The sequence below is a fragment of the Sesamum indicum genome, linkage group LG13 (assembly GCF_026168435.1).
Source record: "Sesamum indicum cultivar Baizhima isolate 11 linkage group LG13, ASM2616843v1, whole genome shotgun sequence".
NCBI lineage: Eukaryota > Viridiplantae > Streptophyta > Magnoliopsida > Lamiales > Pedaliaceae > Sesamum > Sesamum indicum.
Genome location: NC_142669.1, coordinates 14,774,827 through 14,899,999, shown reverse-complemented (window position 1 = coordinate 14,899,999; position 125,173 = coordinate 14,774,827). Strand labels below are relative to the sequence as shown.

General features: G+C 33.2%; 12 protein-coding genes and 4 non-coding genes across 27 annotated transcripts in view; 10 read left to right on the top strand and 6 right to left on the bottom strand.

Annotated features, from left to right (window-relative positions):
* The first annotated feature begins 11,694 nt into the window (after positions 1-11,694).
* Positions 11,695-13,510, top strand: LOC105176165 (3-ketoacyl-CoA synthase 6). The gene has a single exon (XM_011098888.3). It carries the CDS (start codon positions 11,868-11,870, stop codon positions 13,356-13,358), a length of 1,491 nt encoding a protein of 496 aa, XP_011097190.1. The 5' UTR covers positions 11,695-11,867; the 3' UTR covers positions 13,359-13,510.
* Positions 13,511-18,003: 4,493 nt separating this feature from the next.
* LOC105176166 (KH domain-containing protein At4g18375) lies at positions 18,004-27,082 on the bottom strand. 5 transcript variants are annotated; one of them, XM_088877188.1, is made up of 10 exons: positions 26,923-27,081; positions 26,439-26,530; positions 25,288-25,368; positions 23,569-24,269; positions 22,175-22,645; positions 21,852-22,097; positions 21,529-21,741; positions 20,013-20,068; positions 19,489-19,555; positions 18,004-18,400 (listed from the first exon to the last, which is right to left on the bottom strand). In XM_088877188.1, the coding sequence occupies exons 4-10, from the start codon at positions 24,190-24,192 to the stop codon at positions 18,098-18,100; spliced, it is 1,980 nt and encodes a 659-aa protein (XP_088733314.1). In that variant the 5' UTR covers positions 24,193-24,269; positions 25,288-25,368; positions 26,439-26,530; positions 26,923-27,081; the 3' UTR covers positions 18,004-18,097. The 5 variants fall into 5 exon arrangements, 4 of the variants coding, with proteins under 4 accessions (XP_088733314.1, XP_088733316.1, XP_088733313.1 ...); XM_088877190.1 differs by having other exon boundaries at positions 26,439-26,525; positions 26,923-27,078; XM_088877187.1 differs by lacking the exon at positions 25,288-25,368.
* A 6,180-nt stretch (positions 27,083-33,262) lies between these two features.
* LOC105176167 (LOB domain-containing protein 41-like) lies at positions 33,263-34,673 on the bottom strand. The gene is made up of 2 exons (XM_088877354.1): positions 34,266-34,673; positions 33,263-34,173 (listed from the first exon to the last, which is right to left on the bottom strand). Exons 1-2 carry the CDS (start codon positions 34,453-34,455, stop codon positions 33,512-33,514), a joined length of 852 nt encoding a protein of 283 aa, XP_088733480.1. The 5' UTR covers positions 34,456-34,673; the 3' UTR covers positions 33,263-33,511.
* Positions 34,674-42,974: 8,301 nt separating this feature from the next.
* Positions 42,975-43,047, top strand: TRNAV-UAC (transfer RNA valine (anticodon UAC)). The gene has a single exon. It is a non-coding gene; the product is annotated as a tRNA-Val (tRNA).
* Positions 43,048-45,523: 2,476 nt separating this feature from the next.
* LOC105176168 (T-complex protein 1 subunit zeta 1) lies at positions 45,524-51,925 on the top strand. Of its 3 annotated transcripts, none has more exons than XM_088877295.1 (16): positions 45,524-45,684; positions 45,781-45,936; positions 46,023-46,086; positions 46,858-46,993; positions 47,632-47,783; positions 47,872-47,919; positions 48,076-48,168; positions 48,507-48,613; positions 48,707-48,821; positions 48,920-49,006; positions 49,728-49,932; positions 50,101-50,195; positions 50,666-50,734; positions 50,915-51,022; positions 51,158-51,276; positions 51,508-51,925. In XM_088877295.1, the coding sequence occupies exons 2-16, from the start codon at positions 45,803-45,805 to the stop codon at positions 51,509-51,511; spliced, it is 1,536 nt and encodes a 511-aa protein (XP_088733421.1). In that variant the 5' UTR covers positions 45,524-45,684; positions 45,781-45,802; the 3' UTR covers positions 51,512-51,925. The 3 variants fall into 3 exon arrangements, with proteins under 3 accessions (XP_088733421.1, XP_088733419.1, XP_088733420.1); XM_088877293.1 differs by having other exon boundaries at positions 51,476-51,925; XM_088877294.1 differs by having other exon boundaries at positions 45,531-45,707; positions 51,476-51,925.
* A 1,696-nt stretch (positions 51,926-53,621) lies between these two features.
* TRNAV-UAC (transfer RNA valine (anticodon UAC)) lies at positions 53,622-53,694 on the top strand. Its single transcript has one exon. It is a non-coding gene; the product is annotated as a tRNA-Val (tRNA).
* A 3,352-nt stretch (positions 53,695-57,046) lies between these two features.
* Positions 57,047-61,751, top strand: LOC105176169 (protein ABA DEFICIENT 4, chloroplastic). 4 transcript variants are annotated; one of them, XM_088877202.1, is made up of 6 exons: positions 57,047-57,285; positions 58,927-59,149; positions 60,577-60,677; positions 61,026-61,154; positions 61,288-61,376; positions 61,480-61,751. In XM_088877202.1, exons 2-6 carry the CDS (start codon positions 59,026-59,028, stop codon positions 61,616-61,618), a joined length of 582 nt encoding a protein of 193 aa, XP_088733328.1. In that variant the 5' UTR covers positions 57,047-57,285; positions 58,927-59,025; the 3' UTR covers positions 61,619-61,751. The 4 variants fall into 4 exon arrangements, with proteins under 4 accessions (XP_088733328.1, XP_011097197.1, XP_011097196.1 ...); XM_011098895.3 differs by having other exon boundaries at positions 57,048-57,352; XM_011098893.3 differs by lacking the exon at positions 57,047-57,285 and adding an exon at positions 57,726-58,134.
* Positions 61,752-64,350: 2,599 nt separating this feature from the next.
* Positions 64,351-64,423, top strand: TRNAV-UAC (transfer RNA valine (anticodon UAC)). Its single transcript has one exon. It is a non-coding gene; the product is annotated as a tRNA-Val (tRNA).
* Positions 64,424-65,258: 835 nt separating this feature from the next.
* Positions 65,259-67,174, bottom strand: LOC105176170 (uncharacterized). The gene is made up of 3 exons (XM_011098896.3): positions 66,960-67,174; positions 66,794-66,857; positions 65,259-65,857 (listed from the first exon to the last, which is right to left on the bottom strand). Exons 1-3 carry the CDS (start codon positions 67,070-67,072, stop codon positions 65,597-65,599), a joined length of 438 nt encoding a protein of 145 aa, XP_011097198.1. The 5' UTR covers positions 67,073-67,174; the 3' UTR covers positions 65,259-65,596.
* Positions 67,175-72,317: 5,143 nt separating this feature from the next.
* Positions 72,318-79,029, top strand: LOC105176171 (alpha/beta-Hydrolases superfamily protein). The gene is made up of 9 exons (XM_011098897.3): positions 72,318-72,494; positions 72,612-72,805; positions 74,125-74,154; positions 74,932-75,058; positions 75,141-75,287; positions 76,975-77,105; positions 77,184-77,321; positions 77,588-77,686; positions 78,416-79,029. Exons 1-9 carry the CDS (start codon positions 72,443-72,445, stop codon positions 78,623-78,625), a joined length of 1,128 nt encoding a protein of 375 aa, XP_011097199.1. The 5' UTR covers positions 72,318-72,442; the 3' UTR covers positions 78,626-79,029.
* A 2,348-nt stretch (positions 79,030-81,377) lies between these two features.
* On the top strand, positions 81,378-87,973 carry LOC105176172 (uncharacterized). 3 transcript variants are annotated; one of them, XM_011098902.3, is made up of 13 exons: positions 81,378-81,953; positions 82,880-82,977; positions 83,071-83,157; positions 83,228-83,375; positions 83,495-84,244; positions 84,663-84,805; positions 84,890-85,084; positions 85,164-85,254; positions 85,337-85,505; positions 85,610-85,717; positions 85,797-85,893; positions 87,361-87,423; positions 87,572-87,973. In XM_011098902.3, the coding sequence occupies exons 1-12, from the start codon at positions 81,756-81,758 to the stop codon at positions 87,380-87,382; spliced, it is 2,106 nt and encodes a 701-aa protein (XP_011097204.1). In that variant the 5' UTR covers positions 81,378-81,755; the 3' UTR covers positions 87,383-87,423; positions 87,572-87,973. The 3 variants fall into 3 exon arrangements, with proteins under 3 accessions (XP_011097204.1, XP_011097203.1, XP_011097202.1); XM_011098901.3 differs by having other exon boundaries at positions 87,361-87,973; XM_011098900.3 differs by lacking the exon at positions 87,361-87,423 and having other exon boundaries at positions 81,379-81,953.
* A 1,663-nt stretch (positions 87,974-89,636) lies between these two features.
* Positions 89,637-93,773, bottom strand: LOC105176173 (uncharacterized). Its single transcript, XM_011098903.3, has 5 exons — positions 93,425-93,773; positions 93,023-93,067; positions 92,656-92,937; positions 92,366-92,547; positions 89,637-89,998 (listed from the first exon to the last, which is right to left on the bottom strand). The coding sequence occupies exons 1-5, from the start codon at positions 93,639-93,641 to the stop codon at positions 89,801-89,803; spliced, it is 924 nt and encodes a 307-aa protein (XP_011097205.1). The 5' UTR covers positions 93,642-93,773; the 3' UTR covers positions 89,637-89,800.
* Positions 93,774-107,355: 13,582 nt separating this feature from the next.
* LOC105176174 (protein rough sheath 2) lies at positions 107,356-109,187 on the top strand. The gene has a single exon (XM_011098904.3). It carries the CDS (start codon positions 107,878-107,880, stop codon positions 109,030-109,032), a length of 1,155 nt encoding a protein of 384 aa, XP_011097206.1. The 5' UTR covers positions 107,356-107,877; the 3' UTR covers positions 109,033-109,187.
* Positions 109,188-116,041: 6,854 nt separating this feature from the next.
* Positions 116,042-116,113, top strand: TRNAD-GUC (transfer RNA aspartic acid (anticodon GUC)). Its single transcript has one exon. It is a non-coding gene; the product is annotated as a tRNA-Asp (tRNA).
* A 3,379-nt stretch (positions 116,114-119,492) lies between these two features.
* On the bottom strand, positions 119,493-121,051 carry LOC105176175 (geranylgeranyl pyrophosphate synthase, chloroplastic). Its single transcript, XM_011098905.2, has one exon. It carries the CDS (start codon positions 120,798-120,800, stop codon positions 119,673-119,675), a length of 1,128 nt encoding a protein of 375 aa, XP_011097207.1. The 5' UTR covers positions 120,801-121,051; the 3' UTR covers positions 119,493-119,672.
* A 4,116-nt stretch (positions 121,052-125,167) lies between these two features.
* Positions 125,168-125,173, bottom strand: part of LOC105176176 (dolichyl-diphosphooligosaccharide--protein glycosyltransferase 48 kDa subunit) — a 7,993-nt gene continuing 7,987 nt past the window's right edge. The window contains exon 13 of the mRNA XM_011098906.3: positions 125,168-125,173. This exon is cut by the window's right edge and continues 317 nt beyond it. The gene's annotated coding sequence lies outside the window, so the exon portion shown is untranslated.

Sequence of the window (125,173 nt, the reverse complement as noted above, 5' to 3'; positions counted from 1 at the left end):
TTTGGTATCTTCACATAAATTGTGAATTAATCATTATTGTCAAATCACTAAAAAATATTAACTTTTTTGTCGCAGTTAATTGCTATGGTTCAAAATTATGGTGAATATCATGCCACACAATTTTTGCATGCGAGTCCAGAACATAGGAAATGACTTAGCTATAGCTAAAATCATAAGAAATGTTGATCAACCGTGGTCAAAATTTAAATTTTTACATTAATTTTGTTCGACCATGATGGATAATATTACTTAAATGTAGTCGTCGTAAAGGAGTTTTTTAAAAAAAACTATTAAAAGATTTTGACATTAAGAATTTCTTATTTTTCTATAATAACATCTATGATATTCTTAATATTTTATTTTAAAAATCTTTAAATTTATCTTTTACAACTCTTACCACATATTTTGGAATCTTAGATATTCTATTACATATTCAAATGACCATAATTTCAACGCTAAGCGTACGTTAATTTAGGATTGTAGTAAGATTAAGATCTTGACTTAAAGAGTGTAATAAAGTATAAATAGTGGGCTCACTAAAACCACATTCTTAAGCCAACTCCTACCTCAAGAAACCTAATTTATCTCAATTTATTATTCTTTCTTGCCAAGTGAAAAATGATAACACATACTTAAATAATCTCTTAATCTTAAATTCAAAATTTGGAGAATGGGGTACGTAGTTTATGTTTGATTACACAATTTTTAAACTTAGGTTATGTGCACTTTTGGTCCTAATATTTACGGAATTTTTGAAAATAGTTCCGTAACTTTAAAGAAATTATTACATTTAGTTCTTCTAACAACTTCTGTTACGAAATTGATGAAAAATACCACGTACGAGCCACATGGTCGTTTCCTTTCATTATGAAAAGATTGCAGTTAAATGACTTGCATGAGGTTTTTTAATCGATTTTCTTAAGAAAAATTGATAAGAAGACTAAAAAATGGGACTTATTTTACAAGTTTTGAAACTATTTCGAAAACTCTGTAAGCAATGGGTACGATAATGTATAAAGTTTGAGTTATAAAACAAAAAATGCAATTTTCTCCATTTTTGTATGCCGTGGAGTCAATTTGTCGCCAATTTTAGTAATAATAATAATTACAAAAAATGAAAATATATAATTGATTACATGACTATGAAAATTATAGATTTCAGACGATATATCATATATATATTCCTCTATTTTCGATTTAAAATACAAAGCATGACCATAAAACCTCAAGTGAAAGAGCATACGACACACACATATTTATACTATTTAGTAAAGGCGAGATCCCTAAAATAAATTACCCTAATAACCGGAATATTGACTGATTAAAATATTCTATATCGAGCTTATTCTACGAATAACCATCTTTAATAAATTGATAGGCCGATGCTTATAGCTCTTCATTTCAGAAAGACTAGGGGAAAAAAATACTATTGGCGATAACATTAATGTCTATGGCTAAACATAATAAAAATAACTAATATTAACCACGGTTAAATAAAACAAATACAAAAAACTAATTTGCACCATGAGAAAATTATTTGCCACAGTTAAGAGTCATGGTAAAAATATTTTTCGACATAGCTTTTAGCTCAAATATTTTAACCACCCTTGCAAAAACTACAACCAACAACCATTGTGTGGTCATATTTCTCGTAGTGGAAGCATAAATTATAAAGAAAAAACACTCAACTTATTAAAGTTTGTAGAAAAATGCTTATAACTTTGGGATTTAAAAGCATAAATTGTAAATTAAAAAAAAAACATTTTTTTCAATTTAATTTTTAGCAAAAGGCTAATAAGTACTTAAGTTAATTTCTTGCAAACAATCCCTTAAATATATAAAAGATTCAAGTTTATATTTTCAACAGTAAAGTGTGCTTAACTGTTAATTAGTACGTGTTAAACTTGTATTACTACGGTCTACGAACACACAAGTCTAGTACTAGGATTAAGACATTAAAGTTGTTTAAGTGGGATTGACGAATTAAGAGTAATTAATTCATGTCCTAAACTTGGCCTAACCTAAGCAGTTGTAACGTACCCAGGACCTTAATTAATTTCCTCCAATTTAATTAATTAATTTAAGGATGAACTACATGGAATATCTCCCCTGAAATTATGTTTAATTACACAAACACCTTATATTTCTTTTTCAATATTACAAATACGATCCTTGAGTTTGTAAATATAATCTACATCGCAGATTAGAAATTTATGCGTGTTGTTAGTGTTGATGTCTGATGGTGAGAACCCCCAATTTTACCTGAAATATCAAAAATATCTTTATTGAAGGGCATTTTTATCATTACAAGCGTAGATCTGTGTGCTAAGAAAAACGGGTCAGATAGTCCAGCGTTCAGATCCGTTTATGATTGAAATGAAGACCCTGACAACACGCAAGCAAGGCCGTCCAATCAACAGTGGCCGCACCTCAGATGTTGCCACATGGTCCAAACAACAGTAACCACCTGGACCTTATAAATACCTGACGCGCCGTATTAGAGGTTACTAGCATTTACTATTTTCGACCTACACCGCTCAGATTGCATATTTTTATCTCGATTAAACTAACTTGAGCGTCGGAGGGTCGTTGTCCGGGACGAACCCGACGAGCCTCACGTTCGTGTTATATCCTCAGGACCCGATCACTAGATCTTGGGAGAGTACGTGGTCAGAATCAAGAACATCACTCGAAGTCACATATTTCGAGCGAGATCAATACCCTTAATTTTATGGATTGATATGTATCTACTTGTTTACTTTGTAATTAGTGTTGGTTGGAATAGGGTTGCAATAAATTGGCGGTTGATAGGCACTCCAGGTATACATATACTGCACTCATAATAATGAAACCAAAAAAAAAAAGCTAAAAATAAAAATTATGTTGCAATAATTATTTTTAAATTAATATAAATTAAAAATACATATAAATAATGAAGACTACTTTCCTTATTTATAGAACACTTAAATGCCCTCCCTTGTTGGGGGGGGGGGTGTAGGTTGGAATTGGAGAGAAAAAAAAGTGACTTGTATAGTTCTAGACTGTTTGCCCATATTAAAGAGTATTTGCAAAAATATTTATTTTTATAAAAGTAATTTTTTTTTAGAAAAAGTTGAAAGTAATAGTGTAATTAAAAATAGATAGTATTTATAAAAAAAAAAAAAGTGAAAGCAAATAAAAGTTAAATTGGATAGTATTTGGGAAAAAATTATTTTTAAGATGAACTTAATTGATTAATGACCATTTTATCCCTATATGTTAAAAAATATACACTATTTTTTGCTTATTATTTACTTATTTTTTGTTAATAATAATTATTTTTCCGTAAAAATTAATAAATATGATTTTGAGTATCATATTTCATATTTATTTTTCAAAAATATAATAAAATGTGTTTAATCAAAAATAATATGTGAACGAAATAATATAATTAGATCATATAGCAAATGAAATATTAAAATATTAAATACCTGAAAGTGAAAATTTGATTATTGTTAAATTATTCAAGTTATTTAAAAATTCTAATACCAACTTTAAATATACAATTTTAAAAATACGTTAAAAATGATGAAGTTGAAGTAAGATCATTATAATAAGGATAAAATAGTCAAAATAAAGTTGAAAAAAAAAAAAAAGCACAAAGCAGCTAGACACATCCCCAAAATGCATCTAGCTTTTGGCTTAAAAGTGTTTTTTTTAGCCGTTTCAGAAGCTAAAGCTGACATTCCAAACACTTCAAAGTTTTAGGAGCCAAAAATTAAAAAATAACTTTTTAATACGCTCGCAATCACTCCCTACTATATATATATATATATATATATATATAGCAGAACAATTCTTGACCAAAATTACGTAACTTTGACTGAATACTAATTTCTGGTGATTTTGAATTTTTTTATTATGAAGAAAAAATCTTCTTGGTTACAAATATTATCTACTTAAATATATTACATATTTCATTTGTATTTATCCAAAATCTTATCTCCAGAATTATAATAGATTTTTTTAATTGTCGAGAAAAAATTTTATTGGTTAGAAATATTATCTATTTTAAATATCTTAAATATTTATTTTGTACTTATTTAAAATTTTATCTCCAATATTATAATAAAATTTAAATTATAAATAAAAATCAGTTAGAAACATCACCTATTTTAAATATTCTGATACTTGTTTTGTATTTATCTGAAATTTTGTCTTCAATATTATAATTGAACTTTTTAATTGACAAAAAAAATTCTTATTTCTTATAAATATCATATGTTTTAAATATATTAATTATTTATTTGTATTTATCCAAAAATATTATTTTCAAGATTAAAATACTAATTGAACTGTAGTTTATCTACATAACATTAAGTTTTATTTTATATTAATTCACTATGTATTTACTTGTGTTTGTTTTATGATTAAAGTTTATTTATTAACACTAAAAATATCCAAACCAAATAAAAAATCTAAAAATATATTATTTGTGTACACTCAAACTAAAATATATTATTTTAAGTCATTTGAACTTGTGCACTTCGAACATTATTGAGATGTCTCAGAATATGAGTTGGTCTACGGTATTACTATTCGTATCTCTACACGCCCTAGTCGAAATCAAACATCATGTATTTATATCTAGATTGATTGGCCGCAGACGCGTGAAAGACAACAAACCCAACCAACAAAGAGATTTTTCTATGCAATCAAATGTGCAGGTGCGGGGTTCTCAACAATAATTGGCTTTTTTACTTTTCTATAAAAATTTGTATACTATTCTATTTTTACAAATTAATTATATTTATTTAAAATTATATAAAAAAAATATACTGTTACATTTGTAGAGTTCATTATACTTTTTAAATTAATATGATTTTTTAGTTTTATTATATTGTTAAAAATTAATTGATATAATTAATTTATAAAAAGAAAGCTAAAGAAAAAAAATTAAAGCTACTGTGGATGCTATCCACGACATGTATTTTTTTTTAAAAAAATATTTTTTAATTCGAGTCTTGGATCACATCCACGACTCATTATAAATTTATTATATATTTTGTATAGATTATATTTTTATAATTTTTTAATAATATTAAAATAATTATCTCGATTACTTTTTATCCAATAACTTAGGAACAATATTTTATTATAATTACACCAATTTTTTTTATATATTACAGTTACCCCCTTACAAGTATAAAAATCTTATTAAGGTATCTTTTTTAATAATTATACGAAATACTGAATAAAGGATAAAGTTAAAAATTTATGTAATTATTTTCTACACCATTATTTTTCATCCGAACGCTGATCGAATATAAATGCAAATTTTCCTAAAAGGAATAATTTTAATTTTTTCTAAAAAAAATATAAATTTAATATTTTTGGAGGGACTCTAATTGCAATTATAGAGAAGAATGGAAAATGGAGAGAAGATTGGGTTTGCTTCTCATTTATGGGTTTTAGTTGGGGAATTGCAAACCAATAATATGTTTCAACTTCCAACAAATGGAGTTATGAGTTGGGGAAACATGTCTTGTTTCTTGTTCACAGTGACAAACGTGGGGCCCGCTCGCTGTTTCATTGCTTGAATTTAGGGATAACTAAACTTTTCTCCCCTAAACTTTGGTATAATTATATATAGACCCTCTATAGTTTAAAAAATTACATCTAATATTTTTGAGTTTGCTTCCATCTAATAAATAAATCACTTCGTTAGTCAAAATTCACTAAATTTGCTAATATTAATAAAAAAAATTGAATGAAAATTGATATTACCCTTCATTGACTGATTACTGACTTATTGCAAGTCAAATAATTTTTTTCGAACTAAACTACCCTTTTAACGGTGAAAATATACTTTTTCAAATATATTAACGCGTGAATATGTATGAGAGTAATTTGGTCATAAAAAAATTTATTTGACCACCAATAAATTAGTAATAAGTCAATTACAGGTTAATATAAATGTTTTTAATTTTTTTTCATTAATATCAGCAAATTTGATGAATTTTGACTAATGGAGAGACTTATTTATTAGATGGAAGCAAACCTCATGGGTGCTAAATGTAATTTCTCAAACTACAGAGAATCTACGTGTAATCACACCAAACTCAGGGAGGGAGTGTGTAATTATCTCTTAAATTTATTAAAACTAAATACAGTTGTACGTAGTGCTTGTGCGTATAATTTTTAGTAATTTTTTTATTTTGTTGAAATTTATAATTTATTTCTTTATATTAAAAGTTGTCATTGTTTTACAATATCAGATATAAAAATTATCTGGTAACTTTTTATAATATAGTAATTATTAATATATATATTACTCAAATTAACTTAAAAATGACACTTTGTAGAATATATGTTATATATCGATAATGATGATTATATACACATGCAAAACAAATACCAATATGTCATTTCAATTTCAATTAACAATAAACTTAAACGAAATGAGAGTAAATTTAATTTTGTAGTATATGTAATTGCATGGACTTAATCTTCTAAAATTAAGTTGTTAATTTAATATGAGTCGAGAAGTTGAATAATATTTTTGGTATTTTAATAATTTGATTTAGTGGTATAAAAATTATATATCACGTTGAATTTATAAATTCTCTTCCCTTTATAATAGTATAAATGTCCAATTTCAATTGTTTAACTTAACTGGTAGAATTATGGTTTCATCTATCTATATTAATCTACACTAATATAAAAAAAAAATTACACTCGTAAATGATAATTAATAATAAAATAATAGCAATTATTAAAATTATGAACTTCATTATTATGAAAAAATCATCAGCCTTGTGACTAATCATATATCATTAGTATTATATATAATAGGCGACGATATTAAAATTGTATCTTGATTTTTTTAATAAGTGAAGAATTTAAATTAAAAGCGGAGTGTAAATTAATATACATAAATATATATAGAGTAGATACATAATAAATATAATATAACCAACAACTCATATATACTTCTTAAAAGAAATTGATAAATATATATATATATGCTTAACCAAAAGTTAAATATTTTTAGAAAAAAATGAATAAATTATCATATGTTTTAAAGAAAATATGTTAAGAATTGATACGTAATTATTTATTTTTATCTAAAAGAATAAATAGTTAATAACTTAATTTTATTAGCAAATTAATAAAATCTTTTTATGAAATTTTTTGCGTATTTATTGTACTAATTTATTAGTTAATTTTGAATTTATAAAAAAATAAAATTCAAACTATTTAATTCACTAATTAATTACTTTATCATAAATAAAAGATATTTTTTTAATTAAACTTAAAATATAAAATTACTTAAAGAAAGAAATTTTGAACTAAATATATATATATGTATATAATATAAGGGCAATACTATCTAAAAATTTAATTATATGGGGTAAATGTTACATTTGTTAGTTTAGGGGGTAAACTGTTACATGACGAATAATTTAGGAGGCAAAGTGTATTTTACATAATAATAATAATAATAATAATAAGGATTAAATACATTTTGCACCCATGAACTATGCATGTAGTCACTGTTACACCCTTAAAATATGAAAGGTAGCAATTTGACATTGATATGACAAAAATGCCCTTCTCACTTACCCCCTATACTTTTTATTTTACTCCTTTAAATAAGTTTTATTAAAGAATATCCCCAAAACTACTTTTTGTAATTTAAAATTTTACTCAAATTTTATTTTAAAAATAATATTCAAAATTTATAACTTTTTTATAAATTATGTAATATAAGAATATTATAAACTCAACCTATGCAAATATATTTTACAAAGTAAATAATTTATATTAAAAAGTACACTTAAATATGTGTATATAAATTATAGAAAATGTATGTTATGCAACTTTTAAATTTTTATTCAATAATATGTCCACATAATAAAAATATGTCATATCATTACTCAAAAATTATAGAAAATTATACATTAATTATATCATAAATTTGCATATTTTACAGTGTGTATATATATTCAGTGTAACATTTTAAAATTTATAGATAATTTATTTTTAAAAAAAGTTCAATATATATAACAATACAAGCAAAATTTATATAAATATTTTACCAATTATGTAAAAAGAATAAGAATTGTAAATTTATACAGTTTATACAGATTCTATATTCAATATAAAAATTATAAATTAATTTTGGGTATTTTTTGTTTTTAATAAATTATTTTTAATAATTCAAATTATGTTTAGGGGTCTAAATTAATGAGAGCATTTTCTTCATAAAATAATTGGTCCATATCATGAGGGACTATTTTGTTACATTTTATAGTTTAGGGGTGTAAATGCACTTTATGCATACTTCAGGGTTGCAAAATATATTTAACCTTAATAATAATAATAATAATAATACTAATAATAACAACAACAACAAGGGATAATTACACTCTCCTCTCTAAGGTTTGGTGTAATTACACATAGACACCCTTTGATTGAAAAATTATATCTAATACTCCTAAGGTTTGCTTCCGTCTAATAAATAAGTCCCTCCATCAATCAAAATTCATTGAATTTGTTAATATTAACAAAAAAAATTGAACAAAAATTGATATTTACCCTTAATTGATTTATTACTGACTTATTACAGATCAAACAATTTTTTTCGAACTAAACTACCCTTATAACGAGAAGATATCCCTCCTCACATCAATTAATGTGTGAAGACATATTAGGGCAATTTGGTCATAAATATATTTATTTGACCTGTAATAAATCAGTAATAAGTCAATCATGGCTTAATATAAATTTTGTTCTGATTTTCTTATTAATAATCAGCAAATTCGGTGAATTTTAACTAACGGAGAATTTATTTATTATATGAAAGCAAACCTAAAGAGTGTTAGATGTAATTTTTTAAATAACAGAAGATCTAAGTGTGTAATTACATCAAATCTCATGGGAGATGAGTGTAATTATCCCTAATAACAATAACAACAACATCAATAATAATAATAATAATAATAATAATAATAATAGCATATTGTCGATAAAATATTTTTTGCAAATGCATTTATAGCCTGTTATCTTTAAATATTTATGGACTCCAATTTTATAGGGAAAAAGAATTTATTTAATATTGTGAGTAAATGTTTTGTAGTCACAGAATAATTGTACATTTTAATGTATACATTCCCAAGAAATATTTGTTGTAAAAATTACCTTATCAGCACATCCAGATTCCAGATCAATCAATTTAAATTTATCATATACAGAAAAATAAACAAATATATTTATTTGCTATTATTATTATTATTTTATTATATAAAAATATGTCTTCCAATCTCCTGAAAAATATTGGTATCTCATTTTATTTTTTTAGCAAAATTATATTTTTGGTCCTACAACTTTAAGTCGTTAATATTTTTTGTCCTATAACTTACTCTATTTATATATTTAATCCTTTTCTTTATGAATTTATTCTAAACATTCCACATTTGGTCCCTTTTATTAGTTCTGTGTTGACAATTTTAGTCCCTCTTCATCCAGTAACGTATCTCATTTTTTGTCCAATTACTATAAGTCTTTAGGACCAAAATTGTTAAAACATGACTAAATTTATCAAAAAATGACTAAATATAAATGTTCGTGACTAAATTCATCAAAAAAATAAATAATATATAAATGGAGTAAGTTATATGACAAAAAATACTAACGACCTAAAGTTACAAGACCAAAAATATAATTTACCATAATTTTTTGTCCTATAATTATTGATTTTTAGGACTAAAATTATCAATATAGAATTAAATTCGACAAAAAAGGATCTAATGTTATTCTTTAATTATTTTTTTAAATAATAATTACAGTTTTTAAATTTTTAATTAGTTATGTATATATTTTTTAGTGTGCGACGCCACCAGTACCAATTAAAGAACTGTCAATGACAGGTGACTTTACCGTAAAATATTTATTGGTCTCAACTCGACCAACAACTACCTTTTCTTTTTCCTTTTTTTTTTTTTTTTTGGTGGTAACACTTAACGGACAACTACCCCAACCATTCAAACATCCCAAGGTTGTCTACATGCCCACGCTTCAGACAAAAAAATTTGAAGCAACCAATCAGGTCTCTGTGTCGTTGTCGAGGTTGATGCTCTATGAATAAGTATGAAGCTGTAAGTTTGAATTTCACGAAATCAATGCAGTTTTTACGGGCATATAAAAAGAATATTAAAAAAAATTATGAAAAGAATAAATTATAATAAATGTGAAGAAGTAAGGTGAGAGAAAAATGTGGAGTAATGTGTAGTTAAGAGGAAAAAAGTATAAATTTAAAAAAATATTAATATTATTAATCTGACCAAATTTTTATTAAAGGAAAGAAATGAAATAAAGTGTGAATTTGGATATTCAAAAGTTGGTACGATAATTTTTATTTTATTTTATAATAATATAGATGTGTAGATATTTATCTAATTATACGTAAATTTATCGTTACTTGATTTTTATTTTATTTTATTTAAACTCTCTTGCAAAAATAGAAGGAAATAGAAAACTGCAACCGCCTGATTTGAGAGAACATGGGCTGCTTCTTAAAAAGTTCACGAGTTCGTGTTGATTTTATTTTGAAATTTGGCATAATTACGAATATTTTTTGTTGTTTAAAAAATTATAAATACTCGTATAATATTTAATAAAATTATGTAATTTTTTTATGAAGGTATGAAATTATCAACTTTGCCATTATAATATTTTTTTATTTTTTTTAAAGAAACTAGAAACTTTTAAAAAAAAATGGGGTGGATGGAAAAACTTTAAAAATTATAAAAAAAATGATCCACTTATTCCATAAAAAATTAAAAAATTTAAAATATAAATAAAATTATAATAGTTAATGTACAAGGACATTTTGGTCGGTTCACTACAAAAAATGGATAAAAACCTAATAGATTGTCAAAGATGGAAACATGCGTCCAAGAAAGTATTCGGCTAAATTCTTTTAAAAAAAATTTATAAGCTCATTATCTTATGAAATGGCTGTAAAGATTATTACATCTTATTTTAAGAATAAGTTTTTGAAAATTTAATTAATTTAAGTAAAATGAAATTATGAAACTTATAATTCAGATATTAGCAATGGCGACAACTCTGTACGAAACTAATATGATTGAGATTGAAATAATTTATTAACATATTAATAATAAATTAGAAATTTCATAATTTTTTTTAGAAAAAATATAAACTTTTGAAATGACCTTATTTTTAAATTGTATGAATTTTTTTTTAAAAAATATCAAATATTTTGCAGTATCTTATATGTTACAAAATATTTTTATAACATACTTTTAAAATTTTATAATCTCATCAACACCCTCTAAGTATATAACAAATATTTCAGTTATATAGAATTACTCAAGACTGTACAAAATTTGACGAACAGCTCGATGGATAATACTTTATCGCATATATATATATATATATATGTGTGTGTGCGCCGCGATTTCATTAATGTTTGATTAATTTAAAATATATAACCTCACCTAAAACAATAAACCAAGATGAATTTAATTATTACTATTATTGAGGGAAATAAAATTAAAAAAAAATATGAAATTAATTTGCATGTATAGAGGAGGGCTGGCTACAAAGCTATAGCACACAACATAAAACTCCAGCTAAGAGAGCGTTGTATGACATGAAAGTTGTTCATTAAATCTCCTTACCTGCCTGCATTCATTGCTCCCTCACCCCTCATATCATCACTTCTTTTATAAAGCTAGCGGATTCCCCTCCTGCTCCCACCACCCTCCTCCTCTCCTCCTCCACCACCACCACCGTCGTCGCCGCCGCAGCTTTTTTCTCTACCCCTGAAGAAAAAACAAGAAACATAGTAATAAGAAAAGATGCCGGAGAGTTTGCCGAGCTTCTCCAACTCCGTGAAGCTCAAGTACGTGAAACTGGGCTACCAGTACCTCGTCAACCACATTCTCACCTTCTTGCTCATCCCAATCATCATCGCCCTCGCCGTTGAAATTCTCCGGTTAGGGCCCGAGGAAATAGTGAAAATCTGGAATTCTCTCCAGTTCGATCTCGTCCAGGTCCTATGCTCCTCCTTCCTGGTCGTATTCATCGCCACCGTCTACTTCATGTCGAAGCCCCGGTCGATTTACCTGGTCGACTACGCCTGCTACAAAGCCCCGGTCACTTGCCGGGTCCCTTTCTCCACTTTCATGGAGCATTCCAGGCTCATTCTCAAGGACAATCCCAAGAGTGTTCATTTTCAAATGCGGATTCTTGAAAGATCGGGTCTCGGGGAGGAGACCTGTCTGCCGCCGGCGATTCATTATATTCCCCCGACGCCGACGATGGAGGCCGCCAGGGGTGAAGCTGAGGTTGTCATCTTCTCCTGCATCGATTCCCTGATGCAGAAGACTGGAATCAAGCCCAAAGATATTGATATTCTTATAGTGAATTGCAGCCTGTTTTCTCCTACTCCGTCGCTTTCCGCCATGGTCGTGAATAAGTACAAGCTAAGAAGCAATATCAAGAGTTATAATCTTTCCGGCATGGGTTGCAGCGCCGGGTTAATTTCCATAGATTTGGCCAGGGATTTGCTCCAGGTTCATCCCAATTCAAACGCTCTTGTTATCAGCACTGAAATTATCACCCCGAATTACTACAAGGGGTCCGAGAGAGCCATGCTCCTCCCCAACTGCCTCTTCCGCATGGGCGGCGCCGCCATCCTCCTCTCAAACAAGAGCCGGGACAGCCGCCGCGCCAAGTACAAGCTAGTCCACGTCGTCCGAACCCACAAAGGCGCCGACGACAAGGCCTACAAATGCGTGTACGAGCAAGAAGACCCGGAAGGAAAAGTGGGCATCAACCTGTCGAAAGACCTCATGTTGATAGCCGGAGAAGCCCTGAAATCCAACATAACCACCATCGGGCCGTTAGTCCTTCCAGCGTCAGAACAACTCCTTTTCCTCTTCACCCTAATCGGCCGCAAAATCTTCAACCCCAAGTGGAAACCTTACATTCCCGACTTCAAACAAGCATTCGAGCACTTCTGCATCCACGCCGGCGGCCGCGCGGTTATCGACGAGCTCCAGAAGAACCTCCAGCTCTCGGCGGAGCACGTCGAAGCGTCCCGGATGACCCTCCACCGATTCGGAAACACATCTTCTTCTTCACTCTGGTACGAATTGGGGTACATTGAGGCTAAAGGAAGAATGAAGAAAGGCGACAGAGTTTGGCAGATTGCTTTCGGGAGCGGATTTAAGTGCAACAGCGCCGTCTGGAAGTGCAACAGGACGATCAAGACTCCGGTGGACGGGCCATGGGTGGACTGCATCGAGAGGTACCCAGTGCACATCCCAGAAATAGTGAAGCTCTGATGATAATTCAGTTCAAATAAACAATAATTAGAGCTATATATATATATATGAATCAATCTGTATTCATAAATTCAACAGTCACTCGTTATAATCTCTTGAATTGTTCACGTTTGATTTTCTGGTAATTCAGCTCTAATTTTTGCATTTCCAAATTCATGTGTCTGAAAATATTCTGCATGCATTTACTCCAAATACAGAAATGCAATAAATCAGTAATCAATTAAATAGAAATTTTTATTTAAACTTTTTTGTTAATATTATCAAATTCAGTAAATTTTAACTTACGTAGGGATTTATTTGTTAGACGAAACAAACTTCAATAATGCTAAATGTAATTTCCCAAACCATAGAGAATCTAAATATAATTGCACCAAATCTCAGAAAGAAGATTGTAACTTTCCCAAATATTAATTTAAAATAGAATTTTGGATGAATTATATATATAATTTCAAAGTTTATAATAAACTGTCAACGTTCCAGCATTGACAATATTGTCAATCTCCCCACTCTGCATTGTCCCAGATGCGTAAGTAGACTGAAAGAATTTGAGAGAGTGGATTATGGGAATTAATTTGGTTGAAACAAAAATAAATAGATAAAGGAAATTGATCAAAATTAGTTCTACCAGATAGAGACAAGTGATGACAACATTCAACAACCACACAGGAATTTAATGTATAGTGCTGTCACTCTGCCCTTATTGACTTGTACATGGGGCTACCATACTAAATGCTGTCACCAACCTTCTAATTAGGACAAGATTAACAATATATAACCTTACTTATGCAAGGTTAAGGGGGAACAACTCAATTAATTGGGCTCAACATCTTTGACCACAAGTTCTTGAGTTCAAATTGAACATGTGTATGTTAATAAAACAAAAGGGTTGATTATATATTTTTTATTTGAATTATGGATGTTTTTTTATGTCAACTTATTATTTCGATTTTATGAAATTTTGCACTTTATCATTTATAATTATTTTTCTACTAAGTTTTTTGTCGGATACATCACATGCAGCATACATGTGATATTTAAGAGTTATGTGATGTGACACTTTTCACATATGCACAACATATGATGTTTTTCTGGCAAAAAACTCAACAGAAAAATACTCATATTTGGCAAAGTGTAAATTTCGCAAAATTGAAATGGTAAGTTGTATATAAAAAAAAAAGTGTTCAAATGTCAAAGTGTAAAAATGAGTGTTATTCGAATGGCGAAATGTAATTAACCAAAAAAAAGTATTACATCTTGCTATCCAAACTAAATGTCTGTTTTTATATTTTGCCATCTAATTTATTTTTTTTGTGTTAATTTACCATTTCAACTTTGCAAAAATCTGCACTTTGCAATATATAATCATTTTTTTTAAAAAAAAAAATTTCTATTGGAAAAAATATCACATGCACATCATATGTGAAATTCTACCTGTATGTTGCTCTTAAATATCACATATACAACGCATGCGATATTTTTTTTTCGGCAGAAAGATCGACCAAAAAAATTTATATATGGCAAAGTGTAAATTTTCTAAAGTTAAGATGAAAAATTTGACATAAAAAAGATTGAAATAATAAAGTGGAAAACAAACACAGTTCGGATGAAAAAATATAACTTATTTAAAAAATCACTTTAAATTATGTGATTAACACTTTTTTTTTACTAAATATATAACTAATTGAATTAGATTATAATTAAAAAGTGTGCCCACATACAATATACTGTCCCGCCAAGCGTTTTGATGAATTGAACTTTTTTTTTCAAATTTTTGTTGTATTTTCTATTTTATTTAAGTTATGTATATAAAATATTTATTTAAATAAAATAAATGCCATGAATTTTATATATGTCAAAATTCTGTATATTAAATAGAATCAAAATGAAATAATATTTAAAATAAAAAAAATCAAACCAACTTTTGACACCCAAATTTAATGGGGACTCTGGATGAGTAACCAAGTAAGTATTCATACTATTAATTTGAGAAAAAATTCTTATTCAAATTAGATTTGGTCGAATCAAATCAATTATAGAAGAAATGTATCATATTTGTTATGTGATTGATTATTTTTTTTTGAATTGTATTGACAAATATATTGCACTTGTTATTTAATTGGTTCAAGTTGAACCGATTGTAGAATTTCCCTAATTTGAGTAACATTCAAGAAAACATGAAGCACCGACTTGTTTGGTTATGTAGTTTTGAAATTGAGTTTCCAATTGTTTTACATTTTTTTTTTAACAAAAACTGATACATCGTTGCGAATAAAAATTTATATTGGTTAAGTACAAAAAAGGGGGGCATGTGTCAAAAATATCTTTACAAAAACTATTATCACAATTATATTTGTATTCTTAATTGTAATTTTTTAAATTAATGCAATGTTAATTTTATAATTTTTTTAATTTTAATATGTTGTTAAAAATTAATTATATATAATTTAATTATACAAAATTATTTAAACCAAAAAAAAAATGAAAAATGCCAAGTTGCGATCTTGGCCAGCTTTTTCAAATTTCTTGCTTTATTTGTTGACAAGTCGTGATTTAACATCACGACTCGTCATGTTTTTATTATAATATTAAATAAAATTATAATGATATAATTTTTTTTATAATAAAATATTAAATAACTCGTTGGTTTGATGCGCTCCTCTGGACTTTTCACAATCAAAATTGTGCTAATATGTCCTTAAAGGGATTGTTTGCGAGAGTTGTGGAAAAATGTGCTTTACCTTTGAGGTGTTTGAAATACCAATTTTTATTTCTAAAACTGTTGCAAAAGAACTTCTAAGCCAACTTTATTCTTTTTAATTTATTTTCATCTAAAGTTGATGTTAGAGTTCTTGGATAATTTAAATGATTTAACACTAATAAAATTTATAATTTCTTATATCTAATATTTAGAATTTATATTTTATTTTCTATATTATTTGATATTATTCCTATGAAATATAAACTAAGTTTCTATGATTAACTAAAAATATATTGACAATCATGCATTATGAATTATTCTATTAGCATTCAATATTTTAATAATTAAATGACATTAATATATCTCTAATTTGTAGTAAAATAATAATGATAATAATAATAAGCATATATCTATATTTACTATCACCATATCATATTAAATGTATTTTACTTAGAACAATGTCAAAGTTTCTATTTAAATCAATATATTCCTATTAATTGAGGATATCATAAAATCTTTAAAATTTTGAGGAAGTGGATGTCCTCTACTATTATTATGGCAGTCTGCACCAAAGATTTCGTGCAATTTCCAAAAGAAAACACGCTTTTCATTAAATTCTTTCACATTTCTTTTTATAGCAAGACAAACTCAATATGAATGATTAATTGATTTAATTGCAGAGGAATATTCTGGAACCCCTGCTATGTTTGAAAAATGAATTTCTACGAAATTATTTATCAAGTAATAAGTTTTTTTTTTCATTTTATTTCGAGTATTTATCTCTTTTCCCTCTATTTTTTACTTTAATCCCTTAAATCTTAAAAAAACAATAGTGATTCTTATTTTGGGTGAGAAAACTATAGCTTCCCACCCAGATGTTGGCTGTTGGTGCTTATTAAAGGGGTTGGCCAACAACATATTGAGAAAATTTGAAGTAAGAAAAATTATGGTTGTTATATAGTTTTTGTGGAAATTTAGCAAAATTATGGTGATTTTCGAATGATGCAAACTTTGGTCCATATTTTTCACAACAAAAAACTAAAATAAAAAATGATAAAGAAGCATATTAGCCCATATTTTCCACAACCAAAAGAGCTTTGTCCCAGGTTTGCATCAAGCGATGAGCGCTGTAATTTCGTCAAATTGTATTTAAAACATTTAACTACCATTTTTTCCTTTTTCTATTTTATCACTTTAAATATGTTGTTGGCCACAGAGGGAGCATCTCTAGAATTAGCACTCAAAGTGCACAATAGAGCGGGTTGGCCCAAAATCGACTATAGGATCCAGATAACCTAGACAATATATCCTATGATTTGTGAAAAATACCTTTCAAATATATTCAGTGGTGAAAACATGCAAAATGCAACCACCCATTGTCCACAGACTTATCTCAACATAACAACCCAACCGTGCGACACAAGATACAGATTGTGCAAACAGAAGGCATAAGTAGGTCAAACAAAATGAAGTTCCAGAAAAATGGTATCACAGAAATTAACAAGTCAGAGATGGCGATCAAGTGATCAACAAAAAGGATCTATGGGAAAAGCTTTACAAGGTGAAACAATCAATACCAGCCAACTAATACCATCATGAAAAGTACATAGATTGGATAAGAATTCCAGCAATGTTTTGTGCAGAAATGCAACCTCCACTTTTCAGGGTTAAAACATAGTAAAAATCCAATATACACTTCCTACCATGTAACTCTCGTTAGGATTCTATTGAAAAGTTATGTTTGTCAAAGGAATGTACACTAACAATCAAATTACCACCTAAAAGTAAAAGATGATTTGATGGAGCATCAACACCTCCTTGTAGTACCTCCTCTGAAACAGAATAATATTTGAAAACATGGAAGGGAAAAGAAAAGATATGAAGGTGGTTGATCTCACCCAGCCATGCAGAATGAGAGCGGAGAGATAACTGAAGTACAGATATAAATTACAGCAAACTATCTGCACTATGCTGGAAGGTCGAAACTATTAAAATCATACGATGTGCAGTAAAATCATGGTACAAATGCCCAAATTGAGCATCAATATTTGTAAGAACCATGTGCTCTTATGCTCTGGTATGAACCGTGCTGTGTATAAACATCTTGGTAGGCAACAGGTCGGGGATTAGAGTTCTGATAGGGAACTGGAGAAGCAATATTATTTGGATATGCGCCATACTGCGAATTATAGCTCTGGTAGGCACCTGATTGCGGATAATTATTATGTCCAGTAGACGATGCAGGTGTCTGATACAAATTTCTTGAAGAACTAAAATGCTCTGACATGCCAAAATCAGAACCAGTTGAATATGGATCCTGGAGATTCACCCTTGTTCCAGCAAACTAGAATACAAGAATAAGATTCAGAAGTCTTTACTTGAAGTCTTAGCATGAAGCTTTCGATACTGAATTATATTATTCTTAAGTTCAAACGAAATGCATTTAGGTAAAATTACAAGCAAGACACCAACAACGATTATGTAAATTCTGCCAGAATATATTACCACCACAAACAACTTAACAAAGAACATTCATCGACATCCTGAAAATAAGTGCAGGTTAGACATGTCAACAATGTGTTGGCTGATTTCAGCTTTTGCACGCTTGTGGTAGATAAAAAAATCAAAGATGAATAGACCTAATGACAATCTCATTAAGTATCAAAATAAAAGGCTGCCATGCAGATCCACTGAGTTTGAGCTTACTTCAAGTTTAAGTTTATATTTCACAATATCTTCTGTATCAGTGTTTTTGGACTAGGTGGTCCTTGTTCTTTTGGTCAGAACCAATAGTCAAAATGAACATTTTTAATACAATTAATTTTTTAAACACCAGCATAAGCATGCATGAATAGCCTTCGGTAATCAATCACATAGCAAGTTACAAGGGGAAAGTTACATAAAAGTGATAGAACAGAAAGCTGCCCTTGTAGAATGAGTAATCCCAAGTGCCACTGATAAACTATGGCATCAATAGAAGACCTAAGATGGCTATTTCACATTCTACTCTGAAGAAATAATAAGTAATTTACTTCAAGAGTATTAACTCCATTCATTAATGAATACCGTGTAACTACTTGAAAGAAATTAGAATGTCATAGTCCCCCTCCAAAGTCTATCTAATCCCCTCCGGATAACAACACGAGGAAATAGAAAATGTTATAAATTTGTAATTTGCTTCAATATTTGTTCTATAAATGCATAGTTCTTCCGGATTGACAAAAGGACAAAAGATCTAGCTAAGAAACATCCACTACAGGAACCAAAATGGAGTACATGTAGAACAAAAATATTATAACAATCAAGTATCATCTTAGAACCAGGTGGAGTGGAAAAGCTGGCCAATCTCTCACATTAAGCATGAAGAGATGAAACCTCCCAAAGAATAATTAAGTCACTCAATGTAAGTCTAACAAGTATAGTAAATCTCACCTCAGCGATGCGGCTCCCTCCTGTTGCTGATACAGAACCAATCTTGGCCTCGTTGACATCCGAGTACCTGAAACACAGAAGTTAAATATAAACCAAATAAAATCAAATCAAAATACTCTTATATGCATCTCAATTAATACAAATGAGATGTTGGAGAACACAAGCTGACGCATGGATGATGGTGTCATTTATAGCAGAATTTTTCATAATATAGAAAGATAAAAAAGTTTGACATGCTTACTAATTTCCATTCCATAAACCTCTAGTTAACATTTTAGGACTAAGAGGTAGAGCTTCAGCCAGTGTGTGTTTGAAGTGTGAATTCATTGTTATCAAGTCATGAAATAAATAATTGAATTTACACTTCAGAAAACCCAAGGCATGGCATCCAATTAAATGGCAGGAAATAAGAAACTATGTCCAAATGTTAATCTGCATGGCAACTTGGGATGATACTGTAGTACCTTAGATTATATAAGAGATTATATAGAGATAGTTAAAAATTCTCTAGTAGATGCCATTACCTCGTAGTGCGTGGAGGTAGAGGAAAACTTGGAGGCTCGTATTCACGAACACTGCCCTGAAGATCAGCAGAAGAACCATTAAGTAACATTCTTAAACTGCAAAAGAGAATAAAATTTACTTAAGGGCAACCTTAAAAAGTTTCAGTAGATACAGAGACATGCTAAACCTGATATTCCATGTTCTAGGTCCTTTTCTTTCAACTGGAAGCCAGTCCAATTTATTTTGGTTTCTACATTTCTACTTCACTCAAAATTCAACAAATTTTATGCTTACCAGTGAACTGTGGTTTTAGTGAAAAAGTCAAACCAAAGCAAGATAATTCCCTCCCTAATGTATCTGAACAGGGTATCACAAAGTCTTTCACAGACAGGACTGTTTCCTGTCCTTACAAGTTACCTTTTTAACAGAAGATTGAGGTGGTGGCTTACATGAAAGTTCCAGATTCAAGATCAAGTACCAATGACTATATTACAGCCCACGCTTTCTGGTTGCCAGACTATATAACTTGCATTAAAAGAAACATCGACACTCAGGTTGAACCTTAGATTCACCCAAATTATCATTGACGAACACTTCAAACAATTCTCTATGCCACATCCCACAAGCTGCAAAAACGGTTGCCACTTCCATGCCAGATTAATCACAACCAACCCAAGTCTTTAAATGTATAAAGATGCATTTCTCAAAAAATTGAAATCCAATACCTCTAATATTATGGTATACATGAAGCTTTAGCATTATGGGCAAGAGGAAAAAATCACCACATAAAAAATATGCTTTGAGCATAACCGATTAAAAGGATGCAAGCATTTCAATCATATATTACATGTAAATTGACAGAAAAATGGAACATGTTATCCAACTTCCAAACCAATCAATGAATTTCACAATCCTATTGAGGTCACAAAACTAAATCAAGAAATGTTCCCACTTATCTGAATACCTGCACGTTGTTACTGCTTAAGTCCTATATTTACGTCAGTTTTATCCTTTGATTCGTGCACTAGCAAATCAGCACCAAGCACTCATGAAACTACGAATAACGTAATGCTGAACCACAGAATTTCTTGTAAACTGCTATTTTGACTTGTTTTAAGTTGATCCGTTTTTGTATGTGCATATAATACAAGCACATAACCAATAGATGCATCGGAGAAAAGAGAGTAAGTAAAAAGTATCACTTTCTTTATTATTCATTCAAAAGCGCATTGAGAAAGAAAAAATTAGGGTGGAGAGATAATGGCAAGTAAGAAAAGCTGATTGAGAAGAGACAGAGAGAGAGACCTTGCTGTCATATGCCCCATGTGTGGATCACATGCCAGAGATTCTAGAAATGAAATACTGTTTTATATCTCTCTCACATACCAATCCCCCCACCCTGCCCCTGGCAGTAATCATGAAACATCAAGCATACTTGGCTAACATGAATGTGGTCCTCAAAACTCAATCCACACAGCTTACAAGATATTGGCAACAAAGTTTGATGATATAGAAAATGTAATAGTGAACTAATACCTGTAAATGTTCATATCTTCTCGAGCTTCCGGCTCCAATAGTACTTGACAGAGGGAGGCCACCACCGCGTAAGTTTCCTGCAGGGTTAAATCCTGGGAAAGGCCTAACAGGGCCAGGTTCCACCCTAGAATTGGCGTCGCGAAGACATCTTGTTCTAAGCCTAGATGCAATCTCTACCAAGGCATCTTTAGCAACCCCAAAACTTCCAGATATCTGATGTTTAAACAAATGAGCACTCGTAAAATCTTTATTAAAACATGTTAGCTCTAAGCACAAATAGGCAGATCTCAAAATGCAAAATATATCATGAGCAAAGGCATCACCTGCACAAGCTCTTCGTCTTCTAATGCACATTTAGGTTTCTCTTCCTTGGAAAAGACGCGTATGTCTGCGTGCGTTCTCCTCCTCATATCATTGATGACATGGCCTCCTTGTCCAAGAATGCAGCCAACCTTACTTGATGGAACAAGAAGTCTAGTTGTAATGGTTCCCTTATCAGAATATTCACTAGTTTTATTTTGAAGATGAAGAATGGCGTCGATAGTCTGTGACCTTTGATCCCAAAGAGCCTGAGAAAATGTTCAGCTCAGCAAGGGCCCCTATATGCTAAAATAAATTAGTCCAAGCTAGCAGAAGAATAACCAACCTCAAACGAAGAAACACGGATTACTCTTTCATCCGACTCTTTCGATACATTCTCGACATGGATACTAGTTCCTGTTTCCTGCTCTAACTGCCTGACATTAGAGCCTCCCTTGCCTATCACACCACCAATCTTTTCGGCAGAGCAGAGTATTTTTACAGTGAACTCACTCGGTGCTTCCCTGTCATGTGGAGGACTAACACCATCATAATCTTCAGGTCCAAAAGCAGATGGCTGGACGCCATATCCTCCCCTGAATGGCATAGGTTCCATTCTGTGGGCATCGCTAGTACGTTCCAACCAAGTCGAATTTCCTGGAGGAATATTTTTTATTGGGGGACCAGGAGGGTGAAACCCCTGATTAGCATATGGAGTCGGAAAAGTTGAGGGAGGTTTATCCTTCCGTGGATTCTGATGTAGAAGAGTTGATATTTCATATAGAGCTTTCCTAGCAATAGCAGGTTTACCTGAAATCTATAATATAAAGTTTCAATACCGGATGTTCTATGGTTTCGTTATAAAAATCCAAGAAAGATATATAAACCACTTCTAAGAGTACAAGCAATTGTTTTTAACTTAACAATGGAAACAAACATGTAAGAGCATTCCTTAACTGTCTTAAAACAATAATAATCTTAAATGCTAAATTGAATGGAATAAAGGCATACACTTAATATTGCAACGAACGAAACTGAAAAAGTAACCCCATAAGATGTACCAAAAATTATTTATGTGCGTGTGTGTGTGTGTGAATTTCAGTAATAGACGTCAGAGTTCACTTCTAAAAGCAATAGCCAATGTCAGGCTGAATAGTCCAAATAACTTATTCAGTTCCACCAACAAAATTGTACATAGCATGCACCCAGTTCAAAAATCTTTAAATCATGAAAATAGAGAAGCGCTTCAATTACCAATCTGAAGTGCTGGAAGTATATATTTATGCAAGACAAGGCCTCATTGTATTTAGAATAATATAGAGTCTACCCTCACAGCGGAGAACAAGTAACAAGATATCCATCCTAAAGGAAAATAGAAGTCCTCAAGTGATAAACAACACTTACCTTATTCTTCTCATATCTCAAGCCCAAACTCCAACCTAAAGAAATGGGTAAAGCACTAAACTCTAGAAGAAAAAAAGATTAGAGGAAAGCATCACACCGCAGGTTAATAAGTGGTTCAGATTTAAATATCCTATCATTCTTGCACTAAACCAGATCTATGTGTCACTATGAACAACAACAAACCAAGCAATCCAGAACAACTTTAGCAAAATAGATGTATAATTATCCAATGGCATCCTAAATTTAGGTATAACACTTTGTTTCCATCCAATGCATGTATTCAGGCGAAAAGATATAAATAATTATAAATTGCAAAAGAAGGATTAATAATTTTACTTGCACTAATTCATCATTGCTCGTCGCACAAGCGGGAAGATTGTCAGCAGGAAGAACACGTATGTTTGCACCAGTCTCAATGCGTAATCTTTGGATTACATCTCCTTTCCTTCCTAAAATACATCCAACCATATTGTTTGAAACCAGAAGACGAGCACTGACCACAGTCTCATCCCCATTGCCTTTTTCTGCTCCACCAAGATCTTCCTCAACAATTCTGTCATGAACTTTAAGGAGGGCATCTTGGGCTGCACAATGTGGCTCCAATACATCATATCCTTCCTCGGATTTCTCACCATTATTGCCACTCTGTCTTTTCGCTTGTTTGTCAGAGGGACTAAAAATTATTATCACCCTCTCATCAGACCCAGGAACAGAGTCAGAAACTGTGATCTTTGCTTGAGTTTCTTCTCTAAGGGATTTTACGATGTTACCACCTTTTCCAATTACACTACCAATCTTTTTAGATTGGCAAAGAATACGATAAACTGTGTCTGATGGGTGAAAGTTCTCATAAGAATCTTCACGTATAGAATTATGTTGTTTTCCTTTCCTAGAACCTCCTGTTCTCTTGAATTGTGGATTAGAACGTTTATTAAGGAAGTTTCTTCTATTTCCTTCCATGACGTTTTCGATACAATTTAGAACTGCATCTGATTGTTGCTATTCTAATTTATTCAAAACTAAAGGATCAATGACACCTGAAAATGGAAAAAGCAACAGGGGCCAGAAAAATTAGAAGGCGTCAAGTAACAGATAACTGAATCAATAAATTCATGCAGAATGTATAATTCAACAATGCAGAAATCTAATCAGACAGCTAAATTTACAGTGAATAGAAAGGGAAAGCAGACACCGAAAGCACACCCTACGTCCCAAAAGCTAAGTTGCAACTAAATTTGAAACAAACAGACACACAACTCACTAGATCAACTCTGATGTTTTTCTCCTATGTTGATAATACATCCATTCTTCTTTTAGTTCCAATTACAGGCAAGCAAATCGTCCTGTACCTCTCTTTAGTATTTACTACTTACTTCTCCTTCATGTCACACCATCAATTTGCTGTATCTTTTCCATTGCTGAACTCCTTATCCTATAGGTAGAAGGACTGAAGGGGGCATCCCTGACTACTCTACAACTTAAAAATAAATGCACTTTAAAATTGATCCTCCTTTAATTTACCAATGCCTCCCATGCTAGTCAAATATCTGTTTTGTCTCCTTATTACTGCAATTTCAGCTGTTTTGCTCACTCATTTAGAAGCCCTTTACATTTCTGTTATTTTGCGTCTTACTAAAGATCCCTATATGGATATATGCTTCTTGAGTTGACTTCTCCGAAAGACTCAAACTTCTTTTGTTCAATCTGAGCTCCAGTTAGTGTTATGTTGGAATATAGCATGCGCAGGTCAAAAGGTAGCTTTTATTTAGCATCATTTGTTGTGTGTTCAAAGTATTATACATACTACATATATCTGTATGTGTAAAGATTTCGTTGATTTTATAATTAATTCCACATCAATCAACTTTTTACAAATCTCAACTATTGATATGCAGTTTAACTCTAAATCTTTGTATTACTTGTTTTTGTGAAATGCAAATACACTAATTATCCTTTCCTTATCTGCTTTCATCCAAATAGGTTAATGTGGACACAAGCCATTGATGGAACACAAATGGACATTAGCTACATAGTTGCTCCTATTACTTTACTTACAAGTGTGAAGTTGTCGTACTCTTCTTTGCAGGGCCATGTTCTCTTCCAAAAATTTATGCTAGCTTTTCTTTCCTTGTCGTGCTGATTTAGGAGATTTGGTTATGCCTTTCGAAACTACATTTCATTCAAATAGCTTGCAAATATGGTGGATATGGTAAACATGTGGTCTCATATGTAGTTCTATATTTGCATTTGCACATGAATGACTTATTTTACTTGCGGGAAAAATAATGGCAGCAAAAAAGTTTTTCCCTTATGTGGATAATTAAAATGTAACCACTCGCATTCTCATAATCTAGTTTCTCGCCTAAGGCCATAATTGGTAATGAGTGCCATGGCGCGGCCTCAGCGCCATTACTAAAAAATGGCGGAGTGCTTACTCAGCAAGCCATTCTGCACCATTTTTCCAGGCACAGAGGCGCGCTGTGCCCCGGTCCAAAAAGGGCTGGGGCTTGAAAGAAACTGCGGAAAGGCTGGCTAAAAAATGTCGCCAGTGTAAATTGAAGCCAGGCTAAAAAGCCCAGCCTTTAATTCAGTTGCTTTTAAAAAAAAAAGAAAGAAAGAAAGAAAGAAAGAAAGAAAAAGAAAAAAGAAAGAAAATTAAATAGAAATTTAGACAAAATAGGCTGAATGGCTTACACCATTCCTAAACGTACAGTGATCGAGAGAACGAAAAGAATAATGATGATGATGAGATTGGGGAAGAATTGGAGTTTGATTAATGGATATTTTATATTTGTTTTATAATGATTATGCATGATTTTTTTAATGATCGTGCATGTTTTGAACTCTTTTTTTTTTTTCAGACTGGTTATTTTGCAGAATTTGCAAGAATAAACCACCAATGATCAGTATAAAAGATATATAAGAGATCAGTCAAATAACATATCATGTGGCAGATCATTGACAAGTAAAGTAGGCTTCAAGATCAATCTGAGCTATCTTACAGTTACGAACAACAAACCAATTCCAATTCAAAATAAGATTTCAATTTCACTCCAAATTTCAGGTCAAATTTAAAGCTCAAGCCAACCACACTTGGCAATTTCCATTTGAAAGAATTGAGCTCCAACTTCGCAAAAAACCATCAGTTCTCTTCAGCGCAACAAATCAAAAGTAACACAATTCAAAGGACCACAACTTGAAAATACCTTGCTAAGTTGTCTCCCTCTTGAGAATCATTCCGGATGACCTCCTCAGGCAAACTCTTGAAACTCGAAACCATCTTATGCAGAACCCTGCCCTGCGGTTACAGTGAACCAGATTAGCAAAACGCCCTATCCTTCATTTGAATCATCGTTCACACAAAATGACCCCCCGCCACTATAAACACACACGTATATCAATATAAGCTCATGCCATAGCTCAAAATAATCAAACCGAACACAAACCAAACAAAATTCTCCGCTTATGTTAGAAAATGAAAATGTAAAGCCCGTATACACATTCGACGTCAGTCACCACATCCCTTCTTCGTAATTGGTAAACCAAGAAACAAAAACTCAGTAACAAAATTCAAAACACACTTCTGCCTGAAGATTCAGGAAATTAGGTTTCCCATTTGACGTCGGAGAATGCAAAAGAAAAACAAATGCAAGAACAAAGAAAGCACAAGATTGCAGGAAAAGGACATACCGATCTAAGAATACGTGAGTGGGGTTTTGCGGAGATTTTGCGCTTTCTTCATCGCCAAAATGAGAGAACGGTGGGGAAGACGACTGTAGTAGGGCTTTTTTCGTTTTTCACTTTCAGTTTTTCAATTCTCTCTCTCTCTCTCTTCCCTTTTCTGTAATTTTAGATTTTCCTGATAAGGAGGAATTCTTGCCAAATTACAAAAGCACCCCAATTTTGTCTTTACTTTTGCACTCAGCCCTCTCATTCTTATATTAAAGGATAAATTAATCGTTGTTTGAAAAATTATCAATACCCTGATTTTAACGATCGTTTAATAATTAGTCCAATTCGTTAGCTTTTCTTTTATTTTTTATGCTAAACTGATCAAAAAGCTCTTATAAATTGAAAATTATAATTTTATTTAATTTTTAAAACTTTCTTGATTTTTTTATAGACTAAGTTGATAAATTTTTTATAATTTTTAAAAAAATTTCATCCACCTCGTTCAAATTTTTTATAATTTTTTTATTTTTTAAAAAAAATAAAAAAATACAATATGGGTAAAGTTGATAATTTTCATACATTCATCCAATGATTACATAATTTTATCAAATATTAGAGGATATTTGTAATATTACAAATAATAAAGAGTACTTGTAATATGATAAATATCAGGAAAATTCATTGTAATTTATCCTGTACTAAATTTAAAATACCTAAAATATATTTATTATTTTGTGATATATATTTTATTTCAAATTTATATATCTATACCTTATATCTTATTATTAAGTGAGAGCGCCACTTTAATGTTTCGCTTTCTATTAGTCTGCTAATTTATATTTTTTTAATATTTAATTCATTTAGTTATTAATCCCAAAACCACTCTTAGAAACCCTCAAATTGTCCGCTCTTTTCAACTTTAAATTTTTATAATTTTGTTTTGTTTGAATATTTTTATTTTTTTCAATTAACATATATTTTAAAAATATAAATTATTTTTTAAAAATTTTATTTAATTATGCACATTTATTTGAGTATGTCAACGGTAGTATATATATATATGTATATATATATATATATGAACTTCTTAAAATGCACTCAATTATTTTTAAATACTTCTCATTCACATTAAATTGCCCATAAACCTCACTAATATTTTATAGGGTGTATTATATATTTTCATTCGAATTATGCATGTTTTTATATTTTATTATCTTTTTTTTTTTTTTTGTCAATTTACATCTCAATATTACAAAATTTTGCACTTTGTTATTTATAACTATTTTTCAACCAAGTTTTTTATTAAAAAAACCACCACATGCACTACACATGTGATATTTAAAGATTATATGATGTGATGTATTTCATATATGCATAGCATGTGATGTTTTTTCAATAAAAAAAATTAACAAAAAAGACTCATATGTAGTAAAGTGCAAATTTTACAAACTTGAGATGCTAAGTTGATACAAAAAAAGAAGTTTAAATAACAAAATATAAAAACGGGTATAATTCGAATGACAAATGTAATTTACCCTATTCTATAAATTATATAATTATCTAATATACCTTTTCTACAATAATACTATACAACATTTTATTAGCTCAAAAAATTAATAATTAACACCATTGTAACTTTTATTTTGCATACGTACTGGTGTGGTCAAAAAAATTACGGGTCCTAATGAAAATGAACTATGTTCAAAGCTTGGGACAAAGGGAATGCAAATCCTAAGGGGGACCTGCAAAAAAGGCGTTAGCATTTCGACTCCAAGTTAGTAACGAATTTCAGATGGAATAAAGTTAAAAAAATAAATAAATTTGATTGAAAATTGAGATGTGGTGAATAAAATTGGTGAAAAGTGCATGAACACGTGATAATGTGCTTTTAGAATGCTTAAAAAATATTTAGAGAGTAAGAGAGGTGTGAGGGACATAAGGGGTGTCTCTTGAGAATTGTCTCAGGAAGGTGTCTTCCATATGGAGGAGTAAACTTGTATTTATAGGCGGGTGTCCTCTTTCGATAGGGCTCTGCGAGTTTTCTCTATTTCCGAAAAAAATAGATAAAAGTTGTTTGGATAAGCTAGAATATGTTCTCATCCTCCATTAATCTTGTTGTTGAAAGTATATTTCTAAGTTGAGGGGAATCCTTCACTAGCGAGGACGTCTAACCACCAGAGAGTCTTCCTAGCCAAAGGAGTCCAGGATTTTGAGAGGACATCCCTTGATTTCATGCCTTCCATGTTAGCTAAGAGGTAGACCTGGCAAGCTAGAATATTCCATGTGGAGAGATGTTTAAGCATGGGTCTTGGGTCAATCACCTTGTTGGGCTATATCTTTGGTCTAAGTCTGTGAACATCTTGAGCTCTTACCTCCTTCATGGGCCATTGGCCTAATGCGGAAGGTCTCGGGGTTCTTTATTCCTTCTTGGGCTGGTCTTTTTTGGGTCAACTTATTTTTATGCACATCAGTAGCTATCTTTAGAGGTGAGGCCCAAACAGGGGATTCCTGCAAAAACATTAGCAGCATAATCATGCTTAGAAAAAGAAGACTTACTTTGTGCCTGTACGGAGCAGGGCTTTTTATGAAAATGCCTCCACATATGAGGGCTTAATGGGTGCATTTTGTGCTTACTCTAGTGTAGGATTTTATTTTTCTACAAGAGAATGTTAAATAATAAAATACATGTATTATTACGAATATGTCTAGTACAAAGCAAAATTATTGTGCCTCATTGGAGGAGCGTTTATTTGAGGGGGGTCTCCTTGAAACAAGACTTAGGAACTCACCGGAGGAAGAAAAAGGTGTCCACTGGAAGCAAGGTTTAGATGTCTCTACGGATGAGGGTTTAAGTGCCTGCAGAGGATAGAGCTTATGGATCCCCCATAGAAGGACCTAAGTGCCTGCCCGAAGAACGATTGGGGTACCTCCACAAAGGAGAGCTTCTATGCCTATGTGGAAGACAAGACTTTTTATGAGTGGGTACCTGCCAGGGGACGGGGCTCTAATCTGAGAAGTTTGAGAAGGATGCCTCCCTCGTGAAATCCCTACAAGAAAGCACATGTTAATACATCGAAAGTGGCAAAATAAAACCTCCAAGGTATTTAAGTTAAAATATTAAAATACTATATGAGGAAAGCTTGTATGTGAAGATTTATTCGTTAAGTGAAATGCCTATCTAGGGGCAACGCTTGTTCATGAAGGATGCTGCCTGGGGGAAGGGTTTATTTTCTAAGGAGGATGCCTACCTGGGGGCAAGGCTTATTTTCTGAGGAGGATCCCCTCCTACTCTTCCAAAGGACGTCCTGCACATTAAAAGTTGAATTAGTAGAAACATTAGAATTAAGTAATGATAATGATGGGGCTGTTGAAGTTAGACCTTGAACAGAGGTAGTAATCATCTGTTGGAGGTACTCGAGCGTGAGGGGTACCATCTTTCGCGAGGAGTCATCCGAGAAGGTGTGGTCTCCTTCCATTATTCTCATGTCTTATATTTGTGTTTCCACAGACGGCACCAATGATGCATTAAAAAAATACACGGGTCCAATGGATTTGAAATATGTTCAAAGCTTTGGTCAAAGTGAATGCAAATTCTGAAGGGGGACCTGCAAAAAAGGTATTAGCATTCTGACGCCCAAGTTAGTAGTAAATTTGATATGGAATAAAATCAAAAAGTAAATAACTATATTGAATATTGAGATATGATGAATAAAATTGGTGAAAAAGTGCAAGAACACGTGATAATGGGCTTGTAAAGTGTTTAGAGAATAAGAGAGGTGTGAGGGATGTAAGGAGTATCGTCCAGAGAGTAAGAAAGGTCTTAGGAATGTGTCCTCAGTATAAAGAAGTAAACATGTATTTACAAAGGATGTGTCCTCTTCCGATAAGGCTCTGCACGTTTCCTCCATTTTCAAAAAATGGATAAAAGCTATTTGGATAAACCATAATATGTTCTCATCCTCCATTTAATCTTGCTGTTGAAATCATATCTCTAAGTTGAGAAGAATCCTTCAATGGCAAGGATGCCTAACCACCAGGGAGTCTTCCTAGCCAAGGAGTCCAGGGTTTTGAGGGGACCTCCCTTGACTTCGTGCCCTCCATGTTGGCTAAGAGGTAGACTCGACAAGCTAGAAATATGCCACATGGAGAGATATCTAAGCATGGAGCTCGGGCCAATCACCTTGTTGGGCCATATCTTTGGGCTAAGTTTGTGAACATCTTGGACTCCTACCTCCTTCATGGGCCATTGGACTGATGTGGGAGGTCTCGGGTTCTTTATTTTTTCTTGGGCTAGTTTTTTTTTCAAGCAAATTTATTTTTATGCATATCATGTACAATCATAATGCACGTGTAAATTTTTTCAAATAATGTATCTCAAAATTTAATTCAATTATGTCTATTTTTATTTATTTTACATGATTTTTACATTTAGAAAAAAAGGTGAGATATTTGATTGGCACGGCAATATTTGATTATTTATTAATAAAACTATTCATATTGAGCATTTATAACATTTCATCATTAATTATTCAAATTTTTTAATTAAAATATCTTATCAAAATCCGAGCATGTATTCACGAATATTGAGAGGGTGTCTCGGTAAGTTTATATTGAAGACGTATAAACTCATATATTTTAAAAACCATTTTATAGTTTACAACATATTATATACTACTTTAGAATAAAAATATGAAAGTACTAAGATGAAATAAAATTATAAAGCTTATAAAATGTTAATAATAACAATGTAATAATTAAATGCAAACAAAATTAAAGAGCCCATTAAAATTTAAAAAAAAATAATTAAAAACTCATCACTTTACTCAATAAATTTATTAATTAATTACCTCCACACTTCGTGAGGTTCGATAAATTACAAATACATATTTATAAATCAAAATTAAAATTAATCTTATTAAGATTTGTTCCGTCTTGAGGGTCCGATAAATCTATCATGTGATAATTTAAAAATACCCCTTAAAAGATTTTGACAATAATTCGACCCACTTCTCGAGCCAACATACCCTTTAAAATGAAATTGTAATATTTTAAAAGATCGAGGGAAAAAATTATATTTTGATTTTATTATACTTTGTGATTGAATTGCATATTTTAATTTTTTTTTTCATTAAACTAGTCATTTTTTACCATGATTTTATAATTCATAGAATTTGGCTTAGATCTTCAACATGTTTGTCACATCATAGTTCTGAGCTATATAACAAATCTATGTGCAAATAATTGCGTTTTATCCCATGCATCCAAGGATCAGTCCTAGGAAATGTCTTTTTCCCTGTTCTTGATGTTTACGTTTTGGCCCCTTTTTGGATTCCTTTATTTTTCTAACTTTAATTACATCAGTATTTTTAAATTAATTGATGTATTATAACATTCAGTACATAATATATTAAAATTTTTAAATTAATTAATAAATTTAAAGTAAACAAAGAATCAGCATGCTCGAAGCTGAGGCACGATATTAACATTTGACAAGAATGATTGTAATCGATTTATTTCAATTAATAATAGTTCATCAATATATTTAAAGATCAATTACCTCATAAACAATTATTGGACCTCGATCGTCATAATGAACTTAAAAAGATAAGTAGTTAATTTTACAGTATTTAAGAGGGTGTTTGAATAAACTTTGTAATTTTTTTTAAACATGTTATAATACATTTGACAACTCATAATGGTAAAGTATTTGATATTTATTTTGTAAAAAATTAAACTTATAAAATAGTATAAGAGACCATAATCTCATCTGGAAAAGTACAAGGAGCTCTTAATTTAATTTTAATAAGCTCCTTATATTTTATTATATTAATCACAAAATTATCATTATTAACATAATATACATTCTTGTAAACTTGTTTTATTAAAAAATAATTCAATATATTATTTTTAAATTAGATTATTGATATTGGATATAATTGATACAGGGTCCATATGTCGATTACTAAATTTCATATGCCCAAAATGCTATTTAAATTATAATAAGAAGCAAAATGTATTTTTTTTTATATGTTTATATATTAATATTCATTACCACATTATTAAAAATCCAAATGTCAAATATAATATTTGTCTAATTTAATAATTATATAATTATTTATTGATAATTAGAAAAATGGATACTAAATCATTGGTTATGTTCCAACAAAAAACCTAATGTTCGCTATAATTATAAATTTTCATCATTATTTAAAAATTATAAATATTACCAATCATCATTTAACAGTTATTTTTATAATTATCTGTCACAAAAACGATTGTTAATTTTAAAAAATATTTATTTACAATTATGGTAAAACCCGTAGTGTCTTAATTGTTGAATTTAGAGTAAAAATGGAAATTGGAAAAGACTTTTTTGTATCATTGACTCATATATATATATGTATATATATGTCTTGTCTTGTATCCCTACATAACTCATCTACCTAACTCTTCTTGTATCACACTTTTGTACACCTCTTCTCCTCACAAAGGGCATTTTTGTCAACACACACAAAAATTAAAAAAACCCAAAACTGAAGGTAAAGAATCAATGGAACGTTTGAACTTTGATCCCCGCCGTACGTCAAAAACTGATCATCTTCATCTATCACGAAGCCGGACACTCGAGCGCTAGCTCCATTTTACAAAGCCCACCGTTGTCGGCCGAGTCACCGGCTTGTCTCCGCTTCGGCTTCGGTGAGCGTTTCATGGGCTCCAAGCCCAGGGTTAGATCCAGCTCAATCTCATCGTCATTGGCCAGTCGGTGGTCTGTGTTGAAATTGGGTTCAACTCCGACGCCATGATCGGCTTCCGCCTCCGCGGTCTCGGCGGAGCCCAGACTCTCACTCTGCCCGCTTATCCTCTCCACCACGGGCTCCGTCGTCTCGGATTGATGGCTCAAGGATGACTCATGGCTCGGCGACGTCCTGTTCACCTCATCGTGGCTGGTCTCTTCCGCTGACTCGACCCGGACCCGGCTCCGCTTCGACTTCGGTGCGGACCGCTTGAAGCGGCAGCGGTTCCTGACTCGATGCAGATCATTCAAGTTCTCTTCCTTGTTGACATGCCTTATGTCATAGGCCTTGAGCGGGGGCCCGTTTTTGGCCGCAGCAGCATCAGTTGCAATCTGGGTTATCGGAGCTCCTTTCAGAACCGCCTCAACAGCATTCTGGCAGAGCTGCCAGCTCCCGGACCACATCAACCCGACCGACCCGTATATCGGGTTCACAATCCTCCCGCAGGCCTCGTACAGCAAAGACCTAAAAATCGCTGCAAACCAGAAAATTCACATCCATCAGAAACGGGTTCGCGTTTAATTAATAAATTCATATGTACGTAATGACGAGAAAGAAGAGGCGAACCAGGGCGGAGGTGGCTAGGTCCGGCATTGATGAGATTCATGAGGCCGGCACGGCCGTAGAACTTGGCCAGGAAAACGGTGGCGTTGGCCTGCGAGTCGGGGCTCTTGATCCACTCCAAACACGGCCTTATGCTGCAGTTCTCACTGCAGCCCTTCCGCAAAACTCGACAACCATTACAGCTCATCCGCATTTTGATAAAAAATCCAAATCAAATTCAAGCGATGAACGGAGCGATACTCAGCTGGACGCAACGTGTTTGTGAAAATTCGCAAGAGAGAAAACAGAAGGTAAGAAGAAGATTTTTGCTGAATGTATGTAGATACATACATATATATATATATATGGGGTGGTGTGTGGACATTGATTGGGGGTTTGTAGGAGGAAGTGGAAACTAGGGTCGGATGCAGCTGTTTCATAGTGTAGGAGGTAAGAGAGGAGAGCGGTATTTGTTAGAAACCAGGTAGCCACATTCATGGAATTGGGAGGTGTATCTCCACTCAATTTCATTCAACCATGGTCCCACCCTCTAATAAAATGTCAAACTCCCCGAACCCAGAGTTTAGTCGACTCACGCCCATTCCCCACCGCGTGGATGTCACTTCTCCTAAAGCTTATCCTACTCTATTTCTTTTTTTCCTATTTAATAATTTATATTTTATATTTTAAAATATATTATAAAAAAATAAAATATATAAATTAACATATAATATTAAAAATAAGTAAATAGTAACTGTATGACAAAAAAGTTAGTGTAGTTGTGTGACTTGTATTATAAATCGTTGTTTGTGATTGAAAAATTATAATTTTTTCTATATTACTATATATAATTGTAGAATAATATTTCATTTAAAAATATAAAATCGAGACCAAAAATTAAGATTGTTCTCAAAACAATTTAAATTGGGTATTTGAGAATTTGAGACGAAAGATATTGTTAGGTTCATCGGGTGATTTAAAAAAAAATCAATGTTTAAGTCAGTTTGAGGTTGGAAGGAAAACGTTACAGGACAAAATATATTCACTTGTCTAGACTACTCTGCATAATTTTAAAATGTGAATCAGCAATTAACAACCAAGAATCAGATCGTTGTGTCGGGTCGAATTGTGTCCAGCTCAATCTGCACAAAACATACATGAATCCTTATCTTATATTAATAATTTAATATCTTTGGAATTATTCTTGAAAAAAAATTAACTTAAGCCATGTAAATATATTAATACGCATAAATGGAGAAATGATAAACATCCTGACTCTACGTACCATAGCTCGCAGCATTTTTCTTACCAGTAGACGCAGAAGACACAGGAAGGGCCACGTGAATCACCATAGGGGGCATTAGGGGGGTGGGCGCGTGGAGGGCACATGAGGGTGTCAGAGTGAGGTCGAATCGCCACATATCGTGGAGGCCAAGCGGATAGCGGGGCCCGCATCCACATCCTCCCGGTTTTCTGGAAAACCGTCTTGTGGAAAACAGGCGGCGGGTATCTGGTTTTGGGGCAGCTGTGGGCGCCAGTTTTTCCCTTCTTCCGGATCTATGGGCCACCGGCACCCCCGGGTCCGAATAACCCGACCCGGATTGTCACGTCACCCGTGCTTATCCCCATAAGCTCGGACTTCTCTCACAACTTGTGTGATTAGTTAGTCATAATTAATTTATTAATCTCTTTAATTATTATTTACAATTATTAATTGGTGTTGTGCTCTGTTTGGGGTTACGGAAAGTTGATAAAAATGGAACAAAAAGACGAGTCGCCTTTTTCTCATGTTTATCTTTGCAAAAGCGTGTGCGTTTGTTCTTTCTCGGTCAAATGTTAAAAAAAAAATAAAGAGTAATTACACCTGCAAAACTTATTTATGGTCTATTTACACAAATTATTTATATTTTTTAAAAATTTATACATATTCGAATAAAAAAAATTACTATCACTTACACAAATCATCCATATTTTTTAAAATTTACACAAATACTTCCCAAAAATATCAATATAATTACACAAATTATTATTAATTTTTGACTGCCATAGATCAAGACGTTTAAATGTAATTATCTCAAAAGTAATGGATGGTGATAAAAACTTTTGGTAGGAATAGGTCTTATGGCTACCTCCTCGGACAATTTATCATTTTAAATGGGGTGTGATTAGGGTCGAGATTGCGGATGATTCTGTAATTTGTGTTAGGTGAGTCCCAACGTCCACGTTAGGTATTTAAGTGGTAGATTAGTCTGCAATACAAATTGTTAAAATTTGTTGTGGTTACTCTTAATTAAAACCGTTCGATACTTAAATCATCAATTTATTTAGAGTTACAACGAAGTCGCTGAGCTAGACCTCGTAATTATGAAGCACACATGTCTTGTAAATTGCCTTTCAATATTTAGAGGAGCACACTTGTCCTAAGCTGAATGAATCAGTGTACTCGACATCCTATCATTGGATGAACTAAATAGCTGATAGAATGTTAATATTGATAAGTTTATATATAATCGATTTAGATTAAAAATATCAAATAATTTATAATAAGTTTGGAGTTTTAAATATCTTATAAATATTTTAAAATTTTGATAAACCTCATTTGTAAGTTGTTAAAAGACTCGAAAGAATCATTTGACTAAAATCCTATGATGTCCTAATCAATTTAATACCTTAAAAGTTTATATAATAAAGAAATATAAAAATTCACAAAACAACAAAATCAAACATACATTTCTCCGATGATAATAAATAGAGTTCACTGACACCGCATTTGAATTGATAAATTTAGATTTAAGTAGAAATATTTGAAATTAGAGAAAAATTAAAATATATTATTATTCAACAACATATCATACAAATTTAAAATAAAATAAAATAAATTACTTGAATATAAAAATCATCTAAACAAATCTAAAAAAATTATTGCTAAAAATTCGAAATTAATAATATAAATCCATCAATTCAAGTACAGATTTTCGACTATATATTTTTTTTTTAAAAAAAAAGGAATCCAAAATCATATTTATTTATGGTTGTAATACTTTAAAATTATTTTGAGACAAGCGAACAACATAGGTAGTGTTTGGATTTATATTTTTGTGTTTTTCGAGACAAGATAAAACATACTCAATATGTATTTATTTTTGTGTTTTTACACCTTATCTATGTATTTTTTTATTTTTCAACTTTCTATATATAGTATAAAACATACATTATTTGACAATAAACAGTGACTTTTGTCATCATAAAATACAACATTAAACATAAATATATACATATTTATATATATATAAAATATATGATTTGACAATAAACAGTGATTTTTGTCTCTGAAATCCCAATATCAAACTTACACCACTTATTTTAAAATATTTTAAATTACCCCAAAACACAAATCCAAACATATGATTAATGCACGCTTACTTATCTCTATTTTTCTCTCTTTATCTTTAAAACACAAACAAAATACTTAAAACACAAATCCAAACACAAGCAGAGACCAATAGAATTTAAGGCTGCATGAAATGGATTTATTTGCTGAGACATTTATAACATGTGGGCTGCCGTTTTCAATTATTATTGGGCAGCGCTGGTGGTCCCCACAGCCACTCTCACCTTAAAAATATGGAAACTCCAGCCCTGCCATTGGAACTAATTAGACCCACAAAACTCATCTTATGTCATAATTTTTTTTTTATTTTTTTAAACTTTTTTGTTGTTTATATATTGAATATGAAATCAATCTTATTCGGAATCGGAGCGAATCGAAATAGTTAAACCCGTTCGAATAAGTGTGGTTATAAAATTTTGAACTCTATTTATTCATGAGAATCCGCCTTATAATCTAACTTGCTTACCACGGAACCAACATCTCGTTGGTTTGAATTGGGGTGTTCTCCACGCGATTTCAGGTTGATGAACAAATTTGGGTACACTTATTATCATAAAGGTCAGTACGAATAATACTAAATACGAGGCTTTAATTACAGTTTCTTTCTGCGCTTAGATGAGTAAAATCGAGATGATGAATAACTCTAAAATATTAAATATTGTAACTTTATAACGATATTGTAGTAAATATATATATATATATGACTGTAATATCGAGTCTATTTTCTGAATCATGCTCCTAATACATGCACTAAGGGCATTAGAAATTGAGTACACTCACTGAGTGTGTAAATATATAAAGATAATAAAATTTATGTATTTAATTATAATTGTATATATGTGATGGAAACTAGTAATTAAAATCTCTATATATTCCAAAACCCTAATTATGAATTCTTTTGAATGAAATCATGTTAAATAAAAAATAAAAAATATTGCAATGAATGCAAGATATTAAGTTGCATTATCAGATCAAACGTGTGTTTGCGACTTCCATTTATGGAGTGATGGTTACCATCAATCTATACGTACTATTAATAAAGTGAGAATATATGTTTAGTGTGTTAAATAGGATGAATAATAATTTATCTTCAGTAATATTATAAATGAGTAAATTACTCTTTTAAAAAAAAAAAAATTACCTTCTGTGCTTTTTAAAATAAAACAATTTACTTCTATGTCTGAGGAGGTAAATTGCTCATTTACAATATCAGTGGGAGGGGAGAGGCGTTGCTTGTATTTTTCCATAAAATTTGAGGAATTACATCTAGCATCCATGAGGTTTGCTTCCGTCTAACAAATAAGTCCCCATTTGGTCAAAATTCATTAAATTTGATGATATTAATAAAACATTTGAATGAAAATTGATATTTATCATCGATTGACTTATTACTGACTTACTGTAGGTCAAATAGTTTTTTTCGAACTAAACTACCCTTATAATGGTGAAGATATATTTTTTCACATGCATTAACACGTGAGATGTATGAGGGTAATTTGACTATTAAAAAATTTATTTGACTTATAATAAGTCAGTAATAGATCACTCAGGATTAAATATAATTTTTTTAATTTATTTTATTAATATCAACAAATTCAGCGAATTTTGACTATCAAATGGACTAATCCGTTAGATAGAAGCAAACATTAAAGATGTTATATGTAATTTTCCAAATTACAAATAATTTATATGTAATTACATCAAACATTTATAATTTGTCTTTAAAATACATGACAATTTAAAATCATTCATAATACAAATGAAAGATTAAAATAAAAAGAAGTGATAAACTTGAAGATCTTTCAATTCAGACGCAACTTCAAATGGTAGAATCCATGGTAATAATTATATTTAAATTTTCCAGGCAAAAATATCATTGTTTTTTCTGAGTCTTGGGCAGTAGTGGTAATAAATCCAATTTGTCAGCTGTTGTCTATGTATTACTTATTGCATATATAGCACGCATCATTTTCACGTTTCTATGGGTCTCCAACTTTAATTTGTTGTCAAAACACTTTAGCTGCCTCACACCAAGTATTTTATTTCATGTGGGCTGTTAAAAAAATTGATAATAAATTAATGAATGTAGTTAATTCGATGTACGTGTATAATTTAAATTTTTATTATATTTATTTAAGAATAAATAATAATAATTTTTTTTTAAATTTATTATTATATGTGGATAAAATAGGTGAGGTTCAGTATAATAAAGCAGGCCCAAAGTATTTCAAAAGTGACATGGGTCTATGGACGAAAAGGTCCAGGAAATCCCATCAAGTACATAGATCAGCAGAAAGTGAGGAATGGAGGACACGCGGCGGCATCGCTTTAACAGACGAATGCCGTCTGTATAATTAACCTCAGGTATAAAAACTCAACATTTAAGACGGTTAAGGTAACTATTCAAGAGTTTACAATTACTATTTGCACTAATATACGACTTACTTATATAAACGATTTGATTTGAGCGTCGAAGTGCACACACTAGGTCAAGTTCGACGCATGTCACTTTGTGCAGGTCCTAAGCTCATTCTCGTACCCTAAGCCCAGATTTCGAACTGAAGACATTACTTCTCTTGCAATGAACAACGGAAGAGTTCAGTTCATGAAAGTCTTTTTCTATTGGACTTGCCGACATTTTGAACGTAGAAGACGTTAGATCTTATTTAGAATTGTTGGAAAAAAAATAAGATTATGGAGCTTATAATATATTCATCGATATCAAATTTATAATTAATGCGAAGAAAATCGAACATGTTTCTTAAAATTGTTAAAATAAGTACTCCGTACTGTTTTAAAGGAGATTATAAGCTCCTAATATGTTATTTTTGGATCTTATAAAATCATTTTGTAAGAAATTTATCAAACACTTTACATCATCTTATAATTTTTAATATATTTTATAAAATGATCTAAAAAATTTATAAGCTCACGCGAACACTCTTTTAAGTGGCATATATACTAGTAGTGCATGCACATCCCAGTGCTACTTCTGGATGTCGTCCTTTGCCTGCGTACCGACAATGAGGATGGCTATCATGTTTTTTTTCGAGGAGAAGTACTGTGGGGCAGGTGAAATATAGGGGTGATCAAAACAAATTCAAATTGCTCAAATTCGTGTGAACCAAATCGAATCAAATTATTTTTTATGATTTATTTTTTAAATTATAATTTTAAATTTAGAGTAAAATCGCACCGCATAATTGATTTTGTTTTAATTTAAAGTTTAAAAAATCGTCAAAAATCGAACCGTACTGCTAAATATATAATTAATTTATTAATATATATATATAGTAATTTGATATAATAATTATTTTTAAAAGAATTTTATGTTCAAATTATATATTATTAAAGATCCATAGTACAAAGCCCATTTTTGTAAAATTTATATTTTGACTTTATACCAAAAAAAACATGTTTAGTTCTTTAAACCCATTAAAATTTTAAATGCATTTGATGATTCCCCAAATTCTTCATTCATTTTCTTCCCATATTTTTTTCTCCCCCTTTTGCCTCCTTTCTTTTATGTCTTACCGCTTTCTATCTCTGTTCTGTCTTTGTTCACTCTCAATCTATGCTTTTAAATATTTATTGAATCTATTAATAATTATTTTGTCGTTCTCAAAATTGAAAGAATCAACCTTTTGTACAACCTCAACGGACATATACGACTAATTGGAAAGGAATCTTCATTAGAATACAACTAAATTTGATTACCTAGAGTATTACCTAGTACTATTTATCAAATATTGATTATGAATACAATTAAACTTGATATGCTTTCTTAATAATATATTTAATATGATCATAACCGACCACTGACCTTTGTTGGATTAAATGTTTCACTGTTGGATTATTAAATATGTTCTTATATTTTAATCTACTTAAAGTTGTGGTGAGTGTTGGTAGTTTATGGCCTTTGTTTCATTTTACTTTGTTTTTAGTCTCGACATATTATTTTTGTTATAAGTATTAAAACCGTCAAGCCTCTCAAAACTGTACCTTTGATTTTGGTTTTGAATATGGCAATTTAAAAAATTATTTTATAAAATCGCCACATTTGAAAATAGCTTTAAAAAAAATCGAAACCGTACCGTGAGCACTCTAGTGAAATCTACCATGCATGGAACATCATTCAGATCAGGAGTGTCATAACTCTATCGGAATTGAGTGATTTGTTACTCCAAGGAGCGAAATACGTCCTCACTATCTTGTTCTAAACCTACAAAATACATTAACGTTAGAACCACAGTTAAAAAGTTTAGCTTATAACTTTTTGGGCTTAAATCAATAGATTGTAAAAGAAAAGATAACAATCGTCATAAGGATATTAAGATAAGGTAAATTACAATAACTCCCTGAAATTTGGCATAAGTACAAATATTTGCTCATTATTTGAAAAGTTATAAATATCCCTTATGATGTTTAATGAAATTATGTAATTTTTGGATGGAGGTATGAAATTGTCAACTTTGTACTTACTGTATTTTTTTAAAAAAAAATTAAAAACTTATAAAAAAATCAAACTGGATAGATGAAAAAATTTTAAAAATTATAAAAAAATTATCTACTTAGTCCATAAAAAAATTTAGAAAATTTTAAAAAATAAATAAAATTATAATTTTTAATCCAAAAGGGCATTTTGGTTAGTTAACCGCAAAAAATGAAGAAAAATCTAACGAATTGGGCTAATTGTTAGACGACCATTAAAATCAGGGGGTATTAGTAATTTTTCAAACAACAAGGAAATATATATAATTATACCAAACATTAGGGGAGGTTGTTGTAATTTACTCATTAAAATATCAAAAGTTGTACCTGCTGCATAATGAACGACACTTTATAAATCCATTCCAATAATATGATTTCACGTGATCCCCATACACTAAAATGATCCAATAGTTTCGATTAGTCCATGCATATTAAAATTTATGATGCACTAGGGATAGATCGTAAAGATCTTGAATTAATAAAATAAAATATAATATTTGTTTAAGAATCATAAATATTACCTGAGGAGGTCATATTACAAACTTCACAAAATATAGGGATAATTACATTTACACCCCTTTATCTATAGTCTGTTTACACAAACCATCCATATCTTTCAGATAAATACACATACACTCACCAAAATAACAGTATCACTTACACAAACCACTCCTTATTTTTTCTGAAAAATTACACATACACTCTGAAAAATTTAGTATAATTACACAAACTACCCCTATGTCTTTGCTGTCAGGGGTAATTTATATAATTATACAAAAAAAAGGCTGGTTTGTATAAACAGATCATAGGTTAGGGTGTAAATGTAGTTATCTTATTAAAAGTAGGCATATGGTGCTGTGGTGTAGTGGTTATCACGTCAGTCTTACACACTGAAGGTCCCCAGTTCGATCCTGGGCAGCATCATTTTTGTCAATTTATATTGTGTCATCTCTTAGTACAAAGCTACAGCTTCCTGTTGTTGCTGTATATTAAGTGATTTAAGCGCTTTTCACTTTCAATTGAATAATTATAATGATGATGTGCCTGTCTTTTTGAGTTATTTAAAATGAAATATTCATAAACTTATTATTATTTAACTTTTAAAGATTAAAAAAATACTTAAAAATATTACATAATAATAATATTACAAAGATTCTAACTAATCAAAATTTAAAGAAATTACTCACCAACACGCATAGAGAAAGTTACATGTGGGAATGTAATATTAGTACACAACACTCATACATACGTAAAATAATATATCAACACTTATTATATGCAGCCTCCACTTGGATTGTCTTTAGTGGCTTGGTTTTTTCCACATCGATCTAATTTTTCAGGCCGAATTAATTATTTTTCATCATCTTTTCGTGTGCGTTTGTTCTTCCGTTTATTCTATGTGCTTCATGTAGGTCCTCTAAGTTAAAAATAAAAATTTTAGTCAGTTCCTCTATAGTGCTTTGAATAGATACATTCATCTTGTATTTATTATGAAAATATCGATTGTTGCAGTTAATGTTGTAGTGTTTTACATACTTCTATTGTCAATTTGAAATTGACAACTTGTATATAAGATCCCTAGTAAATGAATATGCACCAAGAATTGTTCTGTGTGGTCATGACTTCATGTTCTTACCGTTAATCTATGTTTATTGCTTGTGCATTTTGTACGTTTATTAGGATGAATTCACCCCACAAATTATGTGCCCTGATTGTCGTTGAGCAGATTATGATTGAGACTGTCGCTGTCCTTACATTATTCACTTATGTCTTCACATTCTTGAAATCTGTGTCTCGTAATGCGACACATTCCCAACCTCGTTGATACAATCTTAATTCTAAGTTGCCAGAGCAAGTTAAGCACCTCTGTAGGTTGGTTGAGTATAGTAATGAAGCTTGTCTTATGAACCTCCGTATGAATCGAAATGCATTCAGAAAGTTGTGCTATTTACTTGAGCATTCTAGTGGCTTTACGGACACAAAATTTGTAGCAATCGCATAATAGATTGCTACGTCCCTTAGTATGGTATCTTACCATAAAAAGAATTGGGTAGTCAAATACGATTTTATGCGATCAGGAAGGACTGTTAGTAAATATTTTCAGTAGGTTCTTAACACAATCCTTAAACTGCATCATGTACTCTTTCCAAGACCACAACCTATCGGCGATGATTGCTCGGATACAAGATGGCGTTAGTTTAAGGTACGCTAAGTATTGTGCTATTTTCATCAGGAAATACATTCTAATGAGGTCTATGTAAATGTGTATATGTTGGTGAAGGGTTGTCTTGGTGCGCTAGATGGAACATTGATTGACGTGAGAGTGTCGGAACAAGATAAAGGTCGTTATCGCACCCAAAAAGATCATGTTGCTGTTAGCATCCTTGGATTGTGTAATCCTGACACACAATTCATATACGTCTTTACCGGTTGGAAAAGTAGTGCTGCGGACAGTAGGGTGTTGCAAGATGCAATCAACCGGTCTTCGCATCCCCATTGGCAAGGTGATTTCTTTTTCATTCATTTTATCGGCCGATATTATATCATGTCAATTTATGGTTTTTTTTTCCCAAATAAATTGTAATTTGCTTATATTAAATTGAAAGTAGTAGAGTTAGTTAACGACAATTGTAAAGAATGTGTGTATATATTTCTGCGTATACACTTCAGCAAATTTTACAATACCTTAATTGATGCTCTTTTTAAAACTATTTACATTAATTTTCTATATGTTTTTGTTATTTTGTATAATTTTTTGACAAAATGTCGATATCGTATGTTTACCATTGTCTTTGTATAATGCAATAAATAATTTATTAAATAATTACAATATTAAAGTAACACCTATTACTATTATATTTATTGCTATAATTAAAATATTTTGTAAGTTAAAATTTATATTTACTGTAATATTTTTTTAGTAGCAACATAAGAACTTGGCCTCCTTTGACGGAGAAGGTTTTCCATTCGAACACTTTGATGAGATAATGTCCATATTGGTTAAATAAGTGCTGAAATCGTTAAAGTATTGCTCAATTTTTTGAAATAAGTGTTGAATTTGATTAAATAATGGCTGAAACTTATGTGACCTAAGGTCTCCCTTTTGTAATTTTTATATTTCGCGCTGTAGTGTGGCTTGAGTTCGAACTATTAAATTTGCTAAATTCGAACTCAAGCTTGATAAAAATCGAGCTGACGAGCTCGAACTCAAATTCAAACTCATTATATATGGTTTAAAATCAAAAGCGAGCCACAAAAAATAAAATTTGAGCTCAAACCAATAAAAATTGATCGAGCTCGGTCCGTCTACACCTCTACCCGTCTCGGATTCTATCAAAGGTATCCGTGGAATGAAAATTCTTTCAAAATAATATTTTCCCGGAAAATTTTCAAAATAATAGGCAACTGGGACGTGTCATTTGTTTCCGTGGGAGAGAACAAAGAGGACTTCCCTCTCCAGAAAGCCCTCAAGAAACCCTTTGTCCCCTACACTTCACTCTCTTTCTCTCTCTTTCTCACTTCAAACGCTATTCAGAACCTCCAATCTAGCTCTACATTTCGGTACCATTGCTCTCCTTTTTTCGGTAATTCATACTACACAAGTGCAATTGTATTAACTGCATATTCTAAATCTTTAATTGTGTGTTTCGGCTGTAGAGAACAGGAGTAGTGTGGAGCGATGTCGCTGAAGGTGTTGAACCCGAACGCTGAGGTGCTGAACAAGTCGCATGCGCTTCACATGAACATCAATGCGGCGAAGGGCCTCCAGGATGTGCTTAAAACTAATCTAGGCCCCAAGGGCACTATTAAGATGTATATTTTTTTTTTATTTATTCTTATTTATGATTTTATTTTCTGGATTTGTGGTTGATTAGTTTGCTTTCGGAATGCCTTGCCAGGCTTGTCGGTGGAGCTGGTGATATCAAACTCACCAAGGATGGCAACACGCTTTTGAAAGAGATGGTTTGTTTTTCTTCCTTTTACCTTTACTTTTTTTCTTTTTAATTTTTGTTTTGGGTTTTTTTACACTGCACCTCAAATTATTAGTTAATGAAAACGATTTGCCTCTTCCACATTATTGATAATATGGTTGCATATGCATCAGTGTTTTCATTTTTTATGTTCTTGCACTGGATATGTTACAGTACCGCTTTGGAGTTTGGTTTGTTTTTAGCAAGCGAAAGTGGTGAAATGTGTAGGCCATATATTGTCTGTAAGATTTGCACCAACTGGTATTGTTGGCATATGGCTGTGGTTAAAGAAAATTTTGTTGCAGACCATGTTTTCTTTAAATTGTTTACCAAACATTCTAGTGGTTGTTTTAAGTTTGTTCTGAGTTGAGATTTTCGACTGCAATGGGATGCCAGGCAGGAGCATATATATATATATTTTTAATAATTAATGTTAGGTTGGAGGAGGCGGAGCAGACTTGGATTGGCATCAATGATACTGCAGGAGAACTATAGCCTTTTATATAATAAACTTGAACCTGGTTAAGAAATAATGGTGGAACTAGGTTACTAGAAACTTCTGGAATCAACTGCAAGGGGAACTATTCTGTTTAATCATATTGCACGAGGTCTGCTTGATTTTATTTATGTGTTGTGGGTTTATCATTTAGAGGGGTCATAAAATTGGGTGTAATGTGTATTTAAACACAAGTTCGAAGTTGCAAATAGAACAAGAATTCCTGTGTATGGCCTCTCACAGCATGGTTCTTTCTGATGATGACAGCAAATTCAAAGCCCTACAGCCATAATGATAGCTCGGACTGCTGTTGCTCAAGACGATACAAGTGGAGATGGTACTACTTCTACTGTCATCTTTATTGGTGAGCTCATGAAGCAATCTGAGCGGTACATAGACGAAGGTTGGCCAACTTTACTTTCTTTAGACAATCTGTCTTGGTGAATAATTGTGCATTCTTTTGTTATGACGTGCTTATGCAACTCCACAATCTCTTTTCCCCCCAAAAAGAAAGTAAAAATGGTATCACTCTGTGCCTATGCTGGTTAAAATATGGATACTCTAGAAGTACAGACACATAGCTTTTAGGTTAGGTCATCCAGGTGCGTCTTATTCTTTCTTGTACCTCCTGCTGGTTGTTGCACGAAATAATTGTAAAGAATCACATTCCCTTGTCTAACAATCACTTCCTATTGTGTGTAAGAGTAAGGAGATAAAGGCATTATTTGACACCAAGAAGTAAGATTATGGGTCATGGAAATGATGTGAGACTGGCGATGAGGGCCTTGAATTCAGTTAGGCTGTTATGTGTCCCTCACTTTTCCATGGGGTGTGTTTGTTGATGCGGGTATTTGATAAGTGCATATACCTTACATTTGTAAATCCTGGTTACCGTGATACCGTACTCTTTAAAAAATCTTTGTTCTTTGATGTTGACTTATTTTTTAATCATAGAAGTGTTAGTAGATCTGTTTCAAAGAGTTAAATTACAGATTTGTTGTGAGTTTTGGTAGCTTTGCAAATTAAGTAATTATCTTGCAGGAATGCATCCACGTGTTCTAGTAGATGGATTTGAAATAGCTAAAAGAGCAACACTTCAATTTCTTGAGAAGTTCAAGACTCCTGTGGTGATGGGTGATGAACCCGATAAAGAGATACTGAAGATGGTGGCAAGAACAACATTAAGGACAAAGGTTTTCTTCAGCCACTACATTTCTGACTTACTTTTGGGTCTTTTTGATTGTGTTCTTACATGTTAGATTCCTGTTTCTTCATATTCAGCTATATGAGGCATTGGCAGATCAACTAACTGACATTGTAGTAAATTCTGTAAGTGCTTTAATTCCTCGTCATAATTTCTTGCATGTTTTAGCATCAGAGGGCGGACTTATATTTGACATTACCTTACTTATAAGTTAACCCTTGTGTATTCAGATGTAGAATCGTCAGTTTATTTTTCAAAGCGTCATTTTTTTGCTGCTGCAGGTGCTCTGCATTCGCAAGCCCGAGGAGCCTATAGATCTTTTCATGGTCGAGATAATGCACATGCGCCACAAGTTTGATGTGGACACAAGATTGGTATGTTAGTTTTATTAGTGCTCTGATTAGATCCTGAAGTTTCAATTCACTAGAGTCCTTTCATGTGTTTACTTTTGGATTTACCCACTTACCAGTGGTCGATCAAATCTTGAAATTTGAGATGTGACTGTATTCGAGAAATTACTTTTTTTCTTATCCTAAGAAAAGATGTGGTCCTTTAGGATTTTCCTGGTAATATATCGGGTTTTGTTGGTTTGGCTTTGGGCATTGACATGCATGTTTTCCTGCTGGATCATGTGCACTTATGGTGTTGCCTAATGATGTATGAATCTGTGCGTGTTATGCATACATACTCATCTTCTTGCTGCTGTTTCTAGGTTGAGGGTCTTGTTCTTGACCATGGTTCAAGGCATCCAGATATGAAACGTCGAGCAGAGAATTGTTATATTTTGACTTGTAATGTATCGCTGGAGTATGAGAAGAGGTAATGATTTGTGAAATTTTCTACTAACTTGGTGGTGATTGCTTCTGTAATCTTAATATTTGTGAGCTGTTGAACTGACTTTATTTTGGCCAGTGAAATAAATGCAGGATTTTTTTACTCAAATGCAGAACAGAGAGAAGCAATGGTTGCAGCAGAGAGACGGTCTGTTGATGAGAAAGTCCAGAAGATTATTGATTTAAAGAACAAGGTAGTGGGTTTGAGGGCGCTATGAAGCATTCTTAATGGATATTATCCTTTATCTACATATTTTATTTCAAGGACAATAATACTTAAGGTTTTCTCCAGGTGTGTACTGGCAATGAGAGCAATTTTGTTGTTATTAATCAGAAAGGAATTGATCCTCCATCATTGGATCTTCTTGCTCGAGCTGGAGTAAGTTGCCATTACTTCTATAGAAGTGTGTGCTGAAATTACCCCGTCATTCGGACAGTTTCACATACTGCCGTAAATATTATACCGATATACTTTGCTCCATTTTAGTGGAATCTAGTTGTGGTGGCACTTTGTGTTAATGTATTTCTAGTGCTTCATATTCTTTTCTGCAACATTTGTTTCTGATATGTGTTTCTCGTGAATTGATCTGTCCGTCCATTAGCTTTATCAACAGTGTCATCCCCCACCCACCAAACCCCCCAAACAAGGAAGAAAGAAGAAAAGGGGTCTTGCCAACTGGCATCTTTAAAGGAAAACCTTGTATACCACTGCTAATGTTACTACAGATCTCCAAGCTCCTTGTGGATCTCCCTGACTTCATGTAGCAATAGAGTTTACTAGTTTGTTATATCATGAATGTGATTTGGTTATGCTTATGGAAATAACATCAAATATTGGGTGTCTTTAATACAGTTGAAAGGTCATCTGGTCCTTTGTCAAATCAAAATGCTTTTACTCATTTTACCACATAATAGTATCAGGGGATTTTGATTTTCTTGATATTCTTTTTCCACTGGATTCTGTATTTTTACCAACTCTTAGAATTTTGTAATATTGTTATCTGCATTGTTGGATTTATATTAATGTGTTGTTTTATGATTGTTTGTGTCCTACTATCTATTTCTACTTTGCTCTTTTTGATTTTTGCAATAATCTTAAGATTGTTGCCCTGCGGAGGGCGAAGAGGAGAAACATGGAGAGATTGGTTTTGGCTTGTGGTGGAGAGGCTGTCAATTCAGTTGACGACCTTACGCCAGAGTGCCTTGGTTGGGCCGGACTGGTCTACGAGCATGTACTTGGAGAAGAGAAGTATACATTTGTGGAAAATGTAAAAAATCCTCACTCCTGTACAATCCTCATTAAAGGTACTTTTAGTTGCTCACCTAATTGCCTTATCAGTTACCACTTGTGTATCTCCAGATGATTGTTCCTGTTTGCTGGAAGTATACTTTGTCCTCTTGGTGTTGTTTGTACTGTTATGTATTCGATTGATTGATTTTGTTCCAGTAACGCAACCTATAAGTTTTTTGCAGGACCAAATGATCACACCATTGCTCAGATTAAGGATGCAGTTCGTGATGGTTTGAGGGCTGTGAAGAATACCATTGAAGATGAAGCTGTTGTACTTGTGAGTTATTACAAATGTCTAGTATTTTGTTTTTTTTAGTCATCTCTGTTCCATTCAATAATTTTACTGGTTGACTAGTGAATACTGAACTTTAATGAGTTGACATGATTTAACATGTTTCCTTCGCTTAATTAATCCCTTAATATGTTAGAAGTGTTGTTCCATGCATATGCGAGCAAATGATCTGTTTTACTTGCGTAACTTGCATATTTATGGGACACCGTCCTCCAGAATGCAAGTATAATCTGAATATGAGGATCTCATTTTATTAAATATATGAAGAAAACGACAGTCAGCTTTATGTTTTTTTGAGCTTCCATTTAGTCAAACCATAGCCTTTTAATTTGCGGTGGCATCATGTCTGTTTATATCTTTGCTTTTGTATCTTATGAATAGAGACCTGAAAAACAGGTTAAATTATTGATGTCATGTAGCTTTCACTCAGTGAGTCATTCTTCTGCATATCACAGGGTGCAGGGTCTTTTGAGGTGGCAGCCAGACAATACCTGGTTAATGAAGTGAAGAAATCTGTTCAAGGGGTCTGTAATTTTCTTTCTCTGTCTGTGGAACTCTGTGATTGCACATTATTCTGCTTGGAACTTTCTTAGAATTCTTGTCTATGTTCCTTTTTGGGTTGGGGACTGTGCATTAGAGTAGGATAATTTTAAACATTCTTTTATTTTCTTGGATTTGGTCTGATGTTGGTGAACTTGCAATAGCGTGCTCAACTTGGTGTGGAGGCTTTTGCTGATGCTCTTCTTGTGGTTCCAAAGATACTTGCTGAAAACTCTGGGCTTGACACTCAGGACGTGATTATTGAACTTGCGGTAATTTATATATTATATCCAAGTACCATATTTCCAGGGAACAGATTGATAATATTCATCATTAGCATGCTGTGCAAGACTGATCAATGTAATTCGTCATTAGAATGTCGTATAAGATTGATTTGTTCATTTCAGGGAGAGCATGACAAGGGGAATGTAGTTGGGCTTAATCTACATACTGGAGAACCTATTGACCCTCAAATGGAGGGTATCTTTGACAATTACTCTGTCAAGCGTCAGATCATAAACTCGGGGTATGTCAAAGGTCTTACTGTTTCGCATGCTCTAATACATATAATTATGTGCTTTAGACATTTTCTCCCCCAAAATAGTTGAAAACCCCGTTCTCCTTGAGAGAATCAGAATATTTGCTATGTAGTGTAGCTTTCGTTGTGCTAGTTAATCACACTGTCATCCCCTGTTTCCTGAAAAGAATCATTCTCTCATCTGCAGCCCTGTAATTGCATCTCAGTTGCTACTTGTAGATGAGGTTATTCGTGCTGGTCGTAACATGCGGAAACCAAACTAGTCTGCTGGCTCAATTGTCAATTGTGCTCTAATTTTCTTTAAAGACAGGTAAATTTGGTGAGGAGGGAGGGTCATGATCCCTAATGATTTTCCTAAGCTCTATGCAATCATTATGCCCTGCAAATTTTGATTTAGCTCTTGAATGTTTGCTGGTTGTATATTGCGCTTGCAATTATTTTATCAGTATGATGCAATTCCAGAACCTCGGTGAGTTGGTTGAAGCTAGTATACATGAGTATGGTGATGAGAGATGAATTTTTTGTCAGTGAAATTCACCGTCTTTTCAATTGTTTACCATACGATCTATGTTGTACAATTAGACTTAGTTCCAAGGCACATTTGTTCAGAAAATGATTTGCTAGTGTTTCCTCTTTATCCATTATCTCTTATATCTTTGTTGGAAGACGGCCATCAAATTTCACTTGGGAGCCAGCTCTGAATATTTTGCACAAGTTAAATAAATGTTTGTGTTGAAAATTTCAGAAAAAACTGTCGCAGCAACCCCTGCATCTTTATAGTGTTTTGTTTGATAGAACTTGAACAATCCAGTCATTGTTTGTACTTGCTTATTAAATAAAGACTCGAATGATTTACAACATTTTGTAAATTTTAATAATTACTTGCAGATCTGTCAATAGTTTTGGTTAGATGAAAAGGTCACTGCGGGTTTAGTCATCAGAAATGGTGAGCCCTTCTTGTCTAGACGTCTATGAGCTCCAATTTGGCCTCGTGGTTGTATAACTAATGATGTGAGAATTGATTTCGAAATAATTGATTTTTGGCCAAAGGGGATTTATAATTTTATAACCGATCATATAAATGTAAATTGCAGTTATGTTTTGAAACTGACATAATTTTATAATTAACGAAAGAATTACTGAAAGTATTTAATAAATATAATGAGTAATTAGATTAGAAAAACATTGCAGAGAGTTTGATCCTAGCTTTGCATGAATGCTGGCGGAATGTTTAACACATGCAAGTAGGAGGGGAATTTCAATGGCGGATGGGTGAGTAATGTGTAAGAACACATCAATGGGAGGGAAACAACAATTGGAAACGATTACTAATATCTTGTAGGTTGAGGAGCAAAAGGAGGGATCCCCTAAAAGAGGGGCTTATGTCTGAGTAGCTGGTCAGTGAGACAATAGCTTACTAATACGATGATTAGTAGTTGGTTTGAGGGCATGATTAGTCAAATCAGGACTGGGACACGGCTGAGACAATAGCTTACTAATGGGATGATTAGTAGCTGGTCTGAGAGGATGATTAGCCAAATCAAGACTAAGACACGGCTCAAATCCCGGAAGGCAGTGGCATGAATATTATGTACTATATAACTTTTGTTGAAATGTGATTTTCTTAAAGTTTAATTCAAAAGTGAATATTTACAAGAAGCCAAATAATGCACAAAAAAAAAAAAGAAGGGCAAAATTACATCTGCACTCTATGAGATTAGATCTAATTAATTCTTCATGTATTATAAAAATGATAGGTATACTCACTGAAGGGGTGTGAGTGCAATGCAATTGAAGGAGTGTAGTTGTAATTTCACAAATATTTCTGTAATTATAAACAATTTCATAAATATCAATATAATTAATATATATATATATATTTATATTTGCACATGAAACACAAATTTAACTATTTCAATAACATTTTCAAAAGGAGGGCTAAATCAAACACCTTTACCGTGAATTAGATCTGTCAATTGGCGGACATTATTTTGACTTAGATTTATTATAATAGCTAATGTCCAAACCTGTATTCATACCCATTAAAATAAGTTTTTTTGGGTATAAGTAGCGTTTAGATCCTAAAATACCCCACGTATGATATTAAAAATGGGTAATCTAATTAGGAATGCATGTGGTGCTGGTTAAGTCAATTTAAGATTTTTTTGGTCCAATCCAATATTTGCAGTCTTTAGAAAGCTTTGTCCAAGCCTAAGCCTAATTCAACAATCATCAAATGGTCTATTGTTCTTTCTTTATATTACTAGTTATGAATGATGTTTAAAACATTACATCAATGTATAATAAGTAATCTACATCAAGTAAGAATATATGGTGCTGTGGTGTAGTGGTTATCACGTCAGTCTTACACACTGAAGGTCCCCAGTTCGATCCTGGGCAGCATCACACCTTTTCCAATTTTCGTTAGTACAAAGTATCAATATCAACCAGCTTCTACATTCAGTTGTTACTCTGTGCCGACTGATTTATTTAAAAGTTTTTAACTTTCAAGTGAATAATTATATTGGTAATATGTGCATCTGTTTTTAAATTATTTAAAATAAAATTTTAATTATTTAATTTTTAAATATTAAAAGTACTACAAAGTAATAAATTAATATATAGTATAAATTCTAACTAATTATATTTAAAGAAATCAATCTTATTTTCTTCTACATTTATAAAATTTTAATGCATCACTAAATTAAATTTAGTAAGCACATTCACTAAAATAAATTAAATAATAAAAGTATAAAAGAATTGTTAAAGCTTTCCTAAAGCACAAAGTATATATATTGAAATATCAACTTGGAAGAGACACTCAATAACTAAAAACAGCACATATATATAAATACATATAGATTTATATATCAAAATAAGAAATTGACATAAAAAATAAAAATTAAATTCACCAAAAAGGGGCAAAATTGACTAAAACATTTGTAATTAATCAAAAGAAATACACAAATATGAATCTTGGTGATGCCATTTGGGTTAATAAATGCACCAACAACGTTTATAGCGTTGATGAATTGTACATTCCACGAGTACTTGGATCAATTTATTATTATTTTTATAGATAATATTTTGGTGTATTTGAGGAGTAGGGAGGAGCATGAACAACATTTGAGGATATGTTACAGGTCTTGAAGGAGAAAGAGTTGTATGCTAAATTAAGAAAATGTGAACTCTGGATAGATCAGGTGGTTTTCCTAGAGAATGTGATATTTGGTGATGAGGTTAACCCGACCCTTCAAAAGTGAAAGCTGTTATGGAATAGAGAGTACCAAAGTATGCGACTGAAGTTCGAAGTTTCTTGGGGTTAGCAAGGTATTGTAAGAGAATCGTTGAGGGCTTCTCCATAATTGTCGGTCCTTTGATAAAGTTATTAAGGAGGGAGTAGTATTGTAGTGGACTAAATAGTGCTACGAAGCTTTGATGAGTTGAAGAAAGACTGACCTCAACTCCGATTTTGATTTTGCCCTCTGATAGCGGTGGATATATAGTGTATAAGGATGCATCTAAGCAGGGTTTGGGTTGTGTATTAATGCAGAATGGAAATGTAATTGCTTATGCATCTCGCCAGTGGAGGACTCATGAGTTAAATTATCTTATGCATGATCTGGAGTTGGCCGCGATTGTGCACGCATTAAAGATTTGGAGACATAATTTGTATGGAGAAAAATTTCAGATTTTCACTAACCACAAGAGTTTGAAATATATTTTGATGCAAAAGGAGTTGAATTTGAGACAAAGGAGATGGATAGGACTGTTGAAAGATTATGACTACACTATTGATTACCATCCAGGGAAAGAGTACGTGATAGCAGATGCTTTGAGCAGAAAGAGTTCAAGTACATTACCCTGTTTGGGGAGCCACAATTTGACACTGATGTTGGAAATGAGATATATGAATACAAAATTTGAAGTTGATTAGATGGCGGGCTTGTTGGCAGCCTTGCAACTTAAGCCAGACTTTATGGATTAAATCAAAGAAGTACAGACTCGAGATTTTTTCTTATTACGAATGTTGGATATTGGATTTATATATATCTATTTATATGGATTGCTTATATACTTGATCGTGGATATTGATTGTTATTAGGATTATCTTTATATTTGTGAAATCGCTATAATGTGTTTAATTGTGATTGTGTTACAAGAATATTGAGTGAATGATTATGTGGTAGTACAAGTGATTGTGGAATGACATCGAATAGGAAAGTTACTGTCGAGAAGATATTTATTACATGAAATTGAATAAGGAAGTTAATAATGTAGATGTTGGGAATTAAAATGAAACGACGGCTTACCTAACTGGGGACATACTGCAATGGCTTAGAATGATATGATTAATAAAGAGTTGTGTGCTGCCATTGATAAATGGAGATGATGCGATACCACTCGAGTTATGTGATATCAGTGAGGATGGGATATCATACGAGCTGTGTGCCGTGTGATATCGAGAAAAAAAAGAAGAAAGAAAAGAAAGCAAAAGAAAGTAGAAGAAGAAGTATTGTGATTGAGATGCTGATGATGGTGATAGCCTGCAAAGCTCTTGAGTGACGCACTTCAGATTGGTTAAGTAGGGTCCTAAGAAAACAAACTAAAATACCACTATTATGTCTTGGATTGATGTCTGATCATAGCTCTTACATCTGCTGATAATATACGATGGATATTGGTTGTGTTGGTAAAATTGCTTAATACTTGATTGGTTGCTTGTGTGTGTGTGTGTGTGTGTATATATATATATATATATATATATATATATAAAACAAAAGACTATACTTATTGAGTAAACAACTCATTTTTTGCCACACACTTTTCAAGAGATAGATTGCACGGATTAATACCATTAGATTTTGAATTGTGTCGTTATTCTGAATAGGTGGGTCAATCATGAATCGAAAATTGGGGGTCTTGAGACTATGAATAGCATACATCCTAGTGTTGTCCGATTTGCTTTTAAATTTTGTACAGTTGGCGTTTGTTATCTCCTTTTTAGATTATGTACTTTTGTGGGAAAGTAAATATAAACTTTTAGCGATATTTATTTTCTCGTGATATCTATAGATATTATATTAATAAAATAAAATTTATTTTACGAATTAAATGGAAGTTTTTTATAGAAACGGATTGTAATTAAGAAAATGGTATACTAATAAGGGATAATTAAGTGTAGTACCATAGGGGTGCTACAGATTAATTTTTGAAAATCACCAAATTTCAACGTAAGGTATAAGGAGTAAAATAGATACACATTATGGCTCTGGGTACAAATAAATATAAAAATCTATAAGTTAATTGTTAGAACTTGGTTAATTAACAAAAGCAAAAGAGATTACAAATTGATATTGAAATATAACAATAAGATTCATATGCATTATGATAAATAATTATTTACAAAAAGAATTTATCGAAACTTACTAAATTAGTGATTTATTTTATATTTTTATTTTTAGATAGATATTAGATAATAAAAATAAAAATATTGTATTTTATTATTATCTAAAATTAAAATATAAAATATTAATTACTAATTTTAATATACAATGAATTTTGAATATAAACTTGATATAATATTAAATATAATATATAAAACCATTTAAAATAAATAATATAAAAAATTAAACAAAGAAAAAAGCTCGTGAGCTTGCATAAAGCTCGAGCCCGTCAGAAGCTCGAGCTTATACACTTGAACGAGCTTAAAATCGAGCCGACTCGACTCGACTTGCACCCTTACTTGTGAGCGACAAGATAAATATTGTTTTAGTGAACTTCACTAGCTGTTTTACCTACTCCTGGACGCCCACCAGTAGTCAGTTCATCTTCCCAAATGAACCAAGCTTTTATCTACACCAATCGCTAATGAAGTTTAAACATACGGAATGAAAGGCAGAAACACTGTTATCCTGTTTGAGCCGAATTTTCGTACGTAATCCGTGTTCTGTCGCTGGCCTAGTCTCTCTCTCTTGCTCTCTCTTTCTCGTCTGGGTATTGCCGCCGTCGCCCTCCCTCCCTCTCTCTCGTCTGGTTGTTTCCACCGTCGCCGTAAATTAGAGTATGTGTTACTGTGTAATCATGAATAAAGACTATGTGTAAATTGAAATTCTAATCCATGGGTTTACATTGAGATAGCCTTGGTTGTTGATTGATTTCTGATTGCGTAAATTCTTCTTTCCGAAAGGACTTTTGGGCTGCATATTAAATCTACGGTTATTAGAATTGTTGAATTTTAAACACCGCCCCCCCCCCCCCCCCCAAAAAAAAAAAAAAAAAAAAGTAGAATCGGGTCTGGATCAAACCCGGCCCGACGGATTTTATAGCTGGGCGGGTAGGAAAAAGAACTGGTGGGTCCTGGGTCCACCCCTACTCGCCCGCATTGCCACCCCTATCACTGTGCACTCCCACATGGCCTGCCAAGATTGGTCTGCAAAACATGGGTGAATCTGTGGATAAATCTTAGTCAACCAGCAAAACTGAGGGGCACCCTTTTCCTGCAATGACGTTTTTTGTTTGGATTTGGCTCACTTTAATGAGTTAGCTATAATCACCGTGTAATTATTCTTAATGCGCATGTGCAGTAAAATTTCAACGTGACCTCACTTTTCTTTATTCCACAAATGGAGTCTTGGTGTCTTCAAAAGCGGTGTTCGAGCTTTTCTTGTCTTGTGGCCCATTCTTGCTGTTGCCGCTACATATATCAGTAGCCTGGTTTCTTGAATCAAACAAGTATTTGTTTGTAATCTAGGAGCTCGGTTTTGCAAGATTCGCTTTTTTGGATTTTCGGATATGGGCTTGTCTTGTTGTTTTTTCAGCTCACCAGTATGTGTATCTCTTAGGGTAAGGTTTCCGCAGCTGATATTTCAACGTGGGTTGTGTATTTGGTGTAATTTCTTCAACTAGGCTTTCTTGCTTTTCCTAATTTTTGCCCTTGTGAAATGTTGAGTCGGTGGCGATGCTGTCAGATTTGCCGTGTACCTTGTTTAAAATGATCAAGTGGGCATTCTGATTTGGGAAAGTATTTCTTCTTGTGCAAAATCTTGGTTGTGGTGATTATTGTTGCTAATACTTGGTGTTGCTTTTCCACTGGTCATGACTCTTAGGGGCACTATGTCTCTTGTTTGGGAGTTTATCACAGTCAAATTGTTGTTTTAGTATTAGATTAAGGTGATTAGTATGCTTTTGGATTTGAATATCAATTTTGTTAATAATGGGGCCTCCTAAAAGTCTGCTAGGAACCTCTGTTTAAGCGGTTTTCACGATTATAATAGACCTGCATTTGAGCATAGTGATAGCAGAGCAAGGAAGTCACATAGTAAGCCACGTTTCAGTGGAATGTAATAGGTTTCTTCTTGACATGTAATGATAAGAGATTGAAGTACTTAGTAGTCTCATGCAATATATATGTTCAATTTCTACTTGGGTTGGAGAAGCTACTTTGTTTTCACTTTGAGATCTTAATAACTACTGAATTGGTAATTATTATTATTATTTTTTAATTTATCGCATACTGTTTATTATGTAAAGGAAGTGCATTATCTCATTTGTGCAAGATTTTCAGTATTCTGTACATGATTCTGTACGCTTTTATGTAATTGGTTACTTAACAGCTTTAGATGTGCTGTTTTGTAGATTGACTGCCCAGGATTACCTTCTAACACTTCATGCAACAATATTGTAAGCCAAAGATGTAATTTTAAGAGCAGGAACACTGAACTGTTTGGCCGAGAAATGGTAGGAAAGGACGTGAACCAATGTATTGGCTGGAGTTTTCTTGGAGGATCGAGAACCATCCATAAAACGAATCTTTCAAGAAGCATCCCGTGCAGGAAAAGCTCAGCGGTATATGCTTCATGTAATTCTTTCATGGAGCCCAACTCTTTATTATGATATTCCTTAGTTCTCTAGATTAATCTTGAGCATGCATCTTTCTCTTGAGTTGTTATGATGCTTGCATCGATTTTAGTATATCATTGAATGCTTTATGTGTTCACCAAGGCCACTGACTATATATAGTTAAGAAATGTGTTTTTCCTGGTTTCTTGTTCTGATCCCACATAATCAGTTTTATAAATGGGGTAGATATTAACAATAAACAAGAAGTGCAATACCATTTGAAGAAACGTAAGGATGTCTGTGAAATATGTGTCTTCTATTTCAGAAGTGATGAGATTACTGCGACAAGATAATTGTTAACTGATACAATTGCTATATACTGCTTGGCAAGATCAATTCTACTTCAACTTCTCACATCTGGTTTCTCTTGAATTTCAGCTCCCAAGCGTTCAACAAGATATTAGGAACTAAAATGTTACATCTTGCCAATTCAGACTAATTTCTTGCTTTTCTACGTTACTTTTTGTTCATGGATTCTCCCCTTACGTAGAGAATTGACCTGTTAAAAAGATAGGTGTTCATTCTACGATATTTTTCCCAAAGAAATGGTATTGGCTCTCCCTTTCCCGGTTCATGTATTGCAACTGAATCAGTTGATTAATTCATCTTTCCGCAAGATCAATTCTACTTCAACTTCTCACATCTGGTTTCTCTTGAATTTCAGCTCCCAAGCCTTCAACAAGATATTAGGAACTAAAATGTTACATCTTGCCAATTCAGACTGATTTCTTGCTTTTCTACGTTACTTTTTGTTCATGGATTCTCCCCTTACGTAGAGAATTGACCTGTTAAAAGGATAGGTGTTCATTCTACGATTTTTTTCCCAAAGAAATGGTATTGGCTCTCCCTTTCCTGGTTCATGTATTGCAACTGAATCAGTTGATTAATTCATCTTTCCTATCGTTATCACGTGGCCCTGGACTTCAAAACTTTTCTGCATTATTCAGCTGTGAGCCTGTGGGTATGTGTTATGTATTTTGACGGTCCAAAACCTTCCATCTCTAAATTGCTGCTCTCTCAGGCTTCAATAGCTAAGGCCATTGCGTTTTCAGAAATTTTTTGTCCTGATCAAGAAGTTAATTAAATGCTTTCTTGCTCTCCACTTTGATGAGATTTTGGAGTGTGAAAAAATTACAGGTTTTCATTGCTTGGCAGTGGCAGGTATCTTGAGAATATTCTTGATTGCAGAATTATGCAAAATTAAGTTTTATGATATATTTCTCCTTTTAGTGTCATTGGCACTTACATTCTGCAGCTACATAATGCGATTTTTTCTGCAATAGAGTATTCCTGAATGCAACAAGAACAGCATCAAAAGAAACTACAACCTTTCTGTGAAATCAGACTTGCGGATCTATTTCGTTTCTATAATATGTTTCTTTGTAGGGCTGCCATGTTCTGAAATTGCGAGCAGAGCTTTTACATTGGGCACAGCTGCCGTTCTTCCATTTTATACCTTAATGGTTGTAGCCCCCCAAGCTGAACTTGTAAGTGATCTGACTGTTCAGAACCCCATTCCGAAACGTCTAATATACTTCTCATTTTCAGTTCCTCGACCTGCATAACTAATTATTCAGAATGAAGCTTGATTAATTTCTTGACGTGCTCCATTTGTAAAGCAATCCTTGATCACCTCCTCTTTTCTCATATCACCAACTGTATGATGTCTGGTGATTAGCAGTCTTTTCAAGAAAATGAGCGATAATTTGATTGATTACAATGAACTTCTTATTTCAACTTAATTTAGAGAGACCTGCTTGAGAACTCAAAATTTTGCCCCTACAAACAAACATTGGTCTTAATTCCTTTCTAGTTTCTGCTATCTGTTATCATAGACGAAGAAGTTATTGTCGAGCAGCATCCCCTATATGGTTCTTGGAGTATTGTATGCTTATCTGTTGTACCTATCCTGGACACCTGACACGATACGGCTGATGTTTGCAAGTAAATACTGGTTGCCGGAGGTGTGTTTTTTATAATGCAAATAGAAGTTCTCTCTTTTTTTTTCCTCTTCCAGAATTAAGAGTTCTAACTCAAGTTCAACGAAAAAACTTGTAAGTTTCAGATGTAACCGCTTGTTAATTTACATTCATTCAGCTGCCAGGTATAGCTAAGATGTTCTCCAGTGAGATGACACTTGCTTCCGCTTGGATTCATTTGTTGGTTGTTGATCTTTTCGCTGCAAGGTTCCCCCTTTATCCGACAAACACGTACATTCATATATATACTGTGTGTGTATATATTTGAATCTCTTGGCATGATCTAACTCGGGTGTTTTTGTTCAACCAGGCAGGTTTATTACGACGGGCTGCAAGAAAATATAGAGATCCGTCATTCGGTTTCTCTTTGCCTGCTGTTTTGTCCCATTGGCATTCTATCTCATTTCATCACTAAAGCTCTAACCAGCAAAGAACATAGAATTCATTGACAAATATTTTCGTCCCTTTGTAGAGCGTAGAAGTCTCGTTTCCTGGATAATTGAGACATGTTTGATGCAGTAGATTTTTCAGTAAAACATCAAGCAATTAGCTGTGTTTTCTATTAAGCCTAACTTCTCAGAACCAACTTTCCTATCTTTACTTGCATTTTTAGTTTAAGCAGTCGTGATGCCGGAAAAGCCATCCCAATTGGATGACGGCATGCTGAAGCCGCAGTTTTCTCCCCGACTGGCCGAGTAAGTTTCTTCCAGTAAATATTACCGTGCGTAATCTTAGCATGGTATCATAAGTCACAACCCCTTTGCAAGAGATACCTTTTCAAGTACTCTTGCTACATTTTTCTTGATTTTGAGATGCCATATCGGAACATGAGAGGCGTGATGGCAGCTAGAAGTCATCGATGCCTTGAAATGATCCTGTAATTTGATTTGCTCCACCATTTATGTAAAAAGCATCAGTAGGAGGCTGATAGCTACACACTGAGGTGGTGTGAGCATATCATGTACATCGTGATGTCTTAAGAGAGGCTAACTTGTAGCCACCTTGGCATTAGCGTTGGGCCACCTCGAAGGAGGACAACCACACTCTTTTTGACGAGGCCTGAGGATCTAAGCAAACCATCGGACTCACTCCAACCACTCTTTAGGAATCCTGGAGCATATCTTGCAAAGAGGCTCATCTGATTAAGAGCTCCCAACAGAAACAATCTTCAAGATTTCCTCCGAATTTGCTGGATGCTTATCCATGGCAACTACGTGCCTGAGTCCCAAGGGGGCTGCACTCAGTCAACTAGTAGGAGACTAAGGCTACATAAAAGCGAGCTTCTCCGTCCCAGTAAAGGGTAACACATTTTTTCTGCAACACACATACACACAAAGTGCTTCTTTGTTTTTCATAATTATTTATTGACTTGAACGTTGAAGTGCTAGCATATTTTTTTAACAAGTTCCCTTTAAGACTTGTAGAAAATCAGGCCCAAAGACATCAAATTTGGACCTAAACTCAAACTTTCGGCTCACATCACAGATATATACGAATTCTGAAGGTTGATCCACCAAGTTCAATCTTGGAAACTTTGCAGGCTGAAGTTGCAATTCATTAATGAACTCAAATGTTCTACCAAATCAAAAGAAAAAAAGAAAAAAAAAAAGATATCAAACGTTCTTTCTTTAAGGGGAAATGGAAGAATTAAGATTCTTCAGGTCACGTTACTTATTGCAATTTATGTTTCATCTTCTATTTTATTTTATATATACAAAACACGTATATAAAAATTAAATCATTAATTTAATTTAACGAAAAATTTTATAAATATAGCGTGTAATATGAAATGTTGCAAAAAATATAACATAAATAATAATAGGTAATCTAATTCGAGAAACCTCCATATCCATTTCTAAAAGTATGAGATTAAGAATTTATTCGCTCTTCATTCATTTAAGTACAATTCCAAATAGATTGAGAGTGAACTGCTGTTGTTTCTTTATATTACTAACTAGTGTTTATGCTAGGTGAGATTAATCTGTGTGTATATAATAAATAATTATTTATATATAAAATATATTTATATTATATATAAAAAAACTTCATCTTCACTTACAAATAGCAGTTATTTACACTGCGATACTAATTTTTTAAATTATAAAAAATACCTTATATATTTTAAACCGCGCCTACTCAAATTCTTCTTCTCATCTATGTGTTCTATATTATCTATACATACTAATATGAAAGTTTCACTGGCACCAATTCTATTTGTGTGAGAATATCCCTAAATTAATTAATTATTTATTTTAAATATAATTTATTAATTTTATATTTTATTTTTATTTACAATATATCTTAAAGGGTAAATAATTACTTATTATATGTACACAGGAAAGACATGCTATAACGGCTAGTTATAAATAAGAATAAGATATATAAACCAATATATCACATTTAAAAAACAAGAAATAAACAAAATAAAACTAATTTAGGGATATTATCAACACAAAAAGAAATTAGTGTTGGTAAAATACTCATGATGTTCATAAAATTAGGATGACCCAAAGAGGTCCAAGCAATTTAAGGAAAAAAAAAAGAAGGAAGAAACGGATAGCCCAAGAAGCTTAGGAGGAAGGGCAGAGGCCCAAGACATGATCAAAACCCGCCAAAATATTCGGCCCCAAACCTGCCAAAACATTTGCCACTCCTTCTATAAATACAGATTTACTCCTCCACATGGGGGACACCCCTCTCACTCTCTAACCTATTTTTTAAGCTCCATCTATGTACATTATTACGCATTTTTACACTTTTCATAATTTTATTCGCTCTTTATTTCATCTCGAATTTAATACTAACTTAAGCATTGGAACGATAATGCCTTTTTTGCAGGCCCCCATTCAGGATTTGTATCTCTTAGGCCCAAGTTTGAACAACATTCCATATCTATTGGATCCTTGCGTTTTTTGCATGCATCAACTTATATTAGTATAAATAGATAGTATAGAGCATATAGATAGAGAAGAAAAATTTGAGTATGGGTGGTTGAAGATACATAATGATATTTTTGATAAATTTAAAAATTGGTGTCATGGTGTAAGTAATCGCTATTTGTGAAAAACGAAACATTTTTATATAATATAGATTATAAAGTGATGTTTGACAAAAAAGTGTATATTGTTAATGTTTGTGCTTATTAGATTACTATATTAACACATAATTAATGTGAACATCTGATGCTGTGGTGTAGTGGTTATCACGTCAGTCTTACACACTGAAGGTCTCCAGTTCGATCCTGGGCAGCATCAAGTTTGCACGCCTCATGAAATAAGAGGGTACTTTGTATTTTTTTTTTTAAAATACAAGAAGATAAATTAATAAAAAAAAATTACAAGAAGGTGTTTTGCCACTTTCAAATAACACAAGAGACGGAGATGCATTTTGCCATATATATGACTTACCAATATAATCCTCGTAATTATAAGTAGAGAAAGTTACATGTAGGAATATAATATTAGTATAAAATGCTCGTAGATACGTAAAACATTAGGTGAACAATGAAAAGGTGACAAAATCTTATTTATTTTTTTTGTTTAGTTGAAATGTCATAATTATCTATTTATTACATTTTATATTTTAGATCAAATTCGACTCACCTAATATATTTTTAGACCCGACCCATTTATAACTGAATCTAACATAGTTTTTTGCCTTCCATACTGTACATAGTTAAATGAGATGAATACCCACACGTCTAGTAGGACTCGAATTCATAATCTTAAACTTATTCATGGTTCTACTTGAATTCATTATTTTCAACTTATTCATGGACCTTAGTCCATACTCCGCATACTTTACAAGTATTTTCATTTATCTCTAACAACAATATCTGGATGAAAATTATGGAGAGACCGTTGCTTTTGGAGCTTGCCTTCCTAAATCATTATAGCAACTTAGATTTTTTATTTCAAATTTTATTAAAAGTTTTATTTTATTTAATATATAGACATCATGAGTTAAAAAATACGTTATATTTTATTTAATGAAAAAATTATACAAACAACATATAAATATTAAATTAAAGAGAAACTAAAATATGATCTGAAATAAAAAATTCAATTTGCAATATGCTCTAACCCCAAACAAGTCGATCACACAATAATTTATCAGCTCGAACTCCAGGTTGCTATCTTTACAAATGGATTCTTGAACAATTATCTACTTTGGGAATCACTAGGACGAATAGTAAACTCAAAACTCTTCACAAATTGTATTAACTCATCAACTTCTAAACGATCAAAATTTCCCAGCATACTTCCTTTGGTCAGTCATGCTGAAAATGGATTATTCATCAAAATTCATCTATTTACAATATAAGCTATAAATTATCTGCAAGATCTCAGGTCTTTTCCGCCCCTTTTTGTGTCTTTTTTGTGTAGGCTTGAAGACGAAAGCTATTTCATATGTGCTGTTAACGAGCGCTATACCAAGGCAACGACCCCGGAACTTGGGGAATCAAAACCTTCAACTCTTAAAGCTGCTTGTTTGTTCTCAAGCTTTACTCTGGAATGAGCTGATGGTACTAAATCTGAATCAGAAGGAGATGAAACTGTGGTGGTAAGCTTTTCGACCCTGAAATGGGCATCTTGAACCAAAGGATTCCCAATTCTGCATGGTGGAGATCCAATAAAAAATGGGGGAGATGATGATACAGTTGCACATGGTTCTTCTTCAAAGCCATCCTGTAGAAACAAGAGAGATTATTAACAAATTGGCTCATCGGAATAGAAAGAGGAAACATAAGTAAGGGACTCTACAGGGTTATCCATGATCAGTTCCTTATTTGCAGCTCCTGCTGCCGATGACCTCAAAACCACAACTAATGGCAAAATAGCAATTGATGAAAGGGAATCACAATGACTTCTAGGTGAAACTCCATCTACGGATGCATAGTCGACCTTTACCTTCCATTTTTCGATGCCAAGTGAGAACTCCATATTTCACACAAAAGTAAATTGTATTCCCTCCCAAAAACCAGGATAATCTTGTAGAAATTAATAGCTAGTATTTGTAAATCAACAGAGATTTCTTGAAACCAACAACAATTGTGTGAAAATCGTTGTCCAACCATTCACGCCAATCTTTAGAATTGTCAACTAACCATAACTGAGTTCATCAAGTTGAAACAGATGTACGATAAACAAACTACTAGTCGTACACAGGCGTGGACTTAAACATAAAACACAACTTTAAGACACAATTCATTTGTATATTTGAGGTATGTCCTTTCATGAAAAGAGTGTACTTTGTCTACAATGTATTTCAATTCCAGAAACAGGTCAACATGTATGCAGACAAATGAATTGTAAGAAATCCATGGATATCAGGCATGTGATCACTATTTCACAGCCTCTGAGAAGCAAACTCAATGCATAATATAGCCAGAAACTATCCAACTTTCTTGTAACTCTGAATTCATCAGAAGTAAGCCACAACAAAACCAAAACAAGTAGATTTCTCAAAGCACGAAAACCCTTTTCGGCTAAGAATGAAAATCGATGTACCACCGACAATGAGATCCATGTACACAGTTATCAAGCATGTTTACAATTGGACATTCAATCATGCAAATAAACCACATTACTAAAACAATCGACAAATTATGTATAAAATTTTACCTCACGAATGATAAACTCAAGAAACTCAACCCCAGGTTTCGAATCAAACGCAATGACGTCATTACTGCTCCATTAACATGGAATGAACAACTCATTAACAACACAAAAGACCAAAATTACCATAGCAGAAAAAACAAAGAAAAGAAAAAAAATCAAACAAAGTTACCGTATGTGAAATCTCAAAGGGAGCACGGCCTTGTTGGTATTGGGGGGCACGACCCTACGAGGCTTAGGGCAAAACACCCGACCCATTGCCATTGGGTTGTCGCAGCAATCCATGATCTTTAAATTTCTGACATGCGATGAGAATTATTGGTAAAGTGAAAATTCAAAATTCGAAGGACAATACACTCTTATTACTTTTGGGAGAGAAATAAGGCAAATGGCCGATTTTTTGAGGATACATACCAACACATGAATGTACATATGTATATATACAACGAACACCTCTGGAAATAAACTCAAATTTAGAGGCAAAATTAGGATTTCACTTCAACTCTCTTGTGCCACTTGTTCTTGCCAATATTCTGTACAATTAATTTTCTACATAATATATTAATATCAATAAATAAAAAAAATAAAAAATATATATTTTTCTAAGTTAATGGAAATGAAAATAGATGATAGTCTTAAGATTATTTATTTTAGTTTTCTATATATATGTATATATATTGTCATTTTACATACTTTTCTGACGAAATAATGATATCATAGTTTTTGTGTTTTTTTTTAATAGAAAAGCGATGAATTTGTCATTAAGAAAAAACACTAGTTACACGAAGTCAACTAAACAACTTGGGTGCTCCAAAACACCACTCAACCAGAAACTCCTCTGACTATCAGACATTCTACCAAATAGTCTATCAAACCTCCAACCTAAATAAGTAGCCCAACCTTCTGTTATTCCTAGCCTCTTTATAATTGCCTGGAAACGTAACAATGTCATTTATTCTATCACCTCAAGCACCCTTAAGGGCTCCTTGACAGTCCCTTCCATCAGCCTTTGATTTCAATTTTGCCACAAAGCCCAAGTCAGTTAAAGGAACTGAGCTTGTTCGTCTTTCTTTGCTCAAAGACTTGTGAAATTCATTCTAATTTTCCCCATGTGTCAAGGGCCGCCCGCACACTCGGCACCCTTGATTCGTATTTCGGCCACTCAACCATTCTACATGGCCAACCAATCAACCTTCACCGACAGACACTGGACTTCCGCAGAGTTTTAGGTGTTGGTCTTTTATTTTACTTTGTTATGTTGCTTTGTTTTGTTTAGATTGCTCAGGGAATGTTAGGCATCTTTGGTGCGTTTTTCAATCTTTTTAATGTCTATTGCTTTCAATAGGATTTTCTTTTTTAAACCTATTATGGGGGGGGGGGGGGGGGAGAATGAGTTCAAGATGCTTGGTTTGTGACGTGTTAGAGTCTCTCTCAAGGCGATCTCCTTGCTCTAGAATCGTTGTCCACTGTATATGAATTTTTCAGTTCAATAAAATCTCCTTTCTGAAATCACGTGTGCAATTTGCTGTCGTTGCTGTTGTTGGTCTCATTATTGTGATTCCTGTCGGCGCACTGCGCTAGTGCGAGCAGGAGTGTGTTGCAATTGGCGGAAGTAGTCAGCGGACTGCTAGCCACATGGTGCACGTTGCGGAAGGCGCCTCGTGAGACCCTGCCAGTCCACCAACGTGCGCCAAGGAATATTGGACAACGTCCAAATAACTTTTGCAAAGGGACATTCCAGTAGAATGTGTTTTGAGGATCCTATCTCAGGATTACATAAAATACAATGCTGATCTACCTCCACCCTCCTACTTAAGATTTTCCAATGTTGGCACAGGCCCAACACGGAACTTCCAAACCTGCACATGTACCTCGGTGGCAATTGTATAACCCACTAAAAGTCCTGGCATCCCTCAATAATAACAAGAAACAGGCGAGAAGAGGATGCAATAAGACGCTCACCTGACTCTACAATTGCCCCATATGCACTCTTGATCGAGAACATATCATTCTTAGTCAGTTTCCGCACAAGATTATTCTATGTAGTAAGGCCTTCACCAATCTACTGAGTACACCACATTCTCACCACCTCTCGAGCAGCCACTATACTTCTCCAAGTTAATGACGGTCGAGTCAATTTTCCTGCAAAGAGTTCAATTTTTCTACAAAGCAATTATATTTTGAGTTTAGTGAAATTTCAAAAGGAAGGGTCTTATTAGCAGCATTGTCACAGATAAAATCATTCATCCATGCTGGTTTATTTGTGGCTCTGGTTGATCTCCTAAGTGGCACCAGCTATTTTAGCAAAGATGATGTTTGGTCACTGTCCTCTAGTTCTCTATCTTCATCACTATAACTGATTGTTGGAAGAGGATAAGAGGTATTGCCATGTTCTTCCTTATGAAAAGGAAATGTTCCCTCATGGAAAGTGACATCTCTAGCAATATACATCTCATTAGTGCTTAAGTTCATGACTTTATATCCTTTCTTTCGTTGTGCATATCCCAAAAACACATATCTCATGGCCCTAGGTTCAAAATTTCTTTTGAATGGTGTGACATTGGTAGCAAAGCAAAGACAACCAAAAATCCTAAGGTGATTGTAGTTAGGAACTCTTTTATATAATACCTCATATGGTGTCTTCCATTTCAGTGTCTGGGTGGGCATTCTGTTTATTAAGTATGCTGACAAGCAGGGCTTCCACCTAAAACCTTTGAGGCAATTTAGCAAAGAACATAAGGGACCTTGCTACTTGTAACAAATGTTGATGCTTCCTTTTCTACAATGCCATTCTGTTGGGAACTGTGTGCACATGTCCTTTGGTGAATAATCCCTTTATATTGAAAGAGAACTTGACATTGTTCATTGGTAAACTTGATTCCATTATCAGTTCTTATCACTTTAACCTTTAGATTAAATTGTGTTTCAATCATCTTACAGAAATATTCCAATTTTTATTGGGCTTGTGACTTATGATACATCATGTATATCCAAGTTGCCCTATTATAATCATCTACTATGGTAAGCATGTAACCACAATATGTAATAGAATATTATCTGTATGGTCCCCATACATCAACATGAATGAGGTCAAATATTGCACTAGACTGAGAGTCACTAAGAGGGAATGGCAATCTATGTTACAATGATTACAGTACATTTGTCTCTTGTCAACAAAGCTTTTTCTCTTGGTAATCACTTTTCCCAAACTCTGCTTTCTTGAATCTTGAGATGAGCTGTCGTAATTTCATCTCTGTCAAAGCCAAGGATCCCTTAATGCACCTGTCTCTGTTTTTCTACTCTTAGGATCATTGAATAACCCTTAGAATCTGGTTGCGAACGTGATCATATGCATCACTCAAGTCTATCAAGAACTGCATCAGTTGGGTGGATCCAGTCTGTTTTGCTAGCTTCTTACCAACACCATAAGAACAAGAAGGCAAGGGGTCTAGGCTTGCAAGTTCATCCCATAGTTTCTTCAACTTGGTGTAAACTGCCACTGATTTATTTCCCTGTGTAATTGAGGCTATTTTTCTTGGGATTTGGTAGAGCAAGGGTCCATTGCTCTCACCAAATCTGGATTCAAGTTCAAGTCATAAATCCTTCGCGGATGTTGTATAAAGAAATGCCTCTGCAAAATTTTTAGATATGGAGTTTAAGATCCAAGAAACTACCGTATAATCTATTCTTTGCCATTGTTCAATCTCACTTCTGTCATGGGTAGGTTTCTAGCAAGTGCCATCAATGTATCCTAATTTCTGCTCGGCTCCAAATGCAAATTTAATGGATCCCACCTAAGAAAAGTAATTGTTACCGTATAAAGGAACTGATACCAGACTCATTCCAGGGTGATCTCCACCCTGTAGCTTCATAATTTCTGACATTTGTTGTGTTTTAAATTCTTTTGTTTTTCCTCCTTCAGTTGTCGTCTTGTCAGCCATGGCGTCGTGAGGGCAAAATGAAGGGATGACTAGTAATAAGGGGAAAGGAAGTAATATAAGTTGTATGATCTTTTACTATTCTGGTACCATGCTGAAATCATACGGAGAGAAGCAATGCATCCATGGAGGAGGAGGGTTGAGAAAATCATAAAGTTTTATTTCATAGAATTAGAGAATTGTAATGTGAAAAATATACAGTGTTGGGTCGTGTATATATACATCACTTGAGGAAGAAGAAGAGAGGTTAACTAACAAACTAACTCTCCTAACCTAACTAACTAAAACTACCAAGAAAATGAAAAAACTAATCAACGGATAGAAAGAAGCGCATTTATTGAAACACGTTTCTATAAGTAAAATACAATAACATAAAGGAAGAAAAAAATTAATACATTTGACTCGATTTAACTTATTTTCAGTGCCTCTTTGAGTCTTTGACATGTCGGCTTGAACCTTGGACGACTCAATTTGCACCTTTATGCATTAAATAGTTCTTGATAGAAAAGATGTCCTCCGTGTCGATAAAAGAAAGGGGGAGGGGGGATTAGGAGAAAATAGAAACAAAATAAAAAATAAAATGCAATATTTTGATCATAAACTCATTAATTCACCCTTGAAAATGTACATATGAGAAATATTAGTGAAGGCACGCAGCCTTTGGTCCTCAACATTGAGCATTCAAATGTTGTAATTAATACTCAAGTCATTTTCACACACTTTTATTCTTCAACTCAATTTAGTCATACACCTAATATTGACTTTGACAAAATATAATATTTATGACAATTTATCAGTTCTTCATAATATAAAATAAAATTATATCACTGTCCTCTAAAGTAGGAGTGTTCGGTTCGGTTAACAGAAAAATTTGTATGCCGAAATGACATCCTGAAATTTATTTTAGTTTTAATATCATCTAAAGCTAAAGTATGAGATATGGACTAATAATTCTAATATATAGTGAATAAATACATTTTGTTGTAATGGATTGATATTGTAACAATAAAATTTATATATATTATATTAAATATTTATTTATAAGAAAATTATCTAAACGTATTAAATTATCTATTAAGCTTGTTTTTAATATAAACCAAAATACTATATTTAAACTTATTTAATAATTCTAATATCTGGTGAATTTTGAATATAAATTTTATTTAATATTGAATATGGTGCACTTAAATAATACTTATAAAAACATAAAAAATTTAAAAAAGAGGCTCGTGAGCTCACAAACATAAATTATAGAGCTCGAGAGCCGAGCTCGAATGCGAGCTGGCTCGTGTGGCTCGGCTCAACTTGCACCCCTATTGGCACACATTCAAAGGATTTGTTATTAAAATTTTCAATCCAATGAAATCTAAAAGAATTTAAAATTTATCGATATTAAATAAAATATAATTTGAATTTAAAATTCAATAATTTTAAACAAATATAACAAAAGTTTGTTTCTAAATCCCTGGTCCAAATATATACTTCTATAAGAAGAGCTTCAGTGACTGAAATGTGATTTTGACTGGAGAAAGATTTTCTTACTAGGAACCAGCAATTTGCGACCAAGAAAGGAATAAATCCAATGGCATTCCACCAACCAAATATCCGAACTATCACGCAACTTCACGTTCTGGCATCATTCGCACTTCTAACTTCTCTCTCTAATCCGAGAAAAAGACACTCACTCGCACTTTGAGTTAATTAATAATAAATTCAGATGCGCATGGCGTTGAAATCTTCTGAGCTGTATAAAAGGCACTCTTTCAGAGGTAAACAGAAACCAACTGCACCATTGTGTAATCCTTCTTTCTTTCGTCATCCCTTCTACTTTTCTGGTCTTGATTTCCTTAAATCTTGGTGGGTTTTTCATTTTCTGTGGGAACCAGAACTGAAGGCCAAGATTTTTCGTGGGAAGAGAGAGAGGGCCGTGAAGGTGATGGGAAATCCTGTGAAGTTTGAGGGTGTGAGCGAGGAGTTGCAGAAGATTCTGGATGCTGACATGGACCAGGTGGGGCCCAGGAGGCGAGCTCGTGAGGCGTTCAAGACCATTCAGCTCTCCATTGATCATGTCTTGTTCAAGGTATGTGTGAATTGCTGCTTATATGAATAGATTTTACAAGAATGATATAGAAGTTATGTGTTTGTTTGGCCCTTTTCTGGGAGTTGAATCTTGTGAAAAAAGAGTTGGAATTGCTTGTTTTTGATTGATTTGGATTGAGGTGGTGCTTGGTTTACGTGAAAGGTTGAATCTTGGAAATTGATGTGTTGTAACTGTAATTGGGAAGCTGTGGTGACATCTGAAGGGAAAAGATTGTTCTTGTATGCATCTTGTTCTGATGCTTCAAAGGGGAAGTGAGAACAGATGTTTCTTTTGATATAGTTGATGACAACTGTAAAGAAATCATCGTTGGTCTTACCTGTTTCAATTTGATTGCATGGTCCTGGTAAGATTGAGTTTTTGTTGGTGAACTTTGTTTGTGATTGAATTAGCGGGAGTTTGAGATTTGAAATATGTTACTATGACTCATGATTTCTGCTGTTTGATGCCTACTGAATTAAGGCTACTTGATGTGTTTTACAACATAAATTTAATAAAATTGGATCCTAAATGGTTGATTAGCAACACGGGATGCGTGTGTAGATGTGCAGTAGTAATAACTAATAAGGATTATATTTTGACACCTTTGATAGAATAAAACATGAGAAAACAGGAAGAAGATGCCGGTATGGTTAGGAGAATAAATGAGGATCTTATTTGGTTTGTTGTCTGTAGCACAAGAGGTCAGGTGCATCAAATGGGCGAAGTTGTTCTTTTTGTCATTGACGAAGTTGATGATGATATAATATATGGGAATATTATTACCCAACAGTCATGTTCCTCACCTGCCATATATTCACATTATGAATGCTTTAAGACAAAAAGTTCTTGTAATTACTTGCTAGAAAATGTACTTTTCTGGTTATTGCAGTCAACATATCCACTTGGTTTTGGCAACTCGGTACATTGTTGATGTGTTTAAATAAATTTGCATCTTGTGTCCCCGAAAGTACATCAATTTTTCGCTTCGGTATGCAAGTTGCCATACATGACGCAACAAAATAGCATCTTTTAATATTTGCCTCCCAGCAAGGCATTTTCGATTTATTCCCTAATCTTTTACTAGCAGTAAAGGATCATCTGAGTCTCATATTCCTTTCTTGTTGCAACTCCAAATTCACCATATCTAGACTAACTCTGCATGTGTTTCATAAGGAACTTTCTGGATTTTTTGTTTTGTTTTTCGTTTCTTTAGGAATATAAAATGAATTAATCTTTCTCCAAGCAAACTTTATTCTGATAGCTATACCTGAAGTGAAGTCCAAGTGAGTACTTATGTTTACTTATTTTACATCTTGCAGACTCCATATGATGGATTGAAGATGACGGAGGTAAAGCATTTCAATTTTCTCTCTTTTAGTTGAAATGTTAATTACAGAAAAACCAAAGGCAGAACCCATATAACCCATAAAATCCAATATTTCTCTTATATTTCTTTTTCTTTTCTTTTTTTTTCTTTTTTTGTGGTGGTGGTGATGATGGTGGGGTAGCGGTGGCGGGGGTGGGGGGGTGTGCGGGAGGGAATATAACTCCTCTATTTGTTAATGTGCCGGATTCAATCACTTAGTTCCTCCTTTATACCTTTATGCTGAGATGTTTAGTTCTTTGGCTGTCCCGTAATAGAGCATTAATAGTCTGGCCAGGATCAAAGATACTAAAATCATAATCTATTCCAGTTCGAAAATTTCTCTGTAATATTTTAACAATGATGTCCTGGCTCATATGCCTCGTATTAGAATATCAATTCCCTGACTGTTTGGATATTTCTTGTTCAAAGTGGATTTCTATCTTGGAACCAGCTTTTCTTGATGAATTTAGTTTAAAGGTGCTAATGCAATGCTCAAAACCACTTCTCCTTGCTGTCGTTGCACCATAGCCTTAAACCACGGGTTTCCACTCTTCCTTGTAAATGGCTAGCTGTATTCCTAGATATTGTCAGTAGACCTCCTCTACACAGTTCCAGATTCACTTATTAATTTCTCTTTGAGAAGGTGAAGAAAGGCCTTGAAGAATTTGCTTATTGTTGCTTTCTTTTGTTATCTAATTGCACTTAGTTTAAAGTTTGTGATGTTAATGGAGAAGGATGCTTACTTTAGATATGTTAACAGTCATATGAAGTGAACTCTAGAGGGCTGGAGATTTTTACAAAAAGTTGGCTTCCAGATAGTGGTTCCCCGAAAGCAGTGGTTTGTTTTTGTCATGGTTATGGAGATACCTCCACTTTTTTCGTTGAAGGTATTTGGTTCATAATAGTACTTAACGCTACTGTCTTGATTTGAGAATATTGGCATTTATTGATTTTATGCACTGTCTGTAGGAATTGCCAGAAAGTTAGCTTCTTCTGGTTACGGAGTTTTTGCTATGGATTACCCGGGATTTGGTCTATCCGAAGGTCTACATGGCTATATTCCGGATTTTGATATTTTAGTTGATGATGTTATGGAGCACTATTCAAAAGTGAAAGGTAAGATATGAGGAACCTGCACCTTCAATGGGAATTTCAACGATCTCTTTTGAATGAATTTGTTTCAGTCACCAAGAGGTCTAGTGGTTCAGGCTTTGGCCTACACACTGAGAATGGGATATGAATATACCCTTCAAGATAGAAATGATGAGATAATTAAGACGATGCTTGTAGTGGCAATAAACAAGCATTTTTAATGATGAAGATGTGCGAATTGAACTAAGTTAGTTGCCTATTTTCGCCTTATCCTAATTTATGACATGATAGTTATCAATTCCTTGCATCAGAACTGAGAAAATTGTAGTCCATAATTCCCAGTATATTCTCTTAAGTTTGCTGGATCAAGACCTGCTCATGTTCAATTTTAGAGGTTGGATGTGGAGCAGATAGTTTCTATTTACATAGTCATCTACATCGCCATCCTTATATCTGATTATCTTTCTCAAAGAGTTCCATATTCTTGATTTGCTATCAGTTTCAGTTTAGTCTGATATGTTTTCTAAACCTTGCATTACCTTCCTTATATGTCTGAGATAATAAACACCAAAATTATATCCACCGCAGCATGATCACATTCACATTGTATCATCCACGATCACTTGCTCAGTATGATCTATTTCCTTGTCATCAAATACCGGAGTCGGTAAAATGGAAAAACAGCTCAGGCGTTTCTCCACCATCTTATTCTGAACATCTTGAAGCTTTTGATCCATGCGATGAAATGTTTGATTTTGCTCCATACTAGAGATCAAGTTCACTTTCTCTTTCCCTTCTTCACTTGCGCGCATCAATCCTAGTTGCCATCTGCACTAGAATGACTACAGTTTTCTGCAAAAACCTACTAGTGGAGAAACACCTCCTAGGGATAAGTGACACAAGGCTTAAGAGCAATAAAGGCAGTGGCTACTTTAGGAAAATTCCTGCCTTAGGACCCCTACTGTGGTAACAGCTATTACGCATCCTACACCAAGAATGCTACCGACAAAAGAAACCTTTATCAAGCATATCATCATGAGCTAAGGCAATCGGACAAGATAATAGAAGGAAAAGACCACTTATAAGACCCTCAGGAGATAGGATAATGTCATATTGATGGACTTTAGTTATACAGGTTGATCCAATCAAATATGGAATTATAACAGTGTACTGGCAGACAGCATCTTGTAATAGATCTAATGATATATGTACAATCTCCAGCATCCCACTGGTTTCTAATATGAAAAACTATCATATTACCATTGAGCTATGACTAGAACTTGAGAGTTCAACGTTGATAGGATTTTCTCCTTTTTATGTAAGATCTATTTGCTAATTATGTCCCTGACTTAGCTTTCCAAGTCTTACTGTTTCTGAATCCTAACTATATGATGCATGTACGTGGGCCTTGTCTTTTAGTATTTTCTGTTCTTTGTGCTTACTCGTGCTTCTTTATATGCAGCATATGAGCTGCAGATGTTAGGTTTTTTATGCCAAGTTGCCAACCAACTTAAAGAATTATAAACTACCAGTCTTGGATGCAGCAACTTAAACATAGCAAAAGAGCATAGTCACAATAGTGATAACTTTTTATTTAGATGACGAACACGATGATAAGGGAAGGATGGTGGGGGTATGGAGGTCTTTTTAGTACTACGCATGTCTTTCTTGCTGGGATCATTTTGTTTTAATCAGATGATCATGAATGCAGAAAACCCAGATCTCCATAAGTTGCCAAGTTTTCTATTCGGGCAATCTATGGGAGGAGCAGTAGCACTCAAGATTCATCTGAAACAACCTGATGCTTGGAGCGGTGCTGTTCTTGTCGCACCTATGTGCAAGGTATTTTATGAAGCCTGTTTCCAGTAACCATTCTTCCTGCTTCAGCTGTGCACTAGATTGATTACAGCTTTTATCTAGATTGCAGAAGATATGGTTCCCCCATGGTTAGTGACCAAAATTCTAATTGGAGTTGCAAAGGTACTTCCAAAACACAAGCTCGTCCCGCAAAAGGATTTGGCGGAATTGGCATTCAGAGATGTGAAGAAGAGACAACAGGTTGGTTTGTTTCCTGTAAACTGATCCAGTTAATGCTACGATATACAATTTATAAGATAAATTTACAGTTACTGGGACTTGGCTTCAGTCTGAGCCATATGTTTTAAGCATATAAAAATTGTGTATCTGAGTGACAAGACACACATAAGGTTAAACCTGCATCCCTCTAAATCTTTCTTGTAGTTCTTTTGGTGTTGGCTTCACCTTTGGTGCTTTGTTCGATAAGAATATGATGAGCAGATTCACATGCTTTTTCCTTTATTCAGACAGCCTATAACGTTGTTGCTTACAAGCATAAACCTCGCCTGGGAACAGCCCTGGAGCTGCTGAGGACCACAAAAGAGATAGAGCAGCAACTGGAAAAGGTGTGTCCATTGCCTGACCTATACAAATACATCTCCCAAAATCTCGCTCAGTATTTCATTTCTTTGCTAACTTCATCTGTTGTAGGATCTTAACATCCCTTGTTTCCTTTTTATAATCGTCTGCATAGATATACTCGTGCAGATTATTTCAACTGTGACATTCTTATCTTGGCCTCTGAAAGACATGAAGTTAGAAAATTCACATTTGTGCTCAAAGTTATTCTGGACACAGATTGGTGCAATGTTATTCCCGAGACCAACCAAAATACAAGTTTTACATGGAAAAAGATTACTTGTGTAAAGTTACCAAGATTCACTCACGTCTCTATCCAGGCACATTAGTAGAAAACACATGAATATATGATAAATGTGATTCAAGAACAGGGGTATATCTCATGTATGATACTGTATGTGTATATATTCATTTTAATTTTTGCCAAAGTTATTCAATCATTAATCTTTAAGATTCTTAGATTTCAACTGCAATCCCCAACATTAGGACTTGAATGAGAGTTGTCTTAAACCTGTACTAGTTTAAGCTTAATTTTATACTGTAATTTCTAGAAATAGTTTTCTCCTCTGCACTCCAAGAAAGAAGAAATATGTCTGAATTGGAAGACGAACAATCCTGAAAACAGTAAACATGCATGAAAAATTACAGATCCTGGATGATTTTTGTCCTTCAATATAGCTTCTGATGTTTGACTCTGCACTTATAAACTCATGCAGGTGTCTCTGCCGTTGTTGATCTTGCACGGAAAGGAAGACAAAGTAACCGATCCGTCTGTGAGTAAGGCGTTGTATGAGAAGGCAAGCAGCGCGGATAAGAAACTAAACCTATATGATGGCGCCTTTCACGCTCTTCTGGAAGGGGAGCCGGATGAGATGATACTCCAAGTTTTTGGTGATATCGTTACTTGGCTCGATGAGCATTGCTAATCATTCTTGTCACACCCTTTTAATTCTCCGTGTACATTATGCCAGTGGCATTCTTTTTTTTTTTTTGAAGTTTGGGGAGGGGTAAGGTGATAATTTATATACATTGAAGGAAAATAATTACATATAGTTGATGAAGTGCAGAAAAACAAGACGAGAATATGATAGTTCTTGCATTGATGTAAGTATTGCATGGATTCTGAAACTTGAATGTGTTATAGTGAAGTTTAGATTAAAAGTCTTAGCAGGTCGCAAGAGTCTGAATCTTGGATGATTACATGTAGTCATGTGATGAGATTCACATGATGTCTTGTTTCTTTATTTTTTTTTACTAAAACTGAAGTGCTAGATTGTTGTAGTTATTACAATTTCTTATGAATTATTTCTTTTATTGGAGTTGGTTGAAATATTGCTCGATTTAGTACTGCATCTCATCAATTTATCAAGAGTTTTTTATAAGGGAACATCAGATTTCAGAACGATGGCAAATTTGCCAATAATAGTTCACAACTGGGAAAGGGAAGCAAAGTAGTGCATTCATCTCTGCCGCTAGCACGGCGAGCAAGAGAACGGGCAAGTTCATTACCAGATTTATGAACTAAAGAAAATGGAAAAGACAAGAAACTAACTGAAAGCAATAAAATGTCATGGGCAATCGGTCCAATAACGGGAGAGGAAACCCTTGAATGAACCAAATGGCAAGGGAGAGTAACACAATCAGTTTCAATCGTGATATGAGTGCAGCCATGTCGTAATTCAGGGGAGAGAAGTCTGTGAAGTTGAATAGCAATCCAAGCAAGGCAATGGCCGTGAGAGTCACAAGTAGCAACACCAACAGCGAAGTCGCTCTCCTCCTTGAAGATGGCAGCATCAACATTGAGTTTAATAATGCCAGGTGGTGGTGCAGTCCAAGCTGATGGGATTGATAGATAAAAGGATGAAAATGTCCTCCAATTTTTGTAAAATTTGCTGAAAAGGGCAGGATCAGCATATGAACCCGCGACCCGACCCTCCTGATTCGAACCAGATAAGAAGACTTGATTGGAGAATTGTTGGATCATCTGACACACATGTACCTAGGTCTTGCCAGTGGAGCCATCTTATACGGTATGATAAATTATAAATACTGTAAAATATGAACATTTATGGCAAATGCATTTAATGCCATTCAACCTTATTAGCTCTCCTAACTCGAAATTGGTCCCACTTTTCTAACTTAAGCATCTGAGGGCTTTAGTTGGGAGCCACCTAACAAGGCTAACGTGGGTTCTGTTCTCAAGATCCACTTTTAGGAAGCTTGCAGTGGGTTCAACGACCCGACCCAAGGCTATCCAAATTTAACGACCCGACCTATATCTTGCGACCTGCATATTTTTGGCGCCGTTTGTGGAAAACTGAGAACAAGTGGGATTGACATGAGGGAGCATCTAGGAGAGATCAACAAGTGGAGAAGGAAACTCCTTTAGAAGACAATGAGCAAGTCTTACATCTTACAAGGACTTATTTGCAACGGATGATCGAGGAGGCTAGCAGGAAGGTGACTGTAGAGTATGAGAGGAGGACAGTGACTCCTGCAAGAGAAGGCATGAGAAGGCAGCTGTTCAAAGAGTAAGAATCCGAACCTGAGTATAAAAGAGTAACTTCAAGGGTGCCTGAGGAAGGTCCCGAAAGGTTGATGTCGAATGAGGTAACTAGTAAAAGGGTGGTCAAAGCTATTACCACTACAAGCATCGTCTTAATTATCAACAAATGAGGTAGCCAGATTTAGCCTACAGTTAAGCTATTACCGCAAATATATCAACAAATCATATATATATTCACTTACTATAGTTATTACTATTCGAGTTATTCTCATACTTACGTAACTAGCATAAGCGTTGAAGGACCGTAAACGGGTTCTATCCAATATCTCTATTGTCAAACTTTGTAGCATTGGTATACGAGATCTATTTACCAATCTAAAATGAAGTTCAACAAAATACACTTAGAGTTATAGAGCCTCAATATACACTTTGCATCAATAATAAAAAGATGAGAAGATAAAGTGCGAGGCATTTCTCCATTTTATGAAGAGATTCCAACAACTTGTATGAGTTAATGAAGCTTAACTTAGTTGGCAAAGTTGAGCAAGGTCATGAGTACAAATTCTGTGATATGCGTCGGATAATATTTCTACTGCATAGGAAGCATTGTCTGTAATCGGTCCATTTTAATTAATAATAATTTATCTCTCTTATTTAAAAAAAAAAAAAAAAACTCGTATGAAAACTGTGATACAACGCAAGATAATGGTAAAGGGCGGGAATGGGGGACATGGAGGTTAATCTTATTTTTTCAAAACTAAATAACTTTGTTTTGTATAATTTATATATTCTACGTAGAATATATATTCAAAATTCATTTAAATCTAGACCTTAATCTGTTATAAATTTATTATTTAATAATTAACATAAATGAATTAGATTACATGGCTTTTATACTCAAAAGAGATCTAATGATTTTTAAAATAAGAAATAGTATAAAACAAATAAGCTCACAACGGCCACTAGATATCAAGTTTTAAAATATATAAAACAAAGACTTTTTTGCATATATTTTAAATACAGAGAAATTTTTTGTTAAGTTTTTACAAACACAGAAAATATTTATGCAATTTAACATATGCAAGTTGCTTTACTATATTTTTCCTTATTCTTTATACAAAGTAATATGATCCAATTGTATTTTTTTAAAGAAGGGACTTTTGACTCGAACTCGAGCTCATTCTGAAATTTCGATCAAGCTCGATTCACTTTTATTTTTATACAATTAGATCATGTGCGACCATCTAAGCTAGAATTTTGCCAGCAAACACAGCCCAAACTCTTTTCCCGAGCTAGGATGGTCTTCAATGGGGGGAAAAGAATTGGAAGAAACGATTGTGAAATTTAGGTTGGCGCTCCATAGCCCACTTCCCACCACAAAATTCGAAGTCCCTCCAAAGATGCATTCCACAAGACCAAGGCAGATGGAGTATACTCCTGTCTGACCCAAAAAATTTCGACATTGTCTTGACTCTTGATAACAGTAATAAGTAGACCATCTTCCTGCCTGAAAAATTCCGCCCCAAGTGTTTGGAAGCTCTCAGACAGCAATGGCGGTGGACTCGGGTTCTGTCCCGAAACAGAGCGTATCACGAAAGAAGGAGAGACTTAAGAGCCCAGAGAAGAAGGTGAGCAAGTCCCAAGAAAGTGTTGTTCCTCCTTCGCCGGCGAAGCGGAACAAATCCCCCGGAATCCGGGTTGTGGGTAGCCGGATTTATGATTCCGTCAATGGGAAAACTTGTCATCAGGTAGGTGTTTCTTGTGCATTCCAAGAAAACCCTTCTTTGTTGTTTGGTATTTTCAATAATATGTTAGCTTCCTTTGTGAATTGCCTTGGTGTTTTACGTATATGCTTTATCGGTAAAATGGAAATGAGCTGCGTGCAAGAAATTGGTTTTCAGCACATGTTTGGATTTGTAATTAAGCATGGTCGAAGTGGATCGCTTGTGTTTGGGAAGGCATGATTGTTGAATTGGTTGATGATGTGCGTGCATTGGGGCAAGTGGGAAGACTGCAAGTAGTAATGTATGAAAATGTGAAGCTAAACTAGAAATCAACTATGAAGTAACCTCAGTGTGTTGATTCTTTCCTTCTCGTCTTGTTGTTCTTGAGTGTATGTTTTAACATCTGGATGTTGAAATTACTCTTTCCTTATTTGCCTAGTTGCTGAATTTAGAGGGGTTTATGCATTAAGATTTAAGAGGTTATGGTGGTGGGATGGCCTTCGAAAGTCGAGCAAACTGTTGGAAACAGGATTTTACTTGTCAGAATACAGGACTGGATCATTCTCCTTATATGTCAATGAAGCTCCCCATCTAAATGCTTTGCTTTCTCCTAGGCTAATCTCGAGTCGTGTGTAAATTATTGAACACACGACCAGTTTTGGCCCAATGGATGTAAAGTTCACATTGGTTATTGATTGATTTTTGTAAGATTTGGTGATTACCGCAAACAAAAGAAAGGAAAATAAAGAGAGGAAGAAAGAAAACTAGTTTGAGCTGTCAATTTGTTCATTTGAAATGAGTTACAAAACTCTTGCTTTTCTTGCTATGACTTCAACATGCGTATGGAATTCTTTATATTCAAAGAACAATTGCCACTATATATCTATATACAGCAAGTTTCCTAAAATTGGTTTCACTTCTTTCTCGCATTTAAACTTGAAATTTGGAAGTGTCGCCAAAAAACAAGGGCTTTTGCTGCAGCATGCACGAATCAGAGGAATAACAAGCCATGTCCCAATATGTATTGTCATAAGTGCCTCCGGAACAGGTTATCATTTTGTTTTCTTTATTAGATTCTTTTAAAGCTATTTGTTGCTTGTGCAATTTGTAGTTTCTTACTGTATCATCTTTCCCAAGTTAGGTATGGAGAGCAGGCAGAAGAAGTAGCTGCTTTAGGGGAGTGGAGTTGTCCCAAGTGCCGAGGCATTTGCAACTGCAGTATGTGCATGTGAGTCTTCTAACTTATTTTCGGATGGCATTTCCAATATTTTTCTCATATCATAATTGTGCATTGTTAGGAAGAAAAGAGGTCATCAACCCATTGGTATGCTTATAAACATGGCAAAGGCAACCGGATTTTCATCTGTTTCAGAGTTACTGCTTAAGGGAGCTGAACATTTAAATCATAAAAGTGTTGATGCAGACGTGGTTGCTTCTCCAAAAAAGGTAGGCACCTTAAGCACCTTGTTCAAGTTTGCCATTTTGCTGTGGTAGTACTTGCACTGACAATAACTATAATTACTTTGGTGAATGGGTTCTTATACCTATGGTTCTGAAATTAACAGGAAGTTGTACCTTCACCCAGAAAGCGGGGGAAGGAAAATTCTTTTGATGGAAAAGTGGATGCAAATTTGCCAAATCCTGTCGACAAAAAGCCCAAGAAAGTTAAGGAGGTGCACGGTGACTGTATAAATGTTATGAAGATTGTTACTCAAAGCCCTGATAAAAGAAAACTGAAGCAGGAAGGTCTTGAGGATAAACATGATGGTAACAAGAAGCCTGGACCCAAAGGTACTGGCTCTCATGGCTCTAAGAAGAAATCAAAGAAAATGAAGCGGGATAGACCTGAAGAGATGACCAATAGCAAAATTGAAGAAGAAACCTTGATGGAGATTAGCGTACATGATGATCAGAAGAGACCAAAAAAATTAAAGAAGGATGAGTTAGAGAATAATGATATCAAGAAGAATGATGCCACTTTAGCAAGGAGGACGATCCCCAGAAAGCTGAAAGTTTCTAATAAAGTGCCTAACCAACGGGCAACACTCAATGTTGGGGTTAATCCAGAAGAGAATATGAAAAATAGGATAAAAAAGGACTCAATGGAACCCTTAGAAAACGATGAGAGGAAAGAAGACAATGGTAATAATACTGCAAATGATAAGATTGTCCTGGAGCAGCAAGATGCAGATTTTCATGCTGAAGTTCCATTGCCTGTTGGAACAGAGTTGAACAGTGTGGCTGGAATTGATGTACACACAGAAGACGTGGGCAATGCCTTACAGTTCTTAGAATTCTGTGCTGTTTTTGGAAAGGCAAGTGATTTCATTTATAAAGTAACTCCTGATGATCATATCCTTCAGCTTTCTTGGGACTGCATCCGTATAATATTGCTTTCTGATGAGGTTTTATAGTCTAGCACATGGAAATAACATTCATGGTGTTACTTTAATGAACAATATATGTCTTTATTTTGGTTGAACTTATTTACAAGTCAAAGTTGATTTATTACTACCAGTATAGTTATCCATATTCCCGAAATTTTTCTTGTCGCATTGTAATCCAGTTCAGAAGTTGTCTCTACAGTTATATCAGTATAGTGTTGATCATGACATCTGTCAGTATGCATATTAACTAAGGTGGTCTTGATTCCATTTCAAGTGCTTTTTGTCGTCAGCAATTATTAATGCTATGTTGGTGTTGCTAAATTTTTGTTCCTCTTCTGACCAGCAGATCCTTGAGGTGAAAAAGGGGCAACCAGAATGTATTCTTCGAGACTTATTGCATGGGCGAAACGGACGCCGTGGAAAACTTTCTGTGACTGTCCAGTTTCATATCTACCTTCTGTCAATTTTACAGACAGAACAAGGAGAAGAGTAGGACCCTCTACGTAGTGAATTGGACAACCGATTCCTTTTTACCAGAATACACTGATAAATCATATTCCATTTTCTGTGTAGATGTGCAACACTAAGTCCATCAAATGGAAAAAACTCATGGTTCCATACACTTAAGAAATGCTTGACTGAATCCCGAAGCGCCCTTAAAGCACAGGGACTGGATTCTTTAGAGAAGGCAGCTGATTACGAGACTTTGGAAGCTTCAGAAAAGCTTAGGCTCTTAAACCTTTTATGTGATGAAGTTCTTGGAACTGAGTAGGTACCTTTTCCCATGTAAGTTTTACATGTAGTAGTAATATTTGAGGTTCACGTATGTCTGATTTCTGATGCGTAGAAAGGTGAGGAATTGGATGGACGACCAAAACACAAAACTTGCTGAAATGGTCAAGGAAGCTAAACAAAAAGTTCTTTCTGCAAAAGACAAGGTAATATCGCCATTAAATAGTTTCCTGTTACGGATCTAAAGCTTTTCAGAAGTTCTTTCTGAAACTTCTGCACTCCATGCAGGAGAAGAGTTTGAAGAAGAAAATGAAAGACGATATTGCCAAAGCAATTATGGCTAGGCACGGTGCTCCACTCACAATTTCCGAGCATGAAGCCATTGTCGCTTGTATTAAACGCGAGACAGCACAAGCTCATGCAAGGATGCTTGAGTCAAAGGGCATGCTTTTGAAGAGTAAGTAAATATCCATGCACTCACAATTCAAAGACGCATGCTGAACCAAATGAAATTGCCTTCTTAACACTTTATTTTCTTCTCTGAAATTGCTCAATTTGTAGATAATCGGAATTCAGATGCTATCAGAGTAGAGCCTATATTCATGCGGTGTGACGGCCATGCATATTGGAAATTAAGCTCTTCTGGCAAGTCTGAAGTACTGCATCAGGGTAAGTTATTTGGCATGTTTTTTGCATTGTTTTACTAGCTCTCATATTTAATTAACCTTACTTCTTCCGTGACTAATAGATGCTGGAAAGGGGGATGCTCTTACCTTAGACGAGAAATGGTTCGCTGTTGATGACCGAGGAAAAGAAGCAATTGAGAAGCATGTTAGTTCTTTAAGGTAAGTTCTCTTCTCCAACAAGAGTCGATTTTTGCCGGTTTGAAATTTGGTCAAAACAACATAAAGCTCAGGAATGGCAATGATCTTGGTTAGGCCTGGATTCGGCCATGTCCCACCCTGCTTGAAGGGTTTTCATTTAGTAAAACCGAATTGCATTGAAATTTCAATAACCAAAAATTCAGTATGAATACTATACCCACTACCAAACCAAATTAGTCTCTTTGGTTTTGGTAATAACCAAATTTTGATTTGGTATTCGGTAAATTGAATTTTTCAAAATATAAAAATTGCTAAAAACTAAATGTGATAAATAATAATTACACCTTTTATTAATTTTTTTAATTTTAAATTAGTTAAATAACAAAAATAGTATAAAAATAATTAATCTATAAAAACAAATAAAAATAATATTTTGGTATTCAGTATGTTTTGGTAAACAGACACTAAAAACTAAAATTGAACCGAATACCAAATTAAAATTTTCAGTTTAGTTATGGTTTGTATCAAATTTTCGATTTTGGTCCTGTTTGGTTGGTTACTGAAGTGTGGGGACCCCTTACCCGCTTGAAGTGGGTTTTGGAACTATAATTGGATCTCGGGTTTTGATATTTTGGACCCAAACCAGATCCGAACTTGATCTTCTTAACGTTTATTCTATCTTTCTTCTTTGTTAATTATATATACGTATGTATATTTGTATCTATGAAAAGATATGTATATATTTCATTTTTACTCACAAGCAATACATAAACGTATTGCTTTTATAAAGTAAAATAATTCTCTAAAACTATTTGTACTTTTAATATATAACAAAAGCAGCATATATTTCGAGGATTTTAATACTTTAAAGCTTAAAACATGGATATATAAATTTATTAAAAGGAAAATTGTTTCAGTGGTATTATTGTTTCATATTCACAAAGTTTTGATAGTATTATTTAATAACAAAAATATATCCTTCGATATTTAGAAAACTTTAAATCGGGTCTGATGGATCTAGTTTGTCCAATTCATTGGGTCCTGAGTCCAAAAAATTCTTGGGTGTCAGGTCTGAAATTTTGGTCAACTCACCCCACACTCGACTGTTGCCATGCCTAATAAAGTTCTTTGTTTTGAATGTTGCTCTGGGATGCTGAGTTTAGGTTCGAACATCTATATTGTAACGGAGTAGAACGGAACAAAATAATGACCTCTGTATATGTATTATGCCTTGACATTCATAATCACTTTGTGTCTAGTTAGAACACGGTCTTAAGGTTGTCTTTTCTTGAAGTACACACATATTGTTCACTTGGAAGTTTGGAACTAGCTGGTAATTCCATTACATCCTTTGCTATCTCTTCTGCAAATCTATCAGAATTTTGTCTAGAAATAACTTCCCTTGTGTAATTAAATTGAAGAGTAAGTTGCATCGACATACTTTCTTTTAAATTTTCTAATCACACAAACACCTATTGTCTTTTGCAGAATTACAAATATACCCTTTTAGAAGATGTCGATGTAAATGACTTGGTGGAGGAGGGTGGGGTGGTGAGGTCTTGTGCTTACAAATTATACTCTGAACAAGTGTACTTGTAATTTTGCAAAGTGTAAACAATGTCTGTGTAACTAGACCTGATATCAGGGGTTAGTAAAGTAATTCACTTTAAACTGCATATATGTTACTCCTCACTTGCAGAGGAAAGAGTTCCGAGCGTTGTTGATAACTCAATCCTGAATTAAGACCGAGGTCCGATCATGCGGAAAAATCAAAGGCAGCTGGTGGTTATGATTGGCTGGCTGACACAGAATGAACTGTAGTTCAGATCATTACAAGGTCCATTTTGTAACCTCAATGACCTGTTTTGTTTAGTTTTGTCGCATTTTGGAACCTCAACGACCTGTTCTGTTTAGTTGTCGCATTTTGTAACTTCAAATTTCATTCAGATTTTAGATGCTACTTAGTGAGGTTGAACATTATTTACATATCTCTACTTCAAACGGAGATAAGTGGGTGTATTTTAGAGATAGTGTGAATGTTTGGATTTATTTTGAAACGGCCCTGATGTTTAGTATAATGACAAATACCCTCTTCACTTTAGCGTTTGTCAGTAATTAGTCCATTTTGTTAGTTTTTATTGGCTTTTTATTCATATTTTATAGTGAATTGGTCAAAATGTTATTGTGAATTATAATATAATTTTACTTAATTTTTAAATATTTTTTTGGACTAGAAAGAACATTTCACCTCGTTAGTTGTTTTTAAAATTCCTTAATTTTTTTAACAAAAAAGAAAAAATAAAAACAAGGTGGATATTTTGAGGTTTCTGTATAAAGGTTACATAATTTCATCAAATATTATAATATAGTACTTTTTCAAATAATAATGGGTATTTATAATTATGTTAAATTTCAATGACTCTGGTTATAATTTATCCAAAATAAATTGTAAACATATTGAAAGCACCATCATGATTTAGTAATAGTGTAGATTTATGGAGAAATTCTAGTTTAATTTGTATTATGTCAAATTCAAACTTATAGTACAACATATTATATTTGATATGTGTAATGATTTATCCTTTAATTCATTTTATTTTTTTAAAAAGAATTGTCCATAATAGTAATTTTATTATTTTTTAATCATTTTATAATTACAAATATTTTTTCCCCTTTAACCACTACTCCATATTTATCTCTTACATCTCTTCTTAATAAACTTCCAGATTTTTAAAAGAATAAAAAATTATAATTTTTTTTTACCTTACACTACATTTATTTTTATCACAGACTTTTTTTTTCTCCTTACCTTACACTATGTTTATATCTTTTCACAATTTTTTTAATCACACTATGATTTTTTTTACATACTCGCGGAAACCACGTGCAATAATTATTAGTAATTTATAAAAGAAAGTGAAAGTTACCCAAATTTTTGTAATAAAAAAAAGAAAACATAATAATTAAGAGAAGAGAACACTAACCTTGTTTTGATTTCTATTTTAAATACGCATTTCCAATTCTATATTATTTTAAATTACAGATATATTTGGTTGGAATTTTCGTTGTGAGATTTGATCATAAATTTCATAAAATTAATTCAAGTCTTTTCATACCAAAATAATATCAATATATCATAACTTTTCTAGTAAAAAACCTATCATAGAATATTATAATTTAAATATACAATTTTATTTTATCACATATTGTTTTGGGCTTTCGATATATAATACAAACACACATATAAATAATATAAAAGAGACATGATTTGACAATGAATAGTGATTTTTGTCTTCTAAAAATACAACATTAAATATACAATACCTATATATATAAAATAGACATGATTTTGACAATGAACAGTGATTTTTGTCTCCTAAAACACAACGTCAAACATACAACACTAATTTTAAATTATCTTTAAAACTTTTAGAAGAGGGGTTTAGGAAAATCACACAACTCGGCCTAAAATTCATGGAAAGAATTAATTTGAAGTTAGTCGAAAACATATGAATAATTTTTAGACTTATTTAAAATGTTAAGGAGGAACATAAACATAACATCAATTCCTTTCTTTCTTGGCCTCTCTGTGTATTTCGAAATATGCAATCTCGACTGGATGATCGCATGCGCCCATGTACCCTCTCAAGATCGAGTGATTGGGTCCTGAGGATAAAACACGAACGTGAAGCTTGTCGGGTGCGTCCCCAACAACGACCCTCCGACGCTTAAATTAGAGTTTATCGAGGTAAAAATATGCGATCTAGGGTGTAGGTCGAAAAAAGATGCAACAACTTATAGTGAAGAGGGAAAAGAGATGATGTGCATTGTCCCCAGCCCATAATCATAAAAGAACATGTACAGATCCTTATCATATTTGCTACGACGACGTACAATAAGGAGAATTGGTGTATTTGATGAGAAGGGTTTATGCTTCTGAGCAAGCATTGAAATGGTAAAGAGAGTGAGGTGGGACAGTGGTGCTTCTTGGTTTGCGCTGCTTCTCTACTCTTCTCCTCCACAGCCCCCTCAATGATAGGCATAGCCTGCACATCATCTCCTTCTTTCTCTCTCCTCCATTTCCTTTTCTGCACTGCACCTCCTCTCTTCTTTCTCTCACTTCCACCTGCATTACTCAATTCCCACAATCATCCCTCTCACTTCCTTCTTACTACAAAATATCACACCCCAATTTTAAAGTTATCGCTAAAAAAGACGTACGTAATTGAGAATTTAATCTCATAAGACAAGGGGTTTAATATTTTTATTCCTCGATATTTAAAATTATTCAAAGTTAAGAAAACTCGATGCATTTAGTTTAATATCCAAGTTTCTGTCAAAAAATAGACAGTAAGGTGTTCATTAACTTTAGCTAGGTTGTTCACACAACTAATGGACACGCACATTGCACGTGTTCTTATCATTTATTTTTTTTTATTAATTCAAATTTCGAGACTATTTAAAAAAATTTATAAGATATAGAATTAAATGTGTCGATTTTTTCTTATTTTAGAACTATTTTAAAAATTTTGTAAAACATAGAAATAAAAATATTAATTCTTATTTGTAATTTCGCGGACAATAAGAATGGCATCCATGATGATTGCCAAAAGTGAAAAGTAATGACAAAATTCTATCACTGATATGTAGAAGTAGATAAATGGGGTGACCACACAAGAAAAAGCAACGTATGTTTGGGGCATTCACATGCTCAAGGGACCAATTACTAGTCCCCCCACTATGCCAATCTCTGTTTAATTTTACTCCCAAGTAATACGTGAAATGAGCAAAAAAAATTTATATAAAAAAATTAGTAAATTATTATTTTTCTCTATGTTTTAAAAAATAAAGTAAATTATCCCCCTGTCTAAATCCTTGATAGGGGTAATTTCTTGCTTCTTTTACAGGATTTTTTTTACTCATTTCACATATCACATGGAGATAAATTGCATTGAGTCTGATTTATTTGGGTGTTTTGGATGAGTTTATAATTTTTGCAAATATTTCCGAACGTATTTGGAAATTTATAAAACATTGCAAAATAATTGGATATATTATATAGACACCCTCGTGAGGTATCTCTGCTCGTTATAAATTACAGGTATATTTTGGAGGCGACGTTTGTATAAAACTTCACCATTGAATAGAGATGACTTAAAATTGCAACTATAACATCAAGTGATGTACTTATAATTTTACAGATGATTGTTTAATTAGACATAGCCTCAAATGTGTAAATGTAATTTATCCAAAATAATTAGGGGGTGTTTGGAACATATTAATTAAAGTAAATATCTATTAATTCATGATTAAAAATAAGTTGAAAAGAATTCTTTTAATTTACCATTTTTGCTTTTGAATTGCTCAAATTAAATTGATTTAAGACAAAAATTTATGTTTGTTGCATACTTATACAATTGTAAGTATTAAGGGAAAATTTGTATTCAGATTGGGTCTTGCCGAACTGAATCAATCACACGACAAGAATAATACACTTGTAATATCATGTGATTTATCACTCACCTTATTATTAATCAATTAGATAATAAATGTATTATATTTATCATGTAATAAGTTCATGTCTGACCAGACACGACTCAATTTCTTATATAAAATTGATTTTCAAACACTCAAAATTTCAACTTTTCCTCTATTTTTCACTTTTGTTTAAAAAACTCTCAACTCCCACTACTATTTAAATTATTATTTCCTCTACAATTTATTCCACCACATAAGACAAAATTATTGTAAACACCCCTTTAATAAAGTTTTTAGAAATTCAAAGATGTTATTTTTTAATGTATTGAATATTTTCAGAGGAAGACCTTTTGTGTTTTACCCATCATCATGTATTTGATTTTGCTGCATCCAATATTACACTTATAATGTGATTTGTTGAGAAAATTCATAATTCTAAGTATAAGGATGCCAATTTCAGTTCTCTACAATTCGTTTTGATTATTTTGTTATGTAATTTTCAAAATTTTGTACATCGAGAATAGAAATAGCAAATGGTGTACACCTAATTAAGTTGGTCACGAGCATGTTACGTGCACTTTTTCAGCCATTTTTAGCAAATTCTGATTATTTTTGTCCTCAATGTCCGATATTTCTAAAATTATAAGACAAAATTATCAAAATGAGTTCGTACCAAAACTAAAAATGCCACCCCCATACTTACAGGACTAAAATTATAATTTATTTTTTTTTTTTGTATTAAACCACTTTTTTAAAGTGTACATCAATTATTATTTTTCATATAATTGATTCAAATCTACTTAAATTGGATTTAAATTAGAATATTGGTGAGTGATAGGTAAGAAATGAGAGGTCCTAGTCCAGCTATAGTGACCATTAATTTATCCCACTGCAGCTTTGTATTGGGAGCAAGAAAGTGATGGACTTAATTTATTTTGTTGTCCTCCCACCTTTCATTTTGGGTACTCTTACTCTCATTTAACATGAAACACACAATGAGAAAATCAATGTTTACCTCTGTTTCAGACTTGAGTTTTTCAGTGGAAACAGGTGTTGAATCTCCGCCGTCTGCCTCACTCATCACCTTTGTTGATCTTTCCTCAATTGAAGGAGTGGGCGCTGGACATGGACTGCTCGAACTTACTAGCACCGGCGTGCTCTGCGTTCCCACGTCTCGCATCGCCCCCGGTTTCTTCTCTGCGCCCAAGAACATCCCAGGTCAGGGATCAGATGGCCTTGGGGAAAACGAGTGTTTGATTGTGAAAAAGCAGAATATGAGTGAAGAAATATGTGGGAGTTTGGGACCTTGGGGTGTAACTTGGACTTGAGTTTCATGTTCAGTGATGGGAGAATTGGCATGAAACTGGTGCACTTGAGAAGGGTAGATGAGCGGAGCGGACATTGTGATCCTGCTGGTTACGCTGCGGAACGATCTCCCGCTCAGCGTCTTGGCTGACAAACACTCCAGAGGGACTTCTCCTGATAGGGGATTGCATATGTATTTCTCGGCGTCGTTCCACTTGGAGTTGAGAGTGTAGCCATCTGGTGATAGGTGTTCCCATGTATACACAGTTTTTGCCTGTAATGCTGCATGAAAAATTCGCCACGACCACTCTTAGAAATGAATTCAGTTCAGTCTAACTTTTTATGTTCTTTTTTGGTAAATTCTTACCTTTCAGGGCAGTGGAGAATGAGTACGTTGAGGGGTCGATTTCCTCTGCGTAAAATTGCACGAATTAAGATCCTAACCATCTGTCTAAGTAATCATAATAGGCAAACACCCTCCCCCACCCCCCTAAAGAATAAAAATTGCAATACGATCCCTTCAACTATTAAAAAATTAGGGGTCATATTCTGGTCTTTTCTTGTTTAGAATCTTTAGAATTTGATGGAAATAAACGTTAGGAGTATACTTGATGTAATTTAAAAATAATAGGGGTTTACGTGTAATTTGACAAACCTCACGAGAGGACGAGCATGGTGTAATTATCCCTTTATGCTATTAGTGCTTTTACAAGGGGTAAAATGCAATAACCCCTCCCCTCCAAAACTTTGTGCGTGAGGAATGTGTTACCTCTCAGTGTGTAGCCAGGAGAGGATGCAGTACTGCTGGAAATGGTGAGGTTGGATCTGAAAGACGACTTGGCGTCTTCTCTGAAACTCCTGAGATTCGACGCTGAAAATCTTCTGGAACTGGTATTCTCGCGGCTGATTCGGGCCTTGAGAGCCCATTCTTTCAAGTTGAGATCCGGCTCGTCGTGCTGCCGGGAATTGCGGGAAGTCAGCTCCATGCTAATGCACACAGCTACCTCATCTTTCTCGGCAGATCAAGAGGGCAATAGATGCGCGAGAACTGCATTTCAAAGCAGTATTCAGAGTTGTGAAAAATTATTGGTTTGGAGGTATTTCTGCCAACATTTGGTGTGGGCGATGGCCCATATATAGTCCTATTGGCATATAGTGGTGGGGAATCAGACCAAAATCTAAGCTCAATTTTCTATTCATATGAAAATGGCACAATCATTTGGAGAGAGAACGCTTTAAGAAATAGTCTCTTCAACCAATTTAGTAAAAATATATAAATATATATATATATATATTTACTCGATAATTAGTTCATTTAGCGTCGAACTTTTTTTATTATTTATTTTGGTAAAAGTTTTACTAACAAATATATTTGTCGGTAATTTTTTAGAAAAAAAAATTTGAAATTTTTTTATCAAGGCGAACTATGAAATTTTTTACAAAAATAAAATTGATCTCCAATTATAGCAAGAAAATAATTCATTTATAATGTTAATTTTGAAAGTAAAAAAACTAAAATTCTTATCTTTTGCTACTAAATACCAACAGATTTATGCCCGTGAGGTTTAACTTAATTATCAAAATTGAGGCCCCGTAAAATTATGGGTTCGAACATCATTAACGTGTTATCAAGCTTATTTACTCAAATTGCGTGTTTTCTTGATTATTGGCGCAACCTTTTTGTAGTGGAATAGCGGTTTCTAGATGATATATTGGTAATATTATTTTTACATTGTATTGGGGATTAAATGCAGTAAACCCCTTCTGAAACACTAATAAAGAAAAAAAAAAAAAAGGGAACGTCTCGTTTGGAGTTTTTTAAAAAATATAATTATGGCTTCAAAATTATGATGTATGTATATTAGAGTTAAATACATTTTATACTTCTGAACAATGCATAAAATATATTTACATTTAAAATCGAGTATTCGGATGTAAAGATATCATATTTTTCAATCTGAATTTTTGAAATGACTCATTTTCTGTAACTGCTTTTGTAATGGACGGTGTAGTTTACCTTTGTAACAACTTGTGTAATGGCCAATTGAACTTAGAATTCCCACTATTGTTTTAATTTGATTTCAAAAATATTAATTTGTAACGGCTATATATAATTTAGCCGTTACAAATACCATTTCCCACCATTTTTTCCACCTTCATTTGGAACAGTCATTGTAACGGTTACTTATTAGTTTGGTCGTTCCAAAGAATAAATTATTTTTTAGCGGTTTTTGTAACGGCCTTTGGAACTCTTCATGTCTGTTATTTTGCAACGGCTTTTGTAACGACCTCTAATAAAAAATTCATTCAAATTGTCACGATTTTTGTAATAGAGTATTTTTGTATGTTTTTCCACTGGCATTGAAACAGCTCCTTATTTTACCTAAGAGCCGTTACAAAAAAATTCGAGTCGTTCCAAAAACCACAGCAAATTAGTAGCGGCCTACAAATTGTAACGGTTTTACACACACTACATATCTATAACAGCTTTAGTAACGATTGCGGCCGTTACAAAATAAATACATTTTTATCATCCCCTCAATTACGCCAGCACGTCGAACCCGTTACAATGGTCGTTCCAATTGGAACGGTCATACGACCGTTACAAAAAGATGTTACAAATTCTGCATTTTTTGTAGTGCCTTAATATTATTTATTATGAAATTAATGCAAAGGGTAAGTTCTGATCATAGTAAATCAAAAATTTTTATGATTTTAGTTATGTCAAAAATATTTACCATTATTTTTATAAGAATGAATAATATTTTGCCTTTACTAGCAGAAAAATAATTATTTTTATATTTTATCCGAAAGTTTGATATTTATTTGTATTAATTAATAATTAATCATGATAAAAAAAATCATATTTCTTCCAGTGTATAGGAATCAACACATAAACACAAGTACCCAAACTAGCACGAAAAACATCTTTAGTACGTTTTTGCGCTTTTTGGAATTTTTGTACATTATTCTCCATATTTCTCACTTTACAGGCATAATTTCTTAGCACGTCCCACATTGGCGGATCATTCCGTCTAGAAAAGGAATTAATTTAATAATTTTACAAATTCGATGAATTAATTTGATAATTCTACAGACTTAATAGGCTTAGGTGTGAAACACAAATATAAATCGATCATTTTATCCTAAAAAAATCAAAATTTAACCACATTTTTATTGAAAAATGGTCGGAAAGACCAGTATGAGACTAAAATGAAAGTTTTTAGATAATTTAATGCGATGAAATGAATTTGAAGGACTCAAGTGTTTTTAAAAGACAAATTTAGTGGACTAACAATAATATAATAAATTTAGATGGACTTTGAATTTTACTTTTAATATAATAAATTACAAAGTAGTGAGTTATCTTATATATATTGATAAACAAAGTTATTATAAAATAAAAAATTAAGAAAATATTAGTATAAGTATAATAATCAAATATAAAAATAAAATTCAAACACATCAAATAATACAATATGTATTCAAAAATTTTGTTCGGTAAGGATAAAATTGCCTATTACTTACAGCTAACAAAAATTTAAATTAAAACACATTAATTCAGTAAAAAACAATATTTAATGATAAAACTTGAATAGTAATCAATTTTTTCTTTTAATCAAGTTATTTTTAATTATTAGGGATAAAACATTCCCCTCTCTCGAGATTTGGTATAATTACACCTAGATTTTTTGTTGTTTGAGAAATTACATCTAATATTTTCGAGGTTTGCTTTCACCCAACAAATAAGTCCATCATTAGTCAAAATTCACTGAATTTGCTAATATTAATAAAAAAATTAAAAAAAATCTATATTTATCCCCGATTAATTTATTTTTGATTTATTATATGTTAAATAAATTTTTTTATAATCATATTACCCTTATACGTATTCAAACGCACTACAAAAAATGCAATATCTAACTATGACTGATTGCAATTGTTAAAAACAAAGTAGCTGTAGCAAATAGTTATTGACCACAGCCATACAACAATTGTTGGGCGTGGTATATGCAAGGGTGGCTAAAACATTTGCCATGACAAATAACTTTTTCTTGATGGAAAACCTACGTTTTCGCATCAGTTTTATTAAACCATGATCAATAAACAATATTTACCATGATTTTTAGTCCATATCTATTAAAATTATAGTCAATTCTCAATTTTTTTTTTTCTAATGACATTAATACATGTACGGAGGAATTATATTTTCGCCATTATAAGGTAATCTTGTTGGAAATTGTTTTTTATCAAAATAAGAGATAAAATTGGAACAAAATTCTGTTTGATTGGGTTTGGTCTGTATTCTAATGGTGGGGCACCCTTTTCTGTCTCTACAGTTCTTGATTTGGAGGTGACAAGTTACCCACGGCCATCGCTCATGCACTGTCCTGCAAATATTGGATACAATGCTACTGTACGGCCAAATAATTTGATTGGCGAATTTCATTCCCAATTCCCAACAAAAATATTATTGTTCCGGGTAGATTCGATTGAATTGAACTAAATATTCATCCTCGATACGATTGATTATTTTTTAAAATATTTTTATTATATAATTAATTTAAATTTAATTTAACAAAAATTTCATAATTTTAAGAATGAGTATGTTTTGCTTATCCATCGATGTTCGAAAAATAAAAAGTGATTTTTGTAGAAAAAAGTTAAAAGTTGTAGTCGAATTAAAAGTGAGTAGTGCTTGTAAAAAAAATTAAGAAGTAGACAAAAGTTAAATTGGATAGTGTCTGAAAAAAAAGTTATTTTTTAAATAAACGTAATTGATTAAAGATCATTTTGTCGCCATTTTTTAAAAGAATACTATTTTTGCTTACGTTTGTTTGCCCTTATTGTTTGTCAATAATAATTTTTCCACAAGAAATAATAAATTGTATTTCGATTTAGTATTTTTCATATTTTATTTTTTCAAATATTAATAGAATATGTGAATGTTTAATTTAATAGTGCTCTCACTGAGTAATAGTAATCCACTTTTAAATCATAATATAGTTCAAATTATATTTTTTAATTTTAAAAAAAAAATGTGTCAATCACTGATTGAAGTAACATCAATATGTGATATAAAATGAGATAAAAATTCGACACTGGATGATGGCCAAAAATTTCACAATCGCTCAAATTGTCCAAATCAAATTGAGTCGAACCGTTTATTATGAATTGTCGAAGAACATATAATTATAAATTTAGAGTAAAATCAAACTATAATTATGGTTTTGGTTTTGGTTTAATACAAAAAAAAAAAAAAAGCCCGCAAAAAATTGAAATATATTATTTAGTTTTTTAAACTACATATATAAAATAATTTGATAAAATTAATTATTCGTTTAGAAAACATTAATGAATAAATATCTTTTTGTGATTTTTTATTATTTTTAAATTTTACAAATATTAAATTTTCTATTTCTCTTACAAATTCATTTTGGGACATTCGATATTCTTAGCTGGAAGTTGGCCATCAAAGATGCTTTTAATTAAAGACGTTTAAGTGTATTATATTTTAAAATTATTGTGTATTTGACTTTAATTTCAAAATTTCAACAATATATATTCTTATTTTATGTTAATATCAACTACTTATTTTTATTTTAAGTATTAAAACTCGAAACTGCTACGAAACTATAAAATCATAGTTTTGATTAGGTTTTCATAATGACTGCATAAAAATTTAATTTAAAAATAATTTAAAAAAATAAAGAAATTGCACCACAATCACCTCTAATTGACTCGACCCTGAATTTCAAATAATCATAATTATTATGGAAAAAATTCAAGCAACCCCTTTGTGATATTGCAAATAAGCAAACTACCCCCTTATGAAAAAATAAATAGCGATTTACCTCTCTGTATTTTTTAAAATACAACGATCTACCCCCTATGATTTCTAAAATGAAGCAATTTATCTCCCTGTATAAGCAGGTAAATTGCTTCATTTTAAAAATTAGAGGAGGATAAATTTGCTCTATTTTTTTTTATAGATAGATAATATACTCATTTTTAATATCATAAGGGATAAATTACTATTTATCCACGCGAATACGAATGTTGCAATAGTTTGTTGATGTGAATAGCACAAATAAATGATTGTCCTTGATGAAAGAAATTCTTATGTCATAATCACTAGGACAATCTATGTTCGGTTCAAATTCTCCATTCCCAATTTTTTTTTTCTTTTTTCTCTTTGGACGAGGTATTTCAAAAATTACACTTATATTTCCTTCGAAATTTATCTGTTTATACCAACCTATTTTCGTTAGGCCAGGTCTGGATGGAATATGCTTACATCAACAAAAGATTACATAATTTTTTAATTTTTATCCCTCATTTAACATTCATATATAATATTTTTATACTTATAAGATGTAAATGTAATACATAAAAAGTGAAAGGGTGTAATTGTAATGAAATATTATTCCCAAAAATCATTGAACGAAAAGTAGCCGTTTATGAATGAAAAACTAGTTATATTTTGTACATTTTTTACTTTCTATATATGGGGTGAGGGGAAAAATTGCATTTTTGGTCCATATATTAGGGACTTTTTTTTTTAATTTAATCTTATTTCTTACGATTTTCTCACATTGCATTCCATAAATTATAAATTTTTTCATGTTTAGCCCTCACGTGACTTTTTTGTCAATAATTAATGAAGAGGTCACGGGGTTGTTAGTTAAAATACATGCTGGACTAAGGGCCTCATGACACTTCTGTTAACAATTGGATGGAAAAGTTACATGAGGCTTCAAAATGAGAAAATTTCTAACTTTATGTGATGCAATGTGCGAAAATTATAATAAAAGGACCAAAAATTGAAAATGAATCCAACTTATAGGACTAAAAGTGTGGCTTTTCATAGGTCGGGTGAACACTAATCTTGCATATATTTTATTGTAGCACCAGATGAACAAGATATCTCAAGAAATAGATACAACAATGATGTTACATCACTCCATATATATGAAGTTATCTAGTTTTTTCATTCATCTATAGCTATAATCTGGGAGCAATATATATTTATCACAGTTACACCATTTTGACTTTATTATACTATAATTACTTCTTTATATTATAAAAACATTGTAGAATATTGAATTGGGGGTAAAATTAAAAATTTATGTGTATATATATATATTGTTGAATTCAGCATTTTTTATCCAAATACTAACAGAAGGGGGTCATGTGTAAACAAACGAATTTCGGTGGAGGTGTAAGTATAATTTTACAACTTTTTCTTTTTTTGGGGGAAAAACATATAATTTTGCATTAATTTTCAAAGAAAGATCTAAATATAATTAATTCCATTTTGAATTTTAAATCGCCAAATATTGGAACTGAATATATATATATATATATATATATATGCACAAACCCAACCTCAGAGGAGCAATACAATAGAATAGAACTCCCCACTCCCCTATAAAATGACAGAAGTTTGGGCAACAAGAAAACAACACAGGAGAAGCTTTACTGCATATATTATCTTCTGAAATGAAAGAAGTTATGGCTTCTTATTACAAGTTGGTGATTGAGACCCATCACTGTTAGGTTCCTTTCAATGTGGGTTTGATAGGGAAAGTATGTGGGGAAGGCGGAAATTGAGGAGATCACAATGTTGCATGTGCATGTGCATGTCCATAGTTGGGGGGGTTGGGGTTGGGGTTGGGGTTGGGGTTGGGGGTGGGTGGGGGGTTAATAAACATCCGTATTTAATATACTGAATAGTTAAAGATTTAACACGTCACTTATTTTTAAAAATAAAGAATATGCGACGAACGAGACCTTTCACTCAATGCATAACATGAATTTAACCAGTTCCGGGAAAGAGGGGTGGTTGCCCTAAGGTATGTGTAACATTTTGTATTGTATATCAGCTCAATGATCATGTACGGTTAATTGCATTTTACCCCTTTGTAAATATACTAACACGTAAAAATTCTCCGACAAAGAAAGTATGTGACCCCTAGAACACTAATTGCCTCTCACTTTAGGAGGTCGTGTTGTTCTTTCTCTAAAAGTTCAAGAGCCCTAACTGCATTTTCTTGTGTTTAGCTGAGTTTTTTATCTTATAAATAAGTTTGAGATCATCAATTCGAGTCCCATCAGACTATACGCAATTAATTTATTAAATACGAAAAGTGTAAAATTTTAAAATTCTAACACAAGTTAGAAAATATTCAGATTTTAAGGTAATTTAGTATAATTTAGATAAATTTCAAATGAATTTGTATTACTCTACTCATGCTTTTAAAGATATTTTTATTAATTTAAATTAACAATTAGTTTCATTTTATTATCTAATTGACTAATGATAGGTGATGTTTTTTTTTTAAAAAAAAAAGCAATTGAAGTTGTATATAAAATAATAATTTTCCGTAAGGCCCATTTAGCACAAAAGGCAAGCCCATAATGACAGAGCCAGAGGCCCACACGCACTCAAAGCTCAATGATCAAAGCCCATAATTAGATGATGGTTGATCTAAGGAAAACTTTTTGTCCGGATTAAGTTTGATCGAATCAAATCAATCACAAAGTAAGTGTATCACACTTGTTGTGTGATCCATCACTTTTTTTTGAACTGTACATCAATCACACCGCAAGTGTATTGCAATTGTCATTTGATTGGTTCAGGTTCAACCGAGCCAAGTCCGAAGTAGAATTTTCCATTAATCTGATTGTACAACTAACGTCTTTCCTTCTAAAAGCGACTCACTGTTTGATGTGATAGCATTGCCTATTCACATGGAGTGTGACCTACATGGTATATTGCTGGACCAATAATTTTTTCATGATGGAAAATTTTCTTTACACTCATGGCACACGTAGATCATACTAAATCAAGTCGTAAGTTTTGTGTTATTGAAATACTCACACTTTGCAACACACCCCAATTTTGCATATTTCTTTACACATCTACTTGTTTGTAGGCATCTCCAATCTATTTTCTTTTACATCCATAAAATTTTTTTAGAAAATAAATAAAATTATATTTTTTTAATTGATAATGGCATTGTAGTCAGTTCACTACATAAATGGATGAAAATCTAACGCATCGGACTAATTGTTAGACGGTTGTTAAAATTAGGAAGATATTGATAATCTTTTGCCTAACAAAAAAATATTCGTTATTATGTCAAATCTCAAAAGAGGTAGTTGTAATTTATTGTGTATAGAAAGTTAACAGCTGAATTTGAAGCGAGGGGAAGGTGGGCCATGCATGCGTCATCTTCCACCCACAGCTTTAGTGTCAAATGTGTGCTTAGTAAGTCTCCACATTACATATATATAACTTTGAATATCTTTACTCATCTCCACTTCAATCTTTAGACGACATTTCTAATGATTTTTGTAACGGCTATATTCGAAATTGATAACTATTTTTGGCAGAGTCTTTGTAACAGTCAAAAACAATTTTAGCTGATATATGTGTATTACAAAATGCGTTACAAATATTATTATTTATTTAACATATTTTAATGTTTATTTTATTTAATTTTATTTATTTAATATGTTTTAATTGTTATTTTTGTAAAATTAAATAAATAATATTTTTTATTGAATTATGCTACTCCAATTAAAATAATTTAATTATTATTTAATGTTTCTTTTATCAAAACTTGGTTAATTGAATAGTATCATAGTCGAGATTTAATAACTTAAATTTTGTATATTTTTTAATTAATTGCAGCCAGTTCTGGTGAAATTTCAAATGCTAACGAATTGATAACTAAATTAATTTATTATAGTAAAAGAAATATTATTAAATTAATTTTTTATTATCAATTTTAGATTAATATCAAATAATTTGATTTAATATTGACCTGAAAACGAAATGGTGTCAAGAAAGCACCAGGATCCGGATATGAACTGGAGCCTAAAAGGTGGGTACAAAACCCATGCAAGTATTCGGGTCTTGAAATGGATCACTAGGCCCAACCCATTTGGGTATTGTATTTGGTAAATTGGGCTAAACAGGCTGTAATATCTTGTGCTTGCTTGTGGATGATATTTGATCTCATCTCGTGAAATATTTTTTTGATATATATATATATATATATAATATTTCACTTTTTAAAAAATATAATTATGTCAACTATATCATTATATTTTCATCCTCAAATACTTTTTATATATCACGTCGACTATCATCATTATATTTTATAAATTGTATGATCTGACGATTGCATAAACTGATTATGAGATAATCGCTAGAGTAATTAATTTTTAGAAAATGCGACTGTAATGTTTGGATTTGTAAAAATGCCCCCAAATCTTCTTTTACTCATAAAATATGTTAAGATCCGCACATTTTTCATCTGAATTATACCGACCCCACCCTGACCCTACTTGAATCCAATATGTATAGACTCGTCATCTTCACTCGATCATTTTTTGATATGACTTACATGAAATCTTACTCAGAAAATAATAAATACTAGCCTTTTATGTCCAGGTAAATATCATTTTCGTATAACCTTACTGACTTAATTATTGAAAAACTATAATTAGAGTTTTCGTATGTGTTTTTTATGATTTCTTGTCTTACATGTCACTTACTTAAGCGACAGGCTTATCTAAGTACATTTGGATATGTTCTTATCTGGATTTGGCCTCAATAGAGATAATTACACTGCCTTCTTCGAGATTTGATGTGATTATACTTCAATTTTCATGGTTCAAAAAATTATATTTAATACCTCTGATATTTGTTTCTGTTTAGCAAATAGATCCCTCAATTACTGAAAATTATCCGAATTTCCTGATATTAGCAAAATCGTACATTGAATGAAAACTCATACACACCCGAAATCGATTTATTAGTCACTTACTGGTTATTGCAAGTCAAATAATATTTTCTAACCAAAACACCCTTATAAAGGTGAAAAAATGACTCCACACATGCATGATTGTGTGAAGATATATAAGGATAGAATAGGTTAGTAATAAGTCAATTGGGGTAAATATAGATTTTGATTCAACTTTTTCCTAATCTCAACACATTTAGTAAATATTAACTAACTGATGGGTCTATTATTTAGACAAAAACAAACGTTAAAATTAGTAGATATAATTTTTCAAACTACAGTAGCCTACATACAGTTACACCAAATTCAAGGGAAGACGGTGTAATGTCCCTTTTTTAATAATTTAAAATTTTATGATTATAAATTTCTGGGATAATTAAACAATCATCCCTTTAGGTTTGGTGTAATTACACTAGATCACCTGTAGTTTGAAAAATTATATCTAGCACCTCTAATGTTTGTTTTTATCTAATAAATAGATATCTTCATTAGTCACAACTAGATACGATGTCACACAATACCTGCGTGCATAATTTATAGTAATACTTTTATTTTATTGAAATTCATAATTTGTTCTTTTATATTAAAACTTGACATTGCCTTACAACCTCACATACAATGTCTAGTAACTTTTTTTAACGTGCTAACTATTAATACACAATTTACTTAAATTAAATTAAAAATTGACACTTAATTTGTACAATATATATTATATTGAAATAATTTGGTGCAGTGGTATCAAAAATACAACTTTGAGTCTATAAACCCTCTTCCCTTTATAATAGTATAGATTAATTAAATTTATTGATATTGACAATAAAAATTGAATGAAAAATTTATATTTAAGCCCAATTAACTTAATACTGATTAATTACAGGCCGAATAAATCTTTTCATGATCAAATAATCCTTATAAGAATGAAAATATACATCTTTATATTCATTAGTATAAAAAATATATAAGGGTAATCTGATTAAAAAAAGATGTGTTTGAACTTTAATAAGTCAATTCGGGTTAAATACGAATTTTTATTTAATTTTTTTTGTTAATATTAATTAATTTTGTGAACTTTGACTAACGAATGAAAATATCTGAATTAAATGCCAGGGGTATTACATGTAATTATTTTAAACTTTGAGAACCATGTATTTATCTTTATATTTATTTACTAGAAAAAAAAAACAAAATAAGATTTACATACAACTCCACACTTTATTTTTAATTGAAAAGGTAAAAATGAAGGGGAAAAGTAATGAGCCGATTCTGGAGCTGTTTCATGCCAAATGCTTGCACTGATTCCTACAAGCAAGGTAAGAAAGCAGAAGTCGCGTTTTTACTTTAATGAGCAAAAGGTGGGCTTTGAAAAGCGCGCATGGGAATTGAATTCCGAAGCCCGAGGCCCCTGGGCGACTATGACAATGCCAGTAAGTAATTGGCAGGAACCTCACAGAAAGACACTGTAGAGACTGAGGCCCCCCCACCTCACCCCCACCCCCGCCACCCGACGGACCACACACTGAAATAGGTTTCCCCCCCACAACAGATCCGAGAAATGCGTTGATCCGTCCCTCCAGGCGCTAGCCCTTCCCAGACCCCTCACGCGCCCCACATCTTTCGAGAGTTCCACGCGCTTCCCTTCCCAGTTATTAATTCTCCGTCATCTTAATCATAAAGATCAAACTTTTAAAAAAAATAATAATAAATAAATTTTAATATATTCTTTTATTTTATATTATACACGCACATATGAATAATGATATTTTAATTTAATAATTAAATTAAATTATATTTAATATATTTGACGTCATGAACTCGAACCTAATCAACAATACATATTAAAAATATATTTCTCTAAAGCTTATAAAACCAATGATCTTATTATATCGAAGAGTTTTTTTTATTATATATATATATTTAATATTTTATAAGTTGAATTTTTTATAATTAAGGGTTAATTACACTTAGAGTCTCTCTAAAAATATGAAATTACACTTTCTCCCAAATAGTTTTTGAAATTATCCTTACACCATCCCAAAAAATTCTTCGTTTACACTTGACCACCTTATATTAGGGTTTAGACGGAAAATATTGATGTTAGAAAAATAAATTACATAAATATTTAATTTTATCAATTATTTAATATTTTTAAGTCTATTTTTGTGCCTATAAATAGATAAATACATATAGTAAGGTTAACACCTTTATATTCTTTTTTCTTACGAGTACAAAATTATTACATAAGAATAAGGTAAAATTAAAAATTTATGTGTATTTTTTGCTAACTAATAACAGTTTCGTCCAAACCTTAACGAAAGGGAAATCATGTGTAACAGTGAATTTTTAGAAGGAGTGTAAGTGCTGAAATCTTTTTTTAAAAAAAGTATAATTTTACATTTTAGTAGGAGTTTAAATGCGATTAATCCTATAATTAAATATGGGGAGTTCATAAATATTTTAGCCAAATGCAATATTAACAAATTATCTTAATTAGAATACCCCACTAAAGATAAATAATAATACCTATATTTATATGTTCAAACAAGAAAAAATAGTTCATTAATTAAGAGATATAAATTCAATTAATAATAGCAAAAATGTACGAATGTTTGATTATTTGCTATAGATTGTCGACAATAATTAGTTGTTAATTAATTATGTGTCCTTTTTCCTTTTAGTACAAAAGCTAATGTCACCATCTTGCGGCAATAAATTATTAACAATTTATTAACGGCAATATATTAAAATTGTTATTAATTATATATTAAGTTATAAAAAAATTATTTTGTCAATTTAATAATTTTTATAATTAATATAGTGATAATGTTTAAATATATATCGGCATTTAGAATGAACAAATAACGATAAAAACATAATATAATGATGTATGTATAGTGACAACAGATATAATCATCACTGTATTGATATTATTGTAAAAAATGTATTACTAATTATATATAGTAACAGTCCGATAAATTATTTTTATTATTAATACTTATATTGAGATAAAATTAAAACTACTTCACTTAAAATATATATTTACCCTCGATTGCCGATGACTAGGCAAATTTTGACTAGTCTCTAGAATTTAAGTTTAGTATTATTTTAGTTTAATATTGAATTCATCAATTAAATTTCATTTGCTAGATTCATTTAAATTTATTAAATCAAGTTTGGATAAAAAATTTCATTTGACAATTATTTAAATTCAATTGGAGCTCGATGGATTAATAAAAAAATATATTTTTAAAATATCAAACTGCTCGAATTTGATTTGTGTTATGTTGTTAATTTCTTACGGTAACAACTTTGTACTTAATATTCTTCATGAATAATTATATGGTGACAACTTTGAAATTGCAACTCGATCTTTTAATACTAATATTATATTGTATTGTAGTGTTTCTTCTCGCAATGCAAAAATGAAATCAATACATAAAAACTCACAAATTTCTTATTTGAATCAAATTTGCCGAACCAAAAGTATATTTTTTGTAAATAGTCCATCAATCACATAATAAATATAACATCTAATTAGACCTGATTTGAATCTGAATTTTTTGAGAAAAACGAGTTGAATTGATGAAGTATAAAGTAAGGTAGTTTGTGTTAATGACTTAGAAAATTTTTTTGCCCTGACTTAGTTTGACCAAACCAATTCAATCACAAAACAAGTGTAATATAATTATTTTATGATTGATTATTTTTTTTAAATTGTATATTAATAATATGATGAGTATATTGTATTTATCATATCATTAGTTCAAATATAATGGAATGAGATTGGACAAAAGATTTCCCAAGATATAGAGGGTGGAGGGAACGCTCTGGAGGAAACACAAAGCAAAAGAAATGAAGGCGGAGTAGTGTTGAACTTGAACCCCACCCCCCAACAAATTCACAGCTCATCTTTAACTTGGCATCTTTATACACAGTACTGTACTCTACACTCTCACTAGCAGTACCCCCTCCTTCCCACTGTCCCGTCATTTCCACCACAATTCTGACTGATCACTCTGCCACCATCCCCACCCACCGCCACCACTCTCCCCCACTGTTTCTCCCTTTTCTTTTTCACCCTCACCCCCCAACATTTACAATTATTAGCATCTGAATCCTCTCTCTCTCTTTCTCTCTCTTCTACTACTATATAAATCTTTTCTACCCATGCTTCTGCACCTACCCACTACCAGCAGTAAACAGTATCCGCCATACCTCTTGAGTCTCTTCCTCCTCAGCCCTTATTGTTTCTTGGTTGTTCTTGATTTGTTTTTGTTTTTTTGGATTGGAGTTGAAGGATTATCTATGGAGGTGTAATCACAAACAGTTGGCGGGCGTTTGGGGGATTTGATTGGTTTGTTTGTATGTATTGCAACATGGTGGTGTTGTTTGTGGTATTGGTGAGGAGATGAAGGAGCGTCAGAGGTGGCAGCCGGAAGAAGACGCCCTCCTCCGCGCCTATGTCAAGCAATACGGTCCCAAGGAATGGAACCTCATCCCCCAACGCATGGGCAAACCCCTCGACAGGGATCCCAAATCGTGTCTTGAGCGATGGAAAAACTACCTCAAGCCCGGGATCAAGAAGGGGTCGCTGACTCCCGAAGAGCAAAATCTCGTGATTTCGCTCCAGGCAAAGTACGGCAATAAGTGGAAGAAAATCGCCGCCGAGGTCCCCGGCCGAACCGCTAAGCGTCTAGGGAAGTGGTGGGAGGTTTTCAAGGAGAAGCAGCTCAAGCAGCTTCAGAAATCGCAGAAGAATCACCTGGATTACGGAACACCGCCGGGTGTCTCCGCCGTGGCAAGCGGTGGGTCGCCGGTTAAAGCTGCGCAGGGGAAGTACGACCATATATTGGAGACCTTTGCGGAGAAGTACGTGCAGCCTAAATTGTTTCCTTTTCAGTCGGCGACGACCAATATGATTATGCCGGCGGCCAACCTTTCGCTTCCGGAACCGCCGCCGGTGCTTTCACTAGGATCAATTACAGAACCGGTGAATTCCGCTTGTACATCCGGAGCCCCGCTCCCGCCTTGGATGAACATGAACATGAACACTACTCCCACCACGACGTCGTCCTTAACCTCCTCCTCCTCCACTCCATCGCCTTCCGTAAGCCTGACGCTCTCACCTTCCGAACCGGCCGTCCTAGATCCAATCCACCCGGAGATCACAGGAATTCCGCCCCGGTTTTTCCCTGTCCAACAAGTGGGCCTCCTGCTTCAGCACTGTAAGGAGCTGGAAGAAGGAAGAGAGAACTGGATGCGGCACAAGAAAGAGGCTACATGGCGACTGAATCGGCTGGAGCAGCAGCTGGAGTCGGAGAAGGCGCGGCGGAGGAGGGAGAAAACGGAGGAAATAGAAGCGAAGATACGGTGCCTGAGGGAGGAGGAAACGGCGTTCATGAGCAGAATTGAGGGAGAGTACAGAGAGCAAGTGAAGGCGTTGGAGAGGGAAGCGGAAGCGAAAGAAGCGAAGTTAATGGAAGGTTGGTGCAGTAATCAGGTGAAGCTGGGGAAGCTGCTTGCACAGATTGGCCATGGCTTCTCAGCCCCGCCTCCCAACTGAAAATACCGGACGCCATCTCTTCTTTTTGTTTTTGTTTTGGATTTTTCATGTTGTAGTGTGTGTGTGTGTGTGTACGCCTTGTGTACAACTTGTCATGAAATATAGCTATGGTATGTTCAAACTTAATAAACTCAATCAATGTTTTGGCCGCAAAATTCTTATATAAATTAGATTTGACTGATTTAAATATAAATTATTTTTTTTATAATTGAATTATATTTAATTTGAATTGAAAAAATTAATATAATAATGATGTCTTTTATTTTATTAAAAAATAGATAATTGCATCCTTTTATTAAATTTAATATATAGACATTGTGTGTATAGAAAGGATGTTAGTTCTCCCTAGTTGGGAGTTTTAGTTCTCTCTTCTTTGAGAGTCCCTTTCGTGTCTGTCTCTTTTCTCTCCAGCATCATGCGTCGATATCGGTGAGATTTGCGTTTCTCCTTCCCAGTGGTTACGGTGGCGCGGCAAATCTGTTCGCTGGTGTTGGTGCGTCGGTGTGTTTGTCTTTGTAGTGCGCTTGGTGTATCGATTTCGTGTCTATCCCTGTTTCTTTCTTTTGCCTTTCGCGTTTGGGTTTCTTCTGTTCTTTCTCTTTTATTTGTTTTCTTCTTGTTGTGTTTCTTCGTTCTGTTCTTTGTGTGGTAGGATTCTTGCACTTTTTGTCTGTTGTTGTTGGTATTGGTATAGGCTCTTCGTTCATTTAAGCCGTTTTTGCCTTCCCTTGTGGTTGTATCAACTGTTTATGAATATGGAAACGCTCTGTCAACGGTTGGGTCGGAAGTTGACTCTATCTGATAGGGAAGGGTCATGGGTTATGGTGCCAGATGGGTTGTGGGAGGTTGATTCGGAATCACACCTTCTGTTTTTGGTTGGCCATTTGTTATCGTCTAAGCAACCAAAATTTGAGGCCTTGACCACCTTGATTCGGAGCATGTTGAACCCGGTTAAGGGCTTGGAGCTGCGGAGTCTCGGTGAAGGGTGTTTTTTCATACGCTTCAATCATATTATCGATTGGAACATGGTGCTAGAGGAATATCTAGGGAGTTTTGAGAAGAATACTTTGATCCTCAGTGGGGTGGGTCCGAATGAAACTTGTTAAACATGGACCTTACTTGGTGTGATTTCTTTGTGCATGTGCATGATCTCCCTCTAAGCAAGATGACGTTCGATATTGCATCATTGACCGGGAACAAGATAGGAATATTTTGTGACATGGAGACAGAGAACTCGGGCAAAGTCTGGGGGGCCTCTATGCGGATTAGGGTAACCCTCAATGTCACACTCCCATTATATCGCGCTTTGCGTATTTGTGCTACTTTTGGAGAGGAATTTATGGTCTCCTTCACGTACAAGCGACCACAAAATTTTTGTTATTTGTGTAGCATGCTCGGGCATATCTCGAGGTATTGTGAAGAGCGTTTTGAGGATGATTTTGTTGACCCAGAGCGTTTTGAGAACTCCCCGTACGGCCCGTGGTTGCGGGCTTCGCTTTGCGATCGGGGGCCAAACAAACCTAGTAGCTTCGCTGGATCTACTTCTCCGAGTTAGGGGCACCTGATCGAGTGCCCCTCGAGAGCTGAGCGGGGCCAGGGCCTGCTGTTTGAAGAGGGTGACTCGAACTTGTAGAATCTGGGGAATCAGGGTATTGATGAGGCTCCAATACTTTCCTCTTCAGCCGCCAAACGGCAATGCTAAGCGCCAGCCGCTTGACTTCTCCTCTTTGGAGAGCCTTGCATCCTAGGTTCTCGATACGAGGGTTATGAAGGTGAATAGGCAAGAGCAGGGTGTAGTAGCTGATTACATATTTTCTCAGGTTCCTTCATAACACACTGGCATACCAGCAGGGGATGAGGTTGACATGGTTATTGAGGAGGGGCTTGTCCTTGCCCCAATTCAGTTCTCTACTCCGGTTGGTAGAGGTGTGACTTGTCACCGTCGCCGTGGACAATGACGGGCATCTCTTAGGGGAAGCGTCCCTCGTAAGCATAGTAGACAATTTTTTGTGATAGATTTTTGTGGGGTGAATGATAGGGAGGCTAAGCATCGTCACTTATTGGATGAGGACTCAGATGTTATTTCAACGGGGTCGCATATGAATCTCTTTGTGTGGAACTGTCCGAGGTTGGGGTCCTCTAAGATAGTCTGGGTGCTTGTTGAGCTGATTCGACTCCACAACCCACCTTAGTCTTCTTCTCCAAGACAAAGTGTAAGAAACGTAAGTGTGATAACCTTAAGGAGAAATTTAATATGTTTGGCATTAATATGGATTCTTGTGGTAAGGCAGGGAGACCTGATTCTACTATGGTGAAAAGACGTCAATGTGTTGGTGCACTCCTTTTCTTCCTCACATATAGATACCGTTTCTAAGGATGATGGTCCGGGGGGATGGCGTTTCACAGGTGTGTATGGTCATCTGAAAGTAGCTAGGAGAACTGAGAATTGACAGTTGTTAGGTCTTCTCAATAGGCATTCTCCTCATCCTTGGTTGTGTGCTGGAGATTTTAACGAAATGTTATCCTAGGATGAGAAGACGGGTGCTCCGAGACCTCGCAAGCAGATTGAGGAGTTTTGGGCATGCCTTTATGATTGCCAACTCTTAGACTTGGGATTCTTAGGGTACAAATTTATATGGAGTAATAATCGTAATGAGCCTACGACCGTCCACGTTTGATTGGCCCGACCATGTGCCTCGTTGGATTGTCAATCTTTATTTCCTCTTGCGATAGTTTCAACAGAGAGGGCTTGCGGGTCTGATCATACTCCTCTCATCATTTCTCTAACGGGCCAGCCAATTCAGACCACGGGTAGGAATAACAAGCTATTTTGTTTCGAGGCTATGTGGACCCGCGCAACTGGTTGTGAGGAAACAATCTGTTAGGCATGGCATGGTTCAGGCACGCGTTCTCCTAGGGACTGATTATTCCATAATCTACGTAATGTGTGCCAAGAGCTTAACTATATGGGAGAAGTCGAGCTTTAGTAATGTGAAGAGGAAAGTTAAGGAGCTTGAGGAGGCTTTGCCTAATGTCGTTGGGGGTACGAGTAGTGTGGGTAGCATGTCTCAACGGGCGTCGCCGCGTGAACAGTTAGATGAGCTTCTAGCTTGGGAGAAGATTATGTAGAACCAACAAGGTAAGGCCTAGTGGCTGTGGGAGGGGGACTTAAACACTACTTTCTTTCACACGAAGGCTAGCGCTTGACAACGCAAAAAACGCTATATCTCGCCTATGGCAATCGGATGGTTCTCCAAGGGGATACAGCAGATCATCGCCCAGTACTTCCAAGACCTATTTACCTCTATTATACCTTCCGATGATGACATTGAGACAGTCGTAGGGGGTTTACGGCTAGAGTTGGTGCTGAAATTAATGAACAATTTCTACAACCTAATTCAGCAGATAAGGTAAAAAGTGCTCCTTTTCAGATGTACCTCTATAAATCTTCCGGACCTGATGGTATGTCACTTGTGTTTTTTTAGAAATGTTGGCATATTGTTGGGCCTAATGTTATCTCCTTTGTTCTTGCCTTCTTGAATGATAGAATTATTGATCCCAAGTTCAACTATACGCATATTTTTCTTGCCTTCTTGAAAATTGGGTACTTTCAATCTTGCGATGCTCGCTAAAAAATTTCGGCGGATTGTTTCCATTGCTGAAATTTTTAAACAAATAAAAAAAATATTTAAAATATAAGAAAATTTGAGGGTGTGTAAAATAAATAATCTATAGGGAATATTAGTCTATAAAACTATTTTTTAAATATTATAAAATATATATAAAATTACATTTATAATCCAAAATTTCATTTTGGTTAGTTCACTATAAAAATTGGATGAGAACCTAATGAAAGCTAACGGGTTGGACTCGACGTAATATGAATGTTAAAATCAGAGAAATATTTATAATTTTTCAAACAATAATGAGGTATTTAAAATTATGCCAAATTTTAGGGAAGGTGATTGTAATACCCAATATACTTCTTGAACGAACTATGTAGTTGGTATTGAGAAATCTTTTTAATGCATTTTCTCGAATTAAAATGCCGATATTAGTAGTAAAAATATATCACTGAAATATAATTTATATTACTTTGTATTTATTTGCCTCAAATATATAAGAATTTTTCTTGTCGAGTTTGATTATAATTAATTGAGCGGAAAATTGATTTGTAGTTAGTCATGTAAACTTATTGTACACAAAATTTTTGTTTGAAAATAAAAAACTTTTCTGATGAAATACATGGATTTAAACAAAAATGAGTATAATTTTTTTTATTTAATTCATTAATTCGTTTTTTTAGGAATGAAACTGGTGAATTTGACAATTGAAAAAGAAAAGCAAAATCTCTATCAATGAGATCTTAACTGATGTCAACTTAATGGTTAAGAGTAAGATTGTGGTCTCATGAATAAGTTTGAGGTCATAGAATCGAAATCTTTTGGATGCGTAGGTATTTATCTCACTTTATGTGTATTATTGTAATTTATTTCTTTTTAGTTATTTATTGATTCAATGTAATTTGTTCACTGATCTTAGTTCATATCTTTTTTTTTTTTAAAAAAAAGAAGCAAAATCTCTGTTTGATCAATTAATTTTAAATTTGTATTTAAATTTTATTTATACTATTATAAAAAAATTTATCGTATCAATTTTTGAATACTCAAATTTGTCCTTTAATTCATTTTTTTCTTTTAAAAAATATTGGTAAAAATAGTAATTTTAATTTTTTTAATATTCTCATAATTACAATTTTTTTCTTTCACCCACTATTCCATTGTTTCTCTCTCATCTAACTTCTCCATCTTTCTTTTTATTCAATCTTTTATATTTTTACTAAATCCATAAATATAGTATATTTTTTCTCTCCCTTCTCACGTTTCTTTTCTCTAATCTATTTTTTTCTTTCTCATTCTCTCGAAGGAGCATTTAGAGTCCCCGAAAGGTATGGAAACTAGATGGACGGTTTACGGCCAGTATGACATACATTGGGCACAAAAGCGATTGAGAGGTCCCGTGTGATGCGCAAGGTTGCTCCGATGGGTGTGGGACATTAGGGGCAACACCTCTCTTGTGAATGAGTGATCAAGGCAAGCACTCCAATACCTCGTGAACCAACTCGCGCCATGCGCTATTGGGTTCTAGCCATCCACGGGGGTCCGTTGGCTAAAATGAGCGGTCGTGGGACAACGCCGCACTGTAAGCAACTTGTGTAGAATTAATGTGTGATTTTGGCATATCGAATGGGGTTTCGGACTTATATACGGTCTTATTCTAGAGAGGCACAGAAGACGGCCATGACAAAGGCGTGCGCCGAAAATGTAACGAGTGAACGCTAGGCATGAGACGGGCGTTGCGGGCGCATGCGGAACATCGTAATACCGAGGCGGAGCGAGGATGCTCCTTGTCATCGAGAGATGCGTTGGCGGGTTTCGAGATTGTGGGCGAGACGCATGGTGGCAGACTAGCTAGTTGGGCCGCCGCAAGAATGCACAAAGGCATGAGTGCCGAGAGCCTCGGCGAATATGGACATTTTGGATAGACGAGCGCACAGGCATGCGGTGCCACGCTAGGAGGCGTTTAGATGTCATGCTAGCAAGCTTCAGTGTCGAAGACACGCGACGGACAGTCGGTCAACTCTTAAATCTGCGATGGTTGGTTGAAGGTTGGGTGTAACTTGAGATGACGTGCGGGCAAAAGATATATTCTGCTGCAAGACAATAAAATTTGGCCGTGACACCAGGGTCCATTCTCACAAAAGAAAGTCCAGGTCCATATTCATAAAAAAATATTCCAAATTCAATAAAAAAATATGGGGGGGGGGGTCTATACCTATTAAAACCCGACACTTACCTAAACTCGATTCTAAGTCCTTCAACATCGCACCGTCAAAGTTAATTTTGATCATCGCTATAAGGTTTTTTCCATTTTCTCAACCCTCCGATTATTCTTCTTTATGGCATTTCATAGTGGGTCAGATTGTAATTTATATTTTAAAATTTGTGGTATCTTTTATTTAATTAATATATATATTATATAAATATTACGTCATTTATTTATGTAAGAGAATAATTTTATATACATAATATGTATATACTGAATAAAATAAAATATATAACATGATTTGAAATAGGGTATTTGATACGGTGGTGGGTAACAATGTGAAAGTCCTGCATCAACTCTTTTGCACCCATCACTACCTCTATGAGCTCTTGGTTAATATTTTCATGTATCGTTCTATTTCTCTGTACCTACACTATCTAGGCAGTACGGGTACAATCAAATCGTATGTACTTGAGCTCCTTATGCGCAAATCAAATCTAGCCATCGGCTTCCAAATCCCACTTTACCCTAATGTTCCAAGACGACTCCGCTAATGCCCGTACTTGAAGCGAGAATTGACAACCAAGGAAGATACGGTGGTTATTCTCCAGCACCAAAACAACATGTGAAGCATCCTTGTGGACTCTCGTCATTCTTACTAAATTACCCTCATAAGAGTGAAAATATACCCCCTCATATGCATTAGCATATGAAGATGTATAAGATAATTTGCCTAAAAAAGATTTATTTGATTTGTAATAAGTTTGTATAAGCCAATCAAGAGTAAACTATATTTTCATTCAACAATTTTATTGAAGTCAGCAAATTTCATGAATTTACTAATGGATAAATCTATTTATTGGATGAAAACAAATGTAAGGTGTACTAAGTGTAATTTTTCAAATCACATCATATGAAATCAACGTATAATTACACCAACCCTCTAATATTTTAAGAACTTCACCGATCTGTCCATTGCTAATCAAGTGGAAAGAAAGTCACTGCTAACTTCTAGTAATTTTAGACTTAATTATCATTTAATCTCGTTAGTGTTGGAGGCTGCTGATCTAGATTGATCGTCTGAAATACTAAATCTCTGTGTATGTATTATTTTATCTTTTGCTGTATTTTTGAATTTATTGATATAGATTTTGAAAGAAAGTTAATCATAATCAACAACAAAGTCGTTGTAGTATAGTGGTGAGTATTCCCGCCTGTCACGCGGGTGACCCGGGTTCGATCCCCGGCAACGGCGTAATGAGTTTTGTTTTGCCCCGTACCCGTACAACTAATCATGGATTATGGGCTTTTTGTTCGTAAGTGGGCTTATGATCCATTCGAATAAAGCCCATCTCATGTTAACCCAACCCACTACATTTGTTGGATTAAGAGCTTGTTTGGCTATTTTTATTTAGAACTTCTTTTAAACTCAACCTTATAAGATAATAGATCTTATATAAATATTGCACAAAATAAAAATTATAGAGATTTTAAAAATGTTATTATAGACAATTTTGTAATTAATATGACCAACGTTGAAAAAGTTTGTTATTACAATAACTTAGGAATTCTTTACTCTCTGAAACGAATTTATAAACTCCCAACATCTTATTTTTCAATCTTATAAGTTGTAAATAAGAATTACCAAATTCTTTTTAATATTTTAGAAGCTCCCAATTCCCAAATATCTTAATAAAATATTCTAAAAAGTTTATAAGCTCATCCAGACATCCTTTAAATCTGCTCACAACATTACCTTATGTGTATATACAAATCATCGGAATTATATTGTCGTACACAGTATTACAGTGGAGTTATTTCGCCCCCACTTACCGTTAAAAATTAATATCGTACAATTAAATAAAATTCTATTATTTTGTTAGGAATAGTTCAATAAGTGCTTCAAACCCAATAATATTAGCAAACTTTAGGTCAGTCGGGAGGTCCCTGTTAAAACCTTTCGATGCTTAACTTGTTTAGGTGCGAGATCGAATGGAAAAGATGAATGTGACGCACCTTAACCCGTAAATAATTCTAAAGCATTTATATGACCAAATATCTGTATTTGTAGAGATCCATCCAATTGGGATCCCAATCCGACCCGGGGAAACAATGCGGATCTCTATTTTGTTTAAACATTTGAAGACATTTTTTAGCCCTCTTATTAGACCCTTAGACCCCTACCCTACTACTTATATCAATTAATAAGATGAGTACTAAGAAGTAGGGGGGACATATAATTTTAACTAAAATTGAACTAATTCTCACTCTTAACAATTTAAATAAAAGGAATAATTACAATTATCTCTTTTGAGATTTGATATAATTATATGTGAATTTTTTATAATTTAAAAAATTATATTTAGTATCCATAAAGTTTGCTTCTGTATAATAAATAGGTCCTTTCGTTAATAAAAAAATCAACTGAATTTACTTATATTAACAAAAAAAACTAAATAAAAATTGGTATTTACCCTCAATTGACTTATTACTAACTTATTGTAGATCAAACATTTTTTTCTTACCCAACTATCCTTATAACGGTGAAAATATACCTCCTCACATGCATTAAAATGTGGAGATGTATGAGGGTAATTTGATCATAAAAAGATATATTTGAATAAATCAGTTATAAGTCAATTGGGAGCAAATATAAATTTTTTTAATGTTAATAAATTTGGTGGATTTTGACTAATGAAGTGACTTATTTGTTAGACGGAAGCAAACCTTTGGGATGCTAGATGTAATTACACCAAATTTTAAGAAAAGAGTGTAATTATCCCTAAATAAAGTTATTTGAAATATTTTAGTGGATGCAGATAAAAATGCTACACATAATTCATAAATAAAACAACCTATTAATTGCCAAAAAAAAAACATATATTAGTATTAAATAAATAAAAAATATTTTATTTTCGAAAAACATGAATATTATCAAGCTCATGAGTACAATATTGATGCAACATTTATAAGCTTTTCTGAGAAATTAATGTGCATGCACCAGCCGTGGAAGCACAACTTAAAGTTTATTTTATTTATTTAATTCAATTAAAAATAATTAAGAAAGACAAAAATGAATAAAAGATTAAACGAGTTAGCTTCAATCGAGCGTAAATATCAAACTATTAATAGAATTAATTAATAAAGAATATATTCATATTTTAAAAAAAAATATGAGCATAATTGAAGGCATTTTAATCCCTTTTTTTCCCCTCCTCAATAAAAGGTAATTATAGATATAAAATATATAACACCAAAACTGATATATTGACACGGAGACCACATACCAATTACCTTAGGAAGTGGTAATGAAACACAAAAATAGTGTATGTATATATATATATATATATATATATATACATATTTTTTTTTCCTTCTTTTTTGTTGACTGTCTTTGTCAACTTTAATGTAGTTGATAACACAGCAGAAAGCCACAAGTAGAGGAAATTAGGCCAAGTTTTGATTACTATGTACCAGCATTTAGATGTGTGTTTGAAATGGATTACTATTGGTCTGCTGATCCTGTTAGCTATTCCAATAAACTTGCACTCCCAGACGTGGATAACCATAATATTGGGTACACCCCACTTGGCCGTTCTATGTCTAAGCTAGTGAGGTCGATACGAAAAATAATTTGAATGTATAAAATGAGGTAAAAAAATATATCTTATATTTGGAGTTGTGTAGTAATAGAAATGTGAAATTATGCGATTTTACGTGGTTTATTGATTCACAGATGAGAAGACGGGTATCGAGGGCGAGGTTATCATTGAGTCGGGCTTAGGTCGGGCCGATTGGAGCAAAAACGTGTTTTTTAAGTGTTTGATTATTTTTAATGGTGTTTGGGGTGTTTTACTGGCAATTTGAATATAATCCTCGCATTATAAATGTTATAGGGATGACGACTTGTCGGGTTTGTGAAAACACGAGACCTGACCCACCAAGAAATTCTTGAACGAGAGACTTGCCTCGAGACCGGATTATGATTTCGAAACAAAATTCATACGGACAAGGTGACCTAGAAGCATATGATCCAAAGGCTAGCATTTCATGGGAGGCATCAAGTAAAATATTCGACATCCGTCGCACGAGGGCTATTTTTTATATGGTTAAGACAGCCAAAAACAGAGTTTTCACCAACTCATTGTCTCATAAGCGTTGCTCCATTTGCCTTCTGATTATGTATAGAAGTGGCCAAATACCTCGGAGATGCTGTTGTGTCAAATATACCCACAAGGAACATTCCAAATCAAGAAAAAGAAAAAACAATGAATGTATATGACATGAAGTCCCCTTTTGACGGAAGAATTTGAGAAGGATTTCAGAATTCATGCTTAGTCCACATACATAGTTCAAAATGAGGATTGAAAGATTTGAAATCTTTTTTAATATGAAATTATTCAGACAAAATCCAAAAGATCAGTTACGAGGGATCTGAAATCCCCACCTTCAGATTCTCAATCCGAACGCAATGTTGAGAGTAACATCAATCTGCGTTGGACGATGAATCCATGCATAAACAACAAGCATCTAGTTAAGCCATCATTTCATAGATACAGAGAGTTCTCAACTTTGAGTACTATGGCATTAAACTAGCAAGACAGTAAACCATCTGAAATGCAATGCAAAAAGGCTGAAAGACGTAAAGATTGATCTTATGGCATTCAAGAAATATGATACAGTTGCAATCTCATCTTTGATCATCTGAATAGTATCTCAAATCTACAATATGATCAATGAGAAACCAACAGTGTTTGTCGTTTGAGTAAACTATGTTGTCTTCATACAAAGCACGATGAGTTGCAAACAACAGATCAGTTGTCCCTATAAGCAATGTAATTAGCCAGAGCAATCAGTGGAGCAGCCTTGATGGGATCGAATCCAACGAGCTGCTCCTGAGCTTCCGTATTCAATCTCTCAGCAAGCTCTCTTGACTTGTCAATGCCAAGAAGCTTAGGGTATGTGGTCTTATCAGCCACCAAGTCTTTCCCAGCAGTCTTCCCCAATTCTTGGGAAGACTTGGTGACATCAAGAATATCATCCACCACCTGAAACAACAGCCCAATACACCTAGCAAACTTCCTCAACCTTTCAACCTCTTCGTCATTTGCTCCTCCTAAAATGGCCCCCAACACCACTGATGCCTCCAATAAAGCAGCAGTCTTGTGGAGATGAATGAACTCCAAATGATCCAATCCCACTTCAGACAACCCCTCAGAGCATATATCAACCACTTGTCCAGCCACCAGCCCTTCTGAACCAATACACTTGGCCAATTCACCAATCACCCTAACAATTCTCGCTGAACTCACCCCCTTTGTGGCAGTGGCCACATGCTCAAAGGAAAAAGCTAAAAGGGCATCACCAGCCAAAACAGCCACATCCTCACCAAACATCTTGTGGTTTGTGGGCTTTCCTCTCCTCAAATCATCGTTATCCATGCAGGGCAAGTCATCATGCATCAGGGACATGGTGTGGATCATCTCAACCGCGCAGGCAGCCGGCATGGCAGTGGATTCTTGCCCACCCACAAGCTCACAGGCAGCAATACAAAGCATGGGCCTCACTCTCTTCCCCCCTGCAAGAAGAGAATACCTCATGGACTCATGAATCTTCAAGGGCTCCCTCAGCAAGATTGCTTCTTCCAAGGCTTTGTTCACAGAACTCGCCTTCCCCAGCATGTAATTCTTGAAATCAAAGGTGGGAGCTTTCTCAATGATCTTGCTCTCCTCTTTCTGCTCTTTCACCAGGACTGCTGATACTGTGAGTGACGAAAAACTGACGGGCTTCCTCGTGGGGTCTGAGAAACAGAAAGAGACGGGCAGATTGCTGTGGAGTGGATGCGGCAGGATAAAGGGCGTGGATCTGAATCTGCTCCCATTAACATCTTTCACAGAGCTTGTTCGTGACCATGTCGTTATGGGATTCACAAGGGCGCTCATCTTTGCCAAGAAAATGTGCGTTTCCACACCTTCTTGTGTGTGTTCTTGTTTGTGTGCAGAGTGAGTAGTAAGAAAGCAGGAGATTGAAGAGAGTACCCCAACAGGATTTTGGGAAATCAAGAAAATATCATTTATTTGATGTTTCAGGTGGAGAGAACTAATTGGGGCAGAAATTGTTTAATTGGGGGAAATTGGAGTACGTTAGGTAGAGGGGAAATGGTGGTGATGGAATTGTTCTGGTGAAGAAATTAATGGAGAAGGACATTTATAGAGCAAGAATGGAGTGGGAATTCCACTGACAATGACAAATTATTGTGTATTGGCCATGTGTTTATTGGTGATTGCATATTTTTGCCCCATTTATCTTTTTTACCTATATATGATATTGTTGTTCCATTAAGATATACATATCTTTTAAATAATTACATTTAGAACCCCTCTAAAAATATTAAATTATACTTTTTCTCAAAAAATTTAAAATTACATTTGTACCCCCTATAAAAATTTACTGTTTACAATTTTTGCTAGAGTTTAGACGAAAAATACTAATATTAGTAAAAAAATTAAATAAGAATTTTATCCCTTATTTAATATTTTCATATAATAATTTGTGAATAAATGTAAAGATGCGAACCTCACGTCATATATCTATTGTATTTATCCATTTATAAGTATAAAAATATATTTAATAATATTAAATGAAGGAAAAAATTATGTACTTTTTTCTCTAGCGTTGGTACCTCTTGTCCAAAGCCTAACAGAAACGGATCATGTATGAATGGAGAATTTTTAGAGTAGGTGTAAGTGTAATTTCGCATTTAAAAGGAATCTAAACATAATTAACCTTTATATTTTATTTATTTATTTAGGAGATAAATGCATCAAACCCCCTTGTATTTTGTGAAATTTCACAAAGCACCCTATATATTAAAAAAATAGCCTAAAAATCCCCAAATATTATATGTAACTCAACATAGAATCTCCTTTTCCTCAAATTTGACAGCGTTGTACATGCCGGAGCTGATATGAGAAGATGGTTGATTTCATGCATTTTTGACATGCTAAAAAGACTATTTTAACCTATTTGGCTGGTTGACCAACTTTTTTAAAATTTTCAAAAATTGGTACAATTTAAATTTTATATGAAAACTAAGATAAAGACCAATAAGCCAACACCCATATTTTAATAATTATTTGAATTGTATGTTAATAAATGAACAAACTCATTAAACCCATAATCTAATTACATTTTTATCCCTTTTTATTACCTAAATTGTAATTAAATTCATAATTAATAAAATTAAGACTTATATATTATTGTAAGAATGGGGGATGCTAACTACTTATTGGCAATTAAATTTAGTTGTAATTTAATTATAATGGTAAGTAGTTCATTATTTTTTTAATCTATGCAATAATTTTATTTTTATTCTTTATCTAAATTAATATACTGATTTTACTATCAAACTAGCATTTGCCCCATGCATTGCATGGTGACAAACTTTTTGCATAAAATTAATTTAAATTATATTATTAAAAAAGTTATTTCTTTATTTTTCTTAGAAAACCTAAAATAAGAAAATATTCTCTTATTCAAATTACATCAAAAAAATAAATTTAAAGATGTTATAAATGTCAACTTGAATTTTAAATGAGATATACTTTTTATATTTCTAAAAATATGAACCTATAAATATAATTTGAACTTAATTTGGTATCAATTGTTATCATCATTGTAATGGGTCAAATCTATTAATTTTAATTTATATTATCAAAAAAAAAATATTTTTCTATATTTTCTAAGAAATGTATAAAAGTAAAAAAATCTCTTTATTCAATTTGCATTAGAAAAATAAATTCAGATGGTACTGCAAATTATGTCGACATGAATCTCTAGTTAGATATAAATTTTCTTCTATATCAAAACTTATTCACTAAAAAGCAGACCTGCAAAAATAGTTTTAAATAAATTAATTATAAATATGTAATTCAAAATATTAAGAATAAAATTCACCCAATAAATAAATAAGCAAAAGATAAATAAACTAGATAAAGACATATACATGTAGCACAAATATCGCATAAGCTATTGTTAATTATATTAAATTATAAATACCAACTAATTAATCATATTTATATGGGAAAAAATACAATGTACTTTCTTGTAATATGATAAATAAGCAAAAAACTCCATCTAAAAATAAAACAGCAAATTATCTTTTTTGTTTTGAAAAAAAAAATTACCCTCTATCTAAATCATTGATTGGAGTCAATTTTACTTCATTTTTTGGAAGTTCCGCAGACGAGGACGCACTAATTCGCCTATGCATCTTTCCCCTAATTTTCTGGAGGAGTTTTCGAGTACAACGAGGAGGAGATGGAGGCCATGAGGAATCAGAAGAAGTCCACTCCCAATCGCTGGGGGAGGATTCAACATACATCAAAAGGAAGAGTACCTCTGGAAAAAAAAGGAAGAGAGAAGCGAAAATGACCTGCAAAAACGATGAAATGGGTGTCTTCGGTTCATAAGGAAAGACAAATGGATGAAAATGATAGGTGAACGGGGAAGAAGATGCATCCATGTTAAAAGTGAGGTTCGTATGTGAACAAGCTAAGTGGTTAATAAGGACTGCATGCACTGATAAAGAGTCATGATACTTTTTGCTATCGTAAAATCATGATGGCCTCGATACGTGTAGGTATTAATAATTAACTATTACTACAAAATAAAACCTCATTGATTCATAGTAGCTCGTCACATATGCACAACTACAAAGAGATAGGAATCAGTCCATTGTCAAAATTCGTAAAAACTTAAAATTGAAAACCAACATATGGAAAACGTGTTATATAGATAGGTATATGCATCATCATAAGAGGGGTCATGCAGTTTTTTCAAATCAAATTAAGTGGTCAGAGGAATTACACAATAAGTGGATGAATTATTGAATTGAGGAAGCAGTACAATGTTAGAAAGATGGCAGCAGACAAGTTGTGAACATACCTAAACATGATGAGGCAGTAGGGCAGGAGAAACATCCAATCAGACAAAACCCACAAAACAACAATAAAGATGTAGGGTGTGGGGGCATGGACAAGACAACTGAATAAAATAGTTGGCCCGTGAGCCATATGCACACGGAATAACTCAATAAATCAGTCACATGTACGAGTCGGTGTTCGGATCCCAATTCGACCCGATCGAATTTAGATATTTTTTTAATTTTTTTCAAAAGAATGGTATAAACCCGATATTTGAAATTAAAATATCGGGTTAGGGTTCGAATACTGAATTTAAAATATATATATATATATATGTGTGTGTAAAATGAAGGAATGGTTGTGTCTAAGATTACAATGCTGGTGTTTGGGATTACTTTACTTTCTCCAGTTCTCCTCACCTTCAAATCTTCTTTTGTGCTAAATTCCAATAAAAAATTCATTTTTTTTCTGTTACAAACTCTAAACTTTTAAAACGTCACGTCAAGAAAATGAAATAGGATTACCAAATTCAGATATTAATATTGTTATCCTCTTCTTTAATTGTTTGTTTAATAATATATTCAAATTTCTATCATTTGTAACTTAAAAGATACTGAAATTTTAATAAGATTTCTATCATTTTATTAAGGGCAAATTGGTGGAATTCATTCAGACGCAAAACAAAGGCATTTAGCCTGTGAATGTTCAGAGGCGAATTCATTTGCATAGGAAAGAAATTTCTGAGAAAATTGCGATCTCGAGCTCAAAATATAGGATAGTTGGCATTATTAGTCTCATACTTTGTGAGAGAACTAATATTAATCTTACACTTTAAGATTAGTCCGTTACAATATTAGTCCCATATTTAAGAAAATGTGGCAAAATTAGTTTCACACTTAACAAAAACAGTGCAAAGTGAGTCCGTAATGTTGCAAATTTTTTGATGTGAAACTAACTTTGCAATATTTTCTTAAAAAGTGGAACTAATATTAATTATTTCAGAAAATATGAGACTAATATCGCAAATCACCCTATATTTTGAATCCAAAATTATATTTTTTTTCAAAATTTTCATTGAAAAGCAAAATGCCTCTAGATTTTAAGCAGAAATTTAACTTTTTTAAAAAGAAAAAATGGGTACTCGACACCTGACGAACTTTAAGACGGGATCAAATACTTCCAGGTACCCAACCCGAACCCACATTACCCGACCAGACAAACTCAAAATAGCTACCCCAAGTTCCCAAACCGAATTACCTAAATACGAACTACCCGAACCCGACGCCCACCCATAGTGACATGAACACACACAAGGAAATAATTATCTCAAGGATAAAAATACAAAAACAAACAGAAGAATACGAAAGATGAAATTGGGACTAAACTTCCTC

What these genes read in the sequence shown, in the direction of transcription:
- LOC105176171 (XM_011098897.3), top strand. Translation starts at nt 72,443, where the DNA reads ATGCGCATGGCGTTGAAATCTTCTGAGCTGTATAAAAGGCACTCTTTC. An exon ending in TAAAAGGCACTCTTTCAGAG is followed by an intron (nt 72,495 to 72,611) that starts GTAAACAGAAAC and finishes TGTGGGAACCAG; the next exon opens with AACTGAAGGCCAAGATTTTT. An exon ending in ATGTGAAGAAGAGACAACAG is followed by an intron (nt 77,322 to 77,587) that starts GTTGGTTTGTTT and finishes TCCTTTATTCAG; the next exon opens with ACAGCCTATAACGTTGTTGC.
- LOC105176175 (XM_011098905.2), bottom strand. Translation starts at nt 120,800, where the DNA reads ATGAGCGCCCTTGTGAATCCCATAACGACATGGTCACGAACAAGCTCT.
- LOC105176165 (XM_011098888.3), top strand. Translation starts at nt 11,868, where the DNA reads ATGCCGGAGAGTTTGCCGAGCTTCTCCAACTCCGTGAAGCTCAAGTAC.
- LOC105176170 (XM_011098896.3), bottom strand. Translation starts at nt 67,072, where the DNA reads ATGGATTGCTGCGACAACCCAATGGCAATGGGTCGGGTGTTTTGCCCT. An exon ending in CCTTTGAGATTTCACATACG is followed by an intron (nt 66,858 to 66,959) that starts GTAACTTTGTTT and finishes TTAATGGAGCAG; the next exon opens with TAATGACGTCATTGCGTTTG. An exon ending in TTGAGTTTATCATTCGTGAG is followed by an intron (nt 65,858 to 66,793) that starts GTAAAATTTTAT and finishes TTGTTTCTACAG; the next exon opens with GATGGCTTTGAAGAAGAACC.
- LOC105176168 (XM_088877293.1), top strand. Translation starts at nt 45,803, where the DNA reads ATGTCGCTGAAGGTGTTGAACCCGAACGCTGAGGTGCTGAACAAGTCG. An exon ending in CCCAAGGGCACTATTAAGAT is followed by an intron (nt 45,937 to 46,022) that starts GTATATTTTTTT and finishes ATGCCTTGCCAG; the next exon opens with GCTTGTCGGTGGAGCTGGTG. An exon ending in ATCTTCTTGCTCGAGCTGGA is followed by an intron (nt 49,007 to 49,727) that starts GTAAGTTGCCAT and finishes AATAATCTTAAG; the next exon opens with ATTGTTGCCCTGCGGAGGGC.
- LOC105176166 (XM_088877188.1), bottom strand. Translation starts at nt 24,192, where the DNA reads ATGGAAGGAAATAGAAGAAACTTCCTTAATAAACGTTCTAATCCACAA. An exon ending in AAGACGAAGAGCTTGTGCAG is followed by an intron (nt 21,742 to 21,851) that starts GTGATGCCTTTG and finishes TTTAAACATCAG; the next exon opens with ATATCTGGAAGTTTTGGGGT. An exon ending in CTACCTCCACGCACTACGAG is followed by an intron (nt 19,556 to 20,012) that starts GTAATGGCATCT and finishes TCTGTGTTTCAG; the next exon opens with GTACTCGGATGTCAACGAGG.
- LOC105176173 (XM_011098903.3), bottom strand. Translation starts at nt 93,641, where the DNA reads ATGGAGCTGACTTCCCGCAATTCCCGGCAGCACGACGAGCCGGATCTC. An exon ending in AGTCCAAGTTACACCCCAAG is followed by an intron (nt 92,548 to 92,655) that starts GTCCCAAACTCC and finishes TCTTGGGCGCAG; the next exon opens with AGAAGAAACCGGGGGCGATG. An exon ending in AACTCAAGTCTGAAACAGAG is followed by an intron (nt 89,999 to 92,365) that starts GTAAACATTGAT and finishes TGAGTAATGCAG; the next exon opens with GTGGAAGTGAGAGAAAGAAG.
- LOC105176167 (XM_088877354.1), bottom strand. Translation starts at nt 34,455, where the DNA reads ATGCGGATGAGCTGTAATGGTTGTCGAGTTTTGCGGAAGGGCTGCAGT. An exon ending in ACCTAGCCACCTCCGCCCTG is followed by an intron (nt 34,174 to 34,265) that starts GTTCGCCTCTTC and finishes TCTGGTTTGCAG; the next exon opens with CGATTTTTAGGTCTTTGCTG.
- LOC105176169 (XM_011098893.3), top strand. Translation starts at nt 58,084, where the DNA reads ATGGGCTTGTCTTGTTGTTTTTTCAGCTCACCAGTATGTGTATCTCTT. An exon ending in CTCAGCGGTATATGCTTCAT is followed by an intron (nt 59,150 to 60,576) that starts GTAATTCTTTCA and finishes GTTTCTTTGTAG; the next exon opens with GGCTGCCATGTTCTGAAATT. An exon ending in TAGCCCCCCAAGCTGAACTT is followed by an intron (nt 60,678 to 61,025) that starts GTAAGTGATCTG and finishes CTGTTATCATAG; the next exon opens with ACGAAGAAGTTATTGTCGAG.
- LOC105176172 (XM_011098900.3), top strand. Translation starts at nt 81,756, where the DNA reads ATGGCGGTGGACTCGGGTTCTGTCCCGAAACAGAGCGTATCACGAAAG. An exon ending in GTCTGAAGTACTGCATCAGG is followed by an intron (nt 85,718 to 85,796) that starts GTAAGTTATTTG and finishes CGTGACTAATAG; the next exon opens with ATGCTGGAAAGGGGGATGCT. An exon ending in AAGCATGTTAGTTCTTTAAG is followed by an intron (nt 85,894 to 87,571) that starts GTAAGTTCTCTT and finishes CCTCACTTGCAG; the next exon opens with AGGAAAGAGTTCCGAGCGTT.
- LOC105176174 (XM_011098904.3), top strand. Translation starts at nt 107,878, where the DNA reads ATGAAGGAGCGTCAGAGGTGGCAGCCGGAAGAAGACGCCCTCCTCCGC.